General features: G+C 40.4%; 7 protein-coding genes, 1 long non-coding RNA gene and 1 pseudogene across 12 annotated transcripts; 1 reads left to right on the top strand and 8 right to left on the bottom strand.

Moving 5' to 3' along the window:
• Positions 1-23,131: 23,131 nt before the first annotated feature.
• Positions 23,132-24,859, bottom strand: LOC122332432 (mucin-6-like). Its single transcript, XM_043229739.1, has 2 exons — positions 24,707-24,859; positions 23,132-24,175 (listed from the first exon to the last, which is right to left on the bottom strand). Exon 2 carries the CDS (start codon positions 23,852-23,854, stop codon positions 23,201-23,203), a length of 654 nt encoding a protein of 217 aa, XP_043085674.1. The 5' UTR covers positions 23,855-24,175; positions 24,707-24,859; the 3' UTR covers positions 23,132-23,200.
• Positions 24,860-26,571: 1,712 nt separating this feature from the next.
• On the bottom strand, positions 26,572-55,654 carry zmp:0000000625 (cadherin-2). The gene is made up of 17 exons (XM_043229765.1): positions 54,410-55,654; positions 53,411-53,679; positions 52,410-52,506; positions 40,280-40,500; positions 39,199-39,351; positions 38,788-38,943; positions 36,833-36,977; positions 36,565-36,737; positions 34,521-34,658; positions 34,199-34,384; positions 33,362-33,615; positions 33,041-33,183; positions 32,173-32,406; positions 31,013-31,246; positions 30,530-30,669; positions 29,028-29,189; positions 26,572-27,364 (listed from the first exon to the last, which is right to left on the bottom strand). Exons 2-17 carry the CDS (start codon positions 53,462-53,464, stop codon positions 27,158-27,160), a joined length of 2,697 nt encoding a protein of 898 aa, XP_043085700.1. The 5' UTR covers positions 53,465-53,679; positions 54,410-55,654; the 3' UTR covers positions 26,572-27,157.
• Positions 55,655-55,833: 179 nt separating this feature from the next.
• On the top strand, positions 55,834-57,857 carry znf830 (zinc finger protein 830). The gene is made up of 2 exons (XM_043229771.1): positions 55,834-56,408; positions 57,103-57,857. The coding sequence occupies exons 1-2, from the start codon at positions 56,006-56,008 to the stop codon at positions 57,687-57,689; spliced, it is 990 nt and encodes a 329-aa protein (XP_043085706.1). The 5' UTR covers positions 55,834-56,005; the 3' UTR covers positions 57,690-57,857.
• Positions 57,858-59,464: 1,607 nt separating this feature from the next.
• LOC122332453 (EF-hand calcium-binding domain-containing protein 14-like) lies at positions 59,465-68,706 on the bottom strand. Of its 5 annotated transcripts, none has more exons than XM_043229770.1 (10): positions 68,116-68,706; positions 66,855-67,003; positions 65,137-65,282; positions 64,846-64,944; positions 64,435-64,539; positions 64,170-64,217; positions 62,932-63,087; positions 62,267-62,318; positions 62,039-62,143; positions 59,465-60,343 (listed from the first exon to the last, which is right to left on the bottom strand). In XM_043229770.1, the coding sequence occupies exons 1-9, from the start codon at positions 68,313-68,315 to the stop codon at positions 62,055-62,057; spliced, it is 1,044 nt and encodes a 347-aa protein (XP_043085705.1). In that variant the 5' UTR covers positions 68,316-68,706; the 3' UTR covers positions 59,465-60,343; positions 62,039-62,054. The 5 variants fall into 5 exon arrangements, with proteins under 5 accessions (XP_043085705.1, XP_043085701.1, XP_043085703.1 ...); XM_043229766.1 differs by having other exon boundaries at positions 59,465-60,406; positions 62,063-62,143; XM_043229768.1 differs by having other exon boundaries at positions 62,063-62,143; positions 68,116-68,705.
• A 1,237-nt stretch (positions 68,707-69,943) lies between these two features.
• LOC122332456 (SUN domain-containing ossification factor-like) lies at positions 69,944-73,688 on the bottom strand. The gene is made up of 7 exons (XM_043229773.1): positions 73,575-73,688; positions 71,921-72,008; positions 71,739-71,843; positions 71,519-71,637; positions 71,361-71,443; positions 71,212-71,270; positions 69,944-70,707 (listed from the first exon to the last, which is right to left on the bottom strand). The coding sequence occupies exons 1-7, from the start codon at positions 73,652-73,654 to the stop codon at positions 70,282-70,284; spliced, it is 960 nt and encodes a 319-aa protein (XP_043085708.1). The 5' UTR covers positions 73,655-73,688; the 3' UTR covers positions 69,944-70,281.
• Positions 73,689-73,719: 31 nt separating this feature from the next.
• On the bottom strand, positions 73,720-76,707 carry LOC122332451. Its single transcript, XM_043229764.1, has 5 exons — positions 76,678-76,707; positions 76,530-76,595; positions 75,903-75,977; positions 75,751-75,829; positions 73,720-74,478 (listed from the first exon to the last, which is right to left on the bottom strand). Exons 3-5 carry the CDS (start codon positions 75,961-75,963, stop codon positions 73,881-73,883), a joined length of 738 nt encoding a protein of 245 aa, XP_043085699.1. The 5' UTR covers positions 75,964-75,977; positions 76,530-76,595; positions 76,678-76,707; the 3' UTR covers positions 73,720-73,880.
• A 20-nt stretch (positions 76,708-76,727) lies between these two features.
• Positions 76,728-78,571, bottom strand: LOC122332442 (SUN domain-containing ossification factor-like). The gene is made up of 9 exons (XM_043229748.1): positions 78,543-78,571; positions 78,307-78,406; positions 78,120-78,241; positions 77,954-78,021; positions 77,603-77,710; positions 77,325-77,430; positions 77,205-77,225; positions 76,864-76,919; positions 76,728-76,764 (listed from the first exon to the last, which is right to left on the bottom strand). Exons 2-9 carry the CDS (start codon positions 78,380-78,382, stop codon positions 76,728-76,730), a joined length of 594 nt encoding a protein of 197 aa, XP_043085683.1. The 5' UTR covers positions 78,383-78,406; positions 78,543-78,571.
• Positions 78,572-78,611: 40 nt separating this feature from the next.
• LOC122332450 lies at positions 78,612-79,244 on the bottom strand. The gene is made up of 4 exons (XR_006248484.1): positions 79,161-79,244; positions 78,942-79,059; positions 78,737-78,811; positions 78,612-78,631 (listed from the first exon to the last, which is right to left on the bottom strand). It is a non-coding gene; the product is annotated as an uncharacterized LOC122332450 (long non-coding RNA).
• A 2,045-nt stretch (positions 79,245-81,289) lies between these two features.
• On the bottom strand, positions 81,290-99,581 carry LOC122332441 (annotated as a pseudogene).
• Between the last annotated feature and the right edge of the window lie 25,419 nt (positions 99,582-125,000).

The following is a 125,000-nucleotide window of genomic DNA, read 5'->3' as shown; positions in this document are numbered from 1 at the left end:
ATACACACACATGAGAGAACATTATGCCTTCTCTACTATGTGTGTGTGTATGAACCTAAAATGCGACGGAGACGCCTTGTGCGTACAGAGAGCTGTTTTGGCTAGATAGCAACTGGCCCTTCTACCACCTCAAGGTGACAATGTATCTTGCTTTCACAAGGTTCTCACTCCCACTGTTTTTCCCTCTATTTGGTTTTGCTGAGCTGTTAGAACAAGTTTAACCAATATTACCATATGTGTATATGTTTTCATATGTTATGGCTTGGGGACCAAGTTCCTCCTTTTTGGGTGCACTCCTATTTTTACCAATGTATATAAGCTGAAGACAGACTTGATGTTTTTGAGCATTTGTTTAAATAAACCAGATTGATTTCACTCGTGTGGTTTTATCGGGCTGTGCTTCCAGCGCGCTGAACCAAGGGTACACATCCACCAGCGATACAGACAGAGGGGACCTGCTGCAGTGCAGACTGAAGTGCACGCACCATTTCATATTTTCCTACAACACATACACCGACACACTTCTCGACTGACGAATATCTTGCCTCCCTGGGAGTAGCTTGCGGCTGAAATAGACAACCGGCCTCTCTTCTCCTGCACTTCCCTGGGCAAGGACTGCACTAATCCCTGTTGTTGATGCATCTACTTGTACCAGGAACCTTTGTGTGAAGTCCGGACTCTGGAGAACTAGGTTGGAACAGTTTTTCTTTTAAGTTATTAAAAACTGCCTCACAGTCATCAGTCCAGGGAACAGGGTTTGTCACAGTTTTTGACCGCAGGCCGGTCAGAGGAGCCGCGATGGAGACAAAGTTTGGTACAAATCTCCTGTACCAGCCCACCAGTCCTAGGAAGGACCTCACTTCCTTCTTGGTCCTTTGTTGTGGGCTCCTTCGGATTGCCTCCACCTTGCCTATTTGGGGTCTCAGTTGCCGATTGCCCAAGTGATACCCCAGGTTATTTGCCTCTTGCTTTGCCGACTCACATTTAGCAACATTTTATGTTATTCCGACTTCCTCTATCCGCTTAAGGGTTTGTTGGAGATGGTGAATATGCTCTGCCCAAGATTAATCACATTAAATCACATCACTCAGGTAAGCGCAGACCAGTCTTCACAGCCTAGAAGTACTTGGTCCATCAGCCTCTGGAAAGTGGTTGGTGCTCCATGAAGACCAAACGTCAACAAATACTAGAGGTGTCCGGAATGCCGTGTATGGTCTGGACTGAAGATTGAGAGGTACCTGCTAGTATCCCTTACACAGGTCTAGCGTAGTGATGTACTTTGCTTTTCCAATTTTCTCCAGCAGATCGTCCACTCTTGGCATGAGGTACGCGTCAAACTTAGACTGAGCGTTGAGTTTGTGGAAGTCGATGCAGACACGATCCATCCTTTTTAGGGACCATCACCATTGTACTGCACCATTCGCTCATTGAAGGTTCGATTACTCCTAGCTCCCTCATCAGCTTGATCTCCTCTTTCAAGGGTTCCACCAGCCTCTCAGGCACCCGGTAAGGACGTTGGCGTGTTGGTGTCAGGTCGGAAAGGTGGATGGTGTGCTGTGTCAGACTTTGGTTAAATCGCTCCACCAGACAGTCCGTAAAGTTCTTCCCTGGTCTGGATTATCATATGCACACACGCGTACAAGTGCGGTCAAACTGTAAACAAAAAAACAATTTAAATTTAGTAATATAAATCACATACTGCATTATATTAAACATCATATTTCTTAACAACGAAAACATTCTCACCATGCTGGGAATATGTAGGTTTTAATCAAACATGTATATAAATCGTCAAAAGTCCAACGCGCTAGAACCGAACAACATGGCCTTCTTTCCTTCTCTTTTCCCCTCCCCCATAACGATCACCTGAGTCCACTGAAACAATGTCCTTCAAGGGGTAGCAGCAAACATCCCGGTCCCAATGACCCAAAAGGGTCATTCAAAGAAAGGAAGGGTGATGCTTCAATAAGCTAACTCAACTAATAAAACTGGCTTCCAGGAGGCAAATTTTATCCGCTGGACGGCTGAAGACTCCTGTCTGTGTTTTCACTTCGACAGTACACACAAGTCCATCTGCGCCTGGAAAACCTGAGTAATCAGATCTAGCGGCCAGTGATTGCGTGGTGTATTTTCATGCAAAATTAACACAAGATCTCCTACTTGAAGATTCCGCTTTGGTTGTAGCTATTTCTGGCGCTGCTGCAGTGCAGGCAAGTATTCTTTAAGCCACCTTGACCAGAAGATATCTGCCAAATACTGGACCTGGCGCCATCGCGTCGGTTAACATCTTGTTTTATGAAGATCCGAAAGTTGAAGCTTGTATGTATTTGAGAATGGCTAGCTCTGCTTGCCGGAGCTCACCAACAGTGATGGGGTCAGAAAGATGCACACTCGCTTTCTTGCGTAACAAAGCCTTTAGACGCAACAAGATAGCAGTAGCTCTTTTCAAATGATGCCAACTGGAGTATCGTTCAAGTAATCTATCCACTGCATTTATCATCAGATGGTTTTGTTTTAATGCTAGCTGCATACATTTCTTTGCCTTGTTTGATCTCTGCTTCATCTGGCAAGTCATTTATAAGCTGAGCAGGCCATTGTTCCTCCTCAAGTCTATGAAAGTGTGGACCAGCTACCCATCGTTCACTCTAGAATCTCCCTCATAGTCATCCCTCGAGAGACGTCATCTGCAGAGTTAGAAGCAGAATCAATGCGTCTCCACTGGCATGAATCTGACAGTTCATGCATTTTTGATATGTAGTTTTGCTTGTTGTTAATGTACTGGATTACGATAGTACGGTCTGTCCAAAAGAAAGTCCTTTCAATTGGAATCTCTAAGTGTCGCTTTTAATGCTGATCCAGCTCTGTAGCAACAACAGCTGCTAGTAATTCCAGTCGTGGTATGCTAACTGACTTGATCGGAGCAAGTTTGGCCTTTGACGTCACCAATCTTGATGTATGAAACAGCACCGTAAGCCAGTTCTGAAGCATCGGAAAAGTGATGGAGCTGAGTCTGTAACAAACAACTAATAGATGTTGGTTTAAGACATCTTGGAACTGTCAGTGCTGCAAACAAAGGCAAGTCCTTTAACCGGTGTCATTGTGCTGTTATGTCCACTCGTAACTCCTTGTCCCAGTCGACTTTCATACGACAATTCTTGAAAGATTGCTTTAGCGTCGAGCACGAAAGGGCTTGCAAATCCTAAAGGATCATAGATGGAACTGGTAGCGCTCAATACTCCTCTCTTTGTTACTGGCTTGTCTGCTGTCTTGATATCGAATGTGAAAAATCTCTTTCTACATCCCAAATGACGCCCAGTGTTCGTTCGAGTGGCAAATCCTCTTGGTCAAGGTTAACCTCATGTAACGATTCTGCCCAGTCATCAGCTGGTATCGATTTCATCACTTCTTTAGCATTGCTTAACCTTGGTTAAATCTAAACCCTCCACATGTGAGCAGTTCCCTGAGTTCAAAAGCAAGTTTAAAAGGGCAGCTTCCTCTGTTGGTACTGACTTAAGACAATAGTCAATGTAGAAATTTCACTTCACTGTTTCCACTGCGTCAAAGTTTTCACGATAGTCTTCAGCCACTTGTTGTAAGGCAAAATTGGCAGCACTAGGACTCCAGACACCTCCAAACAGGTGAGCCTTCATACGACATTGCTTAGGTGGTTTGTTCGGGTTGTTCTCATACCACCATAGGAAACGAAGCGTATACATATACATACACGCACATATGCATACATACATATCCGTACATATAAACACACTGCATACACACACGTATACATACACACCTACACGTATACATGCATGCATACACATCATACATGCGCGCACACACACACACGTTAGTCATACTTGATTGGTTTGGGGAGGGAGATCTAAAAAAATAAATAAAAAAATAAAGAAACCGAAAGAGAAGAGTGAGAGAAGCAGGTGGATTCTAAAAGCGTATGTCTAATCCGGATGCCAGCTCAATGCAGTACCTTGATGCCCTCAAAAGTACTTTCGGATCCTCAAGATTCTGGAGAAGATTTGTATTTTGCTTTTCGGCTTCTTCTACAGCGCCGTGGGGGGGTTCCCTTTCTGATTTCCTAAAAAGGATTGATAAATCCCTGTCTAAAAGTTGTGCAAAGAGGTGGACTGTCTCCTTCCCAGGTTGACAAAGCCAGAGTGAAACAACTGATTTGTGGAGCTGTCGAATTGGATATGAGGATATTGCAGTTGAGGTTAAGGGAGAGGAAAGAACACCCACCAACTTTCCTGAGACTGTTAAATAAGATTCGAGAGGCTAAAGAAATTGAAGTTACTTGACGGAGGTTCACCGCTACTGCAAAATCCATACACCTGCAGGACGAGGGGAATAACTGTCCAGTTTTTGTGCAAGAACTAAAAGCAGAAATTCTAGAATTAAGGGCCCAGCTAAAAAGTGACAACTCAAATAGTTTACCAGCATATATACTATCCAGATATCCTACCCATCATGCTGTGTTTGCCTCTTGGACTGAAACTCCACAGTCTGGAGTCAAAGCGATATGCAAGTTGGCCAGCTCTCCTGGGAGTGACTAATCCGGCTGACTGGTGGACCATCTAGGAATTTCGCCGGATAGCATACCTCCCGTTTACCCTTACCAAATTTCACTGGCAACATGTCGCCTGGAGCAGTTGACCCATGAAGATCTGAAGGGGTCTCAAGATCAAGACCCAGTTATCGGGGTAGCGAAAAAGGACATTAAAGCTGGAAGAGTGCTTACCCTTTGGAGGAGCTCTGATCCGGTGCTTACACTCCTGCAATGTCAGGGCCCAAAACTGAACATTAGAAATCAGCTACTTTACCGAGTATCCAAAAGCCACCATGGAAAAGAAAGTTCAGCTGGTTCCGCCTGCCAAATATCATCGGACTGTCCTGCAATCTCTACATGATGAATCAGGTCACCTTGGAGTAGAGCTGTTTTGGTACATTCCCCGATAATCTGAGGAGTCAATCATTTGCAGTACATAGAGAATGGATGATGATCTTCAGCAGGCATATCAATTAGCAGCTGAAACTTCTCTAAAAGGCTTATCAGCGAAACAAAAGGCTGTATGACTACAGAGTGAAACCACACACGTTGGCAGGTGGAGTTCTCATCCGAAACCTTGCCTGCAAAGGAAAACTTCAAAACCGATGGAACTCTTTACCTTACGTGGTCATTGAGAAGTTTGCAGACTTACCAGTCTATAAGAATACGAGGCCTCCATAGAAACACAGATGTAGTACAACCACCTGTATGAGAGCTCAAACCATGAAAAGAAAAAAAACAAACAGAATAAAGAAATGTTGATCAGACTGACGGTGAAAACCAAGAACCTTCGGAGAGTGAGGATGGTGATCTCTGCTATTACCACCCAGCAAAAATCCCTTACCAGGGGTCTCTCACCTCCACGTGCGTTGGAACCCAAAACTGTACCTCCTATAATTGTCCCGTAGCTTATCTAGGAGTATGCCGGGAGGGAAGATCCGACAGAAAATGATCCCCAAGAGATCCTTAAATCAAGTTCCTGAAGTGGAGGAGGATCTGAGTTTAGGATCTGAGACACAATGATAGTACCCCCTGTGGAACCTGGACCAGTGCCTTGTTGTAAATCTCAAAGAGAAGGCCAATGAATAAGCAGAGTTATGATGATCTAGGAAGTCCAGCTGATAAGCCTTTAACTGTGGTTCATCGTGGGATGGTTGTACACACTGAAGAGCTGTTCAAGACCAAGAAGGTCTGACCCGCTATATGGTGCCACCCCATGGCTCAACGACCCCAGTGTGTTACAAACCCCTGCCCTATTGTCAGAACAGTAACTCGGTCCTAAAATATGTCTACTCGCATGAGGGCATGCAATGTTTAGAAGGGGAGGGTGTAACCCCTGTAAGGAGAGGGTAATGTATAGTTCCAGTACCGGCATGTCTAATTTGTGAAAGCCATCTAAGGTGTTGTTGAAATTTAGTTAACAGAACCGCATTTCGTTTATATTCATACGTGTGTATTATGCAGCCTGTAAAAAGTTTTTGTGCAAGTACATGTCCCTTAAGATATTGGGCAAATCTCTAAGGATCGGTTGAGGTGTACTTGAACAAAACGTGGTTTTTAACAGCATGTTTGGTTGATTGTTGATTAAAGGTTAATTAGTTAATGCCCACCTTCTTCATAGGTTAGTTGTACTTGATTGGTTTGGGGAGAGGAGATCTCAAAAAAAAAAAATCCAGAGAAAGAACGAGGAGAACAAAAAAAAAAAAAAAAAAAAACTTACTGAGCGGGAGCGTTGGGTGTTCCTTGGGATGCGTACACACACACACACACACACGTATACATGCGTACGCACACATAAATAAGGAAAAATTAAGATAGGACAAGACAAAACGAAATAAACCAGTAGGATGATGAGCCGCTCGCAACTGAAGGGAGCCGTTTAAATCTGCCGGTCGAAGCTCAAACCCAGGTGTAACACTTCAGCTAATCATGACGTCACATCCTGCAAAACAAAAGAAATGCATACAACCAGCCAAAAGTATGAATCATACTGGGTTCATAACACCCTCCCCCATATAATTAAAAAGAGAGGGTGTCCAATTATGAAATCCACCTAGCTCTTACCCAGTAACTCCCACTTACTGGAGAAAACCGACCGCTTTGTTGTACTCCCGAAATGCCCTCAGCAACTACGGGACCTGTAGAAGTAAATTTAAGAAAAGGTAATAAAACAAAACTGGGACAAGTCAAGTTAAGAGGGATAAGGTGCTCTAGACAATGCATCTGCTACTACATTGTCCCTTTGATGTGACTAATATCAAGAGCATATGACTGAAGAAAGAGGCACCAACGAGTCAATCGTTGATTTGGGCATCTCAGAGTGTGTAAATAAGCGAGTGGGTTTTGATTCTTATACACAACCAACGGCTCAGCCACAGAACCAACATACACCTCAATTTGCAGAGCCCAAATTAAAGCTAACGCCGCCTCATCTACCACAGAATAAGTTAGCTGATACGAGGAAAACTTTTTAGAAAAATAACTGGGCTGTAAATCCCTGTATCAGCCTGTAACAATATAGTCCCTGCGCACACATTGCCAGCATCTACACACAAACTGAAAGGGCGATCAAAATGGGGAGCTGCCAATACAGAAGCAGAAACCAGCAACGACTTGGCTGCTTCAAAGGCCTCCTGACAAACAGGAGTCCAGACAAAAAGGCAGCCTTTACTTTCAGTAGGTGCTACAACAGTAGAAAAATTCCTACATAATCCCCGATAGTATCCCACTAACCCCAGAAAACGCATCGGCTCTTTTTTCGGAAACCGGGGTAGGAAAACAAAATCAATGGCTTCAACCTGTGCACGGATTGGCCGCACACAGCCCTGTCCAACTACCTTACCAAAAGGTATGTCAGTGGCTTTTGCAAATTCACATTTAGCCAGATTTACAGTCAGACCAGCTTCTTTGAAACAAGATAATAGGTCTGCAATACGACTCAAGTGCTGGTCACATGAATCACTAAACAACTACATCCAAATAGACAGCGACTCCCTGCAACCAAGTTGCAGGTACATTTCTGAGGCCAAAACTCATGACATAAGAAAGTAACCCTTCCGATGTAATAGAAGCTGAAATTTCTTGAGCTCTCTGGGTCAAAAGGAACCTGCCAGTAACCTTTGAGCAAATCAAATTTACTAACAAAAGTTTCCGACCCAACTCTGTCAACACAATCCTCAATGCGAGGAAAAGGAAAAGAGTCTGGTTTGGTCACTTTATTTACTTTCCGATAGTCAGTGCAAAAACGATACGTTCCATCAGACTTACAAGTAAGCAGGGAGAGGCCCAACTAGAAAATGATGGTTGTGCAATCCAGCATATACTGAACTTCACCTTTAAGATGAAGAAGTTTGTTTCGGGACACCTGATAGAAATGTGGGGGATGCTGAGCCCATTCGGCAACGTCAACACCGTGCTCCAACCAGTGTGTACGTGAAGGCACGTTACCAAATAGAGAGACATAACTGTTAAGAGCAATCAAGTCAGCACGTCTGCTCTCTGGCAAATAGACCAACATTTTATGCAAATTTTTTAGGAGTCTCTGAATTAAGACGACCCAACAATACTGCATCTTCTGGAAACAAATCTACTCCACTTTCCTCCTCCAACAGAACAGATAAAGCACTTTCAACTAATAATACAGGTTGGACCAGTCTTGGCCTCCAAGACTTTGTGAGAATGGCCATAATAGGGCTTCAACAAGTTAGTGTGGCACAACTGTACAGACTTCCTTCTAGCTGGGATAGCAATCAAATAGTCTAAATCAGAAACTTGTTTTACCACCACAAAATGACCTGTATACTGAGCCTTAAATGGTGAGCCTTCAACAGGTAACAGAGCCAACACTTGATTACCAGACATGAATTGTTGTTTCTCTGTTCGCCGATCATAAATTGATTAGATTTCATACGTTTCTATAAAAGAACACAGTTGTTCCTTTGCCATTTTACCTGCTTTATAAAATCTACGCTTAAAATAATTTATGTAGCTTATCACATTTTTAGGTGGTGTACTCTGTCCAGTTATCACAGAGTACAGACGGGGGACACCGAACAGTATGTCTCCAGTCATTGGGACTAAAACCAGTACTTTACATACTTCACATGCTGACAACATTAGCTACGGTAGTCCCTCCTCACAATCACCTTCCATCCCGGTACAATATGCACCCAGTAATGACTTGAGAGTTTGATGGAAACATTCCCAAGCCCCTTGGCTTTGAGCATAAGCACTAGCTTTATTATGATTGATGTGCAATAGTTTCAAAACCTGAGAAAACAAGTGAGAAGTAAAATTAGATCACTCTGCACAAATCTTTGGAATGCAAAAACCGAATTAAACTGCTTTAAGGCTTTCACCACCGACTTTGCAGTGATGGTACGAAGGGGATAGGCTGCAGGATACAGAGTCGACACACATAACCGTGAGCAAGAAGAATTCCATCTTAGCTTTTTTTAACCCTTAGCTTACCTGCAAGTTCATCACAAGAGACTTTCAACACAAGTGATCAATACTTTTCTGGCAGTACCACTTGTACAATAGAGTCTCCTGCAAAGTCAGTACCATGTGGTACCCACTTCCTCACCAACATTCAATCCTGTAAGAAGTAACCCTGAGCAAGATGTTGTTACTTTTATCCAGACCTGAAACGATGAAACCACGGGAGAAGAGGTATCAGGCCAAACCTTGCCTCCCTAGATTATTTCCCAGTATAATATCCACACCCTTCACCGGGCAAAGAAGGACGCACTCCAACTACCTCACCACTCACAAGTTGCAATGATGGCCTTATTTTATGCAAGGAACAGACAAGACATTTAACCCAATTGCTCTAATAAGCACGCTAGTACCAGTGTCGCTCAAAGATGAAAGTGGCAACACATCTTGCAAAATAAAAGGTTTCCGAGGCTCCTGTGTCTCTCAAAATGGTCACTGGAACTGTGGTTTCTTTACCAACCATTGACATGACCATAAGTAATAAAAAGGTGCATTAGTTCCCATCCATCCAAACCTTCCTAGACAAGTCAGAAGATTTCAATGCAGGTGCTGCAAGGACAGCTGATTTAACCCAAGGAGCTTTTCTCCCTTTACTTTTAGGACTGGGCACATACTTCTAATGACCTTTACCACAACAGTAATTACAGATTAGAGTAGAATTTCTAGGTGTATGATCCAGCTTATCTTCCAACATTTCATCCCTTTTCCGAAACTCAAAACTACTTATATGCGTCAGAACATAATCATCAGCTAATTCCGCACCTTTCGAAACTATCAGCCATCTGCTTATTTACATGTATGTTGCAATATGAGCAGGAACCGTTTTTAAACCGTTCAAGCACAATCAAGTTAGTTAAGTCTTCAAATGTGGTTATCTCAGATGCCATACACGAGCGGTTAAAAGCAACGGTGAGCTCCCTAGCAAACTCCACATGAGCCTCATTAACTCCTCTGGTCATCTAGATTTTTTGTCGATACGCTTTTAGTACCAACTCGTAAGCTTTTAAAATGGCAGCTTTAACAACATCATAGTCTTCACAGTCCGAAAGTGACAGCGCAGTATAAACTTCCTGAGCTTTGCCAGTCAGCACACATTGTAAAAGCAGTATGTGCTCTTTACTAGGCCAGCGTCTTGCCTGTGCTATCAGTTCAAACAATCCAAAGAACGGATCAGGATCTTGTTCATTAAATTTAGGGACTAAACGCAAATTACCAGCAGTATCAAATTTGAGAAGCACCATGAAGAGAGTCAGTTGAGCCGCTATTAAATCCACCTTCCCTTATTATGATTAAAAGCGATATTTCTGTATCTCAATATTGGTTTGTTCATTTCTTGTGTTTTCATGGTCCACTTCTAATTTCACATGCTCGTTCAATCAGTAACATCAGTATTTTTTCCTGTTGCTCAAAAGGTTAGTGTTAGTCTGACTTTTATTTTTATTGGCAGTAGCTGCCGTTTCCATTAATATACACCGTTCCATCAGCTTCGCTTTAAGCGCATCTCTAACCATACTGTCCTTTACTCTTCGGTCTGCAATTTTCCATAAATCATCCGTATTTTTTAATAATTGATCTTTCGTAAATGAATCAAGTAAAGCCTCTGAAGGAGAGCTAACAAAAAAAGTCGACTATCAGACATTTTTTCCCGTTACAAAAAACGTGTGCTTTACTAATCTCAGCAGGGGGAATAAGTTCCCTTTCCCCCCCATCTCATCAGAAAACCCCCTAACTAACTGGCCCCTAATCTTCATGTGGTTACTGGTGAGGGGTATTGGGGTATGCCCCCAAGACAACTGCTCTACTCACGGTCACCACACCAAAAAAACAAAAAAAGAAACCCCAAACTTTACACCACTTGTTCCAAAAAGCAACGAGCAGTTACACCTAACAAGGGAACAACACAATTCAAATTCACACCGCGGTTGACTTTGTTAATCACTTTCCCTGTTTCCGTAAACAGATCCCAAACAACATTTAAATAAAGGAAAGACAAAAAACAAAACCGTAGGATGATGAGGCGCTCGCAACTGAAGGGAGCCGTTTAAATCTGCCGGAAGAAGCTCAAACCCAGGTGTAATACTTCAGCTAATCATGATGTCACATCCTGCAAAACAAAAAGAAATGCATACATCCAGCCAAAAGTAAGAACCATACTGGGTTCATAATACAAATTATCAAATTTCTTGCACCTTTTCTTTTGGTTTATCCTCAGGTTAGGTAAAGTAAGTCGAGTCTGTCCTCTCTCTCATAAGCATTTAAATCATACTCACAAGACAGGTCCCAGAAGACTTCTCCATGGTCCGTTTAGCTCCGGTCTTGAAATCTTGTGGCAGGCGAGCGTATTGGTTATAATAAGTTAAAAACATTACAAATAAAATAGAGAAAAAAAAAAAAAAAAATTGTATAATCTGCTGTCGTTCGGAGGCGTCATGGCGAGGCTGTCTGGCATCGTAGAAGCGTGTCGCCGAGGTGCAGTTTTAACTTCGGGCTCACTTCTAAGAGCAACCCTCCTATATAGACTACAGGTGCAGGTCAACATTTTTTGGGAAAGCCCCATATAGCTGGAGACCTCCCTTTCAAGACGTTCACTATAAAAACACAGCCATCTTAGTCTGCTCTTCTGCAAAGACCTAAGATGTCCTCTCTCTCGTCAGGAACTCAGCACTCAACGGTAACATTCCTATTCTTCAACGTTCTTACTAATACATATTTTATCTCTGAATAAATACACAATACAAGGCATCACTCAATCAACGCAAACTGACAAAATTGGGAAAACTTCCTGTTTTCCCTCAACACACACACACACACACACACGCTTGATTTAAACGTACATATTCCCAGCGTGGCGAGAATGTTTTTGTTAAAAATATGATGTTTGATAATGCCATTGTGGCGATTGCTGTCCTAATGCCTAAATGTTAATATTTTATGTTTGCGTTTCATTTGTGTAAACATGCCGTTTATGTTGTATTTGGTTGACAGACAAGTTTGTGATATTACTAAATATAAATGTTTGTGTTTACAGTTTGCCCACACATGTACGCACATTTGTAAACGACAACAAATCACAAAATAAGGTGTACAGTGCGAGTTCTGCACTAGTAGAATAAAGACAAGAAAAAGTTCCAAGTTAAAATGTTATAATTTCACGGGTAATGTAGAAGATTTCTATTCAGTCAAAATATGGATCACATGCTGGCATAGGGGGAAGCCTGAAGTGTGTGGACAGACAAGTTATCTGTAAAAGGGTCCTCTTTCTTTACCATGTGTTGGGGATGGGGAGCAAGTAAAGAGCTTCTATCATAATATTGTTGGGCCCCTTCTGTCCATTATTGTAAACATAAGGGCAATTGTGGCAAGTGTATACAACACGCCTTAATCTGTATAAAGCACAGCTGAAAAACGCTCCAGGTCTCATCTGCAGAGAGATACTCTGCTTTATTCTGTTGGTAATAAAGTCTCTTTTGGCATCAAAACCCTTTGACTGAGTCTGATTCTCCGTGAGAAACTACGACAAACACGAACAGGATTGGAAAGAAGCAGCAGAGTGGAATGCCACTTGGGGTGGACTTTAACGAGCAACAAACTGTGACCACCAAAGAAAAAAAAGGTAAGCATTTTTGCTTATGTATTTAGTTTGTTGTTTGCCGGTCTGCCCTTGGTGGTAAGAACACTTCAAATCTGCTCCTCCAAATTTAGTGAATATAAGAAAAGGGTTTTAATTCCAAAAGAAATGGCTGCATTCGCATCGGTTTTACTGTTGGGAAGGCCTTGCTGGATAGCCTAAAGTGAAACTGGATTGTGTAGGCAGACATACATTGCATGCAATGGACTTTATTGACTGGGCCGGAAAAGGACAGCAATAAACAGGAAACCGATATAGTATAGGAATGATAGGAAGCGCGCAGAAGGTCTGTGGCTACTGCCCTATAAAAAGATGGGAGTTATAGGGAACTGAACGGACAGGCTGAAATCCTGCAGCGTACTGCTTTTTTACTGTAAGGAAGGGATTTAATGAAAGAGTGAGTGTGTGTCTGAAACTGTGTCTGGTTATTTGTCTGTGTATTGGATGGTAAAGGTTTGAAAAGACAGACATTGTGTGGCATAGGTACAAAAAAATAAAATAATGGTAGTAATACAGATTGAATCAAGATCCTTATATACTTTTGCCTGGTTGATGTCTTTGTGAAAGAGAAGGTGAGAATTACTGAAGATCAAAGCATTAAGTTATAGAATATTAAACATTAAGAAATAAAGACCAGAAAATAAAAACGAGAAAATTATAAATTAGTTTGAGGAGTTTTGCATACTGAAGTGATTGTAAAGAATATAGAATATTAATTCATAGAAAAGTGAACATGCTTTAGGACACAAAAAAAAAAGACTAAGATTAGAGAAAACAATAATGGTAGAATAGTTAAGTGGGGAAACAGTAAGTTGAGTTGCTGTAGAAGAAATAAATATAATTTAAGGATTATAATAAAAGAAAAATATGGCACCCACCCCAATGCCATGTTCAAAAAAGGATAGGATGCATTAAAAAATAAAACAGGCAAGGAAAATACTGAAAAAGACATTTTGTAAACCACCACCATATTTGCCATAAGGAGGAGGACAGTGAATGAAGGAGTTATTTGATGGAGGAAAACGAGAACAAGGCGGAGAACTGATACCACTGGCTGCACAGGGACATTGTCCCCTGGGCCTCAAGACCTCGAAGGGCTGTCAGTCGCCTCCCAGATATCCATGAGGGGGCTGGAAAATGGATCAGGAAGAAAGGAAGAAACTACGGGCAAACTTTAAAAGCATTACTGGCTAAAACTGTAGGAGGGGCAAAGACGGAAGAACTTCAATTAGCCATGCTGGACAGGGCTGTAAACTACCATAATATGGATGGAACTACTTGATGTATTCCGTCCAGCAGTGTGGCAGGCACAGATCTGAATACCCGATTAGACTGGACCCTAAATTGTTAAGGGGTGAAGAGCTGAATGAAACTGAGAACCCAACCGCATATGTACAAAGACAGCTGAAAAGGTGAAAGCAAGAAACTGAATCCAGAGACGGACCCATTAATGGCAACTCTATTTCGACATGCTGTAACTGATGCTATGCCATCAGCAGTAAAGAGCAGATTGGAAGATGTAGTCTGTTTAAACTAAAACACAGAGTTTTGAGAACATGCGTCTCATGCAGTGGAGCAATACAGAGGGAAAAAAAAAAATATTCAAGCTTCAGTAAAGAAAGCAGAACAAAAAAAAAATGTCAGTAACGTCTCCAGTAAGTGCTCTTCTGCCAACCATTCAGCCAAGCCCACCTACAACAGCTAGGGGCGATGGGATGGAGACAAAAGTCAGCACAAAAGAGGCCAGAGAGGGAGAGGAAGGACTGTGCTGGGCATGTGGACAGCCCGGACATAATAAAATTGACTGTCCCACCTATCCTTGGCAACAGCACCCTCAGAGGGAAAGGGGGGAGAATTGGCCGCAGCCTAACCGAGGTACAGTGCAGTGCCCAGCAAACCCTTGGGGAGGTCCCAATCAGGGTTAGACACAGGAGCAGTTTATACGCGTTTAAATTTGCAAATTTTCCAGACAAGGAAAAGACAATAGGATTCTAGGGACAAATGCAATTAATTCCAATGACAGCTCCAGTGGGTCTACAAACCAATAATCAAAAGTATAACCATGCCCATCCTGGTCTCAAAACAGACTCCAGTCAATTTGTTAGGAAGAGATGCCTTATGTAAACTAGGGTTACAAATTTGGTGTTCTCCAGAAGGGATATATAGACAATAGCAAAAGAAAAACAAATTATGTTTGCAGAGCCAAAAACAAATGTTTATTGGCTAGGACAGATAGATCAAGATGCGAGACAGACAATCAACAAGTGGGGAAAGTTTGAGGCTCAGATTCCTGAAGCACAGCTACCAAAATCAGAATTTCATTGCACTATGATATATGATCCAGAGAGGAGATGGGGGGGAAAAAATAAAATAAAAATACAGAAATGGCAGGAAGAAACAAAAGCACAGCAAATTGAAATGGTTTCAGTATATAGTAGTAGGTAAACAGGGAGCAGTTTTAAAAATGTACCAAAGGGAGAATTAAAGGAGAAGTGGCTCCTGGTAACTAATTCCTTCCCACACATTGCAATATATGTAGGAAAAAATTGGGAAGTAAAAGATATAGGACCAATGATGAGGCAGAACAAAGCAAGTGGGAACATCCATTGATTTTTCATTCAGCTAACACAGATTACATAAAAATGGTATGTGCAACCAGATAGCAGTATTAATAGAACCTCAACCTCAATTTGATTACATGATTCGAATCCAGCAACAGGCAGGTGCCTATGAACAATCAATGTGGCACCAAAGAGGACCTATATTAAAAAAAAAAAAAGACAAATTGTTGCACCAACTATGCTTTTGAATATTCTCATTACAGATGCGCATGGTTTTGACCATTGCGCAAGGGGGTGATCAGGAAAATTAAACCGCAAGGATATTGGTCTCCATATTTACATTGAATGGTGGATGAATTTTTGTCCACCTGTGAAATCTGCACCAAATACAATGAGAGGAAACGGATCGCAACACCAATAGGCATCTCGTAATGGACTATGTGGATATGATAAAGTGACTGCAGGGCAAGAGATATGCTTGTCATAATAGACAGATTTAGCATGTGGGTGGAGACCGTACCATCGGCAGATCTGGGAGCAGGAACAGTAAATCAAATTTCTAACAAGTAGTAATTCCTAGGTTTGGGATACCATCAGAAATAAGATCAGACAATGGGTCAGTGTTCGTAAAACAAGTATTGCAACAACTGAGGATTTAAAAAAAAAAAAAAAAAAAAAAAAAAAAAAAAAAAAAAAAAAAAAAAAAGATGCGTTTACCGGCCACAGGCACAAGGGGTAGTTGAACGACTTACTGGCACTATCAAGGCCAAAATTAACTTAAAATGTGAAAGTACTAAACTGGGTGGATGCATTACCTCTTGCACTAATGAGCTAACAGAAACACACACCTAGCACCGCATGAAATGCTTACAGGTCAACCCATGCCTGTACCATTTTGCAGGGGTCCCTACAAAAGGACCACCTCTCGAGCAATTACAAATGGAACTCCGCTCTTATATGAAGAAATTAACTGCCATACACAAAAGCTATTTACAGGGAAAAAAAAAAAAAAAAAGCCCAGAGAGGAAACAGAGACAGCATGTCCAGGGGTTCCAGGTGACCAAGTATATCTGAGGGCATTCCGTAGGAAACAGAATGAGTCCAGGAGAGAGGCACCCTACCAAGTGGTGAGAGCTATTCTGACAGCAGTTCAAGTGGAAGGAAGCACGACATGGTACCATCTAAACCACTGCACTAGAGTTCAAAAGGAAAGGACGGAAAGAAAGATACATGCAGGCAGACCATACAGGAGAAAGTGAGAAGGAGCAACTAGAGACAAAAGATGGAAGGCAATCAGACACACAAACACCTCAAAAGGAATAAGGAACAAATTCTCCTGTTCAACGCACAGGAGAAGAATGAATGCGTATATCTGAAGACCATTCTGTTTAATGCAAGTTCAAACTCAAGCTGACTTCCCTTCAATTACATTTTCAACCTTTGAAAAACAATGATAATTATATCAAAATCATAGACCCCAGGACAACCAAGTCTCGTAGAAATGCTGATGACCCATTTTAAGAACATTAATTGGTAATGCTACTTTCAAATGGAAATGAAAAAAGTCCCAGATAAGAAAATTACAGAAAAGAACCTAGAGGAATATTATGAAGAATGGCTAAACAAACTGAACCTAAGTGAGCAAATTCTGGATAAAAGTTCCAGTGCCTCAGATAAGAAAGAGTAGGTGTAAAGAGGAGCCATACCCTGGATGTAAGTGCTAGTCCAACCTCTGCCCATGGGTGGCCCTCTGATGCGTAAAGTGTCTCCAGAGTTCTGTGGCATAATCTAGGCATTGGTAATAAATCTATATGATACATTTAGTCACTACGTAGTGTTAACTGATGAGACTAAATTGTGAAGTTTACCACTCTGGGTAGAGATACATGAAAGGGAGACTTAAGTCTCAAAGGGGGAAAATGTAGAAGACTTCTATTCAGTCAAAATATGGATCTATCAAGTGTAATCAATGTGAAGCTAGTCGTGTACGTCATGGGACTCCATTAAAATCATGCCTCAGACACATGCTGGCATAGGGGGAAGCCTGAAGTGTGTGGACAGACACAAATTATCTGTAAAAGGGTCCGCTTTCTTTACCATGTGTTGGGGAGCTAGTAAAAAGCTTTCTTTATCATAACAAATCTGTATAAAAACACACATCCGAAAAATACTCTGGAGGTCTCCTCTGCAGACAGATACTCTATTAACAACAGAATAAAGCAAAGTCTCTTTTGGCATCAAAACTCTTCGACTGAATGTGATTCTACGAGAGAAAGAAATGAACCATGACAGTAAGGCTATCTAAATCCGTGGACCTTCTTTAAAATGTAATATTTCATATCCAAAACTACACATGAACAATCTTAAAAATGAACCGAATCACTCCATTAGCAAACAGTCTGGTTGAAGATTTGACAAACATTTCAGTCAAAAAAAAATTAAACAGTACTTAACAGAGGTCACCCCTTCGGATAAGTATCACTGATTAAGGTTAGTGTGGATCAATCCCCAAAGATTTACTGATGGCTTCACAAAGGTTTTGAATCACAAAGGGACACTTTACACAAGTTTATCCAGCAAGATTTGAGCATCAAACCATACCAAACACGGAGGAAAAAAAAAAAAAAAAAAAAAAACACACCATTAAATATTATAAAAAGGAAAGAAAACCTTGTGATTCACACAATTCAACAGCCGTAAATACCACATCAAATCTAGCGCAACTCTGCATCAACATTAGTGTGCTCCTTGGAATAAGCAATGAGGGAGAAACAAAATGCAAAAAAAAAAAAAAAAAAAAAAACTAGTCCGCCCAAAAGGTTGTTCCAAATTAATTTGGCCTATTACCAGTTTAAATACCTGGGTGAACTTAAAAAAAAAAAAAAAAAAAAAAAAACCTTCAAACCATAAAATAAATTCAAAAGTAAAACCGGAGCAACAAATGGGCTCCGTAGAGCTGAAACAAATACAACACCTTTATTTAACGTTAAACATAAGATACATCAAACTCCTACCCTTATAAAGAATACAAAACGGCATATACAAATCCCTCGCCTATGAGCCGTAAGTTTCGTAGAACTGAAAAGCACATATTAAACATATTATTCTTGCTAAAACACACCACATTTTAAAACACTCAATCTCAATCCGAGTCATACCCGTCTCCTGCGTCCAAAGACATCCACCTGCGAACCACGCGCAAACAAACAGGCGAAGTATCAGTCTATTTCCGGCCAGGAAGAAAAAAAAACACCTGCCGTTCTCGTTCCTACCATTGATCTTTTATACTTAGCTAACCACACCCCTTCATTTATAATTTCACTCCTCAGACGTCACCTGACACACATAAATTGCATGACTATGCGATCGCTAATTGAAAAACGTCGAAATATTACAGGCCACACGTAAACCTTCGCCTCAACATTTGATATATTCTGTACACGATCTTCTTATCTTCCGTCCATGTAAAGTGCTGATTTAATCCTCATGTTTACATATTAATTGCTTGCAAAAAGGCCACCACTCACATCTTTCGCTTTAATACACACACACACACACACACACACACAGAGAGAGAGAGAGAGAGAGAGAGAGAGAGAGAGAGAGAGAGAGAGAGAGAGAAGAGAAACAAGTCTCATGCCGCGTCTTTCACTTTAAGACACACACACACGAGCACAGACGCACACACAAGGGAAGTGGAAGCGAGTTTAATCGCTAGGCTTCATAGAGCTGTTCATGTAGTGGATTTGTCGAACGGCCATCTCCATGTTCACTTGCCTTTGCTGTGTTTTGTCTAGTTGAATGGGACTCAGCACGTTTTGCAGACGACGCTCAGGCAGAGCACGTGCGCTTTGAAACGAGGGCGAAATTATTTGAGCAGTGTTTTTTTCGGCTTGCTTTGTTTTTTTGCGCGTGGATCGTTGTCTTTGCTTGACAATTGGTCCCCGTCACCGTGAAGGAAATTCAAACGCTCGGTCTTGGAGTGTGTGTGTGTGTGTGTGTGTGTGTGTGTGTGAGACTTCTAGTAAGCTGGCTTGAATCTGTTCAGTGCTTATGTTTAAACAACCAGCCATCTCATAAGGGTACAAGGCTCTGTCCTAATTAGTGCTCCATTAGGAGGCATCCGGGAGGCATCCGGATCAGATGCCCGAGCCACCTCAACTGGCCTCTTTCGATGTGGAGGAGCAGTGGGTCTACTCCGAGCTCCTCCTGAGTGACTGAACTTCTCACCCTATCTCTAAGGGAGCGCTGAAAACGTTACCATGTGGAGTCCATTGACGTCCACTATATGCCAAATTTCAGTAGCATTGTCTTTATTATCTGATATAGGCACTATAGCAGGCACTCTCTTCTGATGTCCATGTCCAGATGCTTAAATGCAATGTTCAAAATGTAATGTTTTTGATAGACTAAAACACTACTAAACTGATTGCTACAAGCAAATTTGTTTGCATGCAACCAATACCTGATCCATAACTTTAATAGTGTCCTTAATTTTTTCATGAAGGACTCCACCTTTGTTCCTAATAACCTAGAAAAGCTGAGAGCTCTGTCTGTCCAAAGAGGCCATAAATCTCGATTGTAAAGGAAAGCTTGTGATGCACAAAAATTCTGCATTAATCTGTAAAAAAGAGAAGACTACTTTGAAAAACTTCTTTTAAAAATATGTATTCACACAAAGCATTAAACAACAAAAGGTATAATTTGGGCATTTAAGACATTTTCAAAAACACTACATGCTAAAATCCCATAGTAAAAAGTATGGTAAATTCAGGATTAGTCACTTACTTACAGTTTAACATTTTTCAATAAAATAGATGCTTTTATCTCCTCTTGAGAGAGCTGGCCACCTGTCTTGCAGTTCTTGAACACTAGGTTGGTTTTCCTCAATCTCTTGTCTGTGTAAGGCAAACGTCATTTTTTTCTCTGATTCTCAATGCGTTGTTTCTTTTCTTCAATTCCTTTAAAAGTGCCAGGGCTCAATTTCAAGCTTTGCATCCTACAAAAAACCCCAAAGAGAAATAACAAACTGGCTCACGTAAAAGTAAACAAAAGACGTCTTTAACAGATATGCTGGTCTATGCACGTCACTAAAGACTTACGTTTGGGCCTTCATGTAAAGCTAATGCTATATATTAACATTAATCATAAATGAGAGACCAAACAAGTAAGCAGAGCGAATACCTTTGAACTAGTAACCCTCGAACTTCATAATACATCAATATAAATCATCGTCATCATACTAAAACTTCATAACATCATTAAGCCATACAAAGCGTCTGAAGCGTTCATGTGCGTTAAACATGGCGCCGCTCGGATTAACATCGTGATGAGGGAAACTTGTAAACCTTCTAGCCGAAAGTAAATTAACTGTCAAACTAGTACCCTAACCGTATATAAAACAGTACAACATAATATTTTATGAAATCATACATGTATAATTTTCATAGTACGCCCAAACGTATGTTTAAAATGACTTAAAATTACTCGTTTTACAGCGCCGACCTCGTCCCTGTGGTCTACCAAGATGGCAGACAGCTGCACGACCACAGAAGACGTTAGAAGTCACGCAACAGTGGAAATCTATATTTTTAAATTTAATTTAAAGAATTGTATTTACTTTACACCAACAAGACTCACTTTTAATTTAAATCAACCAACCTTTCTAATAACACTGATGGCTGGACAGAAAATTAAATGTTTTGAGTTCGATCAAGTATAACAGGAGTATAATAGGACAAAAAAGCTATTGTTATCAAAATTGTTAACCCATTCCTACGCTTGGGAATAAGATGTTAATACATTCTCATTGTTTCCTTTGTGAGTTTGATATGACTTGAAGTACAAGAAGTCGCCTGCACTCTTTTCTGTCCTGTACACATAAGGTTGTAGCCATCATTCCAGAAATGAAGGGGACGAAAAAAAATAAATAAATAAATAAAATGGAGAAAAATTTATAGGTTTTATTTTGTTATTATTTTTGGACAATAACCAATAATTTGTATTCTATACTATTTGTCTGTATTTTCCTAATAACAATTTTAGCATTGGTTTATACAGACACATAAGGCAAAATAGTTTCTATAACATAAATGCTGTCAATTAGCACTGCGTTATTCATATTGTGTATTTATAATAAATATGGAAATTACCTGAAAAATTACCCTTTTTTTTTTTTTTTTTTTTTTTTTTTTGCTACAGCCGTGTCTTTGTCCATTTTTATACATTTTTGGCATGTTATAATTTCTTAACTGCTTTGAGAGAGTAATATACATATTTTTTATTTTTATAGCACTTTTAACAGCATCATTGTCTCATTTTGGATATGAATAAATCGTCCGGTCAAAGATAGACACATTTCTTAAAGCAAGTGGAGTATGAATGGCCCGTCCCAGATGACAAACGTAAGTCTGTGCTTCCAAGATTCACGTTTATGATAAGGACATTTTTGTCTATTATGGATGTATGTGTAATTTTTTTTTGTATTAACACACAAGGGTTAAATAAATATGAGATACAGACTATAAATGCAATTTATTACATTTATTACATTAAAATTTATTATTACACATACATTTTTATTGCTAAAAATCATCCCATATCCTTGTTACGTTTTAGAGTAAGCATATCAAAATCTCCATAAAAACAGTTTACAGTAGTTGTCAGATAAATATTTTATAATAGATTTAATATTTATTTTCACTGATCAAACATCATTTCAATTGCTTTAAACAATTCAAAAAATTAATTTTTTGCAGTTTTAATAAGCTGGACATCTTTTAGGTATTTCAAGTGGAAACGGATAAGCCTACATTTATTGCAGTGACACTGACGGTATTTTAAAAGGAGGAAACATGCAAATCTTTCTGCTTTCTTCAAGCTATATATAGTTGTATTATTCATAATGTTGCGGATATGCCTTTATTAGACACCTCAACACCTCTGTGCGGCTGTGTTAATTAAGTAAGCTATTATCATTAGACCCATTCAAACTGGACGAGGGACCGTTCGACCACCAAATGCAGCAGTGTCCGTCCTAACATAAAGAGCACTGTCATTAAACGGCACGCAACAGGAAGCGGTCAAGCGCATCCACTGCAAATATGAGTAAACGTGCGTGTAATGATTGTTTATTTCTATTAACGAGAGTGGAATATTTCATGTAAATGTGTGTCTGTTTATGCTGTGCTAAAAGAGAAGTCTTCAGTCCTGACTTAGACTTTCTAGGGCTGTTTGGGACTCCCTCTCAGTCTGTTTCAGAGTTTAGTGATGATTCTGAGGTAGAAGAAGGCACTGGTAACGTGATTACTGAAAGACTATCTGTTATCAGCAGAAGTCCAGAAAATTCCTACCCAAGAAGACCTCTGGATGTCGTGATATTTTCATTGTCTTCAGTAGCTTCAGATCATGCAAACTCCAGACGAGGTTTACAGACACGACACCAATCCAACAAACGGAACCTTTTATTAGGAGGTTCTGATTTCAGTATAAATCACACTACACATTTCCTTTAGAAAAATCGTTATGTACACTACAGTGCTGACAAATCAAACAGAACCAAAGAAACCCTTGATATAAATAAGCTCTATGGAAAAGCCTGTAGAGTCTTTAAAAGAATTCTGTGTCATCTTACAAAAAATATATATGTTCATGTCAGCTCTAATACGACTAAAGCCTACAACTGAAAATATATTATTCGAGGACCTGTTTGGATTTGAAGAATTTTCTCAGTGCAGCCGAGCCGAAGTGCTTGGATATTTCACAGTTACGGACAGGCACTGAGGAGCGAGTTACGAGCTACATTTGCCATGTTGACAAGCAGTAACAGGAGAGAGACCGAGAGAGAAAAGGATTCTCTGCTCGAGTCAGATCGACATTGAAGAAAGAAAAACCGGTAGACAGTAGAAATAAAGTGATTGAATGAAGCGCCGTTTAAAAACCGTTCTGTACAAATCAGTATAAAAAGTCTTTGTGTGGTTCATGCGGGTGAGCTCGGACCGCCTTTGGGTGCAGAGAGTCTGGGGTGCGGTCCGGCCTCAGAGGGGGCGTGGCCTGGGTCAGGGGCGGAGCAGTCCAGCTGATTGACAGTCCAGAGCTCAGTTTAGGGCCAGGTTTGGTTATTAGTGTGGAGGAGTGTTTGTGTTTGGTTGTGTTAGTCGGTAGCATGGGCTTGGTTATGGTAGCCAGTTGTGTGGGTTTGGTTGCGTTAGTAGGTTGTGTGAGTTTGGTTCGATTAGTAAGGTGTGTTGGTTTGGTTATATTAGCCACTTGTGTTGGTTTGGTTGTGTTGGCAGAATGACTGAGTTTAGTTGGTGTTGAGGGCGTGTGGCCTGATTTGTGGACAGAGGAAGAATGGAGATATCTGGATGCGGAGGTGTGTGTGTGTTTGGTTGGTGTTGATGTGTGCGAGTGCTTGGTTGGTGCTGGTGTGTGAGTGTGTTTGGGTGTGTGTGGACCGGCTGTCGAGGTGCGTGACAAAGCGCTCGGACATTCTGCCGCGTGGTGCGCTTTGGGTCGGCCGTCAGAAGAGACAAGAGGCGGAGTCGAGCTGCTACTTCCAGGAGGAGGCTTGGGTGGTCTGTCAGCGAGCTGCTCCGCCCGCTCCATCTTTATTTGTGTTACGCAGAACGGCTCCGGTACCGGTCTGCAGTCTGTGCTTGCAGCTCTGCCGCTCTCTCCAGCCGACTCCTGCTTGATGTGCTGCTTCAGCTCGTCTGCCTCACGAGTCTGCTCTTCTTCGGGCGGCTGATGGTACTGCTTCAAACGCACGTGCCAGGCGAGGCTGCACACGGCCGACACGCTCTTGAACTGATGAACTACGTTGCGAGGGATGAAGTAGATGTCGTTATCGTAGAGCTGGATTCGAGCGTAGCGGATTCCCTCTCGCCTCAGCTGATTGAGTTTAGCATCGTCCACCCACTGCACACACTGGACAGAGAAGTAGCAGGATACTCATCAACATTCTGGCGTCTCGGATATCTGCTCTTCTGGACTAAATTAACTTGTCTATAACGACTTGTCATGTTAGTCACTTTGAACCAACCCGGGGTGTTTTGTTTTGTTGTCTCTCTCAGGTCGCCATGTCTTTGTATTGTTTGGGCTTGAATTTTAATGAGAGAAGCTACATGGTGTGGGTCACATCTTACATCACACAAGAAGAAATACTAATTACTATTACTGATTCGTGTTTAAATACACACTGCATCCAGACTTTTTACTACCTGAATTTGTAGTATGCAGTTGTCATTCCCATAAAAACCTCTATCAGTGTACAGAGCAGGATTCAGCACTGAAAGGACTGAGCAATGAACTTATCTTCAATGTTTATCTGGCCTTCAAGGAAGGGTTTAGAGCGAGGTACAACATATCACCTCTCTCTTCCCGCTCCTGGACGGCAGTGCTCCAGATCACATAACAGCGAGGGTCTCACTGAGGGTTCAGTACAGGAAGTGACCTCACCTGAGAAAGAGGCGGCTCGTAAAGATCTAGCTGCAGCCGCTGAACCACGTCAGGGAAATCAGCTGCGTGGAAACAGATCACGTCTTTGGTTATGCGTGGAGGATCAGCACTGCAAGAGAACACAAACAATCCAGATCACCAGCTTACACCAACAAACCACAACAGACAGGTGCTTCATCCAGCTTCCAGTGTGTGTGTGTGTGTGTGTGTTAGGGTTGTCACAATACCATAAATATTTTAAGTATTACGATACCAAGCAGTATCATGATACCATACATTATTGTGTTCATTTACAATTCAATTTTACAAAATGAATCAAAATTGTATAAACAAATAGATGTAAATGAAAACAGACAAGAGTTATTTGAATAAATGACTGCTTATTAGACATTCATTCAGGCTGTCTAATACCCTAACCCTAACCCTAACCCCTAACCCTAACCCTAACCCTGACCTTAACCCTAACCCTAACCCTAACCCTAACCCTAACCCTAACCCTAACCCCTAACCCTAACCCTAACCCTGACCTTAACCCTAACCCTAACATAACCCTAACCCTAACCCTAACCCTAACCTAACCTAACCTAACCTAACCTAACCCCTAACCTAACCCTAACATAACCCTAACCTAACCTAACCTAACCTAACCTAACCTAACCCTAACCCTAACCCTAACCCCTAACCCCTAACCTAACCCTAACCCTAACTCTATGAATAAAAACTGAACCGTGATCCCCAAATGACTTGGGATCAAAAATCATCTACTCAGTATTCTTCACACATTCTTGACATGTCCACGAACCATTTCATTTCACCACGATAAGTTGCTCAATATGATATCTTGATATATCTTGCTGTCTGTATAACTGAGAATGAGTATCTCATTGCTGACCATAATTGTTGGTGTTTTTCCTCACACAACTGTTTGTGTCTTAAGTGAAGAGGACTGGGGAGCTTGTTGTGGGGCTGCTGCAACTAATAAATGTAGAATCCAATATTGTCCTCTTCCTTTTTAACAAATAGAACACAACAGGTAAAGGTTAAAAGTACCACTGAACTTAATTTCTTTCATTAATCTTACGATAAATAAAGGTGTAGTGAATTAGTGTAGTGCTGAGCTAAAACTGCTAATAAAAGGAGGCGTGTGTATAACCTATCCTCCAAATGCTTTAAAATGACTTAAAACTACTGCATGCTCTGTTCTCCTTGCAACAGTCATAAAAATTGATCCTACAGCTAGATCTAAGTCACCATGCATTTCTCAAAAATTTCATAATGATCAAAGTTATCGCTACAGGTATTCATTGTTCTCAGATGGGTGAGATTTCTTAAGGAGTAATCACAGATTTTTTTTAATGATAAAATCTCTCTCTCTCTCTATATATATATATATATATAGATAAAAAAGTCAAGTTTCTATCACATTACCCAGCCCATACATACGGTTTCATAGCAAGATAGCTCACCTGATTCATTGCTGTGTATTTTGCAGACATTTTTGAAGACCGAGTTTTTTCATAAACTCATATCTGTAATAGAGACATAGCACCATAGCTCATAGCGCCTTTTAAACATGTACCACCGGATTCTGCAGGAGTCTCGTATTTCCAGCGAGCCTGGGTTTTGGCAAGAATATGATGTATGTTACATCTTTCACAAAACATGTTTATACTGGTCTGTTGTCATGATTTTGAGAAAAAGATTTGAGGATCTAAAACTTTGACATAAAAGTGCTGTTAAAATACAAATGCTTTAAAAGAAGTCCTGATAAGTAAATTGTTCTCAGACAAACCTTACTAAAACTAACTTCCATATACACATTGAAAAAAACATTCTAACCACTGAACAGAACGCAGCAATTTAGATGTCATTTAGAAATTCATTCTATTTGTTTAATGCATAAAACACATTTTCTTTACTGTGTAGCATGTGTACAATGCAACATTAATGTAGGAAAGTTAGAAATGCTTAAGTTACATCTCTTTTTATTTCAAACTATGTGCATGTTAAATTGTTGAACAAAATATTTTAATTAAGAATCTATTGAACTGCATAGTGTACACTTTGTCTGTTCTGCCAGCGAATCTTCACTTTATGACAAAAAAAGTTAAATATTTTTTTGAAAAGCAGTTTGTAACCAAAAGAGAAAAGCACAATCATTTGTTTCTTAGCTAAACACATCCTGAAGTCTCAAAATCACTCCTTAAGTGTAATTAAAGCCTTGAACATAAATCAATCAGATCACAAAAATGTACAAAAAGGCACATTAAATCCCTGTGCTTCTATACTGTAAAGTTCAAGTGTAGGCGAGCATGTATCATACTCTACAATCTATGTACTATTACTTTAAGCCTGGACATTTAGCCTTGGAAACTTGCGTTTGCTTGTATTGACATATAAACCCATATCTGCAGCGTCTTCATCCACTGAAACGAGGAACAAAGCCGTCTTTCACTCGTCTGTTCCGCTATACATGTCAGCTAGTTTGGTGAAGCGCGGACCCCAGTCATGGAGGTAATCGTAATCCTGGTCTCCATCACTGCTAGATGAGTTGATGGAGCTGAGCGAGCCTGCTGTTGATCCGGTACCTTCATAGTCAAACACTAAGAGGGAGTCGTACGGTGGAGCACTAGGGTCATTATCAGCAGCTCTCAGTCCCTGAAAACACAAGCAAGTGTACACTTTATACCATTCTTTCATCTAAAACCATTAGTCCAGCTGCTTAGGAGTCTTAATCTATTCATATTGTCCATATAGTAAATATATATTCATATAAATCATCAAGTATCTTTTTTTATTGCAAAAGTTCTGTGAACATTTGATAAACAGCCCTCTGATGCTGTTTTATATACATAATTGAATATATTTCAATGAAATTAATGTACAATCATGGGATTTTTTTTGTTATATTTATACATCAGTCAAAAAAAATAGTCAACTGGAAATAAATGGATCATAACTGAACAATACAACCATTAAAAAAAAAAAACCCCTGGAAGGTATGACATACACACTGCTGTAAATTAGAAATGGTGACGCAACTATTTGATTACGATCACAGAATCAGATGTTTTCATTATCATAACACTATAGAATGATGATAGAATGTATTAAACAAGTATCAACTTACATTTAAATAATAATGATCCAATTAAATCTATGACACCTATTGTATTCTTACTACATCTAAAAGTGTGTGTCCAAAGAGAAGGGTTCAGCTATTCATATGCTATAAAATAGATAAGTGCATGTTGTGTCCACTTTTTCTCAACACTGTCAGACGTTAATTAAAACATAATAAAATCAGGTAATATCAGGGGCAGCTGTGACTCTGCAGAGGTGAATGTGACAAGGAATCCTTCAGAGTACATCACTGTCGGACAAGATCTGCTCAGTTTTATAGTTCTATATTTTAAATCCTAATGTTAATATTTCCTGTGTCACAACAATGATATGTCAACATCATCTTCCAAGTTCTGAGGAAATTATTTGAAATGTTTAGATAAACTTTTTCTCCTAAGGAATGTTCTATTAAAAAAAAGGCAGCTCCTGACATTATCTGAGTGCTTGAAGAGTGAGACGCCCTCCTTCAAAGACGTGCATTTATTGCTTGGACAGAGCAAAAACATCTAAAAGGCATGCATGGATTCAGTTAAGTGATAAAATTGAGCCTTTCCAACGAAATGCTGTTGAACTGAATTTACAGAACAAATTGTTTGCTAAAACCACAACATTAAAAGCCTGCGGTTCTGTCTGCGCGCTTTCTTTCAGGAAAATGTCAGTCTTTCTGCCAGCCAATGACGATTAACTAAAAAAAACTAAGATAAGGTAAAAGTGTGAATAATTTTATTTTTATTTTATTTACCAACTGTCGGTAATTTCGCCAACGAAAATAAAGCCCTCTGAGAACTGTTGTGCATCTCTAACACATGACATTGTTTCATTAATGAATCCACGTTTTTAAAAGAATCAGCTGAATAATACAGTGAACCATTCATACAGGCACTTTGTTTCTGAACGAATCAGCCGTTTGAATGATTGACTCAAGACAGGGATTTGTCACCACCTTAAGTACACTTAGAGCATCTTTTTATTGGTATTTTTGTATTTTTGTAAAAGATGTATTTCTAATGCTACTTATATTTCAGCTTCCTGTTTTTAATGTCTATTCAGTGTTTTTTTCTAAACTAACACCATACCTACTACATTATCTTTATTCGTTTTATTTTTATATTCCTGTAGGACCATTTATCAATACTTTAGTACCACCTGCTGCACTGTTCAACAGTGATATGTTACAGTATTTGGTTCGATGCTTCACCTCACTGATGAAGTCTCCGATATCTCCAGGATGAGGAGCGCTGGATCTGATGGGGTAATGAGGCTCGGGGTGCAGGGGTCTCTCATCCAGTCGACGAATACCAATACCCGTGAGATCCTCAGCCTCTAAATCTGGCTGCTGCAGCTGGCTCAGGTCATAATCCTGTTTACAAACACATACACGCATAAAGACACTGTTTTACTAACATTTATTTTGCTCTGTGCTGATGTGTCAAACTACAGAAATGTGATAATGAGTTTACTCTGATGATGAAGAGGCTGCGATGTAAAGTTTATAATGCTAGAACTAATTATGGGGGAGGTGCTGGTGAGAACACTTGAGTTCCTCGTATGAGAGAAAAGATATGACATCCGTCAGATACAAGACATCATTCAAAATGATATATTTTTTGTTGCTAATATTATCCTCTCCTAACAGTAATAACCATAACAAGACTTATGTTCCTAGCTCGCCTACATCTGACTGATAATAACAGTGACTTTGTGAGACCGGTGCATATAGTGGCTGATCCCTTTCATGATGTGACCATAGGTGAATATAACAGTGACAGCTCATTTAACAGATGGCAAGATAGACACATATAACGGTCCTTTATGGAAAGATGTTTCCCAGCTGACAGTTCTCCAGTGAACAGAACGAATGAAGGATCTGTCGATCTAGATCTAGTGGACCAATGATGATTTGCATGAAACTGTGCAACTTTTGGAAGAACAAAAGCAGAACACTGAAACAAGAGCGAATGGAAAAACAGCACAAGTGTACAAAAAATGTAAATACGAGCAGAAAAATGTCTGAGAGCACAAAAAAAAAACAGAACTATAACCAAGGAAACATGATTTTGTGTGCAAGTCAGATAATTTTGTATTAATATTTCAGATTTTGATTCATGTTTTTTTTTTTAGTTGTTATTAAATATTTGATTTGCAATTTTTATTTTTTGAATCTGTGACCATTGTTTACTATTCTGAAAACTGCTTTTATTTTAAAATTTAGTGCAATATAATATTACGTGCATTTTTAAATTTTAGTTTCACTCTTATTTTTTTTCCCTTGAACACAATATATATGTCGTGAAATAAAGATGAAATATTCCCTTCAGCATTTCAGTAATAAAAGTGTATTTCATTAAAATGCATGCTAATTACAGCACAATGCAAAAGGTAGTGTACGTTGCTCAGAAGGGGTCATAAAGGTTTGAAACAGATTCATTTAAAATCAATTAAATTGTCATGTTACCCTGATGTTTGTCAAAAAAACTATTTTTACACAAGTGGTTGAAAAAAAAACACTAACTGGTGTAAGCTGCTGATTATATGACCATATGATTCACAAATGTCAGTGTTTAAAACTTATGTTCCAATGAGAAACAAATATCATCCGACTAAGTTTTAAAATCACACTGTGAACAGAGTAATATCGCCTTCCTTTATTATCTATCTTTTAAACATTTTAAATGTTTTTAGATGGTTCTAGGACAGTACCTGGTCTTCCTCTCCTCCTCCCTCTTCATCATATTTCAGGATGTTGTCTCTTATGTCCTCCTCTGGGTCGATCAGCAGCTGCTTGACCAGTCGTTTTTTATCTTTCTTCTTCATCCACATGACAAACAACAACACAAGGACTACACAAAAGAGAGTTATTATTGCAAATATAAAATGAATAGTCTTCCTCATCAGCAGTGACTTCTCAAGCTCTCAGGTACCTTCGGGAAGTATCTGTTTCTAGCTCCTACTGTTATTATCATAAATGTAAGTGCAATGTTCAACAGGCTGCCATAGACTTCTAAAGCAGCAAAGAAGAAAGTTGACACAGTAGGTGTCTCTACAACTTTTGTGCTTGTCACCTAACTAAAGGCTGAAGAAACATCGGGATCGTGTATAAATACCTTACCATTTATATTTTCTTTGTGCATTACAGTAATGACAATGAGATTTTTTAAACACAAACATGTTGTTGAGACTCACTGAGGAGGGTGAGGACACACAGCAGCAGGGTAATAATGGCTCCGGTGCCGAGTCCAGCGCTCATGATCCGGTCCTGATCCGTGCAGTCGCCGTTATGATCACACACACACACCTTCACACGCAGATATGAGGTGTTGGACAGCGCCATGTCACCGGAGTCTGTGATTATAATGGGAATCTGATAGACCCCACTCTCCAGAAAATCAATTTTCAGAGAGAGTTGTGCGTATTCACCTAGGAAATGGATTAAACATTGTTAAAGCAATACTTATTTTTACATGAATTATTCACCTGCAGATGTTATCTATGTTATTGCATCAGTACAAAAATTAGAAGTTATTTTAAGAGTGTATACGCTTTTTTTTTTTACTGTTTGCCGGTTTCACCGAAGAGCACTATTTGAATTTTTACTTTTGTGTGTTGGTGTCACCTGGTCAAAACTGTATTTGAACACATGTCAATAGATAAACTAACAAATATGTTTGTTAGTTTAAAATCCCGCCACTGTTTTTAATATTCCCATGTTAATGCATAGTGCTGCTACTTTTTGTTGTTTTTTCGACATACAACTTATGAAAGCACGAGTGCAGCACATTGAACATATTTTATGCCATGTTACACCCAAGATATTTAAGTATTGTAAATATCAGGTCTCATCCACTTTACTTTACTTTTAAATAGCATCCCAAGAATGATAAAAAGTTACCACTTTTCCTACAAGAATGACCCTGAAAAGCATACAAATAAGCAGCTCCTCATTCATTAAGCTGTTGTTTTTCATATTATTTACCATTTACTTTTAATTAAATATTAATTTTGAATGAAGGGAACAGAATGAAATTTAACTTTTGATGACTTTACCTTGGAAACTACGTAAACATCAGAAAGAACGGAGTTTCTTAAACGGAGGATGTTTATTCTAATAATCCGGAGACCAGAAACACGACAAGCTGTCTTTTATGTAACATTAAAAAGAAAATTTATAGTAATCAATCAATCAAAAAAAAAAGTTTTAGTACGTCAGTAAAGGATGGTGGAATCAGCTGAAGATGTGATGATGTGTCTTCATCTGTAAATGGCTAGTGACCATCAGAATAAAATCTGGTGTGGAAACTGTTCAAGGGGTGGATGAGTATTTCTGTTTGTGTGTATTTTCTCACCACTAAGACGCGTGATCGTCCAGTTCTTCCTCACATCGCTGGGATGTACAGGCAGCTCAAAGGAGAAGGGTCCAGCGTTGGGATCCATGTCTGCATCCAGCGCTGTAATATTAATGCCGTTGTTCTCAGGTTTTTCACACATCTCTGCCTCTGGTGGGAAAACCTCTGGAGCATTATCGTTTATGTCCAGTAGAAGGATCTGCAGAGTCCCGGTGCTGCTGGCCGGAGGAACCCCTGGAGACCAAACATGATGAGCGTCAAACCACCAGCAAACCCCAAATACTATGCATTTCAAGGTAAGGAGGCTGAAATAGAGATAATTTCCGAACTAAACAGTTTTTAATACAGTACTGAAAAATATAGGGAATACCAGGAATGAACTGGTTGAACCTGGTTACTTAGTCAGAAAGAATGGATCCTTTTAATACAAAACCAGCAGGGTTTTAAAAATTAATGCAGTCACCCAGGTGGTTATGCATTTTGTGTAATGCATAATGTCCCTAACCCTCAATATCTGCACTGAAGCCACCGTTCAAGGACCTAACAGAGATTCTGGTTGTTTCTATCCATTTTTTAGAATAGAAAGGACGCATACTGTATGTGTGACTTTGAGGGACATACAAAAAACTATTCTAAAACAAAGATCAGTTTGCTCATCCCTCAGTTTGCTTCCACCTACTACTCCTATTTAGTTTAATATAAATTCATAATAAGTATTTATGAAAAAAAATCTAATTTTACCGTTTATTATTATTATTTATGCAGCACCAAATAAAACTATTTATTTCTAAACCTGCGTTTTGTAAATGTCCATCTTTTTTTTGCCTTATACAGACAGTCCTATAGCTGCACATGAAAGCAAACATACCACTGTCAATAGCGAAGAACATAGCCGTGTAGACATTGTCTTGAACAAACAGAGACTCTCGGTCTAAAACAGCAATGGTTGTGATCCGTCCACTGATGGGATCGATCCTCAGCCAGTTCGCAGGATCAGACAGCGTGCTGTACCTAAGAGGAGCGTAGTGCACTTTTTGTTACCGTTTCATACAAAAGTTAGTGTTGGTCCTTAAAAAATATGATTGGTTGGAAACATCTATAATACACCAAATAATCTTTAAAAGAGGTGCCCGGTTCTTCCTCGTCTCTCTAGTATGTTTTGAACTCTCCATACTGATTCTTCACTCACCTGAGGCTCTGCTGCTCGAAGCGGTCTGGATCCTGAGCGGTGAAGGTCGTGACCTCTGACTCGGCCTGCATGCCCTCCTGCAGTCGCAGCACTTTAGGGTTGGGTTGAAAATATGGGCTCTCGTTGACATCCGTAACACGAATGGAGACGGTGGCCGTGGACTGACGGGGCAGACGGAGGCCTTTATCCAGAGCAACCTCGTTCAGTGCCACCACCGTCAGCACAAAGGATCTGTTGATCTCATAGTCAACGGGCTGAAACAAAGATTGAAAAGAAAGTGAAATAAATTAAATAAATGGTACAAATCACATGCTCTCTGTCTTCTAAATCACCAGTAACTGTTTGCTGGAACCATCAGCAAATTTCCATGCCAATATTTTTCCAGGTTGCACATGATGCTGGAGTGGCTGAGAGGAGTCTGTTGTCATTATACAGAGCCTCTAGAGGCAGAAATCACAAACAATATTTTTTTTGCCCAGTCTGAATGCCACATTTTTTATTTTGATTAAATAATCAAGTGCTCTAAATAGAAGCAAATCATTTATGACAGAATACATACAATATCCATATGCATGTCATTTCAATGGTTCTTCTGTAGATATTTAAAGATGGCCATGATAGTTGAGGTGACAATTTTCAAATAGAAGTCCATTTGTGACATTAAGATTAATCAATGCTATAAGTATACGTCCTTTTACATTTACTAATGTCAATGATTAATAAAATGAATATTAATGTTTTTATTCATTTATGGAATTACGGTATTTAATAGTAAATTACTTTTTTTATTTTTTGTGTGTGTTCTTTCAGGTGTGACAGTGCTCAGTATTTTCTCACCTTAATGACTGTCACCAGGCCTTCATTAGAAAGAGCATCAGTGGGGACAGAGAAGTGGCCCATGGGGTCACCGGCGGTTATTTTGTAGATGGTCTTCCACGCTGCTGTGTTGGGCTGGTCTTTGTCTGTTACAGTCAGGTTGGCCACAATAACATTGACCTGGTTCTCTGGTACTGTGCCAAAGAACTGCACGGCATAACATATATAAGTGACAAACACAAAACAGAGAACAAGTAATGTTAAGATTTATATGTCACATGCTGATACTGCAGTATTAATCAATGGCCTTCTTGTGTGTGTGTGTGTGTGTGAGAGATCTTACGGTCTCAGAAGTAAACTCTGGAGGGTTGTCGTTGACATCTGTGATGGTGATTACAGCAGTGCCTGTGTTAGAGAGACCGTACATGGGGTTTCCTTCCATGTCAGTGGCCTGAATAATCAGTGTGTACTGAGGCACTTTCTGCAGAGAGACGCCACATAATCAGTGCTCACATTTAACTCATAGATCCAACTAATCATGGTTGAGAAAGTCAGGATTTAGACTGTAATCAATCACAAGTGCAGTATGGAGTACCTCAAGGCTCAGAGCTAGGGCCTTTACTTTTCATGCTTTACATGTCAACCTCGGGAGATATTATTAGAACATTGGTGTTAGCTTTCCCTGTTCATTCACTGCTAATGATACTCAGCTCTACATTTCTTCACGGCCCAGTAAAACACACCAAACTGAGAAATAGAATGCATAGTCGAAAAACCCCCAACATGATAATAATAATATAGAACCCTGTCTAGGACTTAAGGGCTGCTGTGTTAATTCTTTCATTTAGGAACCTAGGTGTGCTGTTTGATAGCAATCTTTTCTTTGAAAGCCACATTTCTAGCCATTGTAAAGCTACATTTTTCCATCTCAAAAACATATCTAATCTGCGACCTATGCTCTCAGAATCAGTGCATTTATAACTTCTAGATTAGACCATTGTAATGCTTTATTGGATGGTTGTTCTGCATGTTCGATAAATAAACTTCAGTTGGTCCAAAACACACCAGCTAGAGACCTTACTAAAACCAGAAAGTATGACTATATTAGCCTGGTTCTGTCAACACTGCACTGGCTCCCTATCAAACATTTTGTAGGATTTAATTACTTATAAAGCCTTCAATGGTTTAGCTCAATAGTACTTGAGCAAGCTCTCATCACATTATAGTCCTCCATGTGGGCTGTGTTATCAAAATCAACTGCAGGCAGCAGATCCTTTTCCTATTTAGCACCTAAACTGGAACAATCTAACAAACACTGTTCGGCGGGCAGACACATGCTGTCAATTTCAGTCTAGATTAAAAGACAAATGCCGTTAACCTGGCTTACACATAAACACACTAATATGCCTCTAATTTTCACATTCATTAAAGGATTGTAAGGCTACATTAATTAGATCAGCCAGTATTGGGAACACTCCCCTTAACACACAAAGCACTCATTACAAATCTTAAAACTGCCCAAATCCTGCTTCTCCACTAGAGCGTGTTGTAATTCTCTTTTTACCACAGATTAACACTGTGCCCGACTGTGCCTTAGTCTCTTTTTATGTGCCTGCAGACGTTTGCAATGAATTTTAATATATCCTTTGCACTTTTTACTTAAAACTGACAAGAAAATCATAACAATATTTAATGCAAAATGTTTGCACACATTTACAGTTTATTGATTCTGTTTAAATTGAAGCCTCTGCCTGACTGTTCAGTTTTTTACTTTAGTTAAATAAAGTATCTGATGTTCAGTGAGGTTTTCTAAAGTCCATGATTCTCTGAGGTCAGCCCTGATAACAAGTGATCATTTCTCAAAAGTCATGTCAGTTTGGAATCCTTCTTTCCTCTTGCTTTGTCACTGTGCTGCTCATTTTAAAATAAATGTATATCCATATTTTCATATTTACCTACATTAACACATTAGTTGTGGTCAAGCGAGGTACAAGAGTGCAGAGTGAAGAGTTAGTTTGTGTTAGTGCTGGGAATTTTATAGGGAAGCTTTCTACAGTTACAGCATCAGACCAGCAGGTGGCATGGAGCGAGATGAAAAGAAATAAAAACATTTATCAAGCAAAATGTTGCATTATGTAAAATCAGAGAAACTGAATTTCTGTGTGTCAACTGTTTTGACAAAAACTAAAATGGGACAAGCCTCAGAATGGGAGTATCTTTAAGCCTCACTCTGATGGTTTTATGAAAAGCATTATGTTTCTAAAGCATATGTATACCCCCCTTTTTTTATTCAAATCTTTCATTGACGCATCTAAAACATTACTGGGACCAGTTGAACTAATGAAGATTTGTGGTTGTGGTCAGGGTTTATCAGTCGAGTGCTGTACCTCTCGGTCAAGGCCGGCAGCGACAGTGATGATGCTCCCCGTCCGGTTGTTAATGGTGAACATGTTTGGGTTGGGGGCGTCAGGGTTTTGAGACACAATCTTATAGCGAAGTTGACCGTTCAGAGTCGTGGCATCATCCTTGTCCTCTGCCGTCACCGTCATCACTGATGTGCCTGTATAAATCAAAGACAAGATATAAGATTAAAACATAAATACTCAGAACATAAAGCCCAGTTTTATAGAAATGAAAACTCTGAAACAGTTAAACCTGGTTTAGATCCTTCAGGAACACTTCCGTTCCAGATCTGCTTGATGAACTCTGGTCGGTTGTCATTCATATCAATAACGTTGATTATGACGTCGATGGGGTTTTCCACCTGATTACCATTCAAATCCACAGCGTGTGCCCTCAACTGATGCCAACACACAGAGAAGTGCATAAATCAATCAATAAATACAGGGCATGCACATACTTCAGTGTAATAAGAGGAGTAGATTAATCTTTCTCTGCTTGCTGACATCATGACAACACATTTATTTAAATACAGAGTATCAAGATACTGTACAATAAATTGTGAAAATCTCTAGAGAAGGTTAATAATGTTCAAAGGCTCTATTAGGTTGAGAGGCATTCGTTTGTTTTATGTAGGATGATGTTTAAGGTCCGGAAAGGTACTGGAAACCGGTGAGGTTCATACCCTTTCACCAGGTCAGGTGCAGATTAATGAGAAGACACAGAATTAGAAGAGTTTTATCTGTTAACTGTTCCAAACTACTCTGGTTAGATGCATTACATTCAACTGGTTTTGAACACAAGAAGGAATTTTGAAATGTACACCATGATTCAAAGAATTTTCAAAGGCAATATTTTAAATGTGTGTTCCGCTGAGGAACACACTCGCGCACACACACACACACACACACACACACACACACACACACGTTTACTTCATCCACTCTTCACATCCTCCCTTCTGTTGCCGCTCTCAGGGTAGCGGGTGCACACGCGATACTGATAGCATGTGGACATTTTCCATTTCAGCACTTCCTCGTTGTTCATCTTAGCCATTACATACATTTTAGATAGCACTTGTCCTGTTTTGTCCCTGTGATGTTTGTCTGTGTGGGTGGAGTCAGTCTTCTGGCGGGAAATCTAGCGCTGACCAAACCGAGCGCACGAGTGGCGGCCAATTATGACGCCATGGCCTTCCCACGCTGCACCGCGAAACCGGAAGCTGGCAAAACCAGTGGTGGATACTGAGTTAGGCCTATAGAAGCGGAGGCCAAACATCAGGACAGGGCTTGTTAATCAAGTCAATACAAGAGTGCTCCTGCGGCGCGTCCAGCTATTTAAAACCCCCTTTGTTTATCGTGGATACCTGTTTGATATTTGTTGTTCTCGCTGTTGGAGTATTTTCTGGTTTGTTTTCCCTTTTTACTTGTTTCTTTGGTACTTTGGGTTTGTTTTTCATCGTTTTATGTCCTTCACTGTGGACAATCCTTCTGCACTGAAGTGTTGCTGCGAGTGAGCCATCATTTTCAATCCTTTCAAGGCCTTACATCCTCTCCCCGACCAGCTCGGCTTCATCACAAAATGTTTTAGAAAGAAATCTCTTCTGCACACCAAGGCTGCATTTATTTAAATAAAAAATTAAAAAAGCATGTGAATATCTGAATTAAAAAATGTGAATATCTGTTCAAATATAATTTATTTCTGTGATGAGCAGCTGAATTTTCAGCATTATTACTCCAGTCTTCAGTGTCACATGATCCTTCAGAAATCATTGTAACATGTTGATTTGAAAAACTTTTTTTTTTAAATTTTCTAAATGCTTTTTTTAAGGTGACATTTGTTGACTGCATTTCAGACAAATTAAAAACACTTCAGTGTCTGCATGACATTAACTTATTTTAGATATATAACATAGGGCTTAAATAGTACAGGCCCCCTATTTTGAGAATCTCTAGTTTTGCACAGTACTGTATAAATAATCTGCCCTTTTCACAGTTCTTATGATCAAATGTTTCATTCAATCACTCTTTCCCATCAGCCCAGGAGTCTGTTTTATTGCTCAGCATGTAGAGAGAGATCAATACTGTAACTCTGCTGTGAAACGATTTAGCTGAAGTCATTGCTGACTACAGTCAAACACAGACAGTTATCTCAGTTTCACGTAGCGCATCTAGAGTTTGAGTGGAGTGGAGGGACTGTGATGGACTCACGTTGAAGATGTGCAGGTGCTCGCGGTCCAGCGGCTTGAGGACCGTCAGGAGGCCTGAGATGGGGTCGATGGAGAATACTCCAGTGGGCGGCTGGTCAGCACCGGGACCTGTCACGCTGTAACGCAAACTCACCTTCTCATCGTTATCTGAGCGAATCTACATCAAAGCGGAGAGCACAGCCCAAACACATTAGTGAACCTCGGGCACTAAACATCTGTCCTGATACTCAATGTTTAACATAAAGCTCAGGAGGACATGAGTTACTCTAATGAATTTATTAGATGGTCAGAAATCAGAATGGGTCAAGATCTGAATGCACACACAAACACAGACGCACTCACACACACACACACACACACACACTAATCTAGCAGATATTATTGATATTACTGATAGCAGTGTTGACCTTACCCTGACCAGTTTCATTGGGAAAGGCCCTCTTGAGTTTTCTGCCACATTAATAGGAGGAATAACCCAATCTCGCTTAGTGCGTTTGAGAAACACGTCTATCTGTCGTGAAGGAAACACTATTTCTGGTACATCTCCACTGAGCATGTGTCGATCCTGCAGATACAACAGATGTGTTACAACAAACACCGGTATTTCAAAGCTAATCACAGGCATCGATCAGTTAGAATTACTAATGGTTGACCGTTATGGTTTTTTGAAGGCCGATGCTGATATGTTGGAAAGCAGGGTGATCGATAGCTGATATTAGGATACACACACACACACACTTCACAAGATCTCAACTAGATTCCACTAAGTCTGCAAGTTTTGTGAATTTAAATGTTCATTAGTCATTCAAAGATTTGTTTAAATGATATAAATGCGGATTTGCTGAATGCTGACAGCAAACGAGAATATATTATGTTTGCTTTTCTATTACTAGTAATATTAAAACAATCATTATAAAAGTCTTTCCCTTTTGTTTACACTTTTGCTGAAACTTCAAACTCTAAACACAAAATGTACAACTCTACAAATCTCCAAAACAGCAAACATTGCATCCAAAGCTTTTGATTTAAATGAAGGTCACCTGAGGAAACAGCAGAAGCAACTAAATGGGAATTAATCTAATTAATATACAAAAAGGTTTTATGCCCATTACATAAATCTTTCTGTAGAATTATGCTGTAATGCCACGCCAGCAGAGGAGCTCTCTCTGTTCAGCTCCCTCTCCTTTACAGGTTACTTCCTGTTTGGTAGATATTTTTATGTACAAAAGACAAATCAATTTAAAGTTCAAATACAATTTCTACATCTGTTAACAAGAAAGCTATAAAAACATCTAGAATTTGTGCTATGTTTAAGATTTCCCCTTAAATCTACTGTATCTTTATTCATTATTTATAATCTATTTTATTTATTTTGTTCGTTATCGTCTCGTTTTCATCAGTAAAAAAAATTGTTCATAAAAATGATGACGAATAATTTTGGTCATCATAATAGCCACTGCTTCCAGCTCTGACGTATAATGCACATGTCATACCGTGCCTAGAAGGTCTCTGGCTGGAAGCAGTCTGACCTGCGTCTGCCACTGCTGCTGGGTGGCTTCATCCTGGGCTTTGATGAGCAGAGGTGATGTCCAGGAGAGGGAGCGATGGAGTGGACGCAGGGCAAACACAACCCCATCCACCGATATCCCGAAGTCTCCAGGAGGACTGCATTCAAACCTGACATCAGCTCCTCTGCCACAGTCCACATACTTCACTGCAAGACAAACGAAATCCACATCACACATATCCTCCATCCAACATACAGCCCAGAAGAGAGGAAACATTAGAAATAAGATCTCTTGAACATATCAAATGTTTCTAAATTTCTATATTTAGCATACAGACATAGCGTAGGATTATTCCACACCACTGTTATCTATTTCTCAGGTGTGCTATGTTGATTGAGGTTTGAAACAACATTAAATCTCTCCTGTACAGAAATGATAAAACAATTATTTTTCAATTTAAAACTGCAGTCTTTTATGACTAAATGTCAAAGCATTTGGCACTGTGAATTAAGGTCACATACAAGAATCTGAATAAATATTTAAAAAAATTTCAATTAGAAAGCTTCGTTTCTGGGGTTTCTGGGGTAACGGCTGTGTTTCAGCTGTTCAGCGCCCTCTGCTGTCAGACACTGAATGTGTGTGTGTGTGTGTGTGTGTGTGTGTGTGTGTGTGTGTGTGTGTGTGTGTCTCACGCCATGTGCTTCTCATTCATGCTTGTTTACATCAGACTGCACGTGTCTTCACGGCGGAGTTGTGCCTTTAATGGGAAAGGTACATTGAAAAATGACCACCCTGCCACATTGACATGAGATTTAATCATGGTCACTACTAATATTGCATTCCATATTGATTCATTTTGTGTAGGGATGATCGTATGCCTACTTTTCTGCTCATTTCGTAAGTTAATCTACATATATGTTGGATATGTGACTTCTTGATGGTTTTTTGTTACAGCAAAAAGTTTCAAATATTTCTGAAATGCAAAAATGCTACTCATACTTTACCAGGAGCAGGGACGCAAACGCACATTTGCTCAGGGGTATTTAAGACCAGTCTGTATTCTAGTCTACACAGAAAACACGACCTGTAAGTCAGTGGCCAAAAGCCCAAAAACTAGCTTGTTGTCATTGAATGGGGCTTGACAATGGATGAGTAGATCCAAAAATACAAAATACAAGCTTTATTTTACAGATTGCAGGCAAAACAGGCAGAGTTCAATATTCACTGATGCTGGAGTTTGAGCTGAAGGAGCCAAACAATTAACATACTTTGAAGAACTTTGTATAACTTTGAATAAATATAAAGTTGAAAGTAATTTTGGTTTTCCTTCCAAACAAGAAGTATTCATGTAGCTCCACAAAAATCATGATGTCACATGGACTATTTTAGTGACCTCAACAAAAATTATATACATTTTCTGAAGAAGAACAAAGCTCTTATAGGCTTGGAATAACATGGGCATGATTAATTATGACAGAATTTTCAATGGGTGAACTATCCTTTTAATAGTTTATATAATCAGACTTTAGCTAGTATGTGTCATCACAAACACACTGAGCGATGAATGACAGGGTTGGTGGGTAATGTGTGTGGAATGCTTACAGAAGGGCTGATACAGCAGCAGAGAGGATGCAGTCAGCAGAGAGACGCCACACAAATGCCTGAACCACACAACACATTACATTCACCTCGATACACCCATTCAGCACACCTAGCCACCCCACACACACACACACACACACACACACACACACACACACAGATCGCCCCACTACCACAGAAACCCCAGAGACAGGCGTGTACATCTAAATATCTCTGGAAAGGAGAAATTAACAAGCCTGACTTTAGAATGAAAAAGAGCCCTGATAAGGATAACTCAAGGAACAATTTATTTATCAAACATATTTCAAATGAGGGTACTTGTCCACCAGCATCTCATGCTGGTCTCGGTGTGTAGAACAAACCTTGCACAGGTGAGCGGTGAGGCTGGATTCATTCTCTAACAGTCAGTCTGGAACAGACGCTGAAAACTCCCAGTGCTTCTGATATCAGCACTCTTGTTACGCAGCTTCAAACCAACAAAATTCAAGGACTACAACGGTTTTGTAATACTAAAATGAAGCATGTTTGGTTTAAGATGATGATGATAATAATAATAATAATAATAATAATAATAGCTGCTTCTTGCCTCAAACCACTTCCTCTGTGGTGAGGGAATCAGAGCACCAGACTAGAAAAGTCTCTCCTCACAGAGCGTGATACCAGAAGCTTCTTCTGTTGAATATAAAAGATTATACTTTAAAGAATGAGGATTACTAAGCAAATGCTTTTCTCCATTAACTTCAACAATATGGAAAAAGTATGGACTATTGCAATGCACTTATACCTGGACGTAGAAGTAGTACAAGATACAGGTAGAGGCCACTAAAGTCCACTAGGAGGTAGAGCTTTTTCACATTTTGCCCCTAAGCTCTGAAATAGCCTTCCTGATAATGTTTGGGATTCAGACACACTCTCTATGTTTAAATTTAGATTAAAGATCTCTTCAGCCAAGTATAAAGTCTTTTTATTATCTTGTACTGCAGTTATGTCTGATTAAACGCTCATTATTATTCTTTAGCTTGGGTTGAACAAATCAGTTTTGCTCGGACAGAACAGCAGCTATGCTAATTAAGTCTCTATTTGTTTTTTTTGTTTTTGTCACAGGACATGCTTCAGGCTGGATCCAAGCCTTAAATTACCTGAGATGACCAAACACCTGAGAAAAGACGATATCAACCCCTTGGATCCAAAACTGTTGGACGTAAAACTGTAAAACTGCTTTGCAATTATTTGTATCATAAAAAGTACTATACAAATAAACTTGAATTGAATAAAACTTATGAAACTTGTGTTCATGAATTTGGAGTACTCTGAATTGACTGACGTTGAGGCTTTCATGACTCCCAGCAAACATACACTTCTCTGGAAAGAAAGCTCCTCAAAACCAGCTCCAACCCCTGTCCTGAAGAAAGGAATCCAGAAGCCCTTCCATTACATTTTTTTCTCATGTTGCAATAATATTAATATCGTCTGGACAGTGGAAAATATTAAATGAATTTTAGCTCATATCGCCCACCCCTACTTGAGAGGCCAATCAATACTATTGAATAAATACTGATAAATCCCCACTGAAAGGATCTCTGACAGCAAATGCAGTGAGCTTGCTTCCTTATTCTCTGAGAATATCAGTAATATCCTCAAATTATGCATAGGTCAGACAGATTTTACCGCAATAAAAAGTACTGTTTTTGAAACAATTCATAGCAAAGTTTTGGAAGAAATAGTATAACACCTTAAATCGTCAACTTGAGAACTTAATACTTCCCACATCTTTTTAAAAGTGTGCTTAACTGTTTAGAAGTAAATCTCTTAGAAGTGGTAAACACCTCACTTCTTTCTGGGACGTTTACAAAATCCCTTGTTAAGCCTCTTGATAGCACCATATTGAGCATCTATAGACCAATATCAAATCTTCTGTTAGTAAAAAGGTATTTTTTATTCAGCTAAACAAATATTTAAACTCAAAAGGACACCTGGACAGGACTGAGACTGCACTCATTAAGATAATAAATGATATTTGCTTTAATATTTGCTCTGACTCAAATATCATTACTGGTATTACTAGATCTTAGTGCTGCGTTGGACACGGTCAATCATAACATACTTCTAGAGACGCTCTAAAACCGGATCAGGCTTTCTGGGATGGTAGTGAAATGGTTCAGGTCCTTCTTAATAGGCAGAGGTTATTATGTGAATAAACGACAGCATACGTCTAAGTGGATATCCGTGACATGCGGAGTCCCACAAGGCTCAGTTCTTGCACAGTTCCTGTTTAGCCTGTATATGCTTCCACCAAGTCAAATAATGAGAAAGAACCAAGTTGCCTATCACAGCTATGCTGATGATACTCAGATTTACCGACTATTGACTACAATGACTATTACTGTATTCTTCCATTTTATACTGTTCAGTGATTTGATACAATCTATATTGTTAAAAGCGCTATATTAATAAAAGTCATTGATTGATTGCCTATCAATCAATCACTCTGCACTTATGAAATTAAACATGGAGAAATTTTTTTAATAAAAAAATATCACTTTTTAAAGTTTTAAAGCTTCAGGGATGTTATCTACAAACTAACAGCTTGTAACACTCCAAAGAGAAAGGACCCTTTTAAACTGTGTCATATAACCCCTTTAATTTTACATCATTTAAAGTCTTTTAAATTCCTTGTTTTATTGTTGTAATTTTTTTTTTTCTTTGTTATTTATTTTATGAAGTATGCGATTTCCAGCTTGCTGCATAACATGAAAGTGTCTCTATATCAGCATCACAATGTTCCCAGCTCTACTCTGCATCTAGTGACGGTGTGTATATTTAAGGAAGTGCTTGAGATAATTCCCAAACTTTCTGTCCATGTTGTGCTCTGTGATAAAGGGCATGGGTGATACTGAACACTATACTATTGTGTGCGTGTATTGTGGGTTATTTTCTCATCTGGTGGGGTTTGTCCTTCAGTACTGGGCAGTAAATATCTCTGGCTCAGAAATATCTTTCAGCTCCATGCATTATCATGGAGAGTGAAAGACTGCTCACCGTCACGCGTTCTGAAGGAAAGCAGAAACAAACTCACAGTCAAACTTTTCCTTGAAGAACCGGTCACTTGCGTTTGAAAATGAATCCTAATCGATAAAGCAGCCTTCTGTCCTTCTCATCAGCAGAGATACATTCAAATATACTGTGCTAACTGCTCCTTAGCTTAAGTACTTAATAGTACGGTTCTTTAGTGAGTACACACTGTGTATTACACTCTTGGTCATGATTACATTGTTACACTTTCATGTGTTTAAGTTTTGTTTTTTGTCAGTGTTATGATAGGAAAAACACAACTTTTTTTCTGTTATTTATTTGCAAAACATTTAAACACTTTGGCAGTGTGGGTAATTTGCTTTATTTATTAGGTTATCTTGAGTAACAGTTGTTCATAAAATCGTTATTCTCACTGTGTCATGTTTAGAAAACTTTCACCATAGAAAGTACAGTTATCTCTACATATTCTATTGTTTTGTATACTTCTATTCATCCTCTTTTCTCTATTCTAGGCTGAAGTCCTCTTCACGGTCTTTATATTACAGCATTTCTCATGTTCCTTTTTTGGAAGTCTCCTTAAACAAAAGAGTCTGGTTTTAAGCAACTACACATACGAACAATATCACAATATTTCTGTAAATTCAGAAGTTACTATATTTACAAGGAGTTACATAAACGTTTCTTTTCCATTTTTATTTAAATGAACTATATATTTTCAGGAATTCGCTAAAGTTAGTTTAGGACATGAAAGTGAGAGGTTTTTTCCATGTTGACTAATGATTTGGGCTCTTTACTGTCGTAAAGTTGGTGTAAAATGTAACAAACACTCGACAAACTATTCATAAACTGCCCGAGTAGTGACGCTGGTTTCTAAAGAACACAGATTAATGTCTCACTAACGTGCCGAAGCAAACGAGCTAGCATATGTTATGTGCTAAACACTTCTTTCAGTCTCCTTCTTTCTTGCACTTTAAAAACAGATATTATTATTATTATTATTAATGAAAGTCTTCAAACGAAGTAAACAAGGAGAGGTTGTCGAGCAGTAAACCATCCGTGGATATGCTCATGTCCTGTTAGCGGAGCAGTCGCAGCCTCCTGCTAAGAAGAATGTGGTCAGTTTGGTTTTAGCCAATGGAACAGCAGCAGCTCAGCTGGGGTCACATTCTTCTGCTAATCTGCTGAAACTGGCTGGGTACTCTTATTCTCTTCCAAATCAGGAATTCTGCAGACTTACAGTAAGACAAGGCCATGAAACCATTTCAATCAGCTGTTATATTATTAATATTCAGCAAACAGCAATGTGCTTATAAACACTCCTCCACCTGGGGATTGTCAGTGTACCCCCTAGCCACCCCACCATCAGGGGGATGAGGACAAGCAGCTTCCGGCTGAAAAGGGCCATCCACAAGCTCCTCTGGGAATAGAAAAGAACCAGGCCAGGACGTGTCTGCGGCCGTACCCATACCAAGGAAGGAATCATCTCGCTGCTAGGCTCAGGACTGAGAGATCCTCCAGCCAGGTCCTCGCATTGCATTGAAACTGTTTCTGTAGTCATTTATACTCTCAAAGCACAATTTAACTTAAAATAAATAATATAAATGTAATTACATTGAAACAATTTTTGGCCATTTTTGAATAAAGCATGCTTTTTTTACTGTACAAATAAATTAAGGCTTGCTGAGAAAATTCTTTAAGAATTGAAAAATATTACAGATCCCCATTTGAACACTATGTGTGATTATTATAAGAAATGTATTAACAGGGCTGTTATTATTATTATTTTATTATTGTCATACTTTTCTAATATTTCAAAACGGTAATATTAAAAAGAACAAATTCAGTATACACCATATTAATGTCACGTTTCGCTCTGCAAGGATAACGCTGGAGTCGACGAGTACAAAAACTAGAGTCTTTTTATTCCCTCAACTTAGAGATCAGGTCACACAGAAAACATCAAGACATTTAGATATTTAATGATGGACACTTTAAATACAGAACGTAAAGGAGAACACCTGGAGAACACAGCTGGGGACAAATCAACAATCAAGGACAAAAGATAGAAACTAATATACATTATAAACATAATATTTTTCTATGGACACTTTGCATATTGTGTTTATATTCAGGATTTATCTTCTTGCCTACGCAAAACATACATAAGTGTTTACTGAATTTACACTTAATATCTTAATATTATTTGATGCAATTTGTGTAAAAATCACTGTCAGTGGAGCAAAGCTTTATTTTGCTCACATAAGAGTGTGACGTCATGTGAAGACTATCAACAGGGACGTGTTTTGGTGATTTCAAATAATAATAATAATAATAATAATAATAATAATAATAATTCACAATAGGGTAATTAATGCAGGTAGGCAACTTAACTGACACAAGACAGAACTTGGGAGGAGGTTCAGGTGGAGGACGGAAGACAGAGTCAACAACAGAAACAGTCAGGAACAGACAGAGGTAGGAGCCAGGGAAGAGACAGGAGGAATCTGGAGCAGGAAGAGATCCGTAAGATCCAGAGCACAGCCAGGATGATGGCCCATGGAGGGAGGAGGAATGGCTGTCGACTCCATGGGGCTGACCGATGGTGGCGGAGCAGGTGGAGGAGGAGCCTGAGCCAGAGATGGAGGATCTGGACAGTCTAGGTTAAGCATATGGCACAGGCAACCAATACGGAGACAGGGATCCGGAAGGCAGCAGTGGAGCCAGAGTGACAGAGGAGCAAGGTGGAGCCTGACAAACCAGAGCAATAGAAGGATAAAGCCGGAGGAGCGCAATCCCGAGGTGGTAGATGGACAACGACAGACCAAGGTGGAGCCGGATGAACGATGAAGAGCAGAGCTGGTGGACTGACGGACCACGGCAGAGAGGAGGGACATGAAATCTTTTGTGTGGTCCTCAAGAGAACGAGGAGGATGAGGACATTATGATACAATATACAGGAAAAAATTTAAATAAACACTGATCAAAACGGAAAACAAAAGGGTAGGGAAATTGTATAGGTCTGGTCTTCTGTTACAGTGTGGTTGTGGAAGGAGCGCACGACGATAGTTAATGCACGATAGTCTTTTTAATCGTAAATGTAATTAATGCAGGAAGGAACCACATGTATACACTGATGAGACCGGACAACTTAACACTGAACAAACAGGAAAGAGTAATGACTTAACACATCTAAACATAGTGACATAATTAACTAAGACAGAAAGTACTGCACACACAGAGCACATGGGCATGGAAAAACTCAAATACATATGCAACAAAATCAGCCACTAAAATAACTGAGCACATCTTTCATCACTCATTTTTTACTGCATGTCTTCATCAGTGTTGGGCAAGTTACTTTCAAAAAAGTAATTAATTACAGTTACTAATTACATCAAATATTGTATTTAAATTACTTTTAGTACTAATACTCTGTCTAATAAGTTATTTACTTTCAAAATGATTAATGATATGAAAATGATTTTTGTATCTAGGTAATCGCATGTAATGAGCTCAGATAAAGAGAAAACAGAACATCGCTTTAGTTTTATATGGGATTACATAATTAAATAAACAAATGAAAATATTGAAAACCAATATTATTATTTAAAAGTAGACTACACATTCAGATACAGGAATACTGTACCTTGCTTTCATTTGGATTGCATAATTAGATAATATTCATGTTTAATTTGACTTCATTAAAAGTATTTGATTAGAATTCATTCATTTAAAAGCTTTTAGAAAGGTTATGAAAGACACATTACATAATGAGATAATATTAGCTTTTGGTTTGAATTCATTCATTTCAGACGGGAAAGACTATACCTCACTTTCATATGGATTACATAATTAAATATTGTTTGTACATTTACAAGCCTCTTCAAGCTTTATATTGATGTATTTCTCATGTCTTCTTTTTTTGGTTTCTCTGTGAATCTAAAAAACCTGAACGTGAATGCGCCGGTGCACAGAGGGTTAAAGACACTGCAATTTTATCTTTAGATTTAAAATGTAATATTGATTTTAGAACTTTTGAAATTTTTTACAGTATGTAACGTAAGTACTTTATAAGTAACTGTAATTAAATTACCTAAAAATGAACGGTAATCCTTTACTTTACTAGTAATTTAATTACATCTTCATCAATCCTGACTGTGGTTTCTTAAAAGTATTTGTAGAGTAATCAATTCAATCATTTGAAGTTAAGAGAGTCGCCAGCTTCAGACTCTTGAAGAAGCACCAGCCTTCTATGAAAGAGTCGTGCTCAGTTTGGATGACTGTGAGCAGTATATGTTCAGGTACAGCTCTAGAAAAGAATGGTTTATTTATTAAATATTTGACCACACTACCAGCCTCCATCACAATCAGCCTGTCTCTGCTACTCCACAAAGCACACGACACACGTCACGTCTGGAGGTGCGTCTCTGATGAATGACACCGGTCTCTGAGCGGCTAGCATCCTAAACCCAGAGACAGGCAGTGCTGGCCATGAAACCTGACACGGCGCTGAAATAACACACAGCCGTGCCAAGAGCACCCACACCCTCCAGCATCAGAGAAACAAAGAGAGATCTGACGGCCTTCCCTGTCTCTGTGATGAACACGAGGCTGATTCTCAGTGCATTCGGCCTCTATGATGAGCAAAACAAGCCTGGCGAAGAGACAGAGAGCGAGGGAGGACCAAGGCTCAATAAAAGAGGCATTGAATGCTGCTCAGTGAACTGGCAGCCGAATACAAACAGACCCCCTTTGTAGTGAGAAGGACAGCGATGCACACCTCAAACTTCACCAGAAAGGAAAGCCAAAAATTCTAAGAGAAGAATAAAAGACAGGAAGCGGCAGTGATGATGAAATATTAGCTGTCAGACACATACTACTGCAGTAAATAGAGGCTTAGCAGTGCTGCTCAGTATTTGTTGGCTGCAAACTGTCGTGGAGAGTGAAAATGATAACAGCATTTCAGTTTGTTTTAATATAAAAGTCTTTACTGCTGACTCACTCTGTTATCACCATGTAATGGTGAAGTAATGTAATGTGAGGTTGTTATGAATGCTTGTGCAGTTGTTAAGTAAAGTGTGGTACTAGCTGTTTAAGTTGGTCAGAACTATTAAGTGATCAACTTTGTACCTTATCACAAAGTCGTCCCTTCAAGGCTACAACGTCAGTCTTAAGTTGCTGTAGATGGTCTAGAGATGTTTCTCATGCAGTGTCTGTCTGTGGGGGGTTTCAGTTGTTTTCTGGTGTTTCTGATCACGCAGTAAATTACCAGCAAACTGCCCTCAACAACATCCATGACTGGAGCATGAAGCACTCAGCTGTGATTCACAAGTATTTTCAAGAGAGAGGGCCGGGGTTTTGGGTGACGTCGACGGCTAAACTGAACATGCAAGAGAAATATTGGCCTACTAATAATTTGGCCAAAAAAAACTTTAAAATCTATATTAATGTTTGCATTTTATCCAATGTTTTTTGCAGGTGCAAAACATTACTACAAAGTATAGGTTACTTTTTCCAGCAGTATTTTACGTACAGTTCTAATTTGGCTTTCAGAATGGCATTTAAAAAGTGCTTTTAACATAGTTTCTTTGTTAAAAAAAAACATTTATTTTTAGGTCACCACTTGTAGTACACTTGAACCAATCTTACAGACACTAGTGGGTTCAAGTGTACTACAAGTGGTAACAGTTCATCTTAGGTTTATCTTAATTCATTTCTTACATTTTCGGCTATACATCAGCACAGTTGTTAGTCAGCTAATTTCGGATGAGGTTAGCATGTTCCAACACAAAACACAGCAACTTTACCAAATCTCAAACCATTGATAAGATGTATGTTTGTCAGACATGTTAGATGCGTTTGTAGCAGAGCTTGAATGATCTGAGATTTAACAGTGTCTGTGTCTGCACTCTTCTTCATACACGGTTCAGGCAAACACACTGCATCATCTGTGATATGTTTGGCACAGGTTAGAGAACAAGAGACTGATTACTGAGGTGACCGTGCTGGGATTGAGGAGATTTGAGGAGATGACAATGATTTTTGTATAGAAGTGTCATCAAGAGTGTCCTGCAGGAATCTTCCCTTTGTTTTCACCACAAAGAAAGTCTAAATTTGGCATCTGAACTATGCTTCTTGACTGATACTTCAAAGACTGCACAGAATGAACTAAAACAGGAACTCACTCACAATTGGTGAGGTCTTTACAACAGGACAAGTTTGATTCAGAGTCACTCCCACACCCTCTTCCTGAGAGTGCTGCATTATCAGCTCCGTGTCAGATTAATAACCACCTCTCTGTGATAAACCAATGACCATTAGATAAGCTGTTGTTTCTGAGACTGACCAGTACATTCTTCAGTGACAGGACACGCGGCTGATACATATTTATAGAGCAACGTCTCGATGAGCGCATGGACCTGGAATGAGACTCAAACCACAGCAGGTTTTCATCAGAGCTACTTTATTAATGTCCCTTGAGCAACAATTACACAAACACAGACGGACAGGACCAGACGTGCTGACCGATCCTCACAGAACCAGCTTCTTCACTGCATCAGACGCAGATAACTCCCATAAACACAATCTGTCAGCATCCCAAACAAGCAGAGCTGGTGATAATCAAGTGACACAGATGTAAATACTGAGCTAAAACAATCTTAACGGAGCTTTAAATAATGCCACGAATACCAATAAACTGAGTAGAGCAAAGCTGATCGTGACTGATCTACTCTGGAAGGAAAACTCCTACAAACACATATGAAATAATATCAGCCACAAAGATAACTGTTCTTGTCTTTTCCTCACTAATGTTTCACTGCCTTCAGTGTCTGTAGTCAATCCTGACCACAGATGTTTACAGCCAAAAGAGAGTTAGTCAGCTGTTAGTAAATCTGGCAATAATCTTTATGATTGATCACTGTGTCCAGATACTCACACCCGTTACGTCAAATAATTAATGAGTTCAAAACAGTATGAGCAGCAAGAAAATATAGAGCATAGTACAGACAGAACTTTGGCCAAATATCTGAACAGAAGAAATGCTGTGTGTCGGTACATGAAATGATTCTGGTTTGTAAAGGTTGTCTGAAAATTATGTCTGTGCTGAGACAGTAAAAACAGGATCATAACATCCAACACATTCACCCAACGATTCACGAATACACACACACACACACACACACACACACACACACCTGACAGCCAGAGCGGCTCTCGGGGGCCAAACATATCTGTATAAGCAGATCATGGTTCGTGAAATAAGAGCATTTCACATCCTACAAGTAGTCTACTAAACTGAATTAAGCAGAACTGAATTAAAGAAACTAATACATTTGAATGTTTTTTCATGCATAATTTAATATCATTTTTATGTATACTTTAGATGTTTTAGAATTAATTTTATTTTTTTCTCTACATTGAGTTGACTTTGGCTCTAAACCTGCAGACAATGTTTGTGTGAGCAGCTCTAGATCTTTACCAGTGATCAGGGCCCGGCCCGGGACCACTCGCTCCGGCATCACCACGGTGTAGACGTCCTCGGAGAAACCAGGCCTGCAGACGCCGGAGGAGCCCAGCTGAAACACCAGAACACACCGTCAACACACACAGAACCAGAACACACACAGAATCAACACACACACACAGAACACACACCACCAACACACACACACAGAACCAGAACACACACAGAATCAGAACACACACACCATCAACACACACAGAACCAGAACACACACACCACCAACACACACACACAGAACCAGAACACACACAGAACACACCATCAACACACACAGAACCAGAACACACACAGAACACACCATCAACACACACAGAACCAACACACACACACCACTAACACACACACCACCAACACACACAGAACCAAAAAACACAATCAACACACAAAGAACCAACACACACACACACACACACACAAACCAACCCGCACACACACAGAGAGAACCAGAACACTTTTTATTAACGTTACAGATTTTCTTCTCAGCACTCTGTGTTCTTATGCATCACGTGACAATTTCTGTCATGTTAATTAATATAAAATCTGAAGTAAAAACTATTCAAAGTGCTTAAGAAAAAGTGTGAGAAATCTGAAGACGTGATTGTAACCGATTTTAAGTTTGAATTTTTAGACAGCAATGAAAGTAAGATACGGTTTAGTTAACATAAAATGACCACAGATCTCCTCTAGTAACAGAAGTTAACTTAACAAGCCTCAGAAATGTTCTGCGTATAAACTCTGAGGCCCAAAACTGCGAGTGTTTCGCATTAAACTGAAAGAGCAGATTGTATGATAAAGTGCAGCTAAACTCTAAGATCCGCTCTCTTCTGATAATCATCTCTGTTTCCATGAGGACAGAATAAAACGAAGTTCCCTCCGCGGTGTCTGTCGGTCCCTGCTCGGTCATTACACGCCTGTTTATCTGCGTCAGTCGCATTATGAGAGTAACGCGTTATTACCTGAGCCTCCAGCAGGACAGAGAGCAGCAGAGCCCGGCTCAGGAGCAGCAGCATCGGGTCCGTGTCAGCGGTTATAGCGGGGTGTCTCTGGAGCACTGCAGCGGTGCTGTGTCAGGACTGAAGCTCCAACTCTGTCAGAATCACTCGGGCTCTCTCTAACTCTCCCTACCGGCCACACCGAGACATCTTCATCAGCATCACCACCATCATCATCATCATCATCATCCCGGCACACAGCGCTCTGGTTACATTTCGAGCTCTGTCGAGGTCTAATAAACAAACAAACAAATAAACATTTCACATAGCTAATAGTAATATATCAAAAAGAGAAAACAAATTAATTTAAAATTCAAAATTCACGTGTTGAATTTATTGATTTTCCCTAGCCAGATTACTAACAAGCTATGATTTGTAATGATTGCCATGATTTAGTATCCAGAGACCGGAGTATAAAATATAATCTAGTTCTGCTCAAATTCATCAGAAAAGTCAGAGGCAGAGACCTGACCAGACCAGCAGGAAGTGAACTAGAACAGAGTAGAACAGGAAGTTAAAATCAAACAAAGTAATGAAAAAAACAGCATTAAAAGTAATTTGATGGGTTTTCTCCCTCACGGATCTGCTCTAATGCAGGACCATATGGACTTTTCCAAGAACAAGACATGCAGCTTTGTATCTATATTGAATATAGCAAATACAGTAATATTCAAGATTCCATGCAATATTAAAAACTAAGACCTTATTTTGTGTTCACTATGAAACAAATTCAAGATCATAAAGCAGCCTGAACGAAGATCTTTCCTGAAAGCACAAAGTCCTGAGCGATGTTATATGATGATTTAAGATCATATAAGCTCTATAACACAATTCAGGGAAGTAATCAGGAAAATGTCCTATAAATGTAAATCCTAAAATGGCTTTAGTGGCACATTGTTGTCTTTAACTGAATAGGAATGACAAATGTTATAGAATGAAAAATAACAGTTTATTTATTTATACTTTTCATCCATCCATCTTCTTCCGCTCATCCAGGGCCATGTCTCGGGGGCAGCAGTCTAAGCAGGGCTCTCCAGACACTTCCTCCAGCTCTCCCGGGAGAACACAGAGGCGTTCCCAGGCCAGCAGGGAAAACCGAGAGAGTCTCTCCAGCATGTCCTAGGTCTTCCCCGGGGCCTCCTCCTGGTGGGACACGCCTGGAACACCTTGATGTTGAGGAGCAGCGGGTCTACTCCGAGCTCCTCCCGGGTGACCGAGCTCCTCAGCCTATCTCTAAGGGAGCACCCAGCCACCCTGCGGAGGAAACTCATTTCAGCCGCTTGTATCCAGGATCTAAAACTCATGACCATAGGTGAGAGTAGGAACGCAGATCAACCGGTAAATCAAGAGCTTCTTCACAACGACAGACCAGTACAGAGACCACATTACTGCAGAAGCTGCACCGATCCGTCCGTCGATCTCTCGTTCATCCTTCCCTCACTCGTGAACAAGACCACAAGATACTTAAACTCCTCCTGTCCTCATAATTCAAAAGGCTTAAAGAACATACTAAATATTGTTTTTTTTTTTGAAAATCTAAAAATGCTATTAGTTTCCTTTAAGGGGAAGGTTTAAGTGTAGTACAGTAACACATACACAGTCTGTAGAGTATAAAAAGCATTGCGCCCATGTAGAGTCCTCATTAACCACAAATACCAATGTGTGTGTGTGTGTGTGTGAACGTTTTATGAATCATTTACTTTGAAACAGTGGTTCAAGCTTTTGTTTAGGCTTCATTAAAAGGATGAGTAGTCACTAGTAGTCACTTCCATCACTAGTCTTGCTGGCCTGTGATCTCCTAACCTCCATGACATGAGAAATGAGTTCCTGTCTGGAAACAAACACTATATCCGAAATTCTCTCGCGCATTTATCCTCTAAAATCTAACATTGTCTTTTATAATGGTCTTAGTCACTGAGATGAAACAGCAAATAATTAATAAAACTGTTTACAAGTCTGAAAAATACTTGAAATATAAATCTGACAAATTAAAATCAGGAGCACAGGTGATATGGAGAATAAATGTATGTTGTTCATTTAAATCTACCGATGTTATAAAATACCAATCAGGATGTAGTGTCTATTTTGTTCACTAAGAAGTATTTTCATCTAATATATATTAATATTAATTTAGGACAACTAATAACTCTAAATAAATACATAAGACATGGAGTAAGCAAGTATAAGAAAAGAAATAAATTACACAGGATGAAGTACAGAGCTAGTAGAACATATACCATCTGAAATCACATATTAAACAGATTATATATATATATATATATATATATATATATATATATATATATATATATATATATATATATATATATATATATATATATCAAGTTGACAGTAACATAATACTTATATTTCTGTAATGTAGATGAGTAAAAAAAACAGCGTATATTTTCATAAAATCATATTGTTTCTTCTAAAATCTACAACATGTATCACATTCAATAATATTCGTGTGTGCACGTGTTAGTTTTGGTTGGTCTTTAGTGTCTGCTGAGAGTTTGATCTGGATAAAGGTTTGCAGCGAGACTCAGGCGCCACCAAATGACGTCACTCCTCCGCGACGAACCTGCGAAGATGGCTTCGCTAAAGAAGGGGAAGAAGGTGGTGAATCAAGACGATTTGCGGCGCTTAATGAAAGAGAAGAAGCAGTCTAGCGAGCGTCAGAAGCGCGTCGAATCGCCGTACGCCAAATACAACAGCGTGGGTCAGCTGAGCTGCGCGCTGTGTAACGCGCCGCTGAAGAGCGCGCTGCTCTGGCAGACACACGTGCTGGGAAAACAGCATAAAGATAAAGTCAGCGAGCTGAAGAACAGAGAGAGCACTAACACACCGGCAGCGCCCTCACCTTCACCCTCATCCTCATCCTCAGCACTGAAGAGGAAGAGGCCCGCGCCGGAGAACACGTCTACATCCGGGACCCCCGTGCAGCCGCCGCGCGCCGCAGGTATCTCTTATTAAACTCACTTCATCGTATATTACAGGATTAACCATCGAGACCACTCTGACGGTTAAAAAAAATCTGCGCATTTCAAAATTATTAATTAACGCGTATCTTAAAATTGTTATATACAACAGCATTGTTGTAAATTATTGTGTAACTCTGAATTTAGTGCAGTATTCACTGTAAGTGTGGTATTTTAGTGCACTCTGCAGCTTTCACTAGCAACTGCCTTTTGATTTATACTGTATGCATGAATTAATTTCCATGTTTCCTTATTGTATGACCACAATTAACAAAACAAAATAACTGAATTCATATATAAACGTTAGACGCCTTAAAGATAAAATGGACCATAAAATGTCATATCTATGCTAACATACTTTACTAGCTTTTTGTTTTGGAGCTTTGATGCGGTCATCATCTTCTGTAAACAGGAATCCATTTGCACTAGTCACGTGACGCTGCACATATTTAAAAGAGGTGCTTTTGTTTACTCATTTTTGCAGGAAGGGCACTAAAGTATCATTCGGGTAGTTTTTTTTTTTTTACAGCTTTATAAAATGAAAAGCTTCTTTACAGTTACCTCCAAAGACAGTACTGTTAAAAATGTAGGTACTTGAATGAGGATGCTGTCAAAAAGTATTTATAATCTGGATTATTACAATTAATGTACACTGATATGTTATATCTCTCTCAGCTGCAGGGGGTCTGGGGCTGCTCGCGGGACACTACGATGATGATGATGATGATGAAGGTGAAGGAGGCTCCACTAAAGCTGAAGCTGGTCTCCCGCTGGATTTCTTCGACTCCTCTGCTCCTCCGGCCGTGTCTCACTCCGGCTCCGTCTCTAAAGCTGAGGAGGAGGAGAAGAAGGATGAGGAGAGGAAGGACGGTGCGGCCGAGGCTCTGCCTGAGGGCTTTTTCGATGATCCGGTGAGGGACGCTCGGGCCAGGAACGTGGACACACCACAGGACCTGATGGAGCGCGAGTGGGAGGAGTTCCAGAAGGAGCTGCGTCAGGTGAGCAGCGCCTCGGAGGCCATCGTGGCAGAGGAGGATGAGGAGGGCCGTCTGGAGCGGCAGATCGACGAGATCGATGAACAGATCCAGTGCTTCCGGCGTGTGGAGGCCCTCCGCTCCCGACAGGAAGAGGTGAAGAACGTGATGAAGAGAGAGAGACAGAAGAAAGAGGAGACACACGCCAGCACTGAGGAGGAGGAGGAGGAGGAAGAGCTGGAGCATGTGCTCACACAGGACTGGAGAGCTAAAGGAGCTCTGGCATAGACACGTGTTGGATCAGAACGCTCTCGGGAGTCCTCACGGCTCCTGTCAGTTATCTTCTAACGCTCTACTCTTTCAGACTGACCAGACTCAGGACGCTCGTGTTTATAATGACTTCACATTTGATGCTTGTGTGTACCATGAAAGATGATAATACAGAATATTTCTGCATATGCAATTCTTTATTCAGCTGACAGCCTTCATATACAGACCTTGCATTAAGAATCGGGGGTGTAAACTTTTGAACTTTCTTTTTTATATTTTAAGGATACTTTCTGTACAGTACTTCCCTTAATAACTCGCATATTTCCCAGAAGACAAAAAGATTAATAGATTATCCAAAACTTGTAATACCAATACATTTAAGTTTAATGAATTTCTTGTGATATGCAAAATATTCTAAAGATGTTTTTAATTTTATATCGATTTAAAAACTGTATTTTATACAATCTCTGAACTACAAACAGAAAACAATAGCCATTCGCTTCACAAGGCAGTATTGACACACACACACACACACACACTCTATTAGGGTACACCTTACTAGTACCGGGTTGGACCCCCTTTTGCCTTCAGAACTGCCTTAATCCTTCGTGGCGTAGATTCAACAAGGTACTGGAAACATTCCTCAGAGATTTTGGTCCATACTGACATGATAGCATCACGCATGGATTGAGATCTGGTGACTGTGGAGTACAGTGAACTCAAGAAACCAGTCTGAGATGATTATCCTGCTGGAAGTAGCCATCAGAAGATGAGTACACTGTGGTCATAAAGGCCTGGACATGGTCAGCAACAATACTCAGGTAAGCTGTGGTGTTGACACGATACTCAACTGGTTCTGTTGGACCCAAAGTGTGACAAGAAAAGATCCCCCACACCATTACACCTCCACCACCAGCCTGAACCGTTGATACAAGGCAGGATGGATCCATGCTTTCATGTTGACGCTAAATTCTGACCCATCTGAATGCCACAGCAGAAATCAAGACTCATCAGCCCAGGCAACGTTTTTCCAATCTTCTAATCTGAGCCTGTTTGAATTGTATCCTCAGTTTCCCGTTCTTAGCTGACAGGAGCGGGACCGGTGTGGTCTTCTGCTGCTGTAGCTCATCCACCTCAAGGTTCGATGGAGAGATGCTCTTCTGCAGACCTCGGTTGTAGCGAGTGGTTATTTGAGTTACTGTTGTCTTTCTATCAGCTCGAACCAGTCTGGCCGTTCTCCTCTGACCTCTGACCTTAACAAGGTATTTGCACCACAGAACTGCCGCTCACTGGGTATTTTCTCTTTCTGACCGTTCTCTGTAAACCCTAGAGATGGTTGTGTGTGAGAATCCCAGTAGATCAGCAGTTTCTGAAATCCTCAGACCAGCCCGTCTGGCACCAACAACCATGCCACGTTCAGAGTCACTTAAATCACCTTTCTTCTTCATTCTGATGCTCGGTTTGAACCGCAGCAGATCATCTTGACCATGTCTACACGCCTAAATGCATTGAGTTGCTGCCATGTGATTGGCTGATTAGAAATTTGCGTTAACGAGCAGTTGGACAGATGCACCTAATATATTCTGTGCAAGATTTGTGTTTTTGCTCTTTTTCTACATTCAAGAATACAGGAGTCAACCTTTGAAGTGGAGCAAAAGTTAAAGTTGTTTGAAGACAAGAACACATTTGATTTTAGGATAAATTTGATAAAAGGTTTTGATCTACTTGAAATGTTGATTAGCATATATACTTATAATAATATCATATACAAGAGCCACACAAACACACCAGAGTCTTAAATAAAAGGAGCTTTTATTCATGTTTCAAGGGAACATGCAAAACTCAGATACAGTTTCATCTTCCTCCTGCTTCAAATTAGTTACATAGAAATGTCATTCTACAATATGTACAGCTTTTTTCTGTTTTCATAAAGCGACAGTAAAGTTGTGAGACGTTATTATTTCCAAAGGGCCGTGAGAGTAGTGCAGAGACGATTGACACTGAACCCAGAAATATATATATATATATATATATACACACACACACACGAGAACATTCATCTACAGATCAGAAATACCCTCAACCTGCTTTTAAGTTAAAAACTAAACCTGATAAAAGACAATCAGCCAGGCATTATATTATCTTAAACATCTGATCATTTTTACTAAAAGCAACTGTATGGATCATATTATTGCTAGACCTGACAGGGATGTAGTATAAATTAATCTTCATTTTCCTTGCTTCATACTGACTTCAAATCATTTCGGAGACCCATAAATATTTAAATACGTAAGAGTGAAACTGGTGAGATCAGGTCACGGTTCACAGAGAATCATGGGAGTTTTGGTCAAAGAAAACGAAACCAGTGTTTATGAAGACATGAACTGCAGTAAAATGAGCACGAGCTCATCTCAAGTGTAGTAAGATATCAATCAACCAGCCGTATTTAAGTGTGTGATTACAGGAATGAGATTCAGACTAAAACTGCATTAAAACGACGTCTTACAGCGGCTTCACGTTCTTCAGGTCGAGTATCATTCCTGTGGTTTCTGGCCTGTTCCTGACAGATCTGAGAGGTCAGAGGTCAAGCAGAGGACACAGGTGATGTATGAGAGTCTGAATGAGCGGCGGTCCGGATCAGGACTGACCTCCTCCTCGCTGGAGCTCGTCTACTTCAGACAGAAACATCAGGTCAATTTAGTGGATTGTACAACAATAAGACTGCTTTAATGCATCTGATAACACAACAAAAGTGGCTATAAAAAAAAGTGCATTATATCTAAATTGAACAAATTGCATAATTACATAAATGATAATGAACAAAACAGCCTCATGTGTCTGCATTACTTAATAAATCAGCTGAATCACATGGATTAAAGCAAAAAAGGAGCGCTTGGAGCAGCAGCTTTTAATAATAAAAAAAAAACAAGCATTTTTCTAATATTAAATGTATGCAGTGTTTCCGTTTTTTCTAGCTGGTGACAGGATTATTTCCCACGGACCACACAAGAATCATGTGCACTCAGAATTTATAAAAAAAAAAACAAGTACTTTATTTCAGTTAGGTCTAACTATAATCTATTCAGCTGTAAAATAAGACTGGATAATCTTCACTGTATAATGAAAGACTGCAGCAGATTTAATTAGGCTGCTGTCTCTTTAAGACCTCATGCACAGATCTAACACACTGTTACACATGGCTCAGTGCTTTCTTTTTAAGTATGCTTGTCTTCCTAATTTAAAACATTTCAGAGCACCTTCTGAACAGTAATCAAAAATGAGTCTTCCTAATACGAGCTGACAGGTGACTCCTTAAAGGTGCTGTATGTAGGGTTTTGACTCTACTAAAAGCATAAAAATACCAAAGTATGTGTGCAGATATTTAAGAAACATGCTAAGTTAACATACTTGTTTATCTGAAAACCAATTATTCTCTATAGTGTGTGTCCTCTGTTTTGGTTTGTGAAACCCCGCCCACTGTCAGTTTACCCAATCGCCTTTCAACCGAAATATTTGAGCTGTTACTTTATTTAAAACTATTTTCTTCGGAATCACGCAGAACTCACTCCCTTATTAATTAATAAAAGCCGTCGCTCCTTAACTGTGGGCGTACAGAAAGCATGGCACATGTGATACATTACACTGGAACCTGTAGGAACGAGTAGAATTATTATTAATAGCCACAATCCCGCTCTGATATTCAGGTACTGCTGCTTTGCTACAAATAACCCGACTGTAAATGATGGGAGAGTCACTAAGTTGTCAGGAAGAAGCTGCAGCCGTTCCTTCAACAACAACACGGCTCTTCATCATCAGACACAGAGCTTTAATCACAGACGGCTTTTAAATACAAATGAGGCGCACTGAAAAGGAATAAAACTCCCCAAAAGCCTCTAAAAGCATTCTATACATCTCTTGTGAAAAAGAAGTGCTGCTCTTTTCTGCTATTTTGAATAAATAATGTCTCGTAGGCTAAACTCATGACCTCCATGAAGCTCAACTAACATTTGATTCTACGGTTACATTCACATACAAGTGATTCTTTTAAATTCAACAGATATAGATATTATGTTTTAAGCTATTTAAATATGAACCAGGTTTGAGTGCGGTACTTCTACGCTCTGAAAGAACCTTTCTGAAGAGAAACCGTGTGATAGATCGGCTCTGTTATTCCTTTGCTCCAAAAGCTGTAACAAAACAACCTTTTTTCTTTACAATGGTTGCATTAATCATGTTATATATTTTTTTATTAAAGTGGAAGTTGTTTTTCTCAATTATGTAAACTTGACTGACTGCTTCATTTCTATGTTAATCTTTGTATTTGGTGGCGTCATGTTCAGTGTGTCTCTGAGAAGAACACTCTTTACCAGCAATATACTGAGTTCACACACCTCTCTCAGGAACCGCTGCACTCTGTCCTCGTTTATAACGTCTGCGGGACAGAAATCTGGGCCCACGGGACAGAGAAGAGCCTGTGGATCACACACACACACACACACACACACACGCACACACAGAGCGCTCGTGAACAGATCCGGGTCAGAGGAGCTGGAGTGATGATGATGATGATGATGATGATGATGAAGAGCACATACCTGCTGAGTCTGTGGTGCTCTGAAGAGTCTGAAGTGTGTCGCCCGCCGCCGGCTGATGAAGATGATGATGATGAGAGACAGACAGAACTCTGTTATCTCAGGGGATCTACACTGAACACTTTCATAGTATCTTATATGACATCTAAACCAGCGGTGGAAATATATGTAATATTTAGTGTGTTTCATTTAATCAGAAAATAAAATATAACTAATATCATATAGAGCTGTTCCAGCCAAACTGAATCATTTACACTGAGAAGTTGCAACTGTAATAAATTGTTTAATATGCATTTGTGTCTACAAATATGAAATGTTGGGGAAACCTCTCTGTTGGATCATTCATTCAAAATGCTGAATCATTCATTATTAAAACACCATGAGTAAACTACTTAACTAGGTGATATTTGCTCGTGATGATAATATTCAGCAGAATAGCTCCCATGTCATGTGGTGTTACTGTATCATCTCACATTTTAGGTGTGATTCTTTAAGTGTGTTCTTAGTGTGTTAGTTTGACACCAGAAACATAGCATCTATTATGAATCCCTGTTTATATTGAACTCAATAAAATCAGAAGAGTCATGATTGGATGCTTCACTGACTCTTTGTCGTCACGTAACGTTGAATCAGTCTAAGAGTAATGTGAGTGAATGTCCAGATCTCACCGTGGCTCCGGTCTCGCTCCGGTCCGGCGCTGACAGACGTCTGCTGAGGTCCGACAGAACGAAGCGCAGGCTCTGGATCTGCTCGCTCGACCTGGACTCCTGCAGCAGAACAGAGCTGTTCAGATCCTTCACACCATCCTGGAGGTGCTGCAGCTCCTGAAACACACACACACACACACACACACACACACACACACACACACACACACACACACACACACACACACACACAGCAGCGGTTCGGGTCTGACAGCAGTGCAAGGTTTATAGGTAACAGAGACATGTTTAACACTACTGTATCTATTGATATTTTTACTCTTTGCAGTGCATGCTGGGATTGTATTGTCTGTGAAGGAAGCATGTTTAAAGGGGCCCTGTTATGCCATTTTTAAGGGGTCCTAATGTTGTTTTGGGAGATAAAAAAGTCCTTTTATTTTCTCAAAAAATGTTGAATATTACTCCATTTTCCATCGATTCTCAAACGATTCTTTTGAAGCAGTTTTAAGAATCAGTCTCTCTAAACCCCTCCCTTGCGTGAGCCTGCTATGCTCTGATTGGTCAGATGACTGGTCTGTTGTGATTGGTCTAACATGTAAAGCAGTGAAATTGATGTGTTTGTCAGCTAATGTTCTACACGGGCAGGAGTTATGTAACGTGTTACGCTCTCTGTCACAGAAGAGGATCCAATTACTAACGACTCGTTTGGGCTGTCCAGTCGATTCTTTAATTTGGGAGACAATAACTTTATTTACTGTGCACATCATTTACTTTCACAGCTACATTACACACTGCGTGAAAGACAATATTGTAAAAGGGGCACTTTAATCTTCTCTTTCTGAGGAGTCTCCAGGCTGATTCATTGAGATCACAAACACACTGATTCACAGCAGCTTCACAGGAGATCATGATGTGCTGATAATATTTTGATCCAGATATGCTGTACAGCTGCATTCAGAGCATTCGTCTCTGACAGTATGATGTGTGTAGTTATTGACTGTGATCACCGAGGTGTGTGTTACAGTATGATCCCGTGTTAGCGAGCGGATGATGAATAAGCATTTACTCTGAACATGTATCACGACTCAATCACGTCTACGGTCCTGAATGATTCAGCACATTGTGAAATAGTTTACAGCCTCGTTTGAGTCCATCAGTGTTTGTAAACATGAGCACTTCTGCTGTGAGATGACGATTCATAATCACAACAAAACTCTGTGTGTGTGTGTGTGTGTGTTTACCTGCTTCAGAGACACACAGCTGCTGCCGTTCACAGGTTTCTCTCCATTCTTTAGTCCCGCATGGTCAGAAATCAAAAGAAAACTATCATAAATAAGCCTCACGCATCAACAAAATCGCATTATAAAAATATCTGACAAATAACATGTTCTAAGATGAACTATCCCTTCAACAAGTGTCTCTGATCTAAACTTTGGTAGAGAAGCATACACAGAAAATCTGAAGGAAAATAAAGCACAGTTGAGCAGAAGGCAGTGAAAAACATACATCCTTCAGCTGATCATCTCCTCTCCGTCTCTCCTCCACCACAGACTGAATCAGAGACACATCGTGCTGGAGACTGGTGACGGTGCTGCCGATGGAGGCCACGCTCTGAACACACACACACACACACACACACAGAGACAGGGTGAATTCACATTAGACACACGCTCACTCTCTCTCACACACACACAAACACAGCCTCTCTCTCTCTCACACACACACACACACACACACACACACAGTCTCTCTCTTTCTGTCTCACACACACAAACACAGCCTCTCTCTCTCTCTCTTACACACACACACACACACACACACAGTCTCTCTTTCTCTCTCACACACAAACACAGCCTCTCTCTCTCTCTCTCTCTCACACACACACACACACACACACACACACACTCACTCACTCACCTTCTGCAGCTCTTCTATGGTGCGGGGCAGTGTGATCAGATCTGAGGAGGACCTGATGTTGGTCTTCAGGTGATTGACAGCAGAGTCCAGAGTGCTGAGCTGCAGAGACACAAACAGCATCACACTGAGACTGGCACGGGTGTACGGGGTGTGTGTGTGTGTGTGTGTGTGATGCTAACAAGAGCTGTTCTCAGATCTTCATATGCTTCACTGCTAAACCACCTCTCTCTCACGCACACACCGGACACACACACACACACACACACACACACACACACACACACTCAGTACCTTCTGGTTGATCTCGCTTAGGTTGGACCAGAGTCTGGTCAGGCCTCGGTCTCCACTCTCCAGCTCGTCCAGCTTCACCTGTTTGGCCTTCAGGTCCTCACTGAGCTTCAGGATCTCATGAGAAGACAGCTTCTGACTGCTCTCCACTGTCACACATCAACCAAACATTAATGAAACGCTGTTCACAGGAGAATTCAACTCATCAGCTGGTGAAGTGTGTCTATATGAAGGGGGTTAATGAATATGGAGAGATTACATAGATTTTCTCTGAACTAAAGTGACCGATGAATCGTTAGATCATTAGCTGCAGAAAATTACAGGCATGCACCGAATATTCAGACACTAAAACTATTATAAACTCTTTTGTGTGTTTGTACAAATACAGGTGCATCTCAATCGATTACAATGTTGTGGAAAAGTTTATTTCAGCAATTCAACTTGTCTATTAAATAAATTCAATGCACACAGACTGAAGTCTTTGGTTATTTTAATTGTGACAATTTAGGCTCACATTTAACAAAAAGCCACCAATTCTCAACAAATTATAATACTTCATAAAACCAATAAAAAAAACCTTTTAGTGAAGAGTCCTTATGAGAAGTATGTTCATTTACTGTACATGTGCTCAGCACTTTTTAGGGGCTCATTTTGCTTTAATTACTTCCTCAGTTCTTTGTGGCATGGAGGAGATCAGTTCGTGGCGCTGCTGAGGTTGGTGTGGAAACTGATTTCTTTGACGGTGACCTTCAGCTCATCTGTATTTTTGGTTTCTTGTTTCTCATTTTCCTCCTGACAATACCTCAGATTCTCTGTGGGGTTCAGGTCTGGTGAGTTTGCTGGCCAGTTATGGTCATTTAACCAACTTTTGGTGTTTTGGCAGTGTGGGCAGGTGCTAAATCCTGCTGGGAAATAAATTCAGCATCTTCAAAAAGACGGTCAGAAGAAGGAAGCATGAATTGATCCCAAATGTCTTAGTAAACGGCTGCAGTGACGTTGGTTTTCTGAGGAAACTTAACACTGGACTTCAAGCAGCTTGGGCTTTGCAGGTGTTTTGAGTTGATTAGCTCAGTGGTATGTCGCCATATGCAAATTTGTTGAGATTTTAATTGAGAATTGGTAGGTTTTTGTTAAATGTGATCCAAAATCCTCAGAACCAAAGACTAAAACTACTTCGGTCTGTGTGCACTGAATTTAATAGACAAGTTAAACTACTGAAATAACTTTTCAATTTATTGATGCACCTAAATAAATAGACTACATAAGCTGTACCAAACAACGACGTGACATCATTAAACAGAGATGTGCACTAATGCAGCAAACATGAACATGAACTGTCTGAGGAAGACACACAAATCACCAGAGACTGTTTAGCACTGCATCACACGTCTCTGATGAGGATCTTAAATAATTAGTTGATCAACTGTAGGTTAAGTTTTCTAACACACATGAACTGCGTGTTCTGACAGAGCTGCATGAACTCATCTATCTGCTCATTATTATTATTTTCTTTGAAAAGTAAGATGAATTGTAAAAAGCACATTTTGGATATTTAATTATTGAAATAGTGAAGATATAGTCAAACAACTGATCAAATACACAGGGGAAGAACGTGAAGAACCATGACTGTTATTCAGCCTTCAGCCCAGTGTTTGATATCGTTTGGTTCGGGTCAGAAAGCTGATTCGGGTCAGCTCTAGTGAATCTGAGTCTGGACGTACTGATGTGGATCTTCTCCTTCATGGAGTCCAGGTCCTCTTTGAGGGCGATCTGCATCCATATGAGTCCAGCGCAGGCCATGACACACGCGGCCAGGACCACGAACACACACAGAGGATAACAGAGAGAGCAGCACTGGACCGAGCTCCTGCTGGACACACACACACACACACACACACACACACACACACACACACACACACACAGCTCTTCATTCTCATGGACTACAAACTGACTGCAAGGATCTGCATTTCTATGCAGATGTTTCGAGTTTTAAACTAGAGTTCATAAGCTATTTCAACTCAAATCACTGTTGGTGTGTAACAAGCTCTTAACATCAGTTCTGATCATCTCTCGATAACATCCAGCCAGCTGGACGTTGTGACTTCTTTCAGGGGTCAGAGGTGATTCTGTGCCAGGTTCCCCTCTGTTGTGTTACAGACGCTGTATAAGAGATCTCACTGTCTCCTCTGGTCTATATACAGATGACTAGATGAGAATATAGATAAGGTTTGTTCAAGAGGTTGCTATATTTGTCCCTTAACTTTTGAAATGTTAAAATGTCACTTTCATTTTTATAACTGAACTAATTTATTTAAATCGACAGAACATGCTTTCCATACTTCTGACAGTCATGTAACGGATCATGAACGTTTGTCTGTGGTGTCCTACATGATGAGCTGCTAATGTCATGTTGCTGAAGATGTATTCAGTTCTCTGTGATAAAGCCTTCCTTCTGCATTCAATCATCAAACGCTTTTAACTGAAAATGAAGCGTTTAATCTGATTATTATACATTACTGACTCTATTTGATACTGTTCAGTGCTTTGACATTATCTGTATTTTTAAAAACAACATCATAAACAAAGATGACTTGACTAATTGTGAATCCTATCCAGTCTCTTTCAGTCAATATCACACATACAATAATGTTATGGCACACATAAGAAGTGCAGCCTTCTTTTTTTGAAGTACAATAAGTACTCTTGTCATAGTTTACATCAGCTGATACTAACAGAGCACTGTAATATTGACAACAAGACATTTTATCTCGTTTGTGAACTTTTCATTCTTCTGGCACTGATGTGTATTTTGACAATGAACTAAAGACTTCTGCAGGAAACCCATTGTGTGGCGCTCTTTATGCTGCTGAACTCTTAAGAGAAACGCACTTCTTTGTAGATTTTGAGGCTGAATGAGAAACGCACCAAAGCCACTGAGACGCTAAACTTGTTCTGTATCGTGTCTCTGAACACACTCACGTCCCGAGAAGGCCGCGGCCGCCGCCGAAGCCCCGCTCCTCGGCCCCGGACTCGGTCTCGCTCTCGGTACCGGAGCCGGTGTCGGTGCCGGTCCTCAGCAGCCGGTGTCCGCCGCTCTGCTTGCTCTTCCTGCGGCTGTCGCTGAGGCCGATGAGCGCGTTGAGCTCCTTCCGCTTCTTCATCTTCTTCTGCGGGCTCATCGCCGAGCGGCTCCGGAGTCTCTGCGGCGCTCAGCGGCCTGTTTACCGTCACCGAGCCGCTTCAGTATCCGGAGCTCATCTGAGCCGCTCAGGAACGGCTGAGGGCGGATACTCCTGCTGTTCTCGAACGCGTCGCTGTTTAACACTCTTCAGGAGAAGCGAGCTGTATAATCCAGCATTAGCTTTAGCTTCAGCTCCAGTCCATCATACTAAACCCTTCACTAGTTCACTGAACTCTTCCTGTCGCGTCTGAACCTGATGTCACGACACAAATATAAAGCAAACACATATTTAACGTTTCATTACACATTTATTATCACTAAAGAACCAAAATCTGTCTGGCTCAGCAGGAACATGATTCTCCTTCCGGTCCTGCCAGGAAGCGCTCCTGATTGGAGGAACACAGGAGGGCGTGTTGTTGTGCTGATGACGTGCTGATTCAGATGACGGAACTAAAGTGGTGTGAAACTAAAGTATATTACTAATTGTACAGTACTAATGATTAACGATTTTGATTCCATTTATATAGCACAACTTTACTTTTAATTCTTTCAAATGTAAAAGTAAAGCTAAATTTGATCTGATAAATGTACAGTTGATTGACTCAAAGAGGATCTGTTGTGAAATAGATCAGAGCAGGAAATGTTATTTCAAGTTGAATGGATTTTGATCCAAAAATGTAAGTGGACTTACAGAGGGTTAGAGTTATTCTTGAAGATATTCTTCTCCCACCCTCTTTTTAGCCAGTTTGAGTCAGGCAGACGTTTTAGAGTTCTTTTAGAGAATACAAACACATTAAAGAAGTATTTTATACCTAATGCAATTCAAATGATTAAATCAATCAGGTTTTTGGCATGAACTGTATTTTTCTTTTATTTATATCTTTGTAATTTTATGTATCGTGTGTAGCGTGTTTAGCTATATAACTCTATTTTATTATACATGTTGTTATTTTACGTTGTACTAGTGAGCCGAAGACAATTTTTCATTTAGGTGGACAATAAAGTTATATAAATACAAAATACTTTCTTACAAAGCCAGCAGCTGGTCTTAATGATATCAGCAGCGCTCTCGTATCTGCTGCAGAGGAACACTCACCAGACAACAATCACAGCTTCATGAGCTAGAAGCAGACAATAAGCAAGAGCAGAGATGAAATGTGTTAGTTTAAGGTTGTGGAATGGTTTTTCTTCAACTGGAGATCTCAGGAGATCTGATGGAGGTTTGCAGCAGACACTGAAGGGTTAAAGAGTCACTTTCAGACTGTGATTATTATTCAGGTCAAAACCTTTGGTCTAAAGCAGGGGTGGCCGTAGAGTTCAGCTCCAACCCTAAATAAAACTCACCTGTCTGTAGCTTCCAACCGTTCAGACCTTAGCTTGTTCAGGTGTGTTTGATTAGGGTTGAAGCAAACCTCTGCAGGTCTGACGTTCACCACCCCTGGTCTAAAGCAACATACTCATGCAAAGAAGTTTTTTGTGATATTGTTATATTAAATCTAATGTATTGTTTACAATATTAAATGTTTAAATGATTTTATATATTATCTAATCATCAAAAATTCAGTCTGCTCCACTGAAAGGAAGGGTTAGAATACACTATTTAGAACAAAATCAGTGCAAGAGTCGGATTATTTATATTTTAATAACGATTGTCTGAAAGTTTGTGGCACATAATTAGAAAAACCAGTGCAAACTGCATAAGCCTCAGTGTTGAAGAGAAGAAGGTGTGAGGATCTGTACGGGTTCAGCGTCCAGTGTGTGAACATCTCCAGAATCAGAGTCTCAGGTCCAGTGCGGTCCAGTCTCAGAGCCGGTTCTGTCCGGTCTGGTCCAGTCTCAGAGCCGGTTCTGTCCGGTCTGGTCCAGTCTCAGAGCCGGTTCTGTCCGGTCCGGTCCAGTCTCAGAGCCGGTTCTGTCCGGTCTGGTCCAGTCTCAGAGCCGGTTCTGTCCGGTCTGGTCCAGTCTCAGAGCCGGTTCTGTCCGGTCTGGTCCAGTCTCAGAGCTGGTCCGGTCCGGTCCGGTCCGTTCTGGTCCAGTCTCAGAGCCGGTCTGGTCTGGTTCAGTCTCAGAGGCGGTTCAGTCCGGTTGTGTCCGGTCTCAGTGCCGGTCCGGCGCGGGCCGCTGCGCTGCGGAGGCTGGTTCTGTGAGCGTCTGGAGCCGCTCTGATGATGATTCTGATGCGGCCGGCTCTTCTGATGAGTCCAGACCTTCGGGGCCGGTAACGCCTCACACAGACGAGCACAGCTGCTGATTCCACAGAACAGCGTCTCGTCGGCCAGCGAGGATCCTTCAGAGCTGCCGTCAGACACGTCTCTGCTGTCCGTCTCCAGACCTGGAGGAGTGATGGTGGAGTGAGGGAACAGCGTCTCTGGACCTCTGCTTAGCTTCTTCTGAAGGACACAGAAACACAGCGTAAGCATGCAGCAGCTTACAGTTTATTACACCTAAAAAACTAAGGGCCAGTTTTACTAAAACTCTGTGCCAGTGCAATTCAGATGCTGAATTAATTAAGCATTAAGACAATTAACATGAATTATGCATTATGTTTTACTAATGTTTGTGTTTATTAAAATACTGGTATTTTCGCCATTATTTAACATCCCAAAAAGGTATGTCTTCAACTGTTTTGCATTTAAAAGGCTATTAATAAACATAATTTTTGGCCTCTAGTTCTCATAAAGGTACAGTAGCTTCTTTATTTGCTCCACTTATTTGTGCTGCATCTAGTATATTGTGTTGGTCTATATGTAAAAGAGATGTTGCGTCTGTGTGGTTTAATTTGCACGTTGTTATTAAATCACCTGTTAACTGTGCTCTTGTGCTAATTTGCCCTGTTTAGTAAAACTGTCCTTAACTGTACAACAATGCATGATGAAGACAGAAAAATCCTGTACTTCTCTACTAACTTCACAGTCTTCCCGCTGCTTACGGCTGCTGGTCTCTTCTGAAGCTCCTGAAATAAAGAGCAAGAGTTCGGCATCCGGTGTACACCTCTCTGCTAACAGTGTCTGAGCGCTGCAGACCGGTCTGATCGTGAACTGACCGTCGAGTGACTGAAGGGACGAGAGCGATGGAGGATCAGAGGCTCTGCGTCTCAGCAGCACAGCTTCAGCATCAGACCACTCTCTGAAAACAACACAACATCATGATTGACCTGAGACTGATCTCATGGGTCCTGGTCACTGAGGGTCATCTCCTCACCTGTCCGGTGAATGGAGAGCCGGACTCTCTGATATCTGACGGTAGTTCACACAGATCAGCAGCCCCAGAAGAACACAGAGAAGCAGACACAGCAGAATATAGCTCTGTCTGTCAGACACCTGCAGGACACAGCATCATATATCGGCTCATAGATAGTTAAGTTAAGATAAATTAAGTTCAGAATCGGAGTTAGATGAACTGATAGTGACCGACTGCTGACCTCTTGCTGAAGTCGACTCACGCTGACAGACAGACCGATCACGAGCTGAGTCACGTTCTCCAGCTGAGCCTGTAGAGCCTGGATGGAGTCCGTCTGCCTCTGGTCCTGAACACAGGCACACACTTAAAGACAGGAGGAACCTGGCATGAACATATCTGCATGAACATCGAGACGACTCTGACCTGCTCCTCAGCCATTCTGGAGGTGTTCTGGAGCTTGATGATAGTTTTGTTAAAGGCTCTCTGCATCTCCTCCATCTGCTTTCTGTATCTGGACCAATGAAACACAAGCACAGTCAGAGCAATCAGTCACTTATATAACAATTTACAGCATTATGATGTAGTTCTTTGTGCTAAACATTATTTTACAAAAGCAATTTCAATATAAAAGTAATCAAATAATAATCAAATTTTACTGAATGCCAGAAGTTTAAAGCTTGATAAAGACAAGTGAACAGTCATAAGAAAGGAAAATAATTATACTAATTATAAGAAACATGTCAAGTAACTACAACAGAACAAAGGTACAAATGAAAATCTACCTGAAAGCACACGCTAAAGTCATAGTTCTCACAGAAATTAAACATTTCTCTTCATCTACTAGCTCAAGTTGATCCAAACCTGCAATGGGTTTTATTCTTTTGCTGAACTTGTTTTGAAAAAGGTTGGTAACCAAACTGTTTCTGGTCTCCACTGACTTCCATAGTATTTGTTCATCAGAAGAAACTCAAACAGCTTTGAAGCAACTTGAGGGTAAATGATGTCAAAATGTTTACATTCGGGTGAACTGTCCAAGAACAAATCAAGACAAAAAGAGTACTAGCATTAAACCAGCTGAAGAAAAATGAGTAAATACAGACTGTGTTTGGTGATTTCTATCAAACCTATAAATACAAATCACTTGTAATGTGGCATTATTTTGTATCACTTCTGACCAGTAGGTGGCGCTGCTACATAATTAGCGCGGTGTGGTCAGTTTTGAGCGACAATGACACACACACACACACACACACAGTTTGGTATCAATATGACAAACTGTTACAGAAATATAGCCTCAGATCCAGAGTGGCATCATACCATCAATTATATGAAAATGGTTTGGGATTCTAAAAAGCTTCTAATTGCCAGCACTTTTTGCAGGAATCTGGTGAAGATTGGTCTAGAGTTGATAGTTCAATCGTCTCGGCATGAACCGAGGGATTAGAGGGAAAAAGCTAACCCATACAGTTAAGCATGTACATAACAGTTGGTGGCGATAGAATCTTTAAGTTAGAGGAATCACTGTGATTACAGTTAAGTCCTGTATCTGTATCTGTATCTGTATGCCACATTTCATAACGTTCCTGCAAGTGGTTCTATGGACACACATTGCTAGATAAAGATATAAAAAGTGCTTTAAGCATGAGTGTTTGCAAGCAGAGCTGCTGTTAGGCCTGTCACGATAACAACTTTTTGTTGTGTGATGTATTACCCTATAAATAATTACAATTAGCGGAATTTTAAGATCATGTAATACTACTGGATTTATAATATAAAGTCATAATAATGCAATAATGCCTACACACGTTCAATTGACAACAAACATTTAATTCTTAAAAATATTTAGATCATGGAAACTAAGTATCAAAATATTAGATACCTTAAAAAAAACTGCTGATTTTTTTCATGTTGTTGAGTATTTTCCAATGTTTTTTTATGTAAATATAATTGGCAATATATTGCATCACCAAAAGGTCATGTACAAATACGGTGCGATAAGTCGATACACTGATTATTTTGACAGGCCTAGCAGCTGTCTTTTGTATCCTTGGATATATCTACATACAGTACCACGGACCTCTGACTCAGCTGCTCCAGGTAGCGTCCGCTGAGGGACATGTTCATCTCCAGGACTTTGATGCGATTATTGAGCCTCATGAACACAGACTCTTTCTGATTGGAGCCGTGTGCAGGTGCGCCGCTGGAGTTCGCGCCTGCGTGTAGATCTGCTCAATATGAGCATTGCTTTCATCATCCAGAAGCTCCTTGTTCCTAGACTCTGAGTCTGAGAGCCCTTCTGAAGGATGAGCGTCTTGAGCCGGGGTCAGGGATCTCCTGCTGACCGCTTCATCCATAATAGCAGATTTTGAAGACTCTGCTGAGTTCAGGAAACCGTAGGAGCTGGAATGTGATGGTCAAGGCTGATCTGATCTTCTTCCGACCGTGCAGCAGAGGTGGACGTAAGGTCCGGTTTCTGGCTGGACTCGGTCAGGTGGTCAGCGCTCTGCTGAGGAAGCGTCTCTGAGAGACACTCGCTGGCAGAAGCACACATCAGCTCGATGGGCCTCGTCGCTGCTCTGGAGGAGTCTGCAGAAACCAGGAGGAGCACATCAGAGGTCAGACTTGGAGCTAGATCTTCTATGTCTGGAGAGAGACTGGGACTCTGTGGCTCCTGTGTTACTGAGGCTGTAGACGGGGTCTTCTGGAGAAGGTCTGGAGAGGAGCAGCGCTGCAGAAGGTACTCCTGAAGAGAGTCTCTGTGTGAACAGGAGCAGGCAGATTCAGATCTTTCCTGCCGATCTGCTCCAGGCTCCAGGAGTCCTTCAGAAGACTGATCCGGTTCTTCTTCAGGCAGCAGCGTGACGATCCGCTCCACGTCAGGCCTGGTCTGGACCCGAGGGTCTCCGGCGGTGTCTGAGAGTGATACGGTCATCTCTTCAGTAATGCTGGTGGTCTCTGTAATCCTGATGACAGTCTTCAGTCTGATCAGAGAAAACAGAATAAGACTCTGCAGCAGACGCCTTCAGCATTCAGTTCACATCCAATACACACACAACAGACACGGACATCTGGTCCTGATGGATCTAGGGACAGTTTGATGATAAATCATGCTAAAATTATTCATTCAAATTCAAATAAATTTTACCATTCATATTTAAAGTATCATTAAAATCCACATTTGATTGCCCTGATTCGAACAACTAATAGCATCTTCGGACAACAACGGGAAGCACAGAAGCATAAATCCATGAAAATGTGCATTTACACAGACGTTTAATGCTGTTCTGAAAAGGGGCATTTACATAGGAATAAAAATTGTGCAAAATTTATACCTTTTAAAATACTACAATTTAAAATTAGTCTTAAAAACATGTGCTATAAAATTAAATAAACATAACAAAGAACAAATAATATAAAACACAAAACACAACACACTTTTAAGACTTTTGAGCTGGTCTCTCTGCAGTACAGTACAGATTGCGTTCTTTTACTGAGGTGTCAAGTTTTCAGTTCATTTCTTCCTCAAGAAGCATGTTGCAAGGCATCAATAACCACAGATTTGAAAGGGAACAAACCAGCTGTAAACATCCTCTCTGTCAGACTAGCCTAATCATTTTTATGACTGTTTCGACGCTCACAACGCTGCCCTTGCAGAGAGTGCTCCTGACATTTTCAACCTCACTCTCTCTCGGTTCCCTCACACTTAAGAAAAAAAAAAACACCATTGTGCCCATACCAAAGGAAAATTAAATAACATGCTTGGATGACTGGAGGCCCGTTGAGAAACTCATCAGAGACTATATCTGCTCTGTGCTGCCTGCCTCACTTGATCCACTACACTCTGCAAATCATAACTGTGCAACAGATGATGCTATTGCTTTCATCCTACACACTGCTCTCTCCCACCTGAAAAATAAGAATCTATGTGAGAATGCTGTTTGTGGACTACAGCTCTGGGAACGAGACACTGTGCTCGCCGTCATCCTGCTTCTCCTTCGAGAGGTAAGATAGCGTGGGAGCAGGTGAAGGTCAATCACACACTACGTGAGCGAGGATCTTAAGCAATCTGCCAATTCACTGGCATGCTTCTATACGGGCTTCACACCAATCGTCACACCAGGGGTGTTCACCACTGCATTATAGCTATGCAGCGTCACAGAGAACAGAGGTTATGCAAGTAACCCAAGACATTTTCTTGTCTGGTCACCAGTGAACACCAGAGAAGATCAGAGATGGTTTCTGGAGCCACGTACCCAGAGGAAGCAGCACTTTGGATCGTCTCAGCAGGGAAAAGCAGCTCTGTCATGTTTAAACCTGCAGCGGAAGAGTTTCCTGAAAAACAGAAACAGTCTGGTGATGAAGAAGTGTTTATAAATGACACGAGAGTGATGCAGTGGGATCAGACCTGCTCCAGCTGTGCTCTCTGGAGCTCCACCCAAAACATTAGCAGCGATGTTGTTCACCATCGTGAGAAGAGCGTCTGAAAGCACAAGACATCATCAGATCTCCCCAAGCAGCCGAGGACACATACGTAAAAATTTAATTCACCCAAAAATGCATATGACTTTCTTCTCTCAGACGAATCTGAGTTATATCACAAATTATATTTTCTCTTCCAAGCTTTATTTTGGCATGGACGTTTTTTTTCCACGTCGAAAAGAACTTAAAGTAAAATCCTCTAAGATTTTATTCATATCTGTCAATCACCAGAGATATGCAATGCATATGACCTACGTCATCCCCTAGAACAACTTACGCCTATAACAGTCAACTCTGATCTGTGTACTTCCTCTTTAAATCTTCACAAGCTCTGCTGACACCGTTCCTCTTTTTCCAAGTCGCTCTCAGAGGATGTTTATTTAGCCGTATTTGTAGTCCTAGATGTTACATTCATAGTGAAACTTGCTAATTGGCAGATTACTAGGAAATGCGATTTGCAAAGATTCCCTTCAGAACCAAATGTAAGTTTGCATTAATCCTTTGCATCTTTTCATTTTTGGGTGAATTAATGCTAAGTCTCATTTAACTGTACCTTTGGCAGATCCGATCAGGTTTTGGGAGACTTTGTCATCGACTGACACAAAACCAGGAGACTGATCTAAACATTCAGAAAGAGAAACGACATTGTTCTATCTCTGACACAGTCAGTAGACGTGTTTTATTCAGACAGAGAGTGTTACCGCTGTCCTGCTCGTCCTGAACCTGCGGGCTCTGTCTGATGGATCTGAGTTCATCTCATACCCTCCATCATACTCGTGCCATAAACCCTTCAGAAACACAGAGAGCGTTCTCACCGCCACTGTCATGGTCAAACTGTCATTTTCCATGTGTGTGTGTGTGTGTGTGTGTGTGTGAATTTATCAGACCTGATCAGACTAAGAGGACAGAAGTGTTCTGAGCCGAAGTGTGACAGCAGCTCTACCTGAAACAACACACACACACAAGTGTTAGAAAGAGCAGCAGTTCAGAACACACCATTGTTTCAGTGTTAGTTTCCATCACCACATGATATCAGTACAAGGAGCACCATAACAGATTTAATAAAATTTAAAAGCAGGCAGAGGGCTGGAGAGATCAAACTATAAAGTGCTATAAACCATGGAAAGTCTTTACAGTGCTTTTAGGTGTCAAATCTCAGAAGATGAGCTTCTGAGGAAGAGTGTTCAAACACCAAAGTGATCAAGGCATTCATCCACTCACGGCTAACCTTGATGTATTTGGTGAATATCTGAAGCAGCAAAAGAAGAGAAGAGAAGAAAGAGAAAGAGTTGAGAGAAGAGCACAGAGTGACCCAGGACTCCTGACCTCACACTCATCTCATTCTCACCTTGATGTATTTAGCAAACAGATGCTCATCCAGAGGAAAACTCTGTACTGCCCGCTCATCACGCGCATGAAACGTCCCCAGCTTCACCCATTTTTTGTTTGGGTATCTGAGTTTGAACAAGTCACAAAACTTTATAACACATACACACAAACAGATGTGCTGCATATAAAAGATTGGTAAAGTTCAAAAACATTATTAAAGCATTATTACATTTTGTAATGGATTTCAAAACAAAAAATGTGAAGTCATAAATGCAGAGGCAGTTAGTAAGAGCTGACCTGTCGCTGATGGACACCAGGAAGTCTTTGGGGTTTGAGGAGAAGATCTCAAAGTTGGCGATGTCCAGCTGCTTGATCTGAATGGGCTGACAGAGCTCAATGATGAACCTGTACAATAATGAGGAGATGATGATGATGAAGACCACAAACCTTCTCCTGAAATCCTCCCATCACTGCTGACGGTGTTCTTTATTTCATAAACAATTCCTGCTGCTTTCTGGAAATCTGTCTAGGCACTAAACACTGGCTACTAAGACTTCAGATCATCTTTAGAAAAAAATAAATAAATCACGACACTTACCATACTGAAGTTTTGCCTAATGTTAAAACAGTAGATGTGAATCAGCTCACCAGATCTTGTTATTGCAGGGATTCAGCATGTACATGTCCATGTTCTCCATCAGGATAGCTGAAGTGCTCTGAAACACAGAAACTGACTGAAAACACAGAAACACAGACGGACTGATAGACAGAAAGATTCATTACTCTTCGAGACGCATGATACGGTGTGGAGTACCTTGGCCTCAGGGTTGGAGGACAGGATCTTAGCTCCACACTCCACAGAGGCGTAGTTAGTGACGGTCTGCTGGAGCTTCTTCCCCGTGGCTTGAAAGCCTTCAGACGGGTGTGTGACCTGAGCTGAGGACAGAAACACGGTCAGCGAGGGCAGAGCAGCGCTACAGCTCCTGTCAGAACACACTCACTCTTCTCGCTCTCCACCTCCAGCATGATTTTGGTCCACTCCTCGAAGGTGGGGATCTCCTGGTCTCTGCAGGGCATGGAGGGGTCACTGTCTGCGGGGCCCTGGACACATTCAGATCAGGTCCACATTCACTGACCACTGCCCCTCAGATTCTCAAGCATTCACACTGATCATGTTTCGCGCTTAATTTTAAGATTAATCTTTAATCTTTCACAGCATCACATGTGCAAACTTCACCTGATCTTTCAGGACGCTGGAGGCGTTGGTCCTTCGCCTTTAGCAGGTCTTCTGGACGCACACTGACGCTCTCTTGAACCGCTGGAAAGCTTCATGACAGAAAGACGATGAAACATTAAATAAAGTGGCCTGAGAAGGAATCAGCTTTTGAATGCTGATTCTCAGACCACCTTAACTGAAGTCTGGTTCATCACCTGCTGAGACCAGGATCATATCCAGCAGCATCACACGCAGCTCCAGACAAATCTGTGACGCCGCTTCCAGAGTCCCTGAACACACACACACACACACACACACACACACACACACACACACACACACACACACACACATCAGTCCATTACAAAGACACACACACTCAACTCCTGAAACTGAGCAGTCTGAGAGAGTGAGACTGACCGGCATGAGACACACTCATGAGGAGATGCTGGACCAAGTCTGGAATCTGTGAGGAAACTGAGGAAGACTCCACTTCACTGATAAAGACGCTCTGCTCATCATTCCCAGCAATCATCGGCTGTTAACAAACCCACACAAACATCAGTGAAGAGGAAAACATTGTATGAATCCATCAGTCTGTATATGACATCACACACACACACACACACACACACACACCTCATGACTCGTCCACTGATCCGAGTGTGTATCGTGATGCTGACTGACCACTCCTGTGCTCGGGTGTGTGTGTGTGTCTGCTCCAACAATGGCCATGTTGAACAGGAAACTCATGGAGAATGAGTCTCATCACAGTCGTATTCATTAAACGGTAGATGAAAAGATTATTTCCAGCTGTCACAGTCATTATTACACTTAATTTGTCTTAGGTAAAATACACAACCACATAAATATAACAATAAAAATACAAATTCCTCCATTAATAGGTATTTCTAATTAAATATGCTGATGACTTTTACTCGATACTGAGAGCCCTAAATCACATTCACACAGACATTATTAAACTAACATCTCTCTCCAATTAATATCAATACACAGTGCTTCCTGTGACTTGTCTCTGTGCATCCAAAGTTCATCATATACATGAGTCACAATCACACACACAATCACACACACAATCTCACACACACACACACACACACAAAAGTTCGTTTTTCTATATTTGTGAGTACTTTGACAGATTTCTATTGCTTTTATACTGACCTAACAATATTTTGTCCCCTACACCTAGACCTAACTCATCACAGAACAGTTTTATGTTTTTACATTTTAAGATAAACTTAATTTAGCATTTTGAATCATTTATTTCCCTTGTGAGGACCAACTAAAATTACCTAGCTTTTCAATAATTGGTTCTCACAAGCATAGCAAACACACACACACACACACACACACACACACACACACACACAAAGTGTATCTACAGTGGTATTTACAGTGCACTATTGCATTATTTAAAATATACTGGATCACGTGTCCAGAAAAGCCCACTGTATTACTCTCTAGAGCTGTTTTGTTCGTGTATAACACTTCATATAAACACAACAGATCAAGAGTGTAAACACACACACACACACACACACACACACACACACACACACACACACTGCGGTCAGCCAGTAAGATACACACACACTCTACGAACTCTACTGAAGCTAATATACATTCATAATTATAATCAGTCGGACTGATATTGACCAGAGAATCCGAGTCACGCACCAGAGTCCTGACACTGAACACAGCAGCAGCAGAAACCGGATCTTCATCATCCACCGGCCGAGAGACGCATTATTCCTCCGGTTTATCTGCTCTTATGCTCGGAAACCGACAGATAACACCATACACTATCGAGATCTGACGAATGACGTCCGCGGCGGAACGAACTTTACACTGACAGCGCGGTAAACACACACACACACACACACACACACACACACACACACACACACACACACACACACACACACACACAGAAAAAAAATCATAAATAGTTGCTGTAATTACTCCAGGAATTACTGCCTGAAATATAAACGATGGTCTGCCTCAGCAGACAGTATAAAATGTTTAAAGTAACGCAGTGCGATCCATTCATCTCGATCGTGACTGGTTTTTTAGGCGCAGCGCTGAGAAAAGTAACAAACATCACGTGAGCACGCAGTCAAAGTGCGGTGTCGTCAGCGGTGTGAAAAATGACCTAGAGGTAAATAATGACATTAGCACACTTTGAAACACAGAGTCTAATAAATATTCGAAGAAATACTATTTCAAATCCATTAAACAAGCGCTTCCGTTCTCCGTGTTTTTCTTCGGCGGACGGCGTGATGGCGTCACCGGTGCGTACTGCCCTCTGCCGCGATTGTTTACATTTTTAGAGCATTTGAGCGTTTTGACGCGTGCGTTCAGCCTACTTCAACAGTTGTTGCAAATAAATATTTATTGTCATTATTGTTATTATTATTTTACTTAAATATTGTCTCACCTTGTTTTATTTACTAATACACACACACACACACACAGTGATTCAATTGATCTAATTCATCATCATCATCATAGACTGCTGACTTCACTCTCACCATCAAGATCTTCTTCATCAGGCCTCATGATTACATCAGTTCTAAAAGCAATGCATTGATAAATGTTCATATTGCAGATGAACCGGTGATCTCAGATTAGTCTGAATCAAATCAAAATTGAAAATAGCAGAACAGCGTCTTTGTGAAAACCTAAAACAAAAAACTGGGCTTTTAAGAGAAGTGAAACAAACAGGAATTAGACACAGAAGATTCACATTTGAATGTATTTTCCATGATAGGTTTTATTTAATACATATAGAGGTACAGTACATCAAGCCATAATGAAACACAGAAAGAGTGAGGCGCTCAAATCTGCTGTTTTCTTCACGATTAAAACTATGTAGCCGTCTGCTGGAGGACAGCAAACAAACAGCTAGAGCACATTTCCAGCATTCATTTACAATGCCGTCATATGAATGTATTATATATGTATAATATAATGAAAAACTGCCGTCTGAGCCTCAGATCTGCTCTTAAACAAACGCTAGTTTCATCAAATCTCTAAAATACTTCAAGTGTGCATAGCTATAGTCTGAGTGACTAACATAAAGAACACAAACATCTGTCTGATGAACAGAAGTCAGAGAGAGATGGACGTTTGCTGTATCTCACCTTTATCATGATGCTCTCGTGGCTTTTTCTGAGCTGTTTTTATCGTGTTTTCGCTCAGAAAACCCTGTTCTGTTCAGTCCTCTAGCGTCTGTGTGTTTATGGAAGCAAACAGCAGGTAGTTTTAACCGTTTCAGTGCCAACAGACTAGTAAACGAAACACTGCAGGACACATTTGAACAAGTACAAAGTCTCCGATTCACAAACCGGCAGATAATATATCCATATATTCACGTTTTTAATAATGAAAGTGAAAATAACATCAGCGATCTCCCAGAATCCCTGCACACTTGTCTTCTTTAGTCCTTCTGAAGATTACTATAATTTGTCTTAGAGTTACTTAACATGAGTACAGTAGCAAATGAACGTCAATATCACTAATGCAATGAACAGAGCGACGGACACGACACTAAACTACTGCTAGATTTATTGCAAAGTAATGGATGGTGTTGTGATCATCTGAAACATGTACAGTACATAGAGTTGAGTTTCTACACAGCAGAACAGGTGTATACTGCAGTTCCAGGGACTTTGGTCGAACATTTTGGATTAACTGTCATCAACTAGTATGGCAAGCAGGTGGCGCTATTCAAGAAGATGAATATATTTTATATTTTGGTGCTCACATTTAAGTGTTTGCAGACAATGACGTCTAAAGATGTCTGCGTTTAAAACCAGCGTTCACAACTAAGAAAAAAAGGTCTCCTCTGAGCCTTTTCAATGACAAACAACATTACGAAATAAAAACATTAATAATTTAAATGTAAAGACAACTATTTTACACCTTTATATTTTAATTTAGCCACAAACACACACACACACACGCGCAGCTTCAGGACGCACACACACTAATATATACCGCTCACACACACACACACACACACACACTATGGTCCAATATGACACGAGTATGTGAAGACGCATATCAACAGCCTAAGATGAAGGAACATGCAGGGCTAGAACGTGACTGGAGCTTCAGGAGAGAAGCAGAGCAGATCACGAAGGGTTGGAGATGTTCTGAAGCACAGGCACTGACAGACAACACAAGCACTGCTATCACAGACCAGACCAGACCAGACCAGACCAGACCACTGGACATGCAGGGCTTCGGCGGCTCGAGCCGCTCACGGAGGAACCTGCCGGGTCGGGGAAGGTGGAGGACGCCGGCTGGGTTACGAGAAGAAGAAGAAGTAGAAGAAAGCAGTTCGTGGCAGCAGAAGCGTTGAGGAAGGCAGTGGATGGTAAGAGACAGAAGACAGAGTTAGTGTCTGTAAGCAGTCTAGTGTTAGAAGCACTCGCAGGTTCATTTATTTACTGATAAAATCATCAGAACACTAGTTTCATCAGCAGCAGCTATGTGAGATGTTAGAGATCTCATCTGATCATCATCAGTCGGTCTGAATGATATGAAGAACCAGATCAAACTGAAACAGACTCTATCCAGAAGAACTGTGTCTCAGAGACGCTTCAAGAAAGATACCTGCAAAGCTCCTGAGAAACTCCTGAGAAGAGGACAGAGGACTAAAGCTGCTTTAAACACACAGAGATGTTCACAACAAATGATGAGTTCAGTTTATAGAAGTTAATTGATCAAGAAAAAATATTTATGACATAATTTTTACAGCATTTTTAACATGTGCCTAAAAAAAGTTTTGTAGCTTTCTTGAAGAGTCTCGGCGACGCAGTTCTTCTGGATTGAGTCTGTCTCAGTTTGTTCTGTTTCTTCATGTCATTCAGACAGACTGATGATGATCTCAAACATCTCACTGGATTATTACAATCAATATAAACTGATATTTCTTACCGACACAAGATAGAAATAATTGACATTTTAGCTGCGGATGGTACTAGTGTCCTGATGATTCTGGTCAGCACTGATTAGAGGTCACCTGTCTGTTGCTCTAGTACTGGAATTGTACCTAGTTTTAGTGCTCTTGTAAAATCCGTTAGTAGTTCCGTAGTCGTGTGTGTGTGTGTGTGTGTGCTGGAGGGGACGATGTTAAGCCATTAGAAGCTCATGGTAAGTGAGAGATGAGAGGGAGACGGCTCAGACCTCACCTGGGGATGCTGGGAGGCTCGGTTGGGCCGGCTGGGCACCTGTGGGCTGTCAGCGCTGTTGTTCAGGGGCCCCAGGGGCCCGGGCCGGGATGGAGGCGGAGGAGCTCCTCTACCAGCAGGTCTCTGTCCCGCAGACATCCGGCGAGGAGCCGTGGGACTCGGAGGAGGAGACCTGCAGAACACACACACACACACACTTCACTCAGCTACAGAGAGAAAGACACAACAAGAACCTCGAGAGAACCTGCATCAGTCCAGCTCCATCCCTTACACGAGTCAATGTTTCAACAATCACGATTACATTATCTCTCTTTAGAGAAGCGGACATGGAAGGATCTGAAAAAATTATTTTAAGAACAATTACAGAAGAATAAACTAAAGCATATTTATCTACCTTTTGAAACTTTGAAAAGCGTTTGATTTGAGCAAATGAACATCTCTGTCATCATCAGAGAGCATTTCCCCTATACATTCAATATTCATGATCTCAACCGTATTCTCAACCAGTGGAGTTTTTCCTGATGATATTCACATGAACATCACATCATTGTGTATGAAACAGAGCACTGCATGTATTAAGTGATGAGATAATTACACATTTACAAACCTCAGGTTTCTAGTGACACTTTTTCCTAAATAATTAATGAGAAACAGACATTCTATTATGTTTTAGAATTTTTTTCTTGTTATATTGCTTATAATGAATAGATTAGAAAGAATAGAAAGACCCCAGGTTAATCGATATTAAACTGCAATCGTGATTCAGCAAGTGCTGTGTTTTTTCAGTTCTGTGATCAGTAGTAAACACTGGAAAGGGTCATGGACATTGTTCTTGGCAATCACCATCACTGCAGCTCAAAAAAACGAGGATTTAACTTCATTCAATACATGAAAACAGACACGAACACTGATTCAATGTGACTTAACACATGACTACAACAATATATGGTCTACTGGAGTTTATACTCTATCCGGTTACCTGCGGGGTCCTCCGCCGGCGCTCAGCCAGGAGTTATCAACAGGCGGAGGCAGCGGGGTGGAGACGGTGGTGGTGGAGATGTCTCCGATGATGGCCAGAGCCTCCTTCAGAGCGTGGTGTGTGCGCAGAACCTCCTCACGCCGCTGAACCTGCTCCTGAGACTCGTCCATCAGAGCGTTCTGATCCCCGGCCGAGTACAGCTGAGCCAGGAGCTCCGCGTTAATGAAGTCCTTCACCTGAGGAGCAACGTAAAGTCAGTGTGTGTCCAGCTCTGGTTTACATGATTCTTTATGAGCTCAACACGCTCTCCTGTCTTTTCTGTACGGTGTATGTGCAGAGCTTTTTACATTACATTCACATTCAGAAAATTAAGCCACAATTAATGCATAACATAACAGCATACATGCCATTTATTTTCAAGATACAGAAAGATTACAAAATTTAGTTTGTTACAAAGTCATAAACTATTCGTCAGACTCTGTTGATAATGAAGTTATTTGTCCTTACATTATTGATCATAAGATGCATGATGCTCTTGGGCATGAGGTCACGGATGCACTTGTTGACGATGGCCATGTAGGAGTCCACCAGGTTCCGGATGGTCTCCACCTTCCTCTCCAGCTGAGGGTCCATGGAGAAGTTCTCAGACGGGCCAGAACTCTCACTCTCCACCTGAGCGAAGGAGAACACAGCCGCTCAGAGATCAGCCATGAGCCTCATAGTCCTTCTAAGCTACAGATTAGAAGGACGAATTAATTCATGCATAAACTTGCTTGTGGTTATGGGTTCATTTGGAGGATGTGTGTGAAAATCTGTTTTTAATGCACTTCACTATACTCACATTACAATCAAAGAATCACGTAAAACTTGAAGCTTGCGCTTAATTGTAAAAAATACTGTATATAGAAATAATGTGTAAAAAAAACGAAATTGAACAACAAAATGTTTCTCATTAATCATCGGTCACGTTTATAAAATAAGGTAATTTTATTTGTCCATCTATGCAATGAGATAAATACACACAACACCATTAAGCAGATAGTGTAAAATCCTACTCAATGATTTCTTATTTTAAATATGAATTTTTTTTTTGAAAACATCTATTGGTGCCCCTCAAAACCTCAGAAGAAGTGTGAGCTTCTCATGATCATATTGATGTGAGTGAAGAAACAGCGAGAGTCACTGACCGCAGCCTTCTCAGGATAAACTCCGGCGCGCAGAAGAGATGCTCTCCAGCTGTCCACCTCCTCCAGACTGTCACACGCCAGCTCCAAGAAACGGTTGTCCTTGAAGACATTCCTGAGACAAAACCAGATGTTACTCAGAAGAGCCTCGCTCCTCCTTCACAATCATCACAGATCTTCACAGAGCATCACAATGATCGTGATCATCACCGATCATGACAACTATCACAATCACCACAGATCGTCACAATCATCACAAATCATCACAATTATCGATCATGTTCCTTCATCATGTTCTGTTTTTAATTTGTGTCCAGTTCTGAGTCTGTGTCATTAAATGTCTTTATGTTTGCCGTGTACCCTTCAAAGTTGGATGATTAAAAGACTGACCGAAAGATAAATCAAACAGTAAACGACAAACCTCATATTTATTTTATTTATTTATTATTCCCTCTGCAACGATGGAGTTCGCTGCACGCACCTTTGACCTTTCCCGAAGGGAAAATTTTTGTCAGCTGGCGATGCTGGAAGACATGGCCATCATTCATCTGTTCCAGCTCAGGGCCTGTTATTATTGCCCCGTAGACCTCCCAGGCACCACAGGACTGTGTTGAAGAGAAGCCATCTACCAGTGTCTGGGAAGAGTTCGCCCGAGCCGAAACCAGCTCGGCGTCTGTGGTCCAAGCAAGCCCGCCGACAGGCACTATGGAAGGCTGAAAGGGCCATAATGGCTTGAAGTGCCATGCCCGATCCCAGAGAATCCGGTTCCCCAGTCACGGCCAGGAGAGCCGTCCCCAGTTCCTGTGCTTCCAGTGCCCGTGCCTCGCAGGCGTCCCCAAGTCTCTGTGCTGGCCAAGTACCCCGAGGTCTGCGTGCTTACCAAACACCCCCAGTGACTAGACTTTCAGAGCGCCCCAGAGCCCACTCTTCTAGAGCTGCCGCAAGAGCCCGGTCCTCCCAACGCTAAACTTCAAGAAAACGTGTATGATGTGGATGTGGATAATGGTCCCGAGTCCCCAGACCTACAAAGGCCACCAGAGACTCCTGATCTGTCCGGGAGGCTATCTGTGACTCTGCCAACCCTACCTCTCCAGTTTGATTGCTATATTATGGTGCAAATCGTGCCTAGGGTGAGGGGGTAATGTTACAGTTTGCCCCATGTCCTGTGTGCCCCGACCTCTCGTGACCCAGATTCTGTCTTGCCTTTAATTGTTTGGTTTCATCCCAGCTGTGTTTCCCAGGTGTTTTGAGTTGTTCCTTCATCATGTTCTGTATTTAAAGCGTGTCCTGCCCTGTGTCTGGTGTCCATCGTTAAATGTGTTTATGTTTGTCAGGATTTATTAAAACTCTGTGACTCCTCTATTACAGCAGTGCTCTGGACATGAATGATTATTAGAAGTGTCGCGTTATAGTTATTGTTTTCAAGGTGCTTCATGAGCTTCATGGTGCTGTGTTCTTTAACAACTGATTTCATGAAACGATTGCATTTAAAACACTGAAGACTGAAAGAAATTTACCGTTGCTCTGTGTTGAAGATGGCAAACATGTGCTTGCTGGACATGAAGCTCTTCTCCACGTCCCTGACCTTCAGATTGTCCAGAGGCAGCATGTACTTCTTCTCTTTCTCCTGCGGGATCCAGATAAAGCCATGGGTCAGCAGCAGAACTGAACTTTTTACACATTCTTTTCATGATTGATTGACTCCTTTACATAAAGAAAGGAATCTGTAAAAAACTGACTATAAGCTACAAAGTTGGGAGAGAAAGGTAGGAACCTGGAAAGGAGAGTTTGATTAGACATGTAAAGAAACGATGAAGAAACGATGGTGTAGAAAAAAAGAGAAAAGAGACACAAGTAAACACAAACCAGCATTATACATTTGTGCAGTGAGTGTAGTTAGTTTGCATCTGTTGAGAGGAATATGTCATGACAAGAGTTTGTCAATCAAAATAAAACCTAAACAAAGACAGAATCTGTACATTTGAGCACAGAATTATTGAATAAATTATTGAATTGATTCCAGACACACTTTCTGTCCTCATTCCTGTGGCGACTCATGTTGGATATGAATGTGATTCTGTTTTCAGTCTTAAAGTCTTATTCCTGAATCACTGAGGTCGTTTACATGGACGGTCTTAATGCGATTTAATGAGATTTTGGCAATACTGCAAGTAAACTTCACCTCATGTAAACACAATACTTTGATTTAAATAATGTGATTGAGCTCATAATCGCAGCAAGTATAATCGTATTAACATAGGTGGCTGAAATATAAATCTAAATATACAGGCTTATAAACACCTAAAACGCAGTATTGCTGCTCTGAGTGCTCATGTGCTCGTGATGAAGTCTTTTCCCCCTCCTCCCAAAACAGCTTATACTACTGTTTCAACATTAAAATAGTTCAGTTTTGTGTGTAATGACAAAATTATTATATTTCAATATAATGTTTAGAAAAACATTTGGAGCATTTTTGTTCATAAAAATATACGTTTTTGTTTTTTAGTAGTCTAATGACCAGGTGCTAATTATCTGTAAAAGCTCATATATCGCTAAAGCCTAAACATCGCATTTCTGGTGAAAACACAATGCGCTGCCACCAGTTCCTTACCCTCATCCAGAATCATTGAGTAGAACCCGACCGGAGCGTAGACAAACTGCTATTACATTTTATGACGCTGAAACAGCATGGCTAGACTACCGTACAAACGTGTTTTATGAAAATGAAAATGATGTAGTGAACATTATCACATAAAGTCATCAAGTCCTATCAGAGGCTTTCAGGATCTGAGAACGCTCACCTCGTCATCCTTGAACCAGGAAAGACTCTCGGCGGTCAGCACGAACCAGTACTCCTTCGCTCCTCCCTTCATGATGCTGATGTTGTTAATGGTCAGCCAGCCCTTGCGGATCACCTGAGATTAAACCAGACGCGTTACAAACACACCGCCTTCAGAAACACAGCAGAGATCAGTGCAGGAGACACGGACCAATGAGGATGAATGAGGTGAGAAATCAGCAGCGTGAGACAGTCCCAAATCACATTCTTCTGCACTCCATCAGGCTTTGTAGCATGGAAAGTGTGAGTAGTGTGTTCACACAGAACATTTCAAAGAGGTCAAGTGCACTTTAAATACCTGGATGATGCACTTTAATAAGTGAAGAAACAAAGCATGGGATGTTGGACAACAGAGACTGTCTTACTATTGAGAAATGAGAGGGTCTATATTACTTACTACAGGAGAAAACGTAACGGCTAACTTAATAACCAATCACAAAACAGTCCTGATATCATTGAATTTCAGAGTTGTATGATATTTTGATCCCATACAGATGAATGAGAAGTGCCTACAAACCAAATAAAATGTCGCAACTTCTCTTACACAACAGCATTTCGGGGTAAATTTAAAACAGTTCAATTCAAAAGTATTGTTTAGTATAACACTAGACCTCTGGTCTGCTTTCTGTTAGCATGTTAGGATTAGCCGTTACGCTTTTCTGGCTGAAGATGGCTGCTAGTGGTTTTGATGGATGCTTCATGCACTCAACTGTCACAGCTTTAATTACGGAACGAAGGGGGAGGAGCTATCAGTCAACTGTGGCAGATAATAAAAGCCATGTACAGCTTTAAGAGTGCACTATGTAGAGTACACAAAGTGATGTGAGACAATATGTATCATGTTTTTTAATAAATCTTGATATTCACAGAGTGACTATCACCACCTTCAGAAATACCTAATATTTCAGTGTTTAGCAAGTGCTGTAATAGGGTCCAAGGTGCATCAACCCAGGAACAAAAGAACAACCCAGTAATTTTATTAGCCTTTCTCTGCAAGCTTGTGAAAAGCGATCTTCTTATAATATTACCACCCCCTTAATATGCACGTTTTCACCCTACGCAACAAAATAATGCATGCTAACTGTTCTGTCTTTGGCTGTACTGATGTTCAGAGTCGTAGCCTCAGAAGACACGTGTTCTCATTTATTTATTTGCCACAAACATTTAAAATAAACATGCCATTTCTTTCCCAGCGTTTACCTTCTCAGATATAACTCACTGTTTTGTACTTCCTTTGTGTGTTTAACATAATCCTGTGTGCATCTAACATCTAACCCTAAAGCGCAATAAGGCATGAAAGAGGATTTATTTACAGCCCTGTTCTAGAAAAGGGGGCGGGGCACTGGAGCTCATTTACATTTAAAGAGACATGAATGAAAACACTTCTGCTTCCTCTCAAAACAGGCATGATCTGTGGGGTATTTTGAGCTGAAACTTCACACACACATTCTGGGGACACCTGAGACATATCACATACTGTACATGTAAGTCCTTTAACTTCATCTAGAATATCCGAAAGCAACATTAATAGAGCTGCCCTGTGATTGGATAAAATGCTCAAACCTGTTACTCTACAGCTGAAATTATCCATAAAGCAGTATTGACCAATCAGCAGCCAGGATTACAACAGTCTGTTCTACCATAATGAAAGTAATTTGTTTATTATGTCCTAATAAACATGTATTAATATAGTAGTCATTACATAACAGATGTAAAAGGTCCAGTCTCCAGCATGCGTGATCATGCGTCCATCTGAGTCTCTGGAGTGAGATCTTACATACAGTGCTCCGTGTTTGACTAACAAGCCATCCAGAAAGTATTCACACCCTTCATCCATCGCCACTCAGAACCACATAATGACAAAATATGAAATAATAATACATTTTGCTTTGTCATCGTGTGGCAGGAAGTGTAGATGGTGAACTAACAACAGTATTATAGACTAAGGCTACAAGATAATAGAAGAGTGAGCGGGTTTGAATGCTTCCTGAATGCAGTGTGAGAAGGATTTCAAGACACACAGGAATCTGAAGAAACGTCCTCTGGTTCATGCAGTGAACTTAACCACATCTCTACTGCTCCATCACAGTGCATTCAGTAAAACACATCAGCCTTACAATGATGCCAGACGCCGGAGGAGATGAGGCCTGAAGAGACACACACACACACACACACACACACACTCAAGATCTCCTTCATTAAAGCCCAGTCTTCACTTATGGATAACTGAAAACCCTTCTCTCTCATCGGTACACCACACTGATCCTAGACCTGTCAGAAGAGCTTCTGTGGTCAAGAAATCAACCGGACTGACCCTAAAACACATTAAACCTGTGTCTGACATCCTCCAGCAAGAGTAACAAAACTCCAAAACAAACATCTGTGCATGAAATGCTCCTTTTAAAACACATTTATCAATGCTTCAGATTCCATTTCTTTTCCACGGGTTTAGAAATGCAAATATATGTCATTATTCAGAAAAGATCATGGAGCTGCAGTCCAAATGAAACCATTATAGAGTGAATGAGTGAAAAGCAGGAAAATGAATAATTATTGACTATACTGTAAGGAATAACTAACAAGGAGGCACTGAATTATTGAAACGTACTGAGGTGTAACTGTCCACATGGAGTCTGATTCTTCTGTGACTGAAGCAGTAATCAGGGTAAGATGTGAAGCAGTTTGCCAGCTACACCGCAGATTGGTATTATTTTTCAATAATTCACCAGCCTGTTGTCTCTTATTCTGCTTATAACTTTCCTGCACTTATTCTTGACATAACTCAGCAGAAAATCCCCTCAGGACCCGTTCCACTGATAAAACAATAACGTTAATTAAAACAACATATTTTTCCTTGATAAACTGATATCAAGGGCTCGATAAGTGCTCAGTACAAAGTTTATTCACCAAAAGTGTAATAAAATAATGAAGATAATGAGTCAGATTCACACGACACTAAACGCTGTGAGACTCTGATTCAAAGTAGTTTAAAGCTGATGAAACAGAAGAAACACTGTGCAATGAGACAGAAGGCTTTTCAAACTACAAATCACCAGCATTTACCACAGATTTACTTTTTAGTAACCATTACTGCACCATGGTATTGTGACAGAAATGTTGATTTTGTATCAAAGTTGCAATGAAACTCTGAATGCCACAGGCTGTGCTGTATACAGTACAGTTTAACTCTATGATATCAAACATAAAACTGCTGTGACTACGCTTGTGCACAGTAAAGATGAATCTGTTCTGCCAGAGAGAAGAACCGTGGAAATGAGAAAAATAAAGCAAAGGGAACATATCACGTCACATAAAGTAATGAGGAAACACTAATGCTTGTGTAATGTCTGTTCTGTTGTTGGGTTAGGATGAACAGAGGAGCTTCTGTCTGTCGGCAGTGTGTGCTGAGACAGAGATAACCTCGCTCTGATAGAAGTGATGAGACACACGAGAGACTCTTACCTGGAGCTCCTGAGCCAAACACAACAGCACATCAACAGGAGCGCGCTCTCACGGGAGGATAGTGAAGAGAACATGACACTGCGCGTGTGTGAGAACACAAACACTGCTCTACATAAACAAACTCAACAACTACTGAACTATAAAGTCAATAAAAGCAGAGCAGGAAGAAAGTCAAAGCCATGTAAAATGTTAACAAAACAATAAAGAGATTTGATGTCTGGAGAGCCATAAACACAGATGGCCTTCACAAATACACGAGCACTCACCTGATTCCCCGCCAACTCTTCTTACTCGCCTGACTGCTGCGCGCTGCTGAGCACTGACAGGGACAGAGTGTGTGTGTGTGTGTGTGTGTGAGAGAGAGAGAAAGAGAGACAGTGTGTGTGTGAGAGTGAGAGAGAGAAAAAGAGAGAAAGCACTGGTGAATATATACATTTCAATAATGACAATGTCTCAGAATAAAGGTCTGCATATGGATCCATCGACTCTTCTGTTCAGTTCATTACAATGAGGAATGTATGCTGTCAATCATACACAACTGTTAGCCAATCATAGCAGTGGGCGTGTACTCAAACAGTGTTCTGATGAGGTGGGTTAGAACAGCACAGAAAGTAGCCCATTACTTATGATTTTTCTAATGTAAAAATCTACATAACATTATAGGTAGTGCTCAGAGAAACAACGGTACAACACAAAAACAAAGGCAGTTCATGACCCTTTCAGTATCTGCACCAGTTAAAATAAGCTACAGGTTTTATACAATATTTGAAAACGTGTTGCATTTGTAGACACAATATTGTGTTTTTGATTAATTTCAAACCGCCAACAGAAGAACATCTCTGATGAACACACATCGGTGATTCAGAGTAAATGATTCAGTGAATCATTCATAAAGACAGTCACAGCTGTTTGAACTGGTTGAGGACTGATTCAGTGACTCAATCAATACTGCTGCCTTCTACTGGAACTTCTAGTTTCATATTTAGAGGATTGTTTCATTAAAAATATCATATTTCAATATTCGGTTTAAAAAAACAATACCCATTTATTATCATTATCAATGAGAACTGTTTCTCAGGCCCTGTGCTCAGACATACTTGGCGGCCGATGAAGTCCTCGTGGTTGGTGTTAATGTAGGCGAGCTGAACGTCGATGAGCAGCAGGACCTGCAGAGACACAATAATCTTGTTACAGAGCCGTAATCTTGTTATCCACCTGCACACACACACACACACACACATATCCAGGAGTGCTGTACCTGCTCTTTGGCTTTGCTCTCTCGGTCAGCGGATATGAGACGTGACGATCCGCTCTGTCTCTTCCTGCAGACGAGGAACGAATCCAGCTGAACATGCAGAAAACACAAGATTAGAAGCCTGACCTTAGGTGTGTCAAAGCACTGAACCAGAGCGAGGGCTGCCTTTAACAACACTCCTCCGGGAGCAGAATCTACTGGTGCATGTTAATACTAATACTACTAATACTTCACGGCCTGCTCATGTGGTTCAGTCTGTTATGCTCCACTCTGATGGACAAAATAAAGCTACTAATAGTGAGGTGAACTCTGGGTGAACTTCTCCTAAAGTGATGAACTACACTCTCGACTAAACACTGCTGATTCAACGTCACTGAGCAATAATGAAGAAAGAGGAATAAAGGTCTGCAGCACTTGAGACACACGATACATTACAATGTTGGAATTTATCAATCCCAACAGGGTTTCATGGGGTTTTTTTGTGATCAAAATGACTGATTTTGTTATATTTTGAGTACTTGAATATTTCTAGACTTCCAAATATAAACAAATCAGTTTCTTACTGTATGATTAAAATACTGAATCTTATTAAAACAGTGATATATATAAATGGGAAAATCAGTGCATGTCACTTTAAGTTCATCTTGTGTCTGTCTCATATAAGAAATAATGCACTGGTGCTGAACTGTGAGTAATGCAGTCATGCAGTAGTGTAGAACAGAGAGCGAAGCACCTCATTAGAGCACTGACGGACCGTAAGTTGATCAGCTCCTGAACCACCAGATCAATACACTTAATACACGCTCCTTGATCTTCACCACCTGCTTCTTCACGATCGCTCAAGGCTGCCGCGTCTGGAGTGAACAGACCTGGCCCCAGAAGAACAGCTAACTTCAGCGCTTGATTTATACACATTAATGCCCTGACCATGACACCCACAGATCCAGGGATTCGATTATCACGATCGTGTACATTTCACGGCATTTTCCAAATTAAAGCAATCTTCATTTATAAGGATGATCACTTGGATGACCTCACACAGATCTGATCCTGCAGTAAATGAGCTGAAGCTGCTGTGAACGACTCAAACGAGCTTCACCTGATGCCGTGGATGTTCTTGATGGCGAGCTTGATTTCCCCCGTCGTGATTTCTTCTCGTCGCGACTCCATCTGTCACACAGACGGTCAGAAACACGGTTAGGTGGAAGTAAGTAAGAACAGATGTTTGACAGAGTTTGTGTGACCTGCCTTGACCAGCTCGGGCGTGGAAGCGCCGGGAAGATGCGTGTTGATCTTGGCTCCTCCAGACAGCTCCACGGTGTCCACCTGATCCCCAGAGCCGCCTGATACGCTTCTCGGGGAGTCCACCGAGAACTGCTGCACCATTCTGAAGACGCACAGAAACACTTCTGTTTCACACTCAATCCATAAGACCAGTCCTGATCTAGTGCCCTACATCTTGACAGTGTTCCTGAAGAGCAAATTGGCAGTAAAGCATTGTGAAAGTGAGGACTCAATCCAATCATGTCTAAGTAATCCTGATCTTGCTGATCTGATGAATTATATTGCACATACCGTGTACATAGTAGCTGAATGCCGCAGGGTTTTGGCCTTGGCGGATGGGTCTGGTTTAGCGCGGTGGTCTGTTGTTAGCGTGGTGGTCTGTTGTTAGCGCAGTGTCTGGTGTTAGCGTGTGGTCTGGTGTGTTAGCGTGGTGGTCTGTTGTTAGCGGTGGTCTGGTGTTAGCGTATGGTCTGGGTGTTTGCGTGTGGTCTGGGTGTTAGCGTGATGGTCTGTGGCGTTTGGCGCTGGACTGACTGCAGGCTTTGGTCTTGCGTGACGGGTCATCGGCCGGAAAAGCCGTACTCTCAGCCTCTCGGCCCAGTGAAAGCAGCTGTAGACGCCAGTAGCTTACTGCGGAAGGCAGGCAAGAGGTCCCGGATGTGGTTGGTCAGTTGCTGTGAAAACACAGATGTAGCGCTGCATGAATTACAGTGATGAAGGTCTTCGGTCACCAGTGACGCACGGACTGGGCACAGTACTCCGATTGAGGACTCTCTCTGTGTGGTGTGCTGCCCATGCCGCCTGCTATGTGTCTGTAGGACGGGTGGACTCAGGAAGAACTTCCTCTCGCTGCTAGAGCCGCTTTGATGTCCTTCTTCCCATCGATGTCCTTCTGACTGATCATGCTGACCACTCCGATGTATCCTGTGTGATCAGACGACGATTGACCGTGATCTGGTGCACTTTCCTGAGCCTGCAGAGCTGAATGAGCTCAAACACTTGGCTCTAGTGATATGACTCAATCGATCATCATGTACTGACACAACAGCTGTCCATCGACTGAGGCGTGTTTGAAAAAGTATTACCGTGTCTGACTCTAAAAACACATCTAGGCTTACTATCCAGGAGCCGGTCTTCACCTTGCTTAATACATGTGACATGATTTGAAAGATCCATATCTAACTTTCTCTGGCTAATTTAGTAGGATTTAGGATTACTGCTCATTCATGTAAACTTTTAAACCAAGATCAGCATCGTGAGCGATTGGTCAAGTGGCAAGACAAAATATTTCTATTCACAATTTCTAGTATTTGTACAACTTTTTATTTGAATGTTGTAATTAGTAATTTGAAACAGATTTGTAAACGTGGCAGCATTAATTATTTTGAAGGGTCAAGATGATGTTCTTCATCTCCTGCTCCATCAAGCCACTCCATAATATCTGTTTTCATCACCAAATTAATGCACAGCCTGATTAACTCTAGCAGGTGTGTAAGACTCTACACAGGTTATAAAGGAATTTTTATCAGTGAGTAAACCCGGCTGTTATTAATTTTTATATTAATTTTCAGTATTTTTAAATGACTGTCTCTGGATCAGTAGGATACTCTTGTCATAATGTATCGGAGGTTGGGATAGATTTGAAATGATCATTTCGTTTATAAAGCCGCTATCTAATCCTGTTCCTACGAAATATCTGTTCCCCTGAGCAGGTTCAAGCTTAACGGACCTGTTGCTGTTATGACAGCAAGCTTCGAGAACCAAACAATCCAAGATCAGGCTAAACAATCAACAATTAATTATCCATCTAGTTGAGTTGGCGACGATGCGATGAAGAACGGACCCTGACAGTGGATTAAAGATGCAATTGTTTGGTCTGAAATCACTCTGATTTAGAGAATTGACACCTCACAAAGACAATAAACTGTGGCTGAGCCTGTGGACAGTTTCTAGTCCTTCAAAATTTTGGAATATTTTGTTCATTTAATGCATTCATTTGGTGAATAAAATGTAATCTAAAAATGATCCATTAAAATCATTCAAACACTTATTTGGCATCTGATGCAGGATGGCTGAGATACAGTCTATTAATGCAGTTATACGAGCCTGACACCTCTAAGTGATGTAAGGGCAAAAACTTATATTTTATATAAAATATTTATATCATATGATACAGTTTAACAATATCAGCATGAGCAAGAGTGCTGCTCTTCTCAATATCAGCACCAGTGCATTTATACAACAGTTCAATAAATGTTCATATTTTGTTACATTTTAGATACAATATTATTCATTGTATTGACTCTGTGATCTCAAATGGAAATAATTCCAATCAAAGTCAGAACTGTTGAAGCCGCTTCTGATCAACACACATCAGTGATTTGTTACTGAATGAGTCATTTGAATGAATCGTTGAGAGGAATGATTCAGTGACTCACCATTCAGACAAGGCTAGCTACCACCTTCTGCCACTTTATACTTATATATGAAAATATCAAATGTCAACATTATTTTACAAATATTATTATTTACATTCAGCAATGTTTTCCAAAAGTTATTGTTTTCTATGAAAGTCTATGAAATGCTTTTCTGCTTATCACAATAATTATGTTAAAATTATTAAATATTAGATATATAAATAATATATATATAAAAATATATATATTTATAAAAAAATTACATGATATCCAAACTAAAACCAAAACTTCCTGAGAAGAGAGAGCCAAGCTGGTGTAACAGGTTTCCTCACCAGCATGCAGAGGCAGTAGGAGCTTGTTCTCCAGCACGTCTCGAGCGTCTGTTCCTTTTCCATCCATCAGGTCTAGTTTAGAGATCAAGCACCGAGCGGTCCTCTGCCTGGAAACAGTGAGACCACGCTTTACACAAAACACCCTCTGAAGAACCATCAGAAACAAGACCTCAAACTCTGCAGTACGTCTGACTACTTCAAACCACGGCCTCAAAAGACAATAAACCTTCTCATCCTATTCTCATGAGGACGTGGTGTGGGATCAGGGCCGTGTTTCTAGTAGACAGAGCATGGGCAGTCATACCAGCACAGTCAGCCATGCCGTGAAAAAATTATCCATACTTCATATTGCTTATAATTTGTCATTATTATTTTCAATCGGGAGGGTTTTACAAATGTTTAGCCAATGACATTCATTAAAACAGCTTGACATTAAAACTGTAACGCTACTTGGATCAATGTAAACCTATATAAATAGCACAGTAATTACTTAAAACACTATATACATGTCTGTAAAGTCTAATGTTTGTGTTTTAAGAGTGGAGAAGTCTATCTCTAACGAAAAACACAGAATATTTAAAACGCATAAAAGAGCTTTCTTCTGAGCACTTCATTTGAGCTTTGCCAAATGTATTAAACATCAAGAAAAACTATGGGCTCATTTATAGCTACAATAAAATGTTGTAGCCTGTAACCTGCAGGAAGTGAACGAACGCCTGTAATAAGATGCACTTTGATAACCGACAGACTAAACACCCGTTCTGGCTTATTCACTGCTCAAAACTCCTTAACTCCATCTTGAGCTTGATTTTCATATAAATAGCTGGATTAACGCTGACGACGCACTGCTGTTAATTACTGATTTTTTCTTTGCCGATTTCAGCGCATGGTTTTGAGCAGTAAGACGCCTGAAGGCACATCACCCTGAGGGTCCACGCTTGGCTACACTTGAGCGCTATCTGAAAGTTGGTTAGGTCAGTGTTAGCCGGAGTCACTGCCAGATCAGTGCAGCTCGCGCAGATGAACTGGTATGATCATGTTGTCTCGGATCTGATGTTCGATACCGACCGCTGATCGCCCACCGCACTTTAGAGATGCCCGGAAGGCTAATGAGAGGTCAGGTTCAGAAACTGAGAGAGAATAAAGACGGGCAGAGGTCAGCCAGGTCCAGGATGATGCTAATGGAGCCTGGATGATGTGTGTGCTTTATTAATCATACTGTTTAATGAGTGAATCTCTTACACTGCTCTTGGCATCTGCACTGGCATTCTTTTATAAGAGAGAATCTGTTTGTGCGCTGAAAACAACAAAACTCATCTGAACGCTTCTGATTGGCTACATTGTGTCTACTTCAGCTCAACATAGAATAGTAAATCAAAGATTAATTTAATTCTTAACTCAGACATATTATCTGATTTTATAATCCATATGAAACATACTGTCTTTTCCCGTATTCTAGATCATTTCCTGCGGTAAAACTTAGATACAAAAATTTGATTGAAAGAAATTCAACATTAAGCCAGTCAATAAACATCTTCTGATGGTGCTATACTCATGTCATGGGAACCTTCCAGCTGAAGATAATGAGGAAATGACATCACATGTGCATTTCAACGAGTACATTATGATGACACTGTGCCTCGCCAACTCCTGGCAAGTCCTCCAGGAGGATCACTCTGATTTGGGATTTGTCCGAGAACGCACTGCATGCGTGCATTCAAGATCCTCCAAGCTAGAGATTGGTTTAAAGCAGTGTGTGATGGTGTGTGTTTCAGTGTACCGTGTGGGGAATAAAACCTCAGGTTGATGGGGATGGGAGAAATGCCTTATTGGCCCCGTGACGCGGGTCCGCCCCAGCCTGATTCTCTGGCGGACCCCATCGAAAACCAGTGAATCTCTTCCCTTGCAGTGCAGGAACTCCGCCAGCACTCATAGATTCAAGACGACACGCGAATGTTAGACAGACAGACCTAAAGACGCCAGAGTACACCTGAGACTGACCTGCATGCTTAAGGGCTTGATGAGCTGCAGAACCAGGCTCATGCAGGACGTATGCTGATCCACTGGGGAAGAAAATCCCAAGTAACATGGCCACAGAGGATACTATTACAGTGAAATAGATCATCCCCAAATCTACTGATAGTCCTTCCAAGCATCAGAACATTTACTAAGTTATGTTTCCATCCACATGTTTTTATGCACATTTTGGGCATCATATCAAAACACCAAGATGCTCAAACATTCTAAAATTAGTATATAAAAATGTATTTCTATGAGATAAGAAAAAATGTGCATGCATGTTAAAAAGGCATGACTATGAGATGGGGATAACTGACTTAACCAGCAGACCGATCTGGTTCTGCATCTATATGATAAAAGTCTGTTGAAATATTTCTATATAATGGCCACAAAACAGCAGCATCCTGTCTCCCCAAAGTAATAGATCTGTAAGATGCCTGCTTAAGCTCTGATTCATGAAAATGATTCAGTGGACTTCTTAGTGATATTTAGAGCCAGTCACTACAATACAGATGATTTGTCTTCTCTTTCCCATTAATGGAAACCAGCGTTCAGAATAAGTTAATCCTTTGGATAAAAAACACATATCATGTTGTCTTGATTTTTGGAGTTATGTTCCATTTATTGATAAACCGCATATATGTTTAAAAACATTTTCGCACATATTATTATATTAATGAATTACATGATCAATCATGCCGCATAAGAACATCCAGAAGTGAAATACAAAAATCTACCAATGGCCTTTTTATCAGTATTTCTTAATCGAAACTGTGTGATAAATGTTTAATTTCAGTGATGTTTCAGCCATGAGATTTGTCGCGTATGACACTCACAATTGGACTGACATATCGCTCTCATTGTTTTGATGCTAATTCTTAATGCATTATATTATTGTATTATAGTAGCTTTGGAAACTATTCTTCCTGAGACTCGCCCCAAGTTCCACAAGATCTGTCTCCCATCAGCTTTTCTACATTGCTATCACACTTTATTCAATACGTGTTTAGGAAAAATGGTAAGAAATGAGATACAACCCATCTTTGATAATGTCAGATAAGTTATATGTTGAAAGTAAAGGTACTTAATACAACTATCCAAACACAATTATTTATCATTTTGTTCAGTCCCAGAGACAGCTTTGCACCTTTTCTTTCTGAGAATGCAATTTATTTGTATTCAATGCAGTACAGCACACCTGAAGTGGAATGCGTAATTAGCCTGTCCCTGTCTCTTCAGCCTCCTCAACATCTGCTATGTGTGACGTTTCAATCCATTCATTAGCTCCAGATCAGTTAACACTCTTTTTTTCACTCTGTTATGCAAAAGTCGGCTTCCTCATTTCTGCTTTATGTTTTGTATCATTGGGGTCTCTTATGGGTACTGTATTATATTTGATTTATTACAATTACTATCATTTGTGAATGTTTGACGGTTTCACTATAAATATTATTCAAAATATAATAAAGTATGAGCTGCTAACTAGGGACTGTCTCGAGCTGATCTCAAGCTTCTTTTTAACTGATCGTGACGCTGTCCTCAGATTATCGTTTCTCCGGGTCCTGCAGCAGGCGCCAGGCACCTCCAAGTGTGTTCAGAAACTGCATGAGAAAAGATAGAAGAAGTCTCAAATATGCCCAGTGAAAAGTCACGGACATTTTTGATGCAATTGGAGAACGTTTTCTACAAATCAAAACTGCATTTAGTGCAGTAATTTGTACACTTAAATTAAGTTGCAAATTGCTGCATTTCTTTTCGAAAATTAGTGTTTTCTACTCATCTATTACTGATGCCATAAAACCAGGTGATGAAGACATAGCTAATGATTAGGTTACACGAGGACCACAACTGCAGAACTCTCTGCATTGGAGCTGAATCTCAGCTGTCTCAAGCTCCTCGATCACTTTACAAGATACATTTTTGTAGAATTTACCGTCTTACATTTTTCTCCCAATGCAATGAGCTTGGAGCAGCAGTCGGAATGTAAAGGTGTGCCTAGCAGGTTATAAAAGCAAAAATAGATTACCTAAACAAAATATAAAAATAAATGGAACAGCACCAAGCGGCGACATCATCATCAAGAGTTGCATCAAAATTTATAGAGCAGTGGCTTGAAGTGAAGCTTTGACTTTGCCATGCGAACGCCACCATTTACTCTATAAAGTGGAGCAATACTTCAAAAATAGCAGGGATGATCCCACTAAGCGGAACTAAGTTAGGGACGTATTGATGCAGTGCTTTCTGAGCAAAGCGATGACAGACTACATCAATAGTGATCCTCAAAGTTGCACCCAACAGATCCCCTTAATCAAAATACACCTGAGTCACTTGACTGTATTCATGGAGCAAGTTAGAAATCAGCAGGTAGGCTTAGGTTGGAGCTAACTTCAGCAGCGCATTGAATCTTCAGGAAAAGATCTGAGGAAGGCTGGCTCACATCAGGCAGAATTTTAGCTGTCATGCAGGTCGACAGTGCTGTGTGATTTATGTTAGAATTTTTAAAATTGTAAATATTTTGTCTCCCAAAAACCTATAGATCTGCTTCAGAGTTTGAGAAACTCTCTGAGGTGATTTGGTTAGTTTTATGCCATACTTGTAGATATATCTGATTGACGAGCTCAAAATAACGCCGCTATTCTCACTGTAGCATTACTAAAACCTGAAGAAACTCAGGAAACAACAAAGAACTGACTGTGTCTGGGCTATATACTCAGCAGGTAAGTCCAGGGGTGAATAGATTATAGAGTCATTTTATTTGGTTGAACTAGTCATTTCACACACTTTAATCTGCACAGCAAACATTGTAGTGAGATATTTGTTTATTTTAAAAATGTTTGGCTCCTGTATTGTGCCGTATATTCCATTGAACTACACAGGGAACCAATCACTCGCGGCATCAATACAGCTGACTGAAACAATACAATTCCAAACAATAATGAACACATGTAATGTCCTTCACCACTTGCCCACGAAGTTCCCAGCACCGGTGCTCCCGCGCCTGGCCACCCACCACGGCGATTCGCGTGGTCCAGGTTACAGCTCTGCCCGGATGGAGCGCTGAAGGCATCCTGCAGCCGCTGATTAGCGGATCAGCTCTCCATGCCCCGGTTCCCCATGATGGAGCCGATGGAGCTGATGGAGGTGATGCGGCAGCGTCTGACTAGAGATAGAGAGGAGGAGGCGCGCGCATCTGACGCGCATCAGCTGCGCGCACACACACACGCACACACACACACACACACACACACACAAACATTGTGCACCTGCGCTTTAAGATCCGCAACACTGACTAAAAAAGAGCATCGTGCAGCTCCTCAGCTTCACTCATTTCATCAGCATCAGCACATTAATGTCTTTAACATGCATCATAAGAGATGTAGGCCTGTATCTATTCGTCAATGAATGAATGACATAAGAGATGCAGATGTATTTACATGACAATTTACATAAAGGCTGGGTAGATGCATTAATAAGGACGCCGTGTGACTGTATTCAGCGGGATGTGATACAAGCATGTGTCTGTATTTGTAAGTGATGTATATGGATCAGATACGCCAAGATCGCCGCGGCCCGTCTCCTCCATCTGAACTGACATTATTCATCCCTCACCGTTATCCTGCTTGCACCTGCTCCGCCTCGAGCCGTAGACCTCTGATCCAGCTACCGGGATGCTGGAATATAAAATAAACCCAGAGTCGTACATTAAGCTCGGAACGGATTACATCGCCGTATGTCACACCTATTTCATCCTGTAGTCTTTCTCTCCAATGACAAATTAATCGCCCCTGCAACGCAGCCGCACTAATTACGATGTGCAACGTTGTCGAGCGATTACGCAGGACGCGCACCAATCAGGAGACGGAAGCCTCGTTGAGGTCCAGCGGGCACTGCACCAATCGCACCGCGGAGAAAACAGCTCCCTCTTTGAATATTAATGAGATGGGCTGCGGTGGCGTGAACAGAAGCTACTCAGGGAGCGTTTCGGGTCACGATATATTCAATTAATATTCATTAGCTAAGCCTCTCGCTCTGATTAGCCATAACAAAATGACGCCCGTCAACCAATCAGTAAAGACCTCCTGTGATGAACGTGACGTTACGCGCGTAATATTCATGAGCGGCTCCTCCTCCCTCCACGGCGCATCAAACTCTCCTTGCCATCTTCAGGAGAAGCTACTGAAGCTCAAAGCGAGACGAAAAACCAAGCACGTATATTATAATATGCGTCACACACATTAAGTACTTTTCACTGCTTAATTAAGTTCCACAATCCTAGTGCACCTGTAAATCAGATTTCCTCAATAGCTAATAGAGAGTAGTAGTCTAAGAAACACACTTTTACGTGGTTGCACGGAATGCACGGACGAAACATTAATGATGAAGGTTAGTTTCTTGCTGGACTGCACTCGATGTTTATAGTCGCTGTGGAGGTTAATAGATTCTAGTTTACAGTGGCTTAGTGATTACTGAGATTAAACACAATCAAAACAAGGCCTATTTTGTCAAAAACGCTTACACAGATCACACATGCACACACGCAGCAGAACATCTCAGATCTTTAAATTAAACACTTAAAAATTAACACAATTTAACAAAACATGATTTGGCACATATACACACGTGGTTTATATAATCTGATTGTGTTTGAACCTGTGATCTTAACACTTGGAACATGTATAATTTTCTAAAGATTTTCTATTAATTCTTTTTTTGCTTTCTTTTTTATACACTGTTGTAAAGAACACGAATTGCAAGCACAATACACAAGACAAGTATTAAAATACAGATGAAAGTATTTATTACCATCACATTGTAAATGTTTTCTGTACATCACAATTAGGCTAAAATCAGAAAGCATTCTAAATGCAATATAGTACATCAACGCTTAGCGCCATGTCTGCAGGAATACTTCATTCACATCACAGCCACTGTTCACTAAATGCCCAGACTCTGCATCTTAGGTCTATTAGGTATAACAGGGGTCAGGAGGTTTATAAACTTTCCACCGCTACGTGGAAGAGAAAGAGGAAAGCAAAGGAGAGTGTTAAGGAGGTGCTGGAATAATGAAACCAGTTCATGCATTAGTCCAGTACTCAGCGCTCTGTGTGATCACAGGCATGTCATGAGTCTGTTTAATGATCCTGTTGATAGTTATTTTCTCTCATTCTGGCTTCCCGGGCCTAAACGTCCTTTTATATAGTGATTGACTGAGCCTGGTTATTAACACCAAATGTTCATCAACTTAGCTGGAAAAAACTTTTACTAGTGTTTCATAAAGAGCTATATATATAGATATATAAAGTTCTTAGAATGAATAAATAAACAACAAGACAGACCTGAACATCATACAAAAGTTGTGTGACAATAGAATTTTAGTGAAGTAATACATATCTACATTTCCATTTTTAATGAAAATCCAGATACACTTATTGAGAGTATATATAAATATTCAGTAGATTTTAGGCAAAGTGGATGGTGGAACACTTTTATAAATCAGTTTAACTTTCCATGATTATTTGTGAATTCATGTATTTATTTATTTATTTCATGTGCTTGAGAAAGTAATGTGAGATGATATATGTTAAAAAGAGTCAATTAATTTAAAACTTAGGATAATATATAAATATGTATTAACATTAACTTTTAACATTTAAAACACACTTTAAGAAACACACTGTTAAAGTCCTCCTGTATTTCAGTGCAGTAAAACTTGAAATCCTAGTTATTAAATACTTTGAAACTGATGAACTACTTATAATGTATAAATGTAATAGTTTTATTTAGCAATAAAAATAAGAATGTTCTGAAACATACTCTTTGTGGTTCTCAAGTACTTTTGTCTATTCATGCACTCTTATGTTCAGCTGCTCAAATCAGTCCAGACGCTTTCTCTTTACTTACTACAGAGTTATTGTGCTCATAGCTAGCTTATGCTATTCATCACAGAAACACTGCATTACTTTTAGAAAACGTTTGGGAGAAATAGAGAAATGAAGACCTCACTGAAGAACAGCCCATACAGAGGTCAGAGGTCAGGAGGCCGGGAGGTGACTCTCATCCTTTCTCAACAAATAAAAATAAATCTGTTTCAAAATTATTTGAAGTTTTTTGTTCAGAAAGCATATATAACTTATTTTTATGTAGGCAGCTAAAATAATCTTTGGTGACTTTGACTTTACTTTTGATTTAATCTTGTTTTCTTTAATGCGTATGTGTGTGTGTGTGTGTGTGTGTGTGTGTGTGTGTGTGTGTGTGTGTGAGAGAGAGAGAGAGAGAGGGCAACAAATGCACCTCAGGTCTAATCAACATCAAAACTACAATGGACTACAAACATGGCAGCAGTGGTATGGAAACACTTCAAATACAAAGTCCATTGAGACACAACTGATAATGATAATTTCCTTTACACTGACGTCCATCTCTCACTTTGTTTCCAGCAGGAAGGAGGAGATCAGCAGATATGCTGTAAATATGTGAGTTTGACCTCTGACTCCTGCTCTGACTGACCTCAGAGAGTTATGGGTTCTCCACTCACCCAGCAAAAACAAACCTTAGGGAATATGTTGCTTTGAAAAAGAAATATTATGTCAGAAAACAGAGGAGTTCACACACACGGATCGGTAATCAAGAGATACACACTAACACATGCATTTAATATCACCCTAACTAGTCAAGTCACAACTAACCCACACAGATTAAACATAAAGAAATGCAAAATAGAGGGAGAAAACAGAATGAACCAAGTAGAACAGCACCATTTATTGGTAGAATCTGTGTGCACAAATAAATATCTGATCTTCTGACTTCCACTGCTCTGCATCACAGGAGTGGTGATCCATCAGTGATGACCCACTTCTGAACAGGGTTTATTAGATGACTGATCACCAAATAGATATTTACAAAAACAGAGAAAAATAGCCCAATTAACTATTTTGATGGCTATCAAATCTGGATTGCTGTAGTATTATAGAGTAGTAGCATAGTTTAGTCACCTATCTATCAGAAGCAAGGTAGGCAGCGCCTCCTTCTTTAATACAGTCTGGAAGACGCCTGGGCATCGGAGGTTATGAGTTTCTGGAGCGGGGTTCCTTCTTGTCTGATATAGGTTTCCAGCTACAAGAGTTGGTGGTTTGAGATATTTTTAATGATGCTCCAGATGCTCTCTACAGGTGAAAGATCTGACTTTCTCTATGAAGTCATGCTGTTGTAATATCTGCAGGATGTGGTTTAGTATTGTCCTTCTGAAACACACCAGACCTTCCCGAAATAGACACCGAGGGGAGCATATGTTCCTCTAAAATCTCCTTATATACCTTTCAGCATCTATAGTGTCTTTCCAGAACATGAAGCTGCTCAGATGTACACTTATACACCCATACCATCAGAGATATACTGCTTGAACTCAACTGAAATGACTAGGGCTCCCTTCCTCAAAGATGATTTTTATAAAGAAAGAGAGAGAGAGATCAAAAATAATAAATCTCCAAAAACCGCCCTAAGAACTTAACAGACAGAGCTGTACTCAAGGAGGTCTCTGATATCATGAACAGGCCAAGGTCATACAGTGTGGGGAGGCCAAAAGGCTGGGACCATCTCAGTGTTTTAACTCTAGAAAGACATCAAGAAAAAGCATGGAAAGAAAATGTCCTTGCTGAATTTGTTTGTTCACAGATAAAGTCTAGAGAGTTTCATGAAATATAAATACATTATACTCGTGGTTTTCTGAAATATGTTAGTCTTAATTAATTCATGTTTAAAATTTAATCTGTTATGAACATGCTTTGACAGCTAGTGTGTAATTTAACAACAATCTAGAAATTATTATTATTTATAAAAAAATAACTGTATTGTTCAATTTTAAATGTTTGCATACCTTTTTTGAGCGCTTGATCATCTGTTTAAGAATAAATAGTAATTAAACTGAAAAAACTGAATTTATAATCAATATATATAAAACGATCCCTCCTGCCACAATAAATACAGGATGGTAGTACTTTTACACACTTTATACAAAATACTAGGATGAACTAATTTGCAAATTGTTTGGGCCAAAAATAGCAAAAACTTTTGAGTGTAAATAACTGAATAAATAATGCTGAATAATTTGATGCACCTTTCAACATAGGTATGCTTCTCTAATGGCAAACATGTCAGCATCAGTAAAAGTGTCTGAGAAAGAAGCAGCTATCTTTTACAAGCGAGAGAGCGCTAGCACGTCTTCAACGCCTCTGCTGGCTCATCACTGAATCTCATGAAATAGCTTTCAAAAGATGAATAAACTGCAGACTGTTATGTTCTCTAAAACACACCAGTTGCACGCCGGTGTCTCTGCTCCTTAGACAGGGGTTAAACCTAAAGCTGTGCTGAAACCATCATTGCTCAGTGACATTTTCTATGCATTTTTAAAATGAAATAAGAAAGAAAACAATAATACCAATGACAATAACAACAGCTGTATTAATACATTTATTATCAAACTCCATACATATTCTTCCAGTTAGGATCTGTAATATGTTTGAGAATTTTCTTCTGCTCAGCAGAACTGCATTTATTTAGTAAAAATACAATGCCTTGGTCTAAGCAAGGGTTTTTTAAAATATTTACCGACTATTAAGATCTGATTTCTTCAGGTGTTTAATTAGGTAAAGTGGCCTCTATTAGTCAAGTGTTCTCATTGGTGAGGAGCTTCACGCACAGGACGTAGGCCCTGTGGGGGACAATGCGAAGCTCTTGGCCACCGGAGAGACCTTCCACCAGGCAGGAAAACTACAACACAATACAATCATCACGTGTATCCACCCGCGGAAGCGCCCTTCGTCTGTCTTCATGTGGGCTTTTTTTCGGCTTTTGCCTCTGGAAATCGCTAACACGGAGTGAAGCTGCTTGGTGCGCCGATTCATTCCTTTGCTCCAGAATGGCTCGGGCTGAAATATGCTACTTCTGAAAAACACTACAGAAGTTCTTAGCATCTCAGGCGCTCCATCGTGTCTCTGTGGCTGTGAACGAAAGTGCCTATGGTATGGTAGAGGCCAAAACATGGTCAGGCTCTTATTTCTAAATGTATATCCTTAATAATCAATGTCAGACGTGAAAAGAGTTTGGAAAAGAGAAGCACTGAGAATAATTCCTTACGAGCAGTATTTGATTCAACTCTCATAATGTTGATGAAACATTTTCTGTTTCTGATTTTCAGCAGCAAGAAAAGGTGTTTTAAAGCTTGTTGTTTTGTAGTAAACTTCTAGCTGTATATGATATGAGATTAGTAAAGCTCTGTAAGATAGGGAGTACAAATAATAATACTATTTCCAGGGCGTGGCTTAATTACTGTCGTGTCTGAAATGTTTTGTTCTTTCCATCAGAGGAAGTACACAAATACACAAAATTGCACAATTCTTTTCCCCACTTGACCCTACTAACCTGTCATATATATAACCATTATTGTCATAGTTTTAGTTAATTGCTGGTGGTTTCTCTCACAGGCTGTCTGTCTATAACAGCAGCTATGAGTAATATGGGTTCACACTTTAATGTGAAACCCCTGCTGCACTCTTAACAAAAGCGTTCGTCTGATTGGCTGCACATACAGCCTGCGCTCGCGCCTGTGATCGTGTACTTCCGGGTGCGATGCCAGGAGCAGCGGCCATTGAAACGAAGTGACAGTAGATCTGATGAGAAGAGTATCACGTAAATGATCACTGTTTACTGTAAAAGATCCGACAGCACAGATCGCTTCTCACGCTTTCTCCTGAAACATCTGGTTCATGTCTCCAGTCTGATGAAGAGAGGAACAATAGATAACTGAACACGCATGAGATTGTTTTCTGCAAATAAAGTCCATAAACACTACAGGTATGGATGCATTTGCTGATATGTTTTATTGTGGGCGGTGCAGTTCAACAACACTCAGTTCACTAATAAAATATGATAGAGTTAGTGTTAATTCCACAGACATATGACAAAAGGATATAAACCAAGAGAGAAACTTAATATCAGGTTATACAGTGATAATAATATCACACATAGTATATTATACATGTTGACATGTTTTAGGTCTTTATAGATGTAAATATATATGAATCATTATCAGCTACTAAAAATCTTAAAGTCTTTGTTTAATTTTAATGAATAGAATTTTGATAAGAATTAAAAAGAAAACTTACAATACTGAAAAATGTAAGTTTTGCTTTCCACAGCTGAGAGTTTTTATTTTCACACAAACAGGTTCACTGGAAATCTTCATCACATATTTAATATTGTGATGATTAATTATAATTAATAATGACTTTATGCTCTTTATGTTCTCTAACATTTTCCAGGTGTAAAAATAAAAATCTGTGTTACGCTCTGAAAAGATGGAGTTAGTTAAAGAGAGTGAAGATGTGGGAGTATGTAAGAAACTGAGGAACAGAGAGGTTGGTGATCCTGACTGATGTCTGCTGATGTCTATAGCAGTTTATGGTGCTGGTGTAAACAGGGAAGAGATTTAAAATTTGAAGAGATATCAGACATTTGAGAAAAATTGTTATTCTAGCCCTGATGTACTGCTGCTCCAGGATGAGCCTGATGAACTTTAGAAAATGTATAAATATAACTGTAAGATACTCATGTGCTGAGGAAATATCCAGTGCATCTGACAGATCACTTAAACGGTATGCTTGTGATTTCTCCTTTTCATTTAGTTTAGGCTAAAGTACAAAATAACTAAAGCTAAATAAACTAAGATTAACAAATAAAAGTATGTTCTTACTGAGCTCATCGTCTGAACTGATTTTAGATCTGCTGAGGTAGCTGTGGAAAGCAAGGGGCGTGAACGAGTGGAGGAGGATCACCAGAAGATGATAACAGAAGAACAATCTACAGACCGGGTGAGGACTTCTCCCAGAAGAGTGACCAGCAGGGAAATCTCCGCTCATCTGCCTCAGTGCGGGAAGTGTTTCACCAAAGTCAAACCTCAACAGCCACATCAGAATCCACAGCTGAGAGCGAAGCTTCAGCTGTCTTCAGTGCATGGAAGCAGCTTCTTCAAGAACGCAGACCTGAAGAGACACCTCCAGACTCACAGCGCCGAGGAGAAGTTCCTCTCAGCTGCCCGGCAGACTGGGCGCAAGAGCCCACGCGCAAGGAGAGCCCTGGAGAACCACATCAGGATCCACACGGGAGAGAAGCCCTTCACCTGCCTCCGTGTGACAAGAGCTTCATCCGGCAAGGACACTTCAAGAACCACATGAGGATTCACCCGGAGAGAGGCCTTCACGTACCAAAGGGAAGAGCTTCACACAGGCCACGCATCCTCAGGAAAACCCACCAGCATTCACACTCCGAGAATCCACTCCTTCGCTGCCACACCGCTGCGCAAAGAGCTTCATCTCAGCGAAGCACCTGAAGATCCACCAGAAGATCCACCAGAAGCTCTTCCTGTGTTCTTCTGTGAAAGATGTTCCTGCAGCGGGTTACCTGCTGAGCACCAGAAGATCTCACTGAGAGAAAGCTCACGGTGTTCGTGCGTGGAACAGCTTCTCTAGAGCTGGCACCAAAGGAACATCAGGGGGTCCACGGGAGAAACTCAAGGGCGTCAGACCATGCATAAGAGCTTAGTCAGTCGGGGAACTAAGACCACCCAGAGAGTCCACACACTGAGAGAACTGCACCATTGCCTGGGCCAGGTGGACGGAGCTCATCACCTCCAGCGCTCTGCTCTCACACCGAGGAACTGTCGCCAGAAGCTATCATAGTGAGTCAGGACATCAGCATCTGTGCTGGGCACTGACTGAACTTGCACGCTGGAGAACAGCAGCTCTTTCCACCTTTAAATACTTGCAGTAGTGATGTCAGACAATGACAATAAGTCTATAATTTTACATGATAGAAAAAATGTTTTCTCACTACATCTTTATCATTAAATGAATCACAGTTTCAGAGAGTGAGTTTAAAAGCAAGAAGCACATGAGGAGATCAGAAGAATGTTGAAACCTAACACCACAGCTTTGATATAAATGAGGACTCCTTTAATGCACAAATTGTGTACTTAATTGTGCATTAATCAGTTTAACTCGTGTTCACACTGAATGGGGTCCCATGATGGTTTCAAGTTTTCTCTCTGGAGTGTTATAAGCTGTTAGTAGATAAAGATCCCAGTTGCAAAAACACTAAAGTTCAAACCAAAGAGATATTCTTATAAAAAGTTATTTCTCATAACTCTGCCCAAATGTTTACTCGAATGAGGGCGGAGCCATTCTTCTGTCTGTAGTGTTGTTATGGGCGCCATGTTCTGAGACGCTGTGTTTGGTTTAAGAAAGTGAACTGCTTTGTTTGTGTTTCCAAAAGAGAACACGACTAGAAATCAGGAGTTGTTGTGCGACATAATGTACACAAACAAAAGAGCAGAATGTCGTATAGAGCTGCTCATTTCTGAGCACAGGTGTGTTTGAGTTCAGTAGATGTTTAGTATTGTTTAAACATTGTGTCTCATCACTGTAATAAAGGTACAACTCCACCAGATCTTACTTTATGTTTGTGGGGAGTGAGGTAAGGAACACATTATAGGCCGTAACTCACAGTTCAGTAGGACTGCTGGATGAAGCTGCCAGTAACAGTTGGGACATGAATTCAAATAAATATATTAAACTAGTAAACATTTCATTCCTATTCCAGGACAGTCACTTTCCCACGGAAGCTGTGTCAATATGTAGGCTACAAGCCTCTTGGAGGATGAGACAGACACGGTTTTATAGGACGCTCACCAATCATGATTAAAGATGAACAAATATCCATGTATACTTTTTCAGGAATGACAACCTGAATGTGCTAGTGTTAGATCATCAGTGAAACTGTGTTGATGATTTAGAATAGATTGACTATACGTTTTGAGAGATGCAGGATCAATTACTAATAGTGAGATGTTATAGTCTCTCAAACATTGCACATCTCGGGAAAGGGAACTATTTTTATAATATCTCTTGGAACTATTTGAACTGTTTTAACTAAAATCTAATGATTGGCTGGCATACATGCTGGTCTGCTCAGATGACAAAATGATAAGACTCCTGTTTTGTTCAGGTGTAGAAGTCTGTCATAACACTCACACATACATATATGTTCAAAAATATACTGTACATAAAATACATGTATTCACAAAATTGTATCTTTTACAGTTTTTAATCTGAACTGAATCAACTTCTGCTCTATATTAACACTATTATCTTATTAGAGTTACTGTACAGACAATTCTCAATATTTTTAAACTTGTATAAACAGTACAGAAAATGAAGGTGACTGACTCAGATGCTTGTTCTGTATATATTTACTATATTTACACAATACTGATCTTTTGATTTCTAAGTGATCAAATTAGGTATACAACAAGATATGCAATGGAAAACACAGTGGACAAATAACTTGTAAATGCTTACATGATCATTATGTCATCAGTAAAATGAGTCTGGCATTTACATTGTTTGCCAGATGTTGGGTTTTGAGAGATGTATGTGTCTACAACATTGTTTAGTGTTTTGCCAAAAGTTTTACAATAACCAACTGCAAAGCAGATCATGCTCGTCTGTAGTTTCAGTATCAGCCACGTGCCAAAAATATTAGCACCCTTGCACCCCCACAGCAAGCAACACTTCTCAGAAAAATATCTCCAGTTGTAAATGTTTTGCATTCACAAGATTATTGCTTTAGCTTATACTGCAAACAACATCAACACACACACACACACATACATACACACATACATACACACACACATACATACATACACACACACACACACACACACACACACACAACAGAACAGCAAGCCAAATCCATTGAAAATTACTGCAGTTTACAAAACCTGAAAGAAATAATTGCTTTTCATGTGTATGCTCCTGTAACTTCTATTTAGACACACCTTTATCTAAATCATCGTAAATCACAGAAAGAGTTACGGTAATTAGGGAGAGATTCAGTCTCGACTCCTCTGACTGACCACCCTATCTCTTCAGCCCGTCTCTGCCTCCCAGCTCAGAAATTTCTGGATGGACTTTCGACGTCTACTATAGAGTTGGCAATGTCAGGGTATTTGACGAGCTTTCTTGTGACCAGGGCTGTCAAAACGCCGGAGCCCTGCCCATGTCTGGAAGTACTTGATTAGCTGGACTGTGTGTTTAATTAGGGCTAGATCTAAACTCTGCAGGGCCTGCCCCAGGAATTGAGTTTGACACTTCTGCCCTAGACTTAGCTCTGCTGACCTTATTCTGATTTTTTGTCTTCCATGTATACGCCCGCTAACGTGACAGCAGGAAAATCACATGGATTCTGATATTCTGTGACGCTTTCTGTGACTCGATGTGGAAATACATCAGCTATGAATCGAGGCATGCATTTGCAGTTCGCTGTGTAAAACAACCAGACATTCCCTTTAATGTGACTTATGCCACTGGAAAAGTGTTTTATCATTTCGCGGAACAGACCTGTTGCTCGCTAAGGCTCTGGTTAGTAGTCACTAAATGAGAACTGGTCATAAAGATGCAGCCGAAGCCAGTTGTTTTATGGTTTATATCCTTGTTGGATTTCTGAGAATAAAGTATAACAGTAATAACTATCAGGCTTGATGTAATACTTGAGCTAATCATCGTAGCACGATTTATTGAGATATAAACTGTTTGCTGAGGTCTCTGTTGGTCAGAACAAACGGCAGACATGTTACTCAAGCAATGAAAAATTTGGGCCAGATGTTTTTCCACTTTTTTGCAGGTTTTTTGAAAAAATGAGAAATGAACGTAAGAACAGATTTAGGATGGTTTCTTGTGCAAGAAGCTCAAACTTCTCATATCCTCCCACACACTGAAACCACGCTTCCCAGCATGCAACATGACCCAGAGATGAGCTGTTGCAGGATGCTGTTAGGAGACGCCCTTCAACTTCTCAAGTCGATCCCACTTTTTTGGCCGTAATGAAAGTGCATGATTTTCTCTGGGAGACTCGTAAGTAAGTGTTGTGATGAGAGGCCGGTGTTATTGGTGCTGCCACTCTTCATAGATACAGTGGTTTTATTCTCGATGACCACTTCTGAAGATACCCTAAAAATATTCATTCCACATCTATGTGTTTTTTTATTCAGTGTTGTTTAGCTGTGCACAGGATCACGTCTAGATATAAGCTCTGAGTTGCTAGGCTTGTTTTTCTCATGAAGTCCTCACACCAGACGATATGCACGTTCTAAGTTGATGTCAGGACTTCAGTCTATGAAAACGCTTGACTGAGTCTGACACATAAAGACTACAGAGTCAGCTAAACACACTTTGTTGTGTGTGTGTGTGTGACAGTGCTGGGAATGTACTTTTAAAAGAAATGCACATAATATTGTGTTACTTTCTAAAACTAATTACACTACTTCTTACTGAAGGTTCATTTTTAAATCTGGGCAGGGCTTGCTTGTTTGTTTTAAGATAAAAATTCAATTTTTGTCAAATATAAAAGACCTTTTTCAGACTAAACGTTTCTAGCCTGAGGGAGAATATAACACTAATAATTTTTACTTTCACCAAAGAGAAAATAATAACTAGACAGGCAGAATATAACCAGACGTATTAAAGACGTAGACCGGCCGATCTGAACTGAATCAGTCTAGAACTTATAAACACACAGGAAATGACTAAATTAACAAGACACACCTGAAGACTATAAGACCATTAACTGGAAAGTAGGCACACAGGAGCACATGGACCAGAAAACAACTACAAAGAGTCCAAATACATTTTATATATATATATATATATATATATATATATATATATATATATATATATATATATATGAATAAATATATGACTATTTTATCTGTGTGTGTACTTACAGAGTATAATAAATATACACAGGACACAGATATATTATAGAAGAAAAACATTTGAATGTGATTAACTGCAATTAATCTTTCGACAGAAGAAAAATTAAATAAACATACGAAGAAAATAAATGTTATTTTTTTAGTAATTTTTTTGTATGTAGAATCAAATCTGGTCATACCAAGCAGCACAGATAATAAGTTAACAAATGGTATTAAATGCATAAAATATATTTGTATAATTTAATTATTGCAGGTTTGTACAATATTCTAAGTTTACATTTGACTTTGACATTATTGGTTTTGAGGAACATCACGTGTTTTTGAGTAAATATACATGTAGATATTTAGTCTGAATCCAGTAAGATCATGTTCACACTCTTACTTCCTGATTTCTCTCAACATGGTAACCCCAGAGCTGTCAGTCAATAAGCATGACAAAATAGAAGATCTGAGATAATGTATTCTGAGAAATAAGACAGATATGTTCTTGTAAATTAGAAAGTAATGTGCTGGTTCACTTCTCCCCAGCTGGGGTGTGCTCTCTCTCACCCTGGACTTCACGCCCGCCTGCACCCACCGAACTCGCCGGGCCGCCCAGCTCAGTCCAGAGTTCATCCGGGAGGGACGCTGCTGATGGCGCTCCGTGGACGTGTGGAGGAACACCAGCGCTGGAGTCAGGTCAGCTTCTGTCCGTCTGAAGAGTGTGCTTCTCTGTTGAGCGGTTGCTCACGAGTCTCACGCCTGCTTTGTGACACGCGGCTCTACAACAACACAGAGGCTGGGCCAGCTGCCCTTCCCATCATCGCATTACCCCGGCGGAGCTGGTGCAGGCCTGGGCATGCTGACCTCGACGAGAAGGATCGCGGGATGCCGCCAGCCGATGTGTAAGATCTCATTTAAACTAGTGAGGAAAGACTCTTTCAAGATGTCTGTACCACGGTTTCTTCCTCACCGTGATAGTTTTTGTGAATGTTTATGCTCTTTTTTATATCTGAACACAACTTTATGACATTGTATTAAATGTTGAATATTAAAGATTTTTGTTAGTGAGGGATCTGTAAACACATTCATGTTTTTAGAATTAACACAGAAGCTCTTAAGGGCATGCAAGTTAGTAATATTTAATAATTCTGTATGAATTAGATGTACAGTCGTACAAAATGATCAGCACCCTGGTAAATATGATCAAAGAAGGATGGTACTAATCTGCATTCTTAATCCTTTGATCTTTTTTCAACCTTTCATTACTTCTTCATAAGATGGGGGTGGCAATATTATGGAATAAATGCTGACATGGGCAATTATTAGTAATTTTCAGAAATTCTTCAATAAAAGATCGTAAGGATTCATTTTCACAGTGCTGATATTTTTGACTTTTCATTAAAACACATTATATTTACTGTTGTATAGCTATATACTATATTTATTTAAAATGTGGGTGCTAACTGTGAAAATATTTACATGCCTGTATAAAAGTCATAGAATAATTTAATCATATGAATCTGAAACAGGAAAAGGATTCTGCTTATTTTTAAAATAGAATAGCTGATTTAAATGATTGACACTCTAAAAATACTACACTCTGTAATAATAAGTTTGATAAAGTTGAGTTGAATGAGCTCTGGAATGTGTGTGTTCTTGACTCAGGTGTTTGTGATCGGGCCAGATAAGAAGCAAGCTGTCCATTCTTCTATCCTGCAAGTACAGGACGAACTTTGACGATTCATGGCTTTGACTCAAGCAGCTAACGGCACAACCGCGTGGCTACGCCTCTGTGGACTGGAGGGTGAGGACTTCTGTCTGCTGCTGATTCTTCTGTGTGTGTGTGTGTGTGTGTGTGTGTGTGTAATGTGTGTGATCTGCTCTCAAGCCTGAAACTGTGTGATGGTTCCTCCCAGCATCCCTGAGACGGGAGGCGCATGGAGCCTTCCTTCGCTGGAGTCTACACCAAACACCTTCCGGCCTGGGAAGATACCTGGCGCCCATACACCACAACCCAACAGTGATCCTCCAGTTTAATATACACTGCAGCTTCCACAGAGATCACCAACCAAAAATCTTTATTCGACAAAAAGCTGTGAAAAAAAACCGTATTTCCATTCTGGTCCTTGATGTAAAAATTAACACAAAAGAACTGAAGACAATAAAAATAAAGAACAAGAAACAAAAACTATTCTAATTTGCTTTACATTTCCATGAACGGTTTATTAAAACTATCAAGTATATATCAAGTAAATTTGTTTTTACATTATTCCGTAATAACTTTTAGAATAAAATATCAAATTTCAATGCTATGTGTATTTTATTTGTGATCATGTTTTAGTTTTTCAAAGGCACACAAATATACTGCGCACAACTGATCTTAATGAAAGACTTTTAACTTTAACTTTAACTTGTGGTTTAATAGATCCTATCTGTGATATTTAGGTGTAAAAAAAGGCTTTTTTCGCTTAGTTTGTTTGCTCAGTAAAAGCACATCTTCATTCAGTTGATCTCAGTGTTCAATCTGGTCATCAGAAAACTGCCTTCAGCCCCTCTCAGCGCCTCTGCCACTCCTTCTGATGATCATAAAGACGCAGAAACACTGCGTACTTCCTCCTGTAGAAGCTTCCACACACACAAACATTCATTACATTGCAGTGTACAGGTGCAAGGCGTGCACTGGCTCTGGACACACAGAATAAAAATCATGTGTATTAATATCTGGTGTAATGAGAAACATCACTGAATCCCACCTCTAACTCCAGGGTTTGACCCGACAACACGACCGATTCTCGCTATCCTCCTCATTGTTTCTAGAAACACATCAGAATGTTCCTTTACTGTCAAATCACATTTATTTCTATGCACTTTATATAATAAGCAGATCGAATACAACTTTATAGAATTACACAAAAAAACAATAACAGTGTTAAACTTGATAAATTTCATCAATTTCAGCTGTTCAGAAGAAAATATTATTCATATGAATTTGTATATGATTGAGTATGGGGAAGTAGTATAGTGAGTGTGTATGAAAGTATAGTGAGGTATAGAAGTAGTATAGTGAGTGTGTATGTAGAAGCAGTATAGTGAGTGAGTATGTAAAGAGTATAGTGAGTGTGTATGAAGAGATAGTGGAGTGTGTATGTAGCTAGTATAGTGAGTGTATGTGAAGTAGTATAGTGAGTGAGTATGTAGCTAGTATAGTGAGTGTGTATGTATTTATAGTGAGTGTGTATGAAGTAGATAGTGAGTGTGTATGTACTGCATGGAGCTGCAGTCCGATGAAGCACAGGCTCCAATCACAGCTGCCCCCAGCAGCACAGCTCTCGCTTCCTCTGGGAGAACCACCGCAGACCTCCACACACACACACACACACACACACACACACACACACACACACGCACACACGCGCACACACACACACACACACACATGATGAAAAACACACAGTTAACGAGTGCAGAAACTGAGAGAAATAAGCGCCATGTATCTGGGCAGGATTTCTACTTTCTTTGTCTGACTGTTTGAATCAGGGGCCATGTTTGGGTGACACACAACAATTTAAATAACTCACCCAGAGCAACATAGCAACTTACATATTGCTGGGCAAACACCACTGACATGTTCTTTCAGGAAAATGTCTAAATATCACATTTAGCTATACAATGGATTCTATTACTTTTAGTCAGCACAAATTAAAAGCAGTACAATAAAAACACACATAAGCAAATATAAAGTACATTTCCAGTGGATGTGTGAAGCATTATCTCCTCAGATCACACTAGAGAATAACTACCCACAGCATGTACTAACTAACCACAATCTCAATCTGTGGATGGTGTGCTGCCTGCTAAGGTCAGTGATGCAGCTACCTGTAGTGTTGGCATGCGTCCGCACAAACAGAGAGCGTTCTTTGCTCAGTCCTCCACACAGGAAGAGGGTTGTGATGCTGTCCTGCCGCTCCTATGGCGTCCATGATGTGTCTGTGCCGAAGCCACAACACACATTCACATGGGCACTGAAAAATGTTTCCATTTTTATCCATGTCATATATGTGTGTGTGTGTGTGTGTGTGTGTGTTATGAAGATGGCCTGAAGAGAGTTGCGAGATACAACAGAGCTAGATCATCCAGTGTCTGTGACAAAGTGGAGACCTGACACCTGCATGTAAACACACAGGAAACACATCAGACTACTATATACCATTTCTCAGAAATTAGTTTTAAAACATAAACAGTATTCACTAAATGTACCACACTCAAACCTTTTTGTTTATTCTTATTTTAATCTAATAAGCAATTTGTTTGAAGAACTAAATTAGGCAGAGATCAGTTACTGTGGATCTCTGAATAGAAGTGACATATTCTTTGTCTTTGTAGTTTGAGTTATGATACTACCAAGACAGGCATGTTAATATAGCATTTGTGTATTTTGTATATTCTAGCACAAGATTTAAAAGTGAGATCTCAGTCTTGGTGTTGTGGATGAGAAACACACAGATCTTCTTACAGTGTGAGTTCATGTCTTATTGCTCTCTTGGAATGGCGAGGCTTTTTATGAGTTTAAACACAGACGGTTCAGGCTTCAGGACTCATACCAACCCGGTTACTTAGAAGATGACTGGTTTCTATTTTGACTTTCAATGTTTATATTCAAACTTATAAACTTCCATCTCAACAAGATAGAAATAATATTGTGTGCTTGAAAGACTGTTGCTTGCCTAAACTGTCTGCCTCTGAGTCAGTGGCGATAGACATGTTTAAAGATTAACTGTGCAAATTCTGTCCACACACTGATGATGATGATGATGGTGGGATGATGCTCACCATGCCGCGGGACGCCTGGTCGGCCAGAGGAGAACGTGTTGCCGTGGAAATCAGGCCAGATGTGCAGATCGGAGCAGTCAGCTGCTCCAGCGGCTCTGGGAGTCTGTGCTCATACTCTCCAGACGAGCTGCTCAGACACGAAAGTATGCATGCTCCCGCTGTACAGAGCAGAGGAACCAGACACACATTAATGCCACACACCTTGTTTTTGTCAATTATGAGGACTCATGTGTCACAAAAACACACACACACACACACACACACATACAGTCACCTAACCTGAGCCCGCTGCTCCTCCAGCGCTTGAACGCCATGTCCCTTCACCACATGCCCAGCTGAGAAACACACACACACACACACACACACACACACAAACACACTAACAAACTTTAAAGAAGTCCTTTATGCTCATAACGCCTGCATTGATTTGATTTTGAAAACATATTTTTCTGTACTTTTGATCAAATAAATACAGCCTTGATAAACATAAGAAACGTCTTTAAAAACACATTACAGGTCTTTCTGATCCCAAACGTTTGTTTCTGCAGTGTGTAAACTATACAGTTAGCTGGTCGGTGTTAGGTAAAGGTGATTCTGTGATTGAATGAGGCGTCTGTTCTCACCAGGCGTCCCAGAGCGCCTGTCCTCCTCATTGAGCCAGTCCGGCAGCATAGCGGACAGATAGGGCCCCAGACCGGGACGCACAGGGCCTGAGGCCGACCTGAGAGACCAACAAAAACACACTGAGATTCAACAATCACAATTCATCTGACACAAATACAGAGTCACACTGTAATCACGCTACGGCTATGTGACATAAGAAGTGCCGTAGATGAGGGAGCCATTCTGACGAGACTGACGATTTCTCGCAGGGCAGGTGATGTTTCACACGCCTGCCCTTTGTATCACCCCTACAGCAGAGAAAGCATTGACATGAATAGATAACAGATAAATATGAATGTTTAAACTGAGAAATTGTACATTTTTATCCAATAAATGAGTCTGCCCCAAATTTGATGCTTGCTAAAAGTCTTTAAAAGTTGCATCAGTGCAAACAAATAAAAGGGCTAGAAACTGTGTAAAAAGATCCAGGCTTGAGAACATCTAGCAACCAATTGGGTTAATTGTATGACTCAGAAAAGCAGATCTATTCATAGGGCTTTACTGAAAGATATGATCAAAACAGGCAGTCGAGAGCGTAAACAGGAAGAGCAGAGGTAAAACACAAATATAGTCCTGGTATACGAGAGCCGGCAGATCGGGCCAGCTAGAATCCAAAGTCAAGACAAACTGTACGAGCAGCTTCATGTTCTGGAAGAAGACACTATGAATGCTGGAAAGGTATATAAAGGTTTTGAGGAACATATGCTCCTCCTCGATGACGTCATTTCAGGAAAGGTCTGTGTGTTTGCATGACAATACTAAACCACATCCTGCAGATATTACAACAGCATGACTTCATAGAAGAAGAGAATATCTGAGCATCATTAAAAATATCTCAAACTACCAACTCTTCAGCAGCTGGAAACCCATATCAGACAAGAAGGAACCTTAACCCAGAAAAACTCATAACCTCGATGCCCAGACGCCTTCAGACTGTATTAAAAGAAGAGGAGACGCTACACTGATGAAATATGACCCTGCCACAACTATTCTGACATCGGATTAGAAACCAGATCATTCTGGGCTCAAAATCTTCTCAGTTTAAACATTTATGTTATCTATGTTGTGAATGAAATATTGGCTCATGTCATTTGAAATTTTATTTAAATAAAAAAAAATCTCACATTTTCTACTCGGATTGTAATACATTCTAGGGGTTAATTAAAATAAAGAATACAAGATTTTTTTATATATTTAATATTTAATCATAAAATGCAAAAATAAATCACCAACATTTCACCATGTTTTTGGGAGTATGTTGTATAAATCAGTGTGGAATGAAATCTAAACAAACCTTCTGTAGGAATATAGAGGAATAAAAGTTTGGTATTTGTAAAACTTCTTAAAGATATGGACTGGAACTGAAATCTACAGAAGCAAATAGATAAAGAGTAATAAAATAAATGTGTGTATTTGGATATTTTCCACTCTTCTGGAAACATGATATGATATGAAGCAGAAGATTAAAAGAGTCAAAACTGACCAGCATGAAAAAATCATTTCTCTATTTGGCGGTTTGTTGTCGGCGGCATTCAATCAGGTATGTGCTAGTGTGCACCCAAGCTCCTGCGTGGAGCATGAGCCGCGCGCCACAGCAGTGCCTCGGTCAGACTCCAGATCTCCAGTCGCCGCGGTCAGCCCCTCGAGCCACAGGAGCCCTGGACAACACGCCCGCTGGCCTTCCAACACATCACCACTGTAAAGAAGAAGCAGCAGATTAACAGATTTGCCCAGCAGGACTGGGCCATACCTATTCTGGAGAACTGTTCTCCATCAGGTCCTCCAGACCGATGTTGCCCAGAAGCTACGTCCCAGCCACAGACGGAGAATACGTCCACTTACACCAGAGTACATAAAGACCTGGCGGCAGTGGGCATATACACTTTAGAGGTGCCTCAATCAGCTGGAAAATCCAGGATGAGTTTCTTCCACTCACAGATTAGGAGAAATGTCTCAGCAATGGAGGCTCTGGCAGTTATGTGACATCGGACCGATATCGGAATTTAATATTTCAAAAACGGGTTCGATTTGAAAATACACAACCCGTGAAGAGCTTCTGCATCATCATTAGAACACAAATTTGCGCCATCTGATACTCTATAGAGTCACTCCGCATCTGGAGGCAGATAAACATCACATTTACATTTTAGGTGAGCTTATCTCTTTGATATTGTCATTACATACAATATTTTCTACAAGCAACTTTCTTAAAGAAACATATCCTAATATTTTGGATAAAAGCAACTAAAATACTGAGACGGTATTGATCTGCTGCTGGTTTCATGATGATTCTCCATGAGATCTGAACACTCACCTGCACAAAGAGCCTGTCAGCTTTCCAGACAGGAAGTCCGGCAGGTCAAAGAAGTGCATGCTTCCTTCCAGCAGGTTTCTGGGCAGATTCTGATGACAGAGTAAAGCTGAGCATTGAAGCAGGAGCGGTCAGAGGTTTTCGGCTCTCCCTCTCACCTCTTTTGAGCTACAGGAGTTTGGGCGCCGTATCTCAGAGACATCACCCGACCGCCGAGCGCGCTCTGTGTCTGGACGCTCGTGATCCGAGATCACTTGCCTTGGGAGAGGCCCGGCAGGTCCATCCACATCACCACGCCTTCTCCCGACCTCTTGCAAGGCCGAGCAGTCTGGAGCCCTCTGATTACTTACATTCCTATCTAGTCCTAGTTTTTTCCTGAGGTTGCAGTTCTAATAAAAATCAGACAACTGACAAAATTCATGGAATGCATGAATGTAATGATTTAGCATTCAATCAAGATTTCATTACTGGATGAATCATGTGTTTTTAAATGAATACATTAAATTATGTAATTTATATTATTTAGATTTTTAACAAGTGCACACAAAAGTTATTAGTGGAACAGAAATGTTTGATTTCAATGAGTTATTTCTTCTGGAATCGTAATAGTTTTATGATGGACTGAAGAGACACACCTGAGCGCATTGACTGGCCACCGGTTGGAAGAGCTGGTCCAGAGCCACCAGAGAGCAGGCATCGAACCCGCATCCTCGAACACACTCCACATCCACGCCTGGCGCCACCCAGAACAGAAGCAGCACACGCCACGCTTCCTTCGATCTGACCACAGTCACGCACCCTCGCTTATTCTGCTGGAAACTGCAGCCTCTTTGATGGCTCACATCTTTATGTATATTTTGTACTGGAACGACAAAAAACAAAAAGTACAATCTGATAGAATCCTATCAAGACAAATGCTCTGGGCAAAATTATTAGCAATCTTTGGGAATATTAAAAACAAAAACAATACATCCTGTAACCATGAATGAGTTTCTTACACCTTCTCTGCTGAGATCTCTCCACAGGTCTTCTCTGTGGATCTACATCTGACCTGTTTCCAGATATCTCCAGTGCTCTGTTTGCACCATTACTGTTTTATGAATCGTGTTTGGGGTCATTGTCCTGGCTGGATGACCCGTGACTCTGATGGAGACACTTCTTTCTTTTTCTCTGCTCAGTGTGACACACAAAACAAAAAGTTCTCCATTTGAACTGGTTTAGGTGTGATTACCTCACTGGTCCCAGCACGGCTCCAGATACTCTGATGATTGCTCATGTGGTCAGCATACGGCTCCAGATCTCTCAATGGACTCCTCTGCGATTAATGTTTGATGCGGCCGTCCTGGTGTAAGAGCCCGCTCGGACACTGGCTGTGCCACGTCCACACCCGATATAATACCTGCTCAGCCCTGGAGACTGTCTCACACACACACACACACACACACACACACACACACACACACACACACACACACACACACACCATGAATAATTCTGCACAGCAAAAATGATAGCAGTGTAAAACTGTAACAGAATAACTTCTCCATAATAAAAACAAAGTAATCAATATGTAATAAATAAAGAGGTGGTTTGTTATTACTGTAATATAAATGGAAACGCTGTTACAGTAGCGCTGCTTCCTCGCCTGAATCACTGAAGAAGAGAGAACTACTGGAGTAAACTGACTCCTCTGCTTCAACTGGACTTTACATAGTTTCAGAGTAACACACACACACACACACTCCTCTGATGATGCTTGGCGCTCGCTGAGACCAAAAGAGCAGCGCGAAGATCACGAAACAAGAACAAGGCTTTCATGAGCAGCTGAATGTCGTTTAAGCACGATCAGTCTGAATGAACACATATCTGCAGCC

Source organism: Puntigrus tetrazona, unplaced genomic scaffold (genome assembly GCF_018831695.1).
Source record: "Puntigrus tetrazona isolate hp1 unplaced genomic scaffold, ASM1883169v1 S000000079, whole genome shotgun sequence".
Lineage (NCBI taxonomy): Eukaryota > Metazoa > Chordata > Actinopteri > Cypriniformes > Cyprinidae > Puntigrus > Puntigrus tetrazona.
The sequence above is the reverse complement of the archived record's forward strand: the minus strand, read 5'-3'. Positions and strand labels throughout refer to the sequence as shown.

Excerpts from the sequence above, each read along its gene's own strand:
- LOC122332432 (XM_043229739.1), bottom strand. The coding sequence starts at position 23,854 with ATGGAGCGGGCGGAGCAGCTCGCTGACAGACCACCCAAGCCTCCTCCT.
- zmp:0000000625 (XM_043229765.1), bottom strand. The coding sequence starts at position 53,464 with ATGCTGCTGCTCCTGAGCCGGGCTCTGCTGCTCTCTGTCCTGCTGGAG. Across the intron at positions 52,507-53,410 it reads CTGTCCTGCTGGAGGCTCAG|CTGGGCTCCTCCGGCGTCTG; the intron begins GTAATAACGCGT and ends CTGGTGTTTCAG. Across the intron at positions 33,616-34,198 it reads GCCTGGTGACAGTCATTAAG|CCCGTTGACTATGAGATCAA; the intron begins GTGAGAAAATAC and ends TCTTTGTTTCAG.
- znf830 (XM_043229771.1), top strand. The coding sequence starts at position 56,006 with ATGACGTCACTCCTCCGCGACGAACCTGCGAAGATGGCTTCGCTAAAG. Across the intron at positions 56,409-57,102 it reads GCAGCCGCCGCGCGCCGCAG|CTGCAGGGGGTCTGGGGCTG; the intron begins GTATCTCTTATT and ends TATCTCTCTCAG.
- LOC122332453 (XM_043229766.1), bottom strand. The coding sequence starts at position 68,315 with ATGAGCCCGCAGAAGAAGATGAAGAAGCGGAAGGAGCTCAACGCGCTC. Across the intron at positions 64,540-64,845 it reads CCATAGAAGAGCTGCAGAAG|AGCGTGGCCTCCATCGGCAG; the intron begins GTGAGTGAGTGA and ends GTGTGTGTTCAG. Across the intron at positions 62,319-62,931 it reads GGAGCGAGACCGGAGCCACG|CCGGCGGCGGGCGACACACT; the intron begins GTGAGATCTGGA and ends CATCTTCATCAG.
- LOC122332456 (XM_043229773.1), bottom strand. The coding sequence starts at position 73,654 with ATGAGGCTCAATAATCGCATCAAAGTCCTGGAGATGAACATGTCCCTC. Across the intron at positions 71,844-71,920 it reads CCAGAATGGCTGAGGAGCAG|GACCAGAGGCAGACGGACTC; the intron begins GTCAGAGTCGTC and ends GCCTGTGTTCAG. Across the intron at positions 71,444-71,518 it reads GCTCTCCATTCACCGGACAG|AGAGTGGTCTGATGCTGAAG; the intron begins GTGAGGAGATGA and ends TGTTGTTTTCAG.
- LOC122332451 (XM_043229764.1), bottom strand. The coding sequence starts at position 75,963 with ATGGTGAACAACATCGCTGCTAATGTTTTGGGTGGAGCTCCAGAGAGC. Across the intron at positions 75,830-75,902 it reads AGAGAGCACAGCTGGAGCAG|GAAACTCTTCCGCTGCAGGT; the intron begins GTCTGATCCCAC and ends TCTGTTTTTCAG. Across the intron at positions 74,479-75,750 it reads CAAAGTGCTGCTTCCTCTGG|ACTGAAGACTGTCATCAGGA; the intron begins GTACGTGGCTCC and ends TTCTCTGATCAG.
- LOC122332442 (XM_043229748.1), bottom strand. The coding sequence starts at position 78,382 with ATGCCCTGCAGAGACCAGGAGATCCCCACCTTCGAGGAGTGGACCAAA. Across the intron at positions 77,711-77,953 it reads CCCTGCAATAACAAGATCTG|GTTCATCATTGAGCTCTGTC; the intron begins GTGAGCTGATTC and ends ATTATTGTACAG. Across the intron at positions 76,765-76,863 it reads TGTCCTCTTAGTCTGATCAG|GGTTTATGGCACGAGTATGA; the intron begins GTCTGATAAATT and ends GTGTTTCTGAAG.